Raw genomic sequence first — 124,619 nt, 5'->3', positions numbered from 1 at the left:
GATATGTGGTGTACTTAGAAAATGGTGGCTATAGATAGCATTTGCTTTGTACAAATGGGTCAAAATTTAAAATTGCCATAACTTGAACCACACTATTCCTTGTGCAATTAGTTGTGACTTTTTTTCTTTTTTTTTATATGTAGACATTAGTTGTGGCTTTGGAGTTTAAGGATGATTTTGATAGATATGTTTCTGATCTCATGGTGTTGTTGCTCAGTCGGGCTAAAATCAAAGAAGTAAGAGGTTATTGTTTCATTGTAAATGCATTTTTCTAAATATACATTTCATTTTGAACTAATATAAACTTTTTTCGTTTTCTATAGACACTTATCCTATAGCAATCCAGAATTCAATGTATGGTTCTCAAATTTTTGTGAATACTGACATGAAAGAAATTTTGGAATTCAAGGGTCAGTTGGCCACTTCATAATACTTCCATCTATGTAGTGATTTAGTTATGAATATTTTAAAATTATTTATCAGTACATATGTTTACTTATTTCATAATTGATCCGACAAAACTAATAACGGTTCTGTGTATCCAAATAGGCAGTCAAATTTTGGGATCTTCAGTGTATTCTCTTGCAGATCGCTTTCTGCATAATGCCCAAGTGAAATGCTTTGATGAACCTAACCAATTGAAAAAGGTTTGAAATAATATTTGATACATTCGTTGGGTTTAAAATATTGTAATTCATTTTTATAATGAATCATTTTTGTTGTAGGACTGTATGCGTGTCATTGTAGCTACTATAAGCAAGTTGTTGGTAGCCAATAGGTAGATTTATGATAGGTGTCCCAAATGTAACAAAAAAATTGATGGAGAGGGTTCGTCATTTGTTGGTGTTGGGTGTGGTAATAAGAGTGCAAGTATAGTTGTAAAGTAAGTAAGTTGCATGTTGTAACATGTTCAAATAACAACTTGCAGCGATAACAATTTGACCATTCTACCTTTCTCCCTTTTTCTTACAAACCCTTCCCTACTCCTCTCTCACTTTTCCCTTCCTCTTTCACAACACACCCAATCCTTATTCTCATTTCTCCACCTCTTCTCTTCTCTCTTGTCTCCCACAAACCACCCAACTTGGTACCAATTTTTTTTTACATAACAGAATCACAATTCCATTTTTTTTTAATTTTTATAGAACACAACGAAATTGTTGTAAGCCATGCATATTGTGTTGTAAGTCATTTAATGTTTTTATTTGTAATGGAAAAATATTTAGTACTATTATTTGTATTCATTTGACACTTGGTAAAACCCTGATTAATGTTTTTATTCAGTTAATGTGGAATATAAAGTTTGCTAATTGTTGTAAGCATGCATATTGTGTTGCAAGTCATTTGATGAGATCCTTAATAATTTAATTATGACCAGTACACAAAAAATAACAATGAAAACATGTTTTCATTGTTGTTTTCTTTTTCACAAAAAAATTTACAAAATAAAAACATGTTTATGTTGTGCAGGTATATAACGGAAATGCATATCCATTTTGTAAAGTGCATTAGAAAAAGTATAACAACGGAAACATGTTTTCATTGTGAAAATAAGAGTGACAAAAAAATAGAACAACAAAAATATGTTTTCATTGTGTAACCATCAATGTTCAATCAAAACGTGTTTTGGTTTTAGAAATGGGAGTGAAAAAAATTTAATAGAAGAATCGAAATTCCATTGGACACTTATATAACTGAATGATGATTCTGTTATTAATTTTTTTTCACTCCCATTTGCAAAACTTAAAGTTTATGCCAAGGGACAATTTCAAAATACCACGAAAGGGCACTAACATGTGTAGCACCAATAGCAAATTAGGTAGTGCCCATAGCAATACCCAACTTGTAAACCTATGCGAACTTAAATGATATAGGCCCATTTATAATGTGAACTCAAGCTAATTGGTTCATGATAATTACCAAATGTATCTCATTTTATTCTTTTTGCCATTTAAATATTTTCCCCTTTCCTTTTGCTTTCACTTCTTCTTTCTTTTCTTATTCTCGGTAGTACTCTTTAAGGTTGTGCATAAAGAAACTAACTAAAAAATTAGCTGAAAATTAAAAAATTAATTGATAGTTAAAAGTTAAAAACTGAAAAAATTAATTTATTAAAGTGTAAGTGTTCAGTAAATGTAGCGATTAAAGTAACTGAAAAGTATAAAATGAAAAAAATAATTAAATTATAATTTATTTAAAAAGAATAATAAGAAAATTTAGTAAATATATTAAGAATAAAAATAAAAAAATAAAAAGTTAAAAGTGAACGTTTTAAAAAATATTATAAACTATTAAAAGATTTATTTATCTAACATTCAAATAAAATTTTTAATTAATAAAAAATTAGAAATCAAGTGAAATGTCTTCTCAAACAAAACCTAAATCTCTTATTTTGCTTTTCCTTCTCCTTCTTCAGCAACTTTCGCAAAACAAAATTGCAAGTGTTTTCTCTTTATTATGTCATGGATATGTGTTTTGAACTCAAAATAATAAGGACTGTCCATCGAAATGATATTATTATTTTAAAAAATTATATCGCAAGACAAAAGGCGAGACTCGGTGATTTATTGACTATCACAAGAATTTAACCTAATAATTAAAAAATAATGTGTGAAAAGTTACATTATTAGTATTCCAAGAAGACAAATGCTTGGTACTACAAATTCGTGTAGCACAAAATCTATATATAAAAACAACCACTTTTATTTTCCGCTTGTCAAAGTCGCTATTTTTTTTTTATATTTTTAATATTATATTTTCTAATAATACACAAACATTTGGATTTCGTAATCAGGCCGTGCAAAATACTTTCCTAACATAGCATCACTTTTCCAAAAAAAATCGAGATAACAAATACCACAAAAACATCCACACTTGAATTTTGCAAATCCCAATACATTGTAGATAAAATGAAGTGTAAAAAAGATACAATACAGAATACACATCCCAAACAAGCAACAGGATAGAGGGAAAAAGGTGTAATTTCAAAATAGAACAAATGGGTGAGTTGCATAAATATGGCTATGAAGAGATGGCTGGCTCAATTTAATTTTCCTTTTTCAGAACAACCCTTTAAAAATAGAGTTTCTCTTTGGTTTATATAACTACCATCCACCACAAAGAGAGGCTCTAGGGGGGAGCAAAACCAAAAACAAGAACAAGAACAACATCAACATCAAGTTTGGTTGGTGTTGTTTCATTTTCAAATAATCTCTCTCACCATGATGAATAACATGGCCTATCCCAACAAGGCCTTCTTCCTCTTTGTCATGTTCTTTTCTGCATCTCTTCACCTTGGCATGTTTGATACTTCTCTTGATCAGCTTCTGCCTGGCCTAGGACAAGGTGCGTTTCTACAAGATGCAAAATGCATGCAAAGGCTTCTTCCATGCCAAGAATACCTGAAATCTCCAAACAACCCTTCTCCGGCTTGTTGTGAGCCATTGAAGGAGATGCAAGAAAATAACACGCAATGTCTTTGCAATTTCGTTAACAGCACTACTCTATTTCAGTCCCTTGGTGGTTCCAAGGATGAGATCTTGAAGCTCCCCCAAGCTTGTGGCATCAATTTTGACCCTTCTAAGTGCAACAACACAGGAGGAGGAGGATCCCAAGGTAATAATAATAATAATAATAATAATAATAATAATAATAATAATAATAATAATTAATGATTTCTTTATTTCTTGTGCTTTGTATATGTATACTATAATTTTCATTGGTTTTAATTCTTTTTCTTCTTGCAAAAATCTATTATATAATTTGTAATGATTTGTTTGTCTGTTATTTTTCATCATGTCATGTCATGATATTTTTCTCCCTCCTCTTCTTTTCTCCATGGAGAAGAAAAGTTGTCATTTGTTGGAGATTGGAATTGGAATTGAGTTAGGTTGTCACGTTTTTTATATTTTTTGGTGAATTCAAGTTTTTCATTATTATACTTATTGTTTCGTTTTGAAATTATTCTTCCATTTTGATATTGATAGGTGATCGCTGAGTAATCCACGTCATTTTGCATGATATCCGAATAAACTTACTTATATGTGTTGCATTTTCCACATGTATACTCCTGAACAAGACAGAAGGCATGCAAAAATCTTATTAATCAAATTGATGAATCCTCCAGGGCAATAACATAAATCTCTTCTAAGCAAATATGAAATTTGTTAATATAAGTCCCCCTCACTAATAATGCATGTATCTTGGAATGTCTATTGGATTGTCTTTGTTAATGACCTATTTTTCTATAAATAAATAATAATCATCAAATATAATAGGTTTGTTGATTTTTATATTAATTATTTTAAAAATTACAAGTGATAATTTCAAATTGATAGGAGGTGCAGAATGTGCTTAATAAATTTCAATATCTTTACCTTTCCTTAAAATTTTGCATTTGAATTGCATCAATGGTCTGGTCTAACTTTAAACTTGTTTTGTTTCTTTTCATTGTAGAACAAAGCTCAACAGCAGCATCAGAAGGTAAATCATCACCAACCCATGTGTGCTAATGTTCACATAGGAGAAAAATTTTTAATTAATAAGAACTCATAAAACATTGAAAATATATTAAGAATTTCATTCAATAAGTTAAAAACGAAATTAATTCAGAATAAATTCATCTGTTAATAATAAGCTTTGAACTATTTGTTAATCAACATGCTACTTCAACCTAGAGATCGATGCAAATGGAAAAGTTTGTTATCCTAGTTATGCTTGAAGCAATATTTTTATGAACAAGTCTGAGTAATGTGATAACTAATACTATATTTACTGCTTCTAGGTGAATATGCTGTATCTGAAGAGGAAACTTCTGAATCAACAAGTTCAACAAAAATGATTACGCCACATGGAATCATTTATTTTGGTGTACCTGGTTTTGTTGCATTGTTGACAGCTCTAGTATTTTCTTCATACTAGGCCTATGTACGAGTTTGCTTACTGTTGAAATTTATGTCTTGGTTCTGCGAATTTTCATGTGATCATTACAGAATGAGTAAAGAACATGTTCCCAGAACTCTCTATAGTGCAAAGCATTTTGAATTTTAATTTTGCAGTGGCAGATATATTTAGGGTCATCATTCACCTGATTCATCAAATTCAATTTATATTGAGTAAATTCTTTTGGAAGATTTGTTCATTCCTATGTCTGTACACATATAGTTCCTTTGTTTATTTATTTATTTTTATTTCTTTGGCTCTATATCTGAGTTGGAATGGTGATAGTATATCGCTGATAATGGCGCAGCCAGTAGTGTAAATTGCCAAAGCACATCTTTTCTCTAAAGAGGGATTTTATTTAATTTGTAGAGCACTTTTTCATAAATTTACAATTAAAAGAGATAAAAAAAAGAGAAAAAGAGTAATATAATAGAGAGAATTGAAATATGCTATAAAAAAAGAGAGAGAAATATAGGGATAAAAAAATATATAAAACAACGCCATATTAATATATTTTAGTAAATATTAATCAATATTCATTTAAATCGATGATATCTCACAAAATAATATCATTCATAACTCGTTAATTGAATAAAATGTAAATTGTTTTAGATCATATTTATTTTTCATGTATAGGATAAAAATAGTAACTAGTAAGAGAATCGAGATTCTAATCACATATATAAACATAATTATCTATTAACTATACTAAAAGTTATAATTTTTTTCTTAATCCTTCCTATTGGTATTTTAATTATAATTACTGACGACATATATAGTTTCTCACGATTTTCTTAAAACGAAAGAAAAGAGTGGAGCATGTTTTAATTTCAGATGAGAAGGTTTGGAAATCATTTAATAAAAAAGAAAAGAGAAGATGTAAAATAATATTTTTGGGTAATTTCTAATAAATTTCAGTGATGCATTTCTCTAGTAAAAAATAATTCAAAAGGAATAAATTAATTATTTTTTATTTTTATTTTCAAATAAAACGTAAAGTATGCAATGCAACTTAATGTCCAGAGCTGAAGGTCCACCGAAGCTAAAGGTGCTTCCACACGCAGCAGATTTTACCTCCATAAACCCTTCGTTCTTCTTCGTCTCCCTTTGCTTCTCTCACTTCCCATGTCTGAGTGGCTTCGACGCCTTCCCTCGCCAGAATGCTAACACATCTCCGCCGCGCGGCTGCCGCATGCGGTGGTGCTACCTCCGACCACTTCCTCGCTCTCAGGCAGTTCAGCTCCGCCGTCGTCGCCGTTTCCTCCGTGTCTGATTCCGATCCAACACTTCCCTCTTCTTCCGATTCACAGAGTAAGTGCTGATTCCTGTTCCTTCGATCGATTCTCCATCTGGGTCAATCTTGGTTTTTGCAATACTTAAGTCCCTCTTCATAAAAATTCAATCTTTTATTTTATTGTCATTTATTTTATTATTTTTATTTTTTGTATTTTGTTTTGGGTATGAAAGGAAAAGCATCTAGATGGTTGCTATTTCTACCTGGGGCAATCACATTTGGCCTTGGGACTTGGCAGATTGGTAGAAGAGAAGAAAAGGTGTGTGTCTTTTTGGCATTGAATTCATAATAATTAGGAATCTGTTTTGTTTTTCTTCACATAATAATTTGTTCTCATAATCTCACTTGTAGAATTTTGAACCGTTGATTTTGATGAAATAGGGGGAGGGAATAGGAGGGAGGAAAGGAATGATGTTGATTGATACTATGTGAATGATGGAAGAGAAGATTATGTGAAACGTGAAAGTAACATCACCCTAATAATTATACTTGTATTGCTTTTGCAACAAGGTGTTTGTAAGTGAATGGGGGGTATATAACAATGTGCTTTGTGATGAGGATCAAGAAAAAGAACTACAGTCTACAAGCTTGGTGGATTGTGGTCTTAAATGTGATCTGTGGTGCTATTGTAATTTTTTTTTTTGTATATGTTACAATTTGTGAACTTTCTCTGAACTAACATGGCTTAAAACGTGTATTATTATTTGTGACTGTCAAAATTTTGAGACTTTGAATCAATTTCTGTTGACATTAGTGATCTAGGTAACTTCAAAAAATATGATGCATCTAGGTGATATAATGTTTTCTCATTTTCCTCTTCATGTTTTGAATTTAGTAATATTTCATCTGAGAATGTCACTCATTTCTTAAGTCTTAACCATTTAGGAGATTTCTAATCGAAGGCTTATTGCTTATATTGTGGAATGGATTATTGCCTTCATTTCCATCTCTATGATACATGGATGACTTGAATACACGATGTTATAAGAATTTCATTACAATCAAACATTATTAGTTTACTAATAGATGGAGTATTTTGTTGTAAAGATTTGGAAAAAAGTTTTGGGGATTGAGTTTATTTTATCTGAACTCATGCGATTCCATGTTTGGATATTTGCTGTGCATATCAGCTAATTGAAAATTTCTTCCATCTTTCAATGTTGCAGATTAAAATGTTGGAATATCGAGAGAAGAGGTTGCAAATGGAACCATTAAAATTCAGTAGTGCTTATTCATCAGATGAGGAATTAGATTCTCTGGAATTTAGGAAGGTGGTGTGCAAAGGATATTTTGATGATAAAAAATCAGTCTATGTGGGACCACGTTCAAGAAGTATTTCAGGAGTCACTGAAAATGGCTACTATATTATAACACCTCTTATGCCAGTTCCCAATTGTCCTGACAGGTAAACATAAACGTTAATAGCTTTGTCAATGAAAGTAATAGATTAAGTCATGAGAAACTTCTAGTCTCTTGCATTACCCTTTTTGTTTATTTTTAGGGCTTAAATTTCATTAAATGTGAGTGTAAAATTCTATACAGAACAAGAAAGTAGAAGGTCAAGCATCATTAATTAGAGTTGTTAAGGCTTTCATTTCAGTTATCTTCTAGATAGGTTGTGCTGCATTGTTACTTGTACTGTAAAACTATTTACGCATTCTGGATTGAAAATTTCCCTCATAATTACCTCCTGTTTTTGACACCATTTGATAAAATGATGAGTTTTCTGTTAAACTAATGTTAGTTGATATTGAAAGTGTTGCTCATTATATTCAATATTACTATTTATCAAAAGGAATTAAATCTTCATGTACGGAATGAACTTTAAGATTTTACTTTTGGTAATGATTATTAACTTATTGTTGCCCATTATGTATGTTTCATGTCGGTGTCTTTTCTTTTCATCAATATAATTATCCATGTGCAATGTGTTTACTGTGTCTGGCTAATCTTTGTTGAGCTTTTGAGGGCTTAGAATATCTTGGATTTATTTCATCGATTCATAAGCTTTAAGTCCTAATTTTTCTAAGCTATGTTGTCTATGATATTATCAAGTCAACCGTAGTTTTTTTCTTGGTCATAAGCAATCAATTGCTAGTTTTGAATACTACCCTGCCACTGGTTTAATAGATAAGTTACATTATTTGTTCTGAGTTTCTTCAATTTTTATATTGTGTATTGTTTCTTCCAGTGTAAGCATTCCAATTTTAGTCAACAGAGGGTGGGTTCCACGTAGTTGGAAAGACAAATTTTTAGAGGCTTCACAAGATGAAGATTTGGAAGATGCTCTTCCTTCCCCTTCTCACGTTGATGGAAGTAAATCTTGGTGGAGATTTTGGTCTAAAAAGCCTGTTATTGAGGTTGCCTCTCCCCCCAATCATATCCATATCCATATCCATATCTTGTTTAATGCAGAAAAAAAATTAAATTTGAACTTCTCTCGTGTAACTTACAGGATCAGGTTGCATCTGTTACACCTATAGAAGTTGTTGGCGTAGTTCGTGGAAGTGAGAAGCCAAGCATATTTGTCCCGGCGAATGACCCTGGGTCTTCCCAGTGGTTCTATGTTGATGTTCCTGGCATAGCTCGTGCTTGTGGCCTTCCAGAAAATACCATCTATTTTGAAGATACTAACGAAAATGTGAATCCAAGTAATCCTTACCCTGTGCCCAAGGATGTGAATACCTTGATTCGAAGTTCAGTCATGCCTAGGGACCACCTAAACTATACATTGACATGGTATGCAACTTAATTTTCTCTCCTCATTGGATATTGATGCATTTTTGGGTCAAATTAAAAATTGATTTATATATATTGTTATTGTATTATTGGTGCATACCAGCTTTTCTATATTTGATTGCGATATCATGGGTTTTGCAATAATGCTTAGGTTACCACTGAATGATACCACTAATAGAGTAACAGTATATGATTGAAAATCAACTAAATATTAATCAAAGCAAACCCCATCCATCCTTTCTTGATTGTAAGTGCTATTAATTATGATATTTCAGTGCTTATCTGGTGACATAAACTATTATTCTGTCATTATTTTAGAGATTCAGATAAGTTGGCCCATTCAAACTTATTTTTCTTCTCTCCCTATCACCTGTTCTGTTCATTGTTATCTGTTAAATGTCATAGTTTTTTGTATAATTGTATTCTTCTCTTTTTTGGTAGGGCCTTTTGTCTGTGTGTCTACCCACTTATAACTAGAATTTACTTGTGGAAATTAAGATTAACATAAGAAATAAGGTTTTCAATGTGAAGGCAATGAAAATATGCAGCTTTCTATTAAATTGAGCCTCTAATGATGAGGTTGAAGAATCTTTCTTACAATTTTCCATTTGTATATTGGTCAGGTATTCTCTTTCTGCAGCAGTTACATTTATGGCTTTTAAGAGACTTAGACAGAAAAATAAGCGGAGATGGCAAAGTCGGAGATAGCAAAGTCATTTTGTTGCCTGTTATAGTTGAAATTTATGGACACATACTCCCTCATTTGGCATCTTGATACATCTATCTATCTATCTCCTTGGAGCATTGTCTTCCCAATCTTTTCTTCAAATCTCAACTTTCAAGCAATTTAGTCATTCAAGTGAAGTCCTCCTTGCAAGTTATCCTCACCTCAAAAACACTTATAAAATGAATGTGGGGTGATATTTTTTGTGCAACAAAACCATGTTTAGAATTTTGATGTCAAGGGGATGAAGATGCCATTTTTTTTTTGTCTAGAAGGTCGATTTTTTTGTTGAAAAAGCAACTAGTGTTAGTAGTTATATTTGGATTGTTTGTAAGGTTCAGAAGTTGTGACTTGTGAGTATACTACAAATCTTATTGACTCATGGTTATTGGTTCCACTAGGTCCCGTTCAGAGTGGTTGTGAGTTTCCCGTTTTCAATTGTGAAATGTAATTTTAAAAACAAAATGTGTTTGAATAAAATGGGGTTGAGTTGATTTTGTGATTATTGTTTTTAGTTTTACCCTAACTCCTCACACTTTCCCTCATGGTCATCTCTCTCTTATACGTTTGTCGGTGGAAAACCTGTGGCTGAAATCGTTTGGTGTTTCTGGTATGCTATTTTTGTTTTTTTATTTTCAGTGCTTCTCCTATTTGCATTTGGCTTCACCGTCTCTATTCTCTGTTTACCTTGTTCTCCTATTTCCTGTTTTTATTTTCATACTTTCAATTAGGGCTTTGAATCGTGGTCGTTGCTGTGATCTTAACTCCTGTAAATTTCGTGACAAATAAAACAAAACCTTTTTCAATTTTGTGATTTTGACGCTACCATGGTAATTCTCGAATGCGCCGTTCCCACGGGCCCCTTTTCCTTAATAAAATAGCACTTATATTATTATAAACTCAAATAATTAATTTTCAATTAGCCCACCGTTTTCCCTTTCTGCCAAAGGTGTGCGTAAAATTTTGAGAAAGCCAATTAGGCTAAATGGATAATGCAGGGACATTTTCAGTTTTTTCTTTTTCTCGGAATGGGGGTTGCTTTGAGGATCTGGGTATGAGCTAATGCACATGGGAATATCCTATCTATTTCATTATGTCTTTGTAGTGAGTGATTTAATGTACAGGGAAATTTGGAAGGTTCATATGCAACTTGGTGCCTATTTTCTGTGGCTTACAGAGGTTGCAAGATATGTCTTCATAGTTTATGTTGAAAGATATGTTTCTAGTGTAGAAGTGCAACATAGTTAGCATTTTTTAGTCTTTGGTACACTGACTATTTCGAGTTTGATAGAAAAGTTATGTTAAAATTCAATTTGATGTCATTTCTTGGGGTGGCATTTGTGACAATACCAAGCACTTTTTGGCTTAGAGTAGTGCCACGACAATCGAGATGGTCCGCATATGGTTTTGCTTTGTGCCCAAAAATTGCTTGAAAGTCCTTGCATATCTTGTCTTCGAGTTCAAAGTTGAATGTATGCATGTTAATGTTTGTGTAAGATGCATGATAGGAACAAATATTATGTACTACTACGTGCCCTGCATGCTATTCACGTGAATTTTTTTGCTGGTTCAGAGTCACTAAATGCAAGATAGGAACAAATAAAAAATAGTGTTTTCCTTTTGAAATCATTTGTTCTAATTCTGTCTTTTTTAAATCCTTTAACATTATTTTTTAATCCTTATGAAATCACATGTAAGCAATCTTTTTATATATTTCTTTTTATTGTATATATGTTGAAGTATCTAATAAATTTCCGATATTTCTTTCTTAAATCCTTAACATTAGTTCTACTACTTCTTACTTCTTTTTTATATTATTTTTTTATTTGTTTGTCTATTTTTTTTATATTGTACGATCTTGGAGCAAGAATATTTGACTTATTTTTATCTATTTTTAATTTTCAACAACTTTTTAAAAACTAAAAACCAAAATAAATTCAAACTGAAAACTTAACAAAAAATAATTTTGATTTTTAAAAATTTCTAGACTAAAGACGAAAAATTACTCCTAATATGACCTTAATAAAAGATAATCCGGATGGAGCTCTTGAAGAGAAACTCCACAGTAATTTGGAAGTTGTTTGGAAAGTGTTCATGTTTTTATTTTTAAAATCTATTTTATAAAAATATTTTTAAAATGAATAAACAGTCAATCTTGTATTTGAAATATTATTATTCCTTTAAAGTAGTTCTTAAAGTAAGAAAACTATTCAAATAATTTTTGGAGTACTAAATATATATCACTTTAGTCCTTAAGTTGATGTACTTGAGTAAATTTTAAGGATCAATAGTTTAAAGGATTTTTAAATATTTGGAGGATTATATATGTTTTTTGGATCAGATGCAATTGGTTGAGTTCATGGGCTATATATTGACTTTTGATCATTCCTCAAGCAGCTTAATATGGACTCTTCTATATCTATCTAATAAAAGAGAAGGCCAATGAAAAGTCAATTATGCTCATGCCTAAAATTTTGACATGTGACACATTTCCTGGTTTTTGGGGCTTTTTGCCCCTCCATTTCCCCATGTTGCTTCTCCGACGTGTCTTGCTGCCCAACGTTTTCCGATCATTGTCGTTGTGCCCGTGCACTGCGCTACGTCCCGTCTATCTTTTACTTCTTCGGTTTGGTGCTTTGTATCATGCTTTATCTCTTTCCTTTTCAGTTTGGTTCCTTCTTAAGTTCTGTTCCCTCAGTTCTTCACTTTCTCTTTGCTTCGTTCTTCACTTCAGTTACCACGAGTCAAGGTGTGAGTTTTTAAGTTTGTTATGCATATTTAGTTCTTTATTTTGTGTTTTTTGCTTCTTTGCTGACTTTCATGGTTTGTTTTTGGGTCAGTTCCCTTTGTTTTCTAGTTTGCCTTTGTTGAAGAGTTATGCATTCTTGCGTTTGGTTTCTTATTTATTGTTCACAGTTGCAACTGCATCTCTTTTTTTTGCCTGTTATGTATCTTTAGTTCTTTATTTCATGTTTTTTGCTTCTTTGCTTCATCTCTTTTTTTCGCCTGTTTAGTTCTTTATTTTGTGTTTTTTGCTTCTTTGTTGACTTTCGTGGTTTGTTTTTGGGTCAGTTCCCTTTGTTTTTCAGTTTGCCTTTGCTTTGTTGTTCACTTTGGTTACCAGGAGTCAAGGTAATACTTTTCCACTGACATTGTTGAATAGTTATGCATGCTTACGTTTGGTTTCTTACTTATTGTTCACAGTTGCAACTGCATGTCTTTTTTTCTCCTGTTATGTATCTTTGGTTCTTTATTTCATTTTTTTTCTTCTTTGCTAACTTTCCTGCTTTGTTTTTTTTTTTTCAGCTCCCTTTGTTTCCCAGTTTGCCTTTGCTTCATTGTTCACTTTGGTTACCAGGAGTCAAGGTAATACTTTTTCACTAACATTGGTGAATAGTTATGCATTCTTGCATTTGGTTTCTTACCCATTGTTCATTGTTCATACAGTTAAGGTGTTATTTTTTTCCCTGGTATACATGTGTAGTTCTTAGTTTACTTTTGCATGGACATTGGCTCATATTTATGCATGCTTGCGTTTTGTTTCTTGATCATTGTTATCACTTGCAAGTCCATGTTACACTTTTGCAGGGACATTGGCTCATATTTATGCATTTTTGCATTTTGTTACTTGCTGATTGTTAACACTTGCAACTGCATGTCTGGTTCCTAACTGATCAACTGATTTTTTGGTTTTTCGTGTTCATGCTTTCCCATTTACTAGATCATTGAGTAAGAAGCATACAATTTTATGCAGCGTTTTGTTTCTTGCTCATTGTTGTCACTTGCAAGTCCATGTTACACTTTTGCACGGACATTGGCTTATATTTATGCATGTTTGCGTTTTGTTTATTGGTCATTGTTAACACTTGCAACTGCATGTTTGGTTCCTAACTGATCAACTGACTTTTTGGTTTGTCGTGGTCATGCTTTCAAATTTACTAGATCATCGAGTAAGAAGCATATAGTTTTATGCAGAATTATGGCACGTATTCCGGATAAGATAAAGTCCATTAATGGATAAAAAAAACCCTTAAACTTGCTGTAAGGATCAATGATATTTGGTTTGTTGGGACTCCCATCAAGTCTGAACAAGCTAAAATGGTCATAATTGATTATGATGTATGGTTTTATTTTGTTTATCTGTTTGGTTATCAACCATTTAACCAATTACTTATATACTTTGGCTATTATAGGGAGATGAAATCCATGTTGTTTGTAAGCAAGATCAGCTAAAGTCTTGGAAGGCTTATTTGAAGGAAAATTGTACTTATGTCATGCATAATTTTAAAGTCGTGAAGAATGATGGTCAATTCAGAGTTTGTGACCATCAATATAAATTAGCTTTTACTAGAGTTACTGTTGTTAGGCAATTCGATTTGGATGGTCTTCCTTTTAAAAATTTCAAATTTGTTGAATTTGCCAATGTCATTGCTGGCCGCTTCCAACCTGGGCTGTTGGTTGGTAAGTTCAGCTGCAATTTGTCCAATGACTTTGTTCACAAAATTTAAGCCTTTTTAAATGACATGCCTTTATTTTCTGCTTTCTTAAGACATTATTGGCGTCGTTGATGAGGTCGTCTTTCACCAAGTGTCATAAAAAAGTACAAGGGTTGTTTTTAAACTCAAGGACTTGAGGTTATGTAGTACAATTTACCTTTTTGTTTTCTATGTATTCAATGATTATAAACTGACACTATCATCACTGTTTGTTTGCCATAGTGGCCAATTGCTATCTTGCACTCTCTGGGAAAATTATTGCTTGCAGTTCTTAGACTACTTGAATGAGGTTGAAAATGATGCCCCAATGATTGTTCTCTTGACCCACGCCAGAATTAAAGAAGGACAAGGTATAGTCTCATGTTAAATTTGTCAATTCTGGTGCTTATTAAATGGCATCTGATGTTTCTGTTTGTCACAACTACAGGATCCTATCCACCCTCAGTCAATAATTCGTTGAAGGCCTCAAAATTATTGATCAATGAATCGATGGTTGAAATTCAAGAATTCAGTTAGAGGTATTTTGGTCATGGTGCTGGTTCTGTATTTATAACCTTCCTGAATTACATATGTTGATTATTTTTTCCTACCTTTTCGTATTTATTCTATTTGTGTAGGCTTTTAGAATTAGGCATTGAAGTCTGGTCAGTTTTGACACCTCGTGGTCAAGGGAGTTCACAACTTTCAGGTTCTACTCAATTATCGTCAAAGGATGCATTTCTCTTAAAGGCTGAGGCAAAGACCATTTATAAGATTAACAACATTTCTGAGGTAATTCTGTTATTCATGTTTGCTATTTATTCAGATCAATGAAAAGTCCTGGTAACTAAAGTCTATTAACTCTAATCAAAGTCCTAGTATTTATTCCACGCCTCCACCAGTTGGTCCAAAATGTTATCACTATGTTTTTTCACCAGGAAATTGTTTGTGTTACTGTCGGCACAATTACCAGAATTGTTATGGATAATCATTCATGGTGTTATCCAGCTTGCAGTCAATGACACAAAAAAAACAGATATAGAGACAGTGCCATTCACATGTGCATGTGGCAAATATAATGATCAACCTGTGCTGAGGTAATTAGACCCCTATTCAATTAGTGTTCCCTTTATTTACCACTCTTTTTTACACTATTATATATATTGTCAGGTATAGACTTGAGGTGATGGTCAACCACAAGGAGGAAAACACAAAATTTCTGCTCTGGGACAGTGAATGTACTGAGTTGATTGAACAATCAGCTGATGAAGTCAATAGGCTGAAAATAACGGTACGTTACTGCATTATCATACAATGCTTCTTAATCTTTAAATTATCTTTTATTTGTTTGCTATCCAATATCATTACATATATTTAATTAACAAATTTATTATCTTTGCACAAGGATGGTGATGTCGATTTAAATGCTTCTCCCGAAGCAGTTGATAAGTTGTTGGGTTATGTCCTTGCATTTAAAAGGGAGTATGAATGATTACAACGACGTGTTGAGAAAGACCGTTGTAGTTATATGAAGTTACAAAGATAGGTTTATCCTTTTGACCATCTTTGAATATTCTACTTTTTAATTTCCCAAAAATATTAATATTTAATTAGCGCAGCATCCACCACATTCGCAAAAATCACACGCTCCCTTGGCCCCTCCCCTCTCTCACATCACATCCAGCGCCGCCAGCAATCCTAGGGTTCCAGTGACGATGCTCCCCTACGCTTCCATCCTGGGGGTCGCGGCGGCATTGGGCCGCAACCTCACCTTCACAGAGACCCTCTGGTTCAACTACTTCGCTGCCAAGTCCGATTACTTCCTCTAGTGCCACAAAATTCTATTCCTCTTCCTCGTCTTATCCCTCGTCCCCTTCCCCATCGTCTTCCGCGAATTCAAGCACTTCTCCAACCAAAAGTCTGCTCGTCGCTCGCCGAAAGCTTTAAGTGCTACAAAGACATCATGCGCATGTTTGTTCCCCTCATCGTCACCATCACCGCGCTCGTCGAGGGAAGAGATTTATTTATTGATTTATTAATCACTATCTTTTTTCTCGTAGAGGATTACACCAATTATTGGTTCCACATGTTTCTACACAACAATTGGGGGGACGAGAAGATTCACGGCGTCCACCACGAGTAGCATGTGCCCATTGGATTCACCACGCCCTATGCCCACTAGGTTGAGATCTTAATCCTCAGGATTCCCTCCTTTCTTGGACCTGCATGCCATGGTTCCTGGCCACATTATCACCTTCTTGCTCTAGATAGCCCTACGCCAGATTGAAGGCATTGACACGCATCCTTTTCTCACCTTTTTACTCCCTTTTTCTTTTCAAACCTTCAAAGCTTTATTCTAATTTTCTGCTAATAAAATGCTTTCCAACTGTAATAGAAATCTTTTAGCTAATGTGCTGCATTTTTTTAGGAAGAAATATGGATTCTCTGCATTCAATTATGTCCATTGCAAGGCCAAACCATTGTTCTATAGGCGACATAAAATCTTCTACAATTAGTTCAAATACATAAGAATTGAAAACATATCTAACTTGCAAGTAATTGCTAGTACTTTAAAGATAGTGAATGATCTACTCTATAATTTTTGTGCTCTTAAGTCCTGACTCCTATTATTGATAATCTCTCTTACATTAGAAGCAATTGTATCATGTTCTTGATCTGCCATTTATTGTATCTCTTTACAATCCATATTTGCAGAACTTGGTCCGTACACTCTGGATTAACTTTTACTCAGGTATGCTCAGTCCTAGTTGAGCTCTCTATGTGGGGTTTTACTTTTACTAATAAATTTCTTAATACTTTTTATGTTTCAGAACATTGTTTGATTTTTTTCTTCTCCAGGGTGATGTTCATCATGACATCTTTAAATGGTCAAGCAAGTCTGTTAGAGACATCATGTAAGTAACTTGCATTAGGAATTTTTCACATAAAGTAAATTTGTTTCCTCAACTGAAATTATTCAATTGATTAACTACAGGTATCTTTGTCCTCAAGGGGGTTGCAGAGAAATCAATGGCTATCCTAGAGATTGTTCGTAACAAAATTATTAACTCATGGTTAATGATTTGTGCCTATATATCCTTGCTTTCATCTTAGTTTTAACTGCATGTTCATTGTTCAATATGAGAAAATATTCATTCCAGGTAAAGCTGCAAGCTACATACACTCACTTGAGTTTTTTTTTTCTTGATTAATAACCAGATTTGGACAAAATAGCAGCTAGACAACGCAAAATAGTATATTTTGCTTCTTTATCGATTGTTTAGAGATGTGTGAATAGTTTTGTGACAACTGAAATATGGGCTTTTGGTCCAAAACAATTTATCTTGCTTTTGTTTTTGCTTGTCTTTTTTTAGTGCATTTTTTTGGATTGGACTCAATTGGCATGCTTTCATTTTTCTTCTTATTTTTGTTTCTTTCATGCATATGTATTTACTCATTTTAGTTACTGCATAGTATACTAATTACGCATTGGTAAAAATATTAATTGTGGGGAGCTATGCCTAACTTTCTGTGCGTATTATGACATTTAGTAGGGATGCAAGTCGAATGGCTTTGAATTGCAATGGCTTTGAATTGCTTTGGAGGTTAGAATCTTACTGTATACTACATAGTTCTCACTTACAACATATCACTTTAAGCAACACCATTATTTATGCTATTTAAATTTATTTTTATAACCATGAGATAAATTTATTTTAAGCAGTGATTAAGTTAACAAATTCTTGTGCTATTTAAATTTTTCTTTGAACCATACTCCTGTTCTTTCCCTAATTTTGCTCTCGTGGCCTTTAGGGCTGGTGGAATTCTTAGGCTTTTGTTCTATGTCTTGGCTTCCCCTATTGTTGTCCTGCTCTATTACTTCATCTTTGAGTCCGCAGACATTCAGGGACAGGTTCTCATCTTTTTCTTTTCTGTTGATGATTTTTAGATAATTTCTTTTTTCCCGTAAATACTTATTAGAGAAGAAAATTAGAAGATAAACTATATTGATTTTTTCATGATAAAATCAACTCATATAATTTTATTTTTGAAGATGCAGAAAGAATGGACAAGCCAGCATACATGACGTGCGAGCAAGGGTTCAAGCTCATGACTTACTTGTTAGTCACGTGAAGTACTCTACAGATTAATATATATATATATATATATATATATATATATATATATATATATATATATATATACATACATATTTCATATCTAGTGTTTATTTAGCTGAAATAGAAAATTTATCTTATGCTAGTTTTTAACACAAACTTTTATTAAGTGGGATATCAAAATACAATAAACATTAATTAAAAATACTTAATTACAAAATTATTTCAATGTTTTATCTAGTTTTAATTGAATTTCTCCTTTTATTATTGATCGGGATTTTTTAATTTTTGGACTTTGGATAATTTTGTTATTGTGTAGTTGGATGAGCTTAGGCAAATATACGAGGAACAACCAGAATTTTTGGAAAAGGTGACTTTTGGTGTAAATATTAATTGAGTAGAAAAATTATATATATTTTCTTCATGATACATCTTTTGCAAGTTTCATCATTGCAACTTTCTTATACATTAAGCCATGGGAGTATTATAAATACTCTGTTTTATAGAAAATTCTCCTTTTTAATTGGTATACTACCACTGGATCTTACATTTAGTTCTAATATCTCTTGCTTAGTTTGTGGAAATTTGAAATTTGCATGACATAGTTTGTTAGCTGGATAATACTTCAAGCCCTTTTCTTCACTTCACTACATGCATACCTTTTTATCTTAAATTCATATACATTGTTAATATACTAATGATTGATGAGTGTTGCTAGGTGCACCTAACATTATTGTTGGTGCACCCAGCAAAACTATTAAATGCCAAAATTGCCCCTGCTTGTTTTTCTTCTTACGGATCAAGGTGATCCGTACGTTGATCCGTAAGTGTCTTACAGATCAAGTACGGATCACCTTGATCCGTAAGAAGAAAAACAATTTATTAATTAGTTTGTTATATATAGAAATCTATTTTTTTAGTTGAGATTCTTGTAATTGAAAACGATTAGGCAATACATGAATTCAAACAGTACATTAACTTCAACATAGTTGAACGAAATTAAATTTCCATCAAATACTACAACTAACTAACTCATGCTAATTTTACGACAAGGACAACTCATCTTCCATTTGCGGTAAAGGTTTACTGAAAACAACTAAAATTTCTATTGGCCCAATCTTTTTCCAGTAGTTAGACTCAATGAGCACCTTCATCACGTCCTCGTTGGTTTTGAGTTCAATTATTTCAAATTTTATAACTTTTTCTGAATACTCATGGTGACTTGGTTTCCAAAAAAACAATCGCGTTACCATTTGTGTTTCATCAACACCATAAGGGGGAATCCCACGAGGCACAACTTGTTTGATCAAATCCTTCAGTTCATCCATGGTACATCCGGTGGGAATGTCAAAGTTTTTGGGATTTTTTCCTGTGAACGAGTAACCAACAAACTCATTTTGACATGACATGTTCCACCTCCAATTGTAATATAGTAGGGCATCATGAGTAGGGGTCATAGTAGTTTCAAGTAAGTTTAAAATACCATCTGGGGTTCTAGCAATGCTACATAATAACTCAATCGGACCAACAAACGAAAATTCATGATTACACATTAACATTGTGTTAACATCAGCATCATCTTTCAGTTGCATACATTGAAACCGAAATTGATTACCTGCATACGTTAAAGGTTGCCGGTAGTAAATTTCATCCAAAAATTGTTTGTCGGTTAGCTTAAGGGTATTGTGTATTCTGGTTTTTAACGTTTGAAAATCACACTCGTTAGGTACTCGAATGGGAATTGGAGTGGAAGCTTGGAAGGAAACACCACTGTCGTTGTAAACAATGGATCCATTTGGAAAAATAAAACCTAATGTGGAGTTCACAACTGTCTGACTGCTTATCTCTCCCAAGAATGCCATAGTTTTTTTGTAAGACTTGGGTTAATACTGAAACTTGTGCTTTCTTACAAGGTTAGGTTGTGCCATATATATAGATGAGTTTTAATATCAGTGTTGCATTTTTTAAAGATTGAAAATACGCATGCATATGCTTTTTGTATGTGTTGTCAACTACACGAATGACATGACATGCTTTAGCTTGCATCAGATCTGCATGTGTAGTCATGCTGTGCAGGGTCCTTTCACGTGCTTTATGTTAATTCAGACAACAATTTATCATACACGGTTTTCCACAATGTGTAGTCAAGTCAGACAACGATATATCATACATGCTTTTTTAGAATTAAGTAATAATTTTGTTGTGGACGTAACAAATAAATTACATATATCATCAGGCATTTATAAATTACATGTTCAATCATCATTTATGTCAACATAGTCTCTCTTGAACATCACGAAGCTCTTGTAATGCTGCATTCTGCTAATATATGGATTTGGCCATGACTTCGCCTGCGGATGACAATTGCTAGACCATAACAATGATACAGGCGGTAAGGGACAACGTTCTTTTAAATAAACCTGTTGTGTATGCGAAAAAAATGTTAACTCAATCCTACAAAACTCATTGCATAATCATAAAAAAAAAACACTTCATATCTACAATGTACCTCAACAAAATGATTGTCATACACATGACCGATACAAATTATACGATGCAATGAAGAATTTGTCAGCGATTGACTTCTAAGGGGAAAGAATGTCATGCTTTGTTGTTTAGACAAGGATACAACGGTTACGTTATACCTTGATGCAATGGCATGTCCCATGTCTGTTATATCCATCCACTTATCCGTTGTCACCTAAATAAAACAAATATACACGTCAAACTTAATTTCAAACTAAAGTCTTAAAAATTAAATCATAAATTACATACCTTGGTTAACCCATCAACAAGTAGTGACATCCTTAATTCCTCAAATCTCTCCGTGTCACCAAAGAGCTTGATATAGTCTTCTGAGAAATTGGCAAGTTCTTTAAGCAGATGGTTGGAGACCACCGACCAAGAGTCTTGACCCATACCTAATAAACCGGCAACCGACTGATATCCACAGTTACCATCACCTTTGACATCAACAATGTTATCAATGAAGTCGTGCATAAATGGCTGAAACTGGTCCAACATGGGCATCATCGTTCTTCGATTCGGTTTCTTAGAGGATGATGCAGTACGTCTCACCAAAGAATTGCTATTTTGTTGTGATTCAAAGGCATCTACATACTCTTAGTAAGATGGATCGCGCTTTGTTGACCTTGGGTTCCTACTCGTAGTTTTCTTCGGTGCCCCCTTTGTGTTAACCTTTGCTGGAGGAGGACACATCGAATTCTGATCAGGGTGTGCAATTTCCCAAAGTTTACTTCTTAGAGTAAACTTGCCATAAACATCAAGTTCTTCAAATTTTTGGTATATTATTTCCATTACATCCTTGATGCCCACCTCGGGCTCAGATAACCCTTGGTCTGAAAAACTGAGTCTCCTCCAGAACATATGAATTGAATCAAGTGGGATGAAACCACCAACATATTTGGATATCTCACAAGCACAAGGAAGACCAAGCGTGGTTCTCACCACACAACCACAACTTGAGGGATTCTTGCCAGCATAGTGAACACGCTCTAATTCAGCAGCAATCTGATTTAAAGCATACCTTGAAACCATTCCAAGTAGTCTCCTGTATAAGGTTTTTTGGAACACATGTCCAACGACATGTGTACTTGTTTCAAATGATGCTTTAATCTGTGTGTGCTGCAACGTAATCATGTTGTTCACGACATCCCACACACTGCATAAGTCTCCAATGCTATTTTGTAACAATCTTTTTAAAGACTAGTGAGCAGATTCAACCTTACATTTCAAATACACAAATAAAAATAAACATATACAATAATACAATTCCATAAATTTTTCAATGTTAATAGAAATAGTTGAAAAGTTTCATACCTATTTGTTGTTGTGTTTCCTAAGTGCATCACCTTATTAGTCCAGGCGGAAACAAATTTTTCCTTGTGTGGTATTATCCATGTTTCCTTGACATAGTCAACAAATATTGGCCAAGGTGCACAAGCTACTTCGAACTTCTTCAGGCATTCATCAAACTGCTGTTCTGAAGGACAATCAGTCAGAGATCCCCAGCAATCCATGACATAATCCCAAGCATTTTTTTGCGCAATTAGTGATTTACATTTAGCCTTTACATTCTTGTTTATGTGAAAGATGCACAACAAATTTGTGCATTCAGGGAATACATCTTTCACTGCATTCATCAATGCTTGGTCTCTATCAATGACAATAACTCCAGGGAGGGCATCACGCTTTAAAAAAAGGCCTCGGAAGCGTTGTAAAGCCCATACCAAATTATTAACGCGTTCACCCTCCACATATGCAAAACCGACAGAGAATGTCATCCCAGTCGGTGTCACCCCAACAAAATCGAGCAATGGGAGTCTATACCGGTTTGTTTTGTAGGTGATGTCTATCAAAAATACCAAATTGCTTGCGTTGACTAACTTCACTGAATCAGGGTGACACCAAAAGATATCACGAATCTCGTCTTCATCCTTTATTTTGTGTCAATAAATATATTGATCACGTTCAAGAAACTTCATCAGATGTTGCATTTCAAGATCGCTTCCTCTTATGGAAGAACGAAATGCACTTCTTGCATTGTATATCTGTTTAATAGTCGTACAGCTATTGACATTGTGTTCCTTCAGAGTTAGCAGAATGTTTCTTGGCTTCACCATGAACTTCGTCATATCAGCAATAAGTGTTTTTTCAGCTTTAGTCAATCGCCCCGCATATGGATGTCCAACTAATGACTTGGCCAATTCATGATTATGCACTCCACAAATTAAATTCACCATCCAACCTTCTCCTCCAACCACTGGCTTGCAATGAAGCTTGAAAGGACACCCACATTTCCTAGTCCCAGTGTCTCTTCTGATAAATTCTTTTTTCTCACACTTATACTCGTCACTCCTTTCATAGCCAATTAACACAAACGTACTCCTTCCTCTACTACCTGTGTTTGTGTCCGACCTTAAAATCACCGCCACAAATCCGTTTTCATGAGCCACGGATCGAGCCCACCGCAAAACATCCTCTCGACACTCAAACACCTACAAAATCCACATAATTTAAGTTTTCTACCAATATTCATTTTATTAAATATGTGACAAACATTAACATTATAACCTGAGAAGTCTTGAACGCATCCGAACAATCAACATGTGGTTCATTTGCAACACATGATTCTGCATTTTCATAATCCATATCCGCTCGTTCAGACATTATTTCATACATCCACTCATCTTCATCCATCTAACCAAATCAAACAAAAAATGACCATACTAAAAAATTAGTAATTTAAAAGAAAAAAGGAAAATAAATGGAAAAACAGATGCAAAAATGCAAAAACAGATGCAAAAACAGCAAATACCAAAAATAATACACTTACGGATCAAGTTGATCTGTAAAAAGCTTACGGATCAACTTGATCCGAAAGTCATCCGTACGTCCGCGACGAACAAACACCATCTGCGTACCTCATTTGCCGCCACCGACCACCGCAAAGCTTGACGCCAGAAACTTCACCTTCACCGCTGCGCTCAACGTTGCTACCCCCACGAACCAGAGACAATGCCGCATGAAAAAGTGAAAACGAGAAGCAAAGCTTTTTGAAAATGGAGGTAAGAAGCTTTTCCGAAAAAAAAATGACATTTTTAAGGAAGAAAGGTGATAGGGGCAATTTTGACATTTCAAAGGTTTGCTGGGTGCACCAGCAAAAATGCTGGGTGCACCTAGCAACACTCATGATTGATGACATTGTAAGCCCAAGCTAACCCTAAGTCCATAAGCCCACTTAACTTAATATTTCTAAAATAAATATCCAAGCAAGTTTTTATTTTCATTTTCCCATCTCTTTCACTGTTTTTTGTTTTCTCACCACAAACCTTTTACATTCATTCGTATATGACTAGATGCAGAATGCATATGGCATATACTCATATCACATGACTTCTCCAGTTCTCTTTTTGCCTCTGTATTATGTTTTGTTCATCTCTTTCTCTCTAATTCTTTTTTTTTCTTCTTATTTTCTATTTTAAAAATTAACATCTTTGAGTTTCTAATGTCCAGCTTCCATGAGTAAAACATATGCATGATTCTATTTGATTAAAGCTTCTTTTTTATGAATTATGACTAACAGAAACTACACAAGGCTGGAAATACCAAAGTTCTTTGTATTCTTATTGTGGTTTCACTAACAGAAACTTATTGAACCTGCAGTGCTATATTTTCCGCCAGAGTTCTTTGTATTCTTATTGTGGTTTCACATAGCGTCATTGTCTCTCCTAACTAGTGAATTACTTGATACAGGGCCTTCCAGGAGCATATACTGAGGGTGTAGTTTTGAATGCATATCCAAAATGTGAGACAGTGCCATGTGAAGACTGAGACTTCATTCAAGGTTTCATATGAAATTTGTATTCTTTTATCTTGGTTTCTTATAATAGGATATCATAATCAGTAATTATAAATACTGATTTTAATATTAGATAATAATATTTATTGATTATATATTAGCAATATTGATAATATTGTAATTATAAATACTGATTTTAATATTACATAATAATATTTATTGATTATTATCAATATTGATAATATTAAAAATATAAATTTTGATTATTAATTAACCTACATTTTAATTGCAGGTTATTTAACATTTAATATCGGTTGTGACATAAGCACGATGTTAAAACACACCCTTTTTACATCGTTTACGACTACAACTACAACACTGATGTAGAAGGTCTAATTTCTACATCGGTGGTCAGGACAGTATCGATGTAGAAGGTCTAATTTCAACAACGGTTATGACATCAACAACGATATAGAATGTCTAATTTCTACATCGATAGTCAGGACAACACCGATATAGAAAACATTGTATTTCTACAACGGTCAATTGAGGACCGATGTTAAAACTTTTAACTTTCAACGACATCATATTCAAAAACGGTTGACCACCGATGTTGAATGTCGTTTCCGACTGATGTAAAAAGTGCAATTTCTAGCATTGGTGGTTGTTTCTTTAATGGTATATTGTCCATGAGATCAAACTCTTCATTTAGAGGCACATATGGTGAAAATGGCCATTGTATCTCTTGATTTTATATTCTTATTTTTTGCTTCTATGAATGTTTTCTAGCTCTCCTTCTCTTAAATACTATTACATCAGATTATATTGCTTTGTCATGCTGTACTACATGATCATCCTAGTGAAATATCATTATCCTAAATAAAGCTCTGGTAGATCTCCAAATTATTAGTGCCACCCTTGATTTATTTGGGAAAGTTTTTCATGGAGGAAGAGATGTGCCTGTTGCTAAACATGAAGCATACCTACAACAATTTATGTTTCTTCTGTATAATTGTGTTTTAATAAGTGAAATTTTGCCCAATTGTTTTAGTGCCGGAGATATGCTGCAGACCTTATTAGGTTTTGAATTCTAAACAATTTGGATTGTTATGTATAAAATATAAACATATTGTATTGCAGTTTAAGTTTCAATGAATGTCTGGTTTGTCATTGGAGATGCCAATTGTCAGTTTATTCTTAATTTTTAATGAAATCATTAATACTGCTTTAATCTTTCTGCCAGACTCTTTTTCGCTATCTTCGAATATGCTGAATGACCAAGATCAGTTAAGGGAGTTGGGAAATGCAGCTGTCAAAGAAACTGAAGCTAAAATGAACTACAGAAAAAGGGAAGTTATTGACCTGAACCCAAAATTTGTTCTCCAATATGTTATTATTTTTGTGATCCTGTGGTGATGCTAATTCTACTTTTTTAATAACTTCGTATTCTGGTTAGCTTGTTCAAAAAATAAAGAAAATAAATTTAGATTCAACCACGAGGGTTGAAAATTTAGACACAATTTTGTGTATTGAATTGACTTTTTTTTGCTGTCAACCTGCTGGGAGATTTGTTGATTTCATTGTTCAATGTAAATGTAATGTTAGAGTACTCAACATGAACAACGATCCCTAATAATATCAATACTGGTTTAGAAGAAAAGGTGTTTTTATATATTAAAAAATTGAATAATATAATGGTTTAAGGTTTAGGATATGCATCTTTTATCAAATGGTTTTTAAATTATTTCTGCAGTTAAAGATGGATCGAAATAGAAAGATGTAATTGAAGTAGAAACATACTCATGAAGTGAGTTTTTGGACTTGACAATGATATGTTCTTAAGTAGATTTATTCAATTAAATTAAGTAATTTGTGCATGTGTATGATCTTGTATGATATATGTTCATATATTTCCACACAAAAAAATCCTGTCATAAGAAGAAAAAAAATTTCAAAACTTTTGAAGAGCTCTCAAAAGGAGTGAATCACATAAAGATTTTTTTTTTCAAACAAATGATTTAAGAAGAATAAGGTTATTAAACAAATACCTTTTTAGGGAGAAAATAATGAAAAATTACTTGTTATATTAGTACTGTTGAAGTTAGTGTCATAAATAATATTATTTTATATCATTTATTAGATTTTATATAAGTTTTTCTAATAAAGATATAATGTGATTCATTTTCTTTTAAAGATATAAAGGATATTATTATAAATAATTATAAAATTATAATTTTCATTTTTCCTTATTATCCTTCATTTACTTGTATAGACATTTTTTTTATATAAATAAAATAAAGAATTATTTTCACATTTTTCTGCTCTTTCTTTTTATTCTCTCTTTTTATTCATCTTTCAATTTTTTTTTTAATGGAATAAACCATATTGTGTGTCGTTAACACAAGCAATGAAGTAAACTTACTTGGACATTGATTTTACCAACAACCAAAATCTTTCTGAAATCCATATTCTTCTAATCATTTTTTTGCCTAAATGAAGCATATGAATATATATGATTACGACCAATCACCCCCTAATGTCTGTGTATTAATAATATGAATAATATATAATTATTACGTTTGACCACCAAAACCATAATAATTATTAAAAGAAAAACAAAAGTAGAAAAAGTGAAACGCCCAAAAAGGTAAAAGGCAAAGCTTGTGTTTTGCACGTAAGCCACAGACAAAAACATTCCTAATCTTCCAATTAGGTCACAACCAAACAATCCCCAAAAATTATTACAAAAAATCAAAATAAAGCCACAAAATTTTCCTTTCTTTAAAAAAATAAAATTAAAAAAATAAAAATTGAAAACCCTTATTATACAACACTACGCCGCGCCGCCGCTGCAAATTCCGGCAAGCGACACCGGAAACCGATTACAGAGGCTCTCCGGCGGCGGTGCTCCGTCGTCTACGTCTGCCTGCGGCGGAAGAACCCTCCCGTCGGAGAAGAGCACCCTGCTGCCGTTCCTCTGCTGGTTGCCGGCGACCATCCCCTCGAGCTCCGCCGCCGTTCCGTAGAACGCGCCGTCGCCGAACCGCCGCTCCACCTCCAGAAACTCGCCGAGAGACGCCGGCCTGGCGTCGCCGTCGCGGCAGAGCTGCCACCACCTCCGCCGTCTCTCCGCCGTCGTTGCGGCGGAATTAGCCTTTTTCTTCTTCTTGGTTGCGGCGGCAGTCCTCCTTGCTCCGCTGGCGGCCTCGGCGGCGGAATTAGGGTTCCGATGCTGCGATGGGACTCTGAATGCAATGGTGGGGAAGTTCACTCCCATTAGTGTCCCCAATGTGGTGCTTCTGTCATGGAAGAATGATCCGGTGGACTATCATTCAAAAACCCCACAAATTAAAAATTAAACTTTTGATTATTTTCTCGTGGAAAAAGGAAAATTTAGAAAAAAGAAATTCTGGGCTGTGGAAAAAATTGGAGTTTTTTTTTTTTTTGAAAATTAAAAAGGGTGAGGGGGTGTGAATGTGAATTTGATGATACCTCAGTGTCAAGATCAGAAGAGGAAATGGAAGAAATTGTGGGTGAAGATGGTGGTGGCACCAATTCAGTGGCTGGATCTAGCATTGTTGTATTGTGACTTGTGTTGTGATGAATGAGGGATTAGAGATGAAAGCAGAGGAACTCTGAGATGTTGAGGAAAAAGTAGATTGAGGCAACTAGTAATGTGTGGAGCTTTGTTGGTTTATATGCACTATGAGGAATGGATGAAAAAGCATGTTGGGGATCAAAGAAAAAGGAATGAGATGTGTTTGAAATGATTCTTGCTTTGGGTGGTTATCAGTTCATCACTATCAATGGTGGGTTAAGGTTAAATCCTTGCAAAACTTCACAGCCACAGTTTTTTTTTTTTTTTGAATTTTGACTTTTTCTTTGAAATCAACATAAAAGGATCAGGTAGTATGATTGAAATTTGGAAATTATATTGATAATGTAGGTTTTTTCTTTTAAATCTTGTGTGAACAGTGTAAATGCAGTTAATTTGACTATCCTAATTATATTTGGATAGCTGAATGTAGTTAAATGTTAACCTTTCTGCACATATTAACCATAATGAAAAAGGTAAGGAATGCCTTCTTCCTTATTTGCTTTTTTTTCGGGGGGGGACCATAGCCTTATTTGCTTTCTGTATTGAAATGCACACAATAAAAATCTTATAATTAACAAAAATACAATCTATCTGGAAACAAAAGATACAAAAGGAGTCATAGAATTTCCTAATCGATAATGGTAATGATAGATAATGGACCAAGCTAACACCTAATAGTAATACCTTTTCTGATTGCTTAATTTTCTTCTCCCTTGTCTCTCTCAACTTTCTAGATTCTTACGGGTTACATTTAATAAAAGATTGAGGGATAAGTCAAAATGCATTGGCAAGATGCCTCAATTATTGTTATTGTCTTCAGTTTTCTTCTTTTCTCTGTTCAGAACAAAATTTTCTTTGCTCCTTACTTTTTTACAGAATAGTTGAATGTAGTATATGATAGCTGTGTGAGGTACAAAGGAAAATGTTAATCATACGATTGATTTCTTTCACTTGACTCTCTAGTTTTGTTTTCTTATTTCTTAGCAGGAAGCGAGTTCCTTGATAGACTGTTTTGAGATGCTTTTTTGAGCTGAAGATGCAGACTGAAGTAGTAGTAAACTATTATTAGCTTTGTCAATAACAACGAGAAACAACACATTTTTTTTATGTGATTCCCTATAAAATAACGTTCTTCTTTTAAATAATTTAATATCCTTTAGTAATCTTAGGTGAATACAGGGGTGAAAAAACTTTAGGCATTCAACTACAGTCACATTAGTTTGAAAAGGGCTCCTACAGTTCAGCTAGAAGAATACAATCACATCATTCAAATTAAAAGGTAAAAAAAAATGAAGCATTATAATATGCTCTAGAAAATGGTTAAGGAGATTAATTTAATATTAAACTCTGAAACATTGCAACTTGTGTCCAATAAGAAATATTGATGTAATTAAAGCCTGAAAATGGGGAAGAAACAATAACTGAAAGAAAAAGATCTATTAGCATATAGTACAGTTTTCAATGGGTGCAAGGAGATAATTATTTTTGTAAGCTGTAGAAGATCAATTATAATATGGACCATTAGAACAGGCTTTAGGAAAAGGTTAAGGAGATCAATTAAATATGAAACTAAAATATTATAACTTCCGTCCACAAGAAACATTGATATAATAAAATATGTCAAGACTGATCCGGTACAATAATTAAAACATTAAGATCTATAGTTGAGTAGTGGAGAATTTGAATGGGAAAAGGTATGGTCAGATAATGACACTTGAAAGTTGTAACAAAGCTCAAGGTTATACTTGTTTAAACAGGTGGGAAATAGAAAAGTGAAAATAGAAAAAAAAATCATCTGTTGTTTGGTTGAGGAAAAAAACAACATAGTAATTAATTTTCATTTATGAAAGGAGCTAAAAATGTAAAATCTGAGTGTGCCGAACAAGCTTAGATTCATTTTCATTCGAAATTTTCTAATCATCTATTTGACATGGAATCAAACATAAAGTCTCAGTAAATTACAAGAAAATGACGCTTCAAATCTTCAATTTAAGCCAAAGCTAGCTTGAAAGGGACTATCACATGATGTAATGTCCCAACTAGTAATATAAATCTATCTATATCCCCAACTAAAAGGTGAATTAATGCTTAATGTTCTTTGCTTCTCTCACCATTATCTCAACTCCAAGCAGCGATTGGTAAGACAACCTTGGGGTTGAACTAGAATAGATTAAAAAAAAAAAAAAATCACTTGTAAAGTGGTCATAAGACATTGTGAGTTGTTTATAACTCGTTTAACATTGTGGAATTGGCAACATAGTGCATAAGAGGGTCATATGATATAGATCACAAGGGCATTGCATAAAGTGGGAAAAGGCTATGCCATCATAAATGGCGCACGAGGTTTAGCACTTCACACTCATAATTCAGACTAAACTCACGTGGAGCTTTAGTTTTCTTTAACTTTACAGTTCAATTAGGGGGTTGGGGATTCATGGGAAAAGTTTCAGGCACAAATATGGTTCATTCATTCTTGAAAGGCTTATGCCTTTTTGTAATTTGAGAACTTTTCTTCTATTTTCTATTTTTTGTTTTTATAAATAAATTTTAAAACAGAGACTTAATGTTACCTTATTTCTTACTTTTAAAAATTGTATAAGAAATAAAAATAACAAAATTTTTCACTCTTTTCCTGTTTTAATGCCACCTTAAAAAATCAAGTTAGAACTATGTTGAAATAGTATCTGTTCATGTATTCAGCTACTATCTATTCATTTATTATTTTAAAATGATTATAGACATATATCAAACTAAAAGAGATGAATAATAAAATATAGAAGTGTGGACTATGCTGTGGAGTATATTTAAGAAATTTTTTAGAGTTGTTAAATTGAAGGGGAAAAAAAACTGGATTATCTAGTGTAATAAAAATATTACTACTATGACATTAAGAAATTGAAAAATAATATAAAATAAACTTTAGCAACTCTTACGAGTTGTTGGGATGGAACGGACCTTGGCATTTTCATGTTGAAAATGTCTGAAGTACATCGCTTGCCAGAAAAATATTCACACAGAAGAAATTGAGGAATATCATAATACCTTATGGAATACTGAATCATGTGCCAAAACTCCATGACATGACAATAACATATTTAGCCTTTCAAGCTAAGTCACTTCCCTGACTATGTATGTACCTTCACTCCCAATTCCATGTCACTATGTCAGTGTATTCCTTATGGTCCCATGAACATTTGAGTATACTGTACACCAACTGTAACTATATCATTTCGGCTTCAACCATAGTATGAAATATGAATGTTGAATGTGAAGGTCTTAGCTCTCCCACACGACATCACTTGGCGACAAGAGGAAGTACAGAAAGTGAAAAACCACCTTCCAAACAATTTTATGAAATTTGGATAATAGAAGTTGGCAAATTCTAAAGATTTTCTTTAACTAAAATCTTTTTTTTTTTCTCTGAATCACTTTTGAGTTTTGTATCAACCCTTTACTGCAATAGGCAATATCCTTCTTGTATTCATCTGTAAGCAAGGATTGGAAGACTTATTGGCCACTATTGAAGCTTATAATCCATCTTATAAGAATTAAAAGCAAAAGCTTATGTGATGAGATATGATCTACATGCATACTTCTGTTTTATGAACAAAATGCCACTGTAAACTAAGGCAACATAGTCTCATATACTGTAGACCCTGAGAAAAAATCAAACCTAATCTGATCATATATATAAGCTTAACTAAAGAAATTTACATGGGGGGGAAATCATTGGATAAAATCATTCCACATTTCAGTAGCAATGGAGTCCCTTAACTGTGAAGCAAGTGCAATTTCTTCAGAATCAAAAGTATGAACTGATGGCTGTGTCTGGGTCTCAACATCCATCTTTGGTGGTACTTCCATCTCCAATGGGGGTTGTGATTCCTCCATTGGAAATGACCCTTCTTCATACATCTTGAAAAGCCAATCATCTGGCTTCTCCCTGCGAATGTAATTGTGCAATGCACATGCAGCCACCACTAACTTCACTTGTGTTTGTAATGGATAAGAAGGAGCAGACATCAATATAGGAAACCGTGCCTTTAAGATCCCAAAAGTTCGATCTATGACATGTCGTAATAATGAATGTCGTTGATTGAACAGTTCACTTGCATCTTGCGGGTGGTAATCGCTGAGAAATTCCTTGGAGTAGTAGGGAGTACTGGAATATGGAGCAACGAAACCAGGCACATTTTGGTACTTGCTGTCTACGATGTAGTATTTACCTGTATCATAAACAAGTGTTTTAATCTAATATTTGAAGCAAACGTCATGTGTATGGTAATCACAGGGAATAGTTAATCATTTGTCCCTTAAGTTTGCATCAAGTTTCATTTTTGTTGTATAAGTTTTACATGTTTCAGTTAATTCTTACATATAAAAAAGTTGGAATGTTTTCCTTTTGAGTTGCTCTATGAAAATAGGAATACATCGCCAATCACCTAAGGTGGCATTTGGCATTGTCATCTCCAAACTATCAATCTCTCACAACTACACAAAAGTCGAAATGAAAGAGAGTCCCCTTCTTTAGTTTGGTTCAAGAAAAGGGAATGAAAGAGGAGGGAAGATCCCCTTGTTTGCTTACAAGGGAGGGAAGGGAAAACAAGAATAATATATTGTAATATAATTATAAATTACTTTTCCTCTCCTCCAAATTCACCCAATTTCAGAGGGGAGACAAAAATAGAAGGGAGATTTCAGCCCTCACATTTCCGCTCCCCTCCAAATTTCTGAACCAAGAGAGGTTAAAAAAAAATCCTCCTCTCCCAGTATTTCCCCTCCAACAGAATACACCGTGCTTTTTTATTTTACAAACCAAATTAATGGAGATTTGTGGAGAGAACATAACATCCTGAAAACCCAAAAATGAGCATATGACAACTATAGGCACTGCCAATGAGTCAAAAGGATTCATTAAGCGTGTGCGAAATGGATGGAAGAAAATGAGCCAAATGGATTTGTTGAGGATGTGAACATTGGACTGAAGATGCTTCAGGGAGAAATATTTGGAATAATTGGTGAATTGAGCAGAAATATCATTAAGATTGATGACTTGACAGGATTGATGTTGTAGTATTTTCACGGTGGGGGCTTGCATCTTCATTTTTGGGGGGAGAGAGAAGAATCCAGTTCAAACAGTGCAGGAAGTTAGAGAAACAAAAAAGAGGAAAATGAATAAGTAAAGACTTTATTTTTAATTTTCTTTCAGTATGAAGTGATGAATCATACTATGCTTAATTTTATAATAATGAACCAAAAACTTTTTTCTGAGTTGGAAGTTACCTTTTCCGTATCAACAGTTAGATTCATAAGGATTGCTACATGGACAATATGCTATGAATTTTCATTAACTAGTTTTTATCCAAAAAAGAAAATTGGTAGCTAGTTGAAAGGGTCTAGAGTCTCATTTATTTTAGGACATAATTGAAGCATAACACTTTTGGTACAAGATTGAAATTTGATGTGAACTTTAGGACAAAAGGTTTAGTTCTTTCTAATCATAACTTCCTATAGCTAGAGCTTAAAAGTTGGTGCAATTCAAGATACAGAGTTCCAACAGTATTACTACCTAAATAATCATAACTTCATTTTACATATATTTACCCAAATCACAGAATATTTACCCTCGGGGACCTGCAATTTGTTCTGCCTTGTGATTGCTGAATTAAAAACTTGCAAGTCTGTAGCAGATCCTTCCCATCCAGCCAAAACATATTGAAACTTGAGGTCAAATGAGCAAGCTGCCAGAATATTCTGTGAAAGCAAACCATTCTTATTGCGGAATGGTCCTTGCTCATCTACACCTACCGTCACTGGTACATGTATACCATCAATTACTCCCACACAATCCTATGAAAGAATTTTTAAAAAGTAAGATAGAATCAATCCATACAAGATACCAATCAGAAGCTGAGCAAAAAAAAAAACTCGTTTATAGAAATCTTACTTTAAAATATGGATAGAATCTAGGATCTTCAAAGATTTCTGAAGGAACACCAGAGCCAGGAGGCTGAAAGAGATCCAGTGAAATAGACATTATAGCATTCAAAACATTGTTAAAGTGACGACTAATAGTTTCTCCAGAATAACGGAATAACTCTTGAACAGCCCTTGTCCGTAGATTATGCCCAATAATGAACATAAATATGCCCAGTTGCTCCTCAATTTTGATTCGATTTGTGTGACGCAATAAACCCTTGGCTTGCAGGATATCACATAACTTATAGAATACATGTTTATCCATGCGAAAATTCTCCAGACAGCATTCATTTTGACCATTGAGTACTTCATCTATAAATTTTGCCCCATTAGATGCTAAATGAATCAGTTCCTTAGTAGCATGATTACCAGAGACTCCATCATTTTCCTCTTCAGAACTCTCCATTAAGGAATTAGGATTGCTTCTGAGTTCTCACAGATAATGTATGTCAGTAAATAGAAATATGGAAATGAAAGTTGTACCATGAAAATGTAAATAAAATGGACAATCATTTATCCCTTTTCAACCCCTTCGTCCCTATCTCTTTTACACGTGAGACAAAAAAGATAGACAAGTAAAGTTTCACACTTTTGGCAATTAAGGCATAGTTACAAACAAAACTTAGTAGCATTTTAGTTATTCTTTAACATCAATACACACCCTCAAGAAAACCTACAATGCCACCCCCACTCCCAGCAGGTTCTGAAATAGAAGCATCATTTATTAAACCAAAAATAAAGCAGGCAAGAAACACACCGTCACAAAATGCAGAGAGAGCAAAGCAGGGAAGGCACACGAAAATGGTAATCATCTACTCAACTTCCCTCATACACCAGTTTTTGCAATTTGCATTTAGTCCCTAAGTATTCTATTGCATTTAAAGCCAGAAAATGAAACTATGAAGTTTATGCAGTTCTTCCAAAAATTTCCTTCAATAAATCTACATGGTCCAGTAATGGTCCAAGTAGATGGGAGATACTTCAGTACTGAACACACAAAGATGGGAGCGTTTATGTAAATGAACCACCTAGCATGTTTTTCCTTCTCTCATCTTCTACTCTTAATTCTCATGCTGGACTAAAATGACAGTAATTAATTACTCACATGTAGTAATCAAAACTGAAAAGAGGCTAGCAACACACTCTTTTGAATATACTCTCAACTATTGGCTGAAATTTGTCGGGACCAACCAATTTTTACAGGTCTAATTTCTAATTTAATGAACCTCACTCGTGATTCTATAATTTTAAATAAATCATAAAAAATAATAGAAAATGTATCAAAAGGAGTGTGTTGAAGGGTGTGTTACAAGCACTCCTTAGACTGAAAATTCAAGAATGCACAAACGAACCTAACCTGTTCAAATAAGATGATTTCATTTTCCCACAACCACACAGAGTCCCAGAGTAAACATCATCTATATGCACACATTACAAACAAGAATTCCTCACACTCACAGAATGTTTATAAAAGCAGTCCCCGACCGCGGTTTCGGTTTTGACCACAACATCAAGGTTTTGGGGGTGTCAGTGGCTGCATTTGTCCACAATTTCCAGCAATATCAAAAAACACAACCAAACCGCAAGCGCAATTTAAAACCTTGCTGCCCTCACACAATGGGGAAAACAACAGGTTTGTGTAATGCAGCAACTAAATGCAAAGACAGTAACATTCACATATTCTTGTTACAAACAAACAATTACCGCGAATCCACACCTTATAGAGAAATGCTTACGAAGATTGAACTCGCTCAGTTTGTACATAGGAGGAAAAAAAAAGTTAAACGAAATGGCGATTCTAAATGCAGCCACACATGAATTAGCGTCGTTTTTCGCAATCCCGGAAAGGGGAGAAAATCGAAAGGGGAAATATTTGGAAAATTTTCTCAGCAGCCAAACAGAAAAAAAAAAAAAGTTGCTTGAGAGTGGAATTGGTACCTGACCGAATAGAGAGTGAATAGTGACTACTTGACCAGAGAGACGACGTCGTCTTCGTCTTTTGGAGTCGAAGTCGAACGAATCCAAAACTTGATATACGTGCGTAACGTAACGGTGTATAAACAGACCAATAACAGAATTACACATTATATTATTTTTGTATAAATAAAAGTTGGATCAAATAGTAGTATTCTCTTCAATATATATATATATATAGAGAGAGAGAGAGAGAGAGTAGTATTCTGTAAGGAAAAAAAACTGATCTTTTCATTCCTCATTTTTTAGATACTAGTATATGATTTTTTTTCCCACAAGAAACAAATCATTTTTTATCTTTCAAATTAGGTTAAATTAATCAATTTTTATTTTACATAAATAAATATTGGGTGAATTTGTTTAAACTTAAAAAACAACTTTAAAATAAAACACTTTTGTATAAACATTTTTTAAGCATATGAATTTGTTTCTTAGAATTATTTTTTTAAGCAAAAATGGTTTTAATAAGTACTAAAAAAATATAAATTATTTATTTTATTAAAATAAGTGTTTATTTCAATAAATAAATTGACCTCAACAAAAATTAACATTACTAACGGCTAACATTTACAATGAAAAAATTAATATCAAAATCACAAAGGAAAACAAAGGAGGTTGGTCTAGTAAGTAGGGACATGATCATATTTCACAAAAAGATATAAGTTTACCCCTGTTTGTCAATAAAAAGATCTTATTATTAGATAATCTATAAATATTTCTAAACTCACCTTAACTTTTTGCTCACCAAAAAAAAAAAAGGAGAACTAAGTTTAAAATTTACAAAACTCCCGCGGTAATGTTAAACATTTTTTCTTACAAACTATTTAAAAACGTAGGACTCGTTGGAGATGGTTGTAAATTTTTTATTTTTAAATTTAAATTTTAAAACAAAATGTGTTGTTCAAAGTGGAGCCAAAATAGTATTTAATTCAATTTCAAGATATTTTTATATTCATTTTCAAAAAAAAATGAAATTTGGTTTCTACTTTTTTTTAAAAAAAATTCTTGTCATCATTAATACCACAATAACTAACATTATTACCACAATCATCATTATCAATATCATTATCACTACCATTACTATTATTATTACTACCATCATCATTGTCATTATTGTCAAACTCCTATCACCACACTACCAACATCATTAATTCCTCCACCATACATTGTCATCAATATCATTGTCGTTGTTACTACAAGCCACTATTATTGACACTCAAACTACCTGCATCAACATAAACACCACTAATAGCATTGTCCACTAATAGCATTGTCGTCACTTCTACCACTATTGTGCCTATTGCCATTATTACTAACATCGTCATTACAATTATATAATTACCATTGTCACTATTATCATCACCTCCAAAGGCATGGGGCTACATGAGCATGCCTCCTCCTAAAAGTTTTTAAACTTTCATAGTATTATGTATAAAATTATGTTATGGTCTCCTCTTTTTTTCCTCTAAATCCTCTTTAATATTTTTTTTATTAACAATGTGTCATCTAAAAGTTAAAATTCTCTTCATTTTTTACTTTCTTCTATTTGACAAATATGTTTAGTTTCTTATATACTTTTTTGGCTTCCACAAGATCACAAATTTGTTCCATTGTTGTTTTTCTTCCTACTTTGTACTATGACTTTTTTTTACTATGCTTCTAAAACAATTCATCTTGTATTTTTTTATCTTACATAAATAAAAATACAAAGAGCAATAAAATAACTATGTACCTTTTATAAAATGATTAACTTATAGAAAAACTAACTTTAAACAAATAAAAAAATTTGGTTTCTTTTATAAATTGATAAATTAAGATAATTATACATTGATAATGTAAAATAATTTTACACAATCATCATTCAATTACATGATAACTTTATTGACTTTAGAATAACCATATTAAAAGAATAGTTTCATATGGGTTTTATATTTGCAATATAAATATAGAGAGAAAAAAGGAGTATTTTAAAACTATATAAATACGGAGTACTTTAAAACTATTTTTTAAAAGGTAATATATATTTGCTCATCTTTTTTTAAAAAACACTTATTTAAAAAATACAGAGTATCTTAAAACTTTTTTTTAATATAAATATATGTTTCTAAACTATTTTATTTTATTTTTTATTTCGAAAAATTATATTTGTAAATAAATAATAGTCTCGTAAAGGACACGGTTTAAAAAAGAAAAAGAAACGTCTCATACGGATTCGGGACGACATCGAAATTATTGACTGTTAAATGACATGGAAATGACTCAGCGATAAAGACATGGCGTAGATTTGCAAGGGAGAGTTAGGGCCTTTCGTTTACATGTTAGTTGAATAGTTGCTGCCATTTTTATTTTTTATAAAAAAAATCAGCAATAGTTTTAAGATATTAAGTATAATTATTTTCTATTTAATATTTTTAATAAAGTAGTGGAATTTTTTTAGGAGTATTTATAAAATAAATATAACATAGAGCGGTGATATTTAATATTTTTGAGCATATTCCTTGGAATACTTTAGGAAATCAAAAACTAAATGTAAATAGAGAGAAAGTAAATATGTTATTTCACTGTTTTTTTTGGTTATATTTATTATTAAATATTTTATTTCCATTTTATAATAACTAAAGGAAATTTGACTCACATTTAAAAATATAATTACTAATAAAATAATGAAATATTTTAAATTTTGTGGCACATTTTAGTTCATCAATAAAGGAAATTTCTCTCTTTCTCTCTCTCTTTTTTACAAAAGAATGTCTCTCTTGATCATTTATTTTTATCTATAAAATTCAAATTGTCAACTTGCTTAATGAATCACAGTACATATTTACTTGGATCAATATATACAATGAATAATTTATAATTACTATATATATATATATAAATAAATGTTGAGGATAAAATTAAACAAGGGAAAGTAATTGACTGAATTCCAAGTATCATTATTACTCGAATAAATAACTAATTTTCCATCTGGAGCGCATTTTATATAATCCCTGGCATTACGCATTCTTCACGAGTCTCCGATTATTTGCGCATAAGAAAAAGAAGACAAGAAAACCTTATATATCAGCGAAGCGATCGGAAAAAGCGTAATTTCCTTGCTCTTTCCTTCCTTTAACTCATGCAATAATAATTTCCCCTAATTTCATCATTTCTCTTCCAATTAACTTCGATCCTCATTTTATCTCTCTATTTAATCGCAACTCTCTCTCGTAGATTTGCGCAGTGTACTGAAAATCAATCAATCGGAAGCTTCTCTGCAATGGCGTCTCGGAAAGCGATCGGTTTCGTCGGTTTGGATGAGTTGAGCTTGGAGATGGCGGCGAAGGCTATTCGCCATGGCTACGATGTGCAAGCTTTCGAGGTTCGTTTTTCTCTTCCTTTAGAAAATTCTGATTCTGATACATGCATATACGAATATACGATCTCTCTCGAATAGGAGTAATACACCACTCAGCTTCTGTTTTGCGGCTTAGATAAGGAACGTGATTGTTTGCGCGCTGTTATTTCGCATGTTCTGTGATTCGGAGAATTTTATTCGTCGGATGAAAATCCAATGGTGCAGTTTTAAATGCGTGGTTTACGAGATAAATATAATATGTCACTTTCATTTACTACATTCATGGTTCCTTTGTTTAGATGAAAAAAGAAAATTAAAATTTGAATTGATAACAAAATGAAAAAAAGATTAAAAAAATTATTTTTATTTTTAAAAGTCAATTTATTCTTTTATTTTCTTTTCAATTAAATAAAAAAAATTCATAAATCATATTTTTTTTTTTCTCTCCTATCAAAGGAATCAACGTCCTCATAAGATAAAATGCGTGGTTTACGTAGTGATCGCAGACTGCACATAATACGGATCTGATCATGTACAGTAATTACTTTTAAAAGTATCCGACCATAGAAATAGAGGAGGGAGTTTGGTGGGTATGATTTTGATAGGAAATAAGTTGGCAAATTGAGCACAGGGTCTCTCTAGAAATTTATTTTAGGGGGCTGTTTTAAAACTTTTTGTAAGGAGTCTGTTTTTTTTAAGGGAACTCGCCAATGGAATTGGTGATTTGAACACGTGACAGTATCTGGTGGACTCATTGTAAATGGCAAAATATTGTTCGTGTGACAGGTCCCGTCATCGTAACGGTGAAATGATTTTTTATGAATTTTTTTTTTAACTTCAAAGGGGTATAATTTTTCGGAATGTCCGATCCATAATATGTCAAAAATGTTCGAAATTAAATGGAGAATCCCCAGAATTTCGTGGCCCGTTTGAGGTCCATAATATGTCAAAATGCTTGAAATTGAATGAAGAATCCCCTGACAAATTCCCAAAGAGGATTTGGTCAATTCATTTTTCCAAAAAACGCCTCGCTCAAAAATAGGATTTAAGATTAAAAAAATGGGTGGTTGAATCTTAAATCCATTTTTTGGAAAAAATGAAATGACCAAATCTCAAGGGATTCTTCATTCAATTTCGAGAATTTTAACATATTATGAGCATCAAACAAACATTCCTATCAAAAGTTATACCCATTTGAAGTTAAAAAAAATTCCGCAAAAAAACATTTCGCCATTACGAATGACGGGATCCACCACGTGGACAGTGTCTCGCCATCTCCACTGGCTAGTCCAAAAAAAGTTTGGAAACAATCCCCTTTTAAGAATAAATTTATAAAAGAAGCCTGATTTGATCAATTTGTCAAATAAGTTATCAACGTGGCCTGAAACATTAAAGTTTCAATTTTATTCAAACTAAATAACTTTATATTATTCCTTCCATCATTGTTGTGTTAGAAAATGTATACCTTTATATATTATAGAATAGATTTTTTTTATAAAATTTAATTACAATATACAGATAGTGCAAAGTTTTTGCTGTGTCATGTATTATAAGATTATTTTTTATAATAATTTCTTTAAAAGTTATATTTTGAATGATTTTTAGTTAGTTAATAGTATAAAAATAAAAAAATCTATACAACGACGATATATAATTTTCATCTGAAGAAGCAAAATATACCATTAATAAAACGAAAGCCACATGGGCTGACTCTTCATAGCCAACAATATATAAAAATTAAATTCTTTTCTATAATAAATCCTTTCCAAAACTATATTTGAATTAATTTTTTTCTTTTAAAAAATATTCAAAGATAATCTTAAACTGGTATTTGAGTTTATACATTGCATACAGCAATTTTTTTATATAATTGAAATTATAATATTTTTATTTTATAAATTATATTATAATTAAATTTTATAATAAATAATTTTAGAATATATAAATTACCTTTTGAATTTATAATAAATAATTTAAATTATATTATCTTTAATTAATGATATTTTAAAAAAAATTATTGTAAATTAATTTAGAAGAAAATATAAAAATAATTTATTTTATTTATTATATTTCTTGATATCTTAAATGAATATGTTTAATTTAAATTTTAATTGGAAAAAAATAAAATACTGACAAAATCTTTTTCTAAAATTACATATTTTTAAAATATAAGAACAAAATTGCATGTTGAACAAAATAAGTACTGAAAATTGTGTTTAAGCTTTTTTTTAGTCCAACGTTAATATCCCATGGTGATACATGGCGTGGAGGCAACTATTTAAAATTTGAAGACAACTTTCTTTTGAGTAAATACTTCATAATAAATTGAAAATATAACTAATTTTTACATTTTCAATTACTAATTAGATAAGGTTTCATTACTATTTTAATTTTCTGATTTATTTTTTAGGTTGAATCTGATTTTCTTACTTAAGGTTCAATTTGGTTCTTATTTTATTTGTTAGATTCAATTTGTTCCTTTTGTTTACTTAAGGTTCAATTTGGTCCTTATTTTATTTGTTAGATTCAATTTATTCCTTTTGTTTTTAAAATTTTTAATTAAGTCTTTTATTTTTTTAAAATAGGTTTAATTTGATTCCATTTTTCTTCCATTAACTTCAAACATTTTCAAAAGATGAGTTCAAACTTAGTTTTAAACGGGAACCAAACCTGTATGCGCGCAAGGGCTATGAATGAAAGTACAATAGCATGAACCAACCTGTGGCCTTCTTTGTATACTTTACTCGATCTCGGCAGTTAATCCAACCCTCATTCTCACCAATCTAAACTTTGAGGGAAGTGATCCTTGATTTGCTTCATAAAATATTTGATGAAATGCATTTGAAAATGGAAATGTCCGTGAGAGGGAAAGAAGTGTTTGAGGTCTGTGATATTTTGAAATTTATAAAATTGAATATATAATTAAATTTTTGTTGGGTAATTAATGCTCTCACAAGTAAAACCACCACACTCACAAAATATCGTGAGAACACAATAAAAATTACGCCATAAGAAAAATAATAACAAGTACAAGAGTTTAATGTAGTTCGACACCTCTTATCTACATCCACGGAACCGTCTCAAAAAATATTTCACTATCACAAGAATGATTATAAGATTGTAATCCACTCCAAATAGTATATCACTCTACAAACCCGAATACTACACTCAATTATTACAAGCAATGATAATACTCTCACATAAAGACATTTTTTTTCCTCAACAAAATGACTTTGTTTCACAATCTCCCTTCTCACACACTTTCTCCTTATGTGTTGTTTCTCCATTAAATCTCTTCTCTATTTATAAAGAAAATTGTCACCAACTATAATAAATAAGTTCTCTTGAAAGTTGAAATAAAAATGACTTCCAATGCATTAATTCAACTAAGATTCATCTAGTAAAATGTAATCTTTCACTTTGCATTTAAGTCATATAAATCTTAGTGATAAAAATTCAATTCCCAATATGCATACATCTTAACTTTTGACTTGAAACTTTACAATTCTCCCCTTCAAGTCAAAAGAGAAATATACTTCGATCAATTTGAAAGCGAAGAAACTTCCCCTCCAACGGAAGTATCTCCCAACACTTCTACAACATTAGAAAACTTCATTTTCTTCTTCACTTTCCTATCATAGTTCCTCTTTAAGGCTTTTTCATTCAAATAGAAAAGGTTACCTTTATTTTTTTGTTCTCGCAACATAAGTGTCTCCCTTTGTACACCTTGCATTCCCTCTTTGAACCAACATATTTGTACCTTCGTGATGTCTTCTCCCCCATCTTGAACCTTTGTGTGCTCCCAGCCAGAGCTCTGATACCACTGTTGGGTAATCAACACTCTCACAACTAAAATTATCCACACTCACAAAAGATCATGAGAACACAACAAAAATTACATAGTAGGAAAAATAATAACAAATACAAGAATTTAACGTGGTTCGACACCTCTTGCCTACATCCACGGAATCGTCTCAAAAAATATTTTACTATCACAAAAATGATTACAAGATTGTAATCCACCCCAAATAGTGTATCATTCTACAAACTCAAGTACCTCACTCAGTGGTTATAAAAAATAATAACACTCTCACACAAAAATATTTTTCTCTCAACACAGTGACTTTGTTTTACAATCTTTCTTCTCACACACTCTCTCCACATTTGTTGTTTCTCCACTAAATCTCTTATTTATTTATAATGAAAATTATCAACAACTATAATAAATAAGTTCTATTAGAAGTTGAAACAAAAATAACTTCCAATGCATTTATTCAATTAAAGTTCATATAGTAAAATACAATTTTTCACTTTGCATTTGAGCTACCTAAACCTTAGTGATAAAAATTCAATTTCTAATATGCATGTATCTTATCTTTTAGCTTGAAACTCTACAATTTTGAATTGTTGTTTAAAGGATGGAAAAATTAATTTTAGGACTTTGAGTTGAACACCCAACAAGTCAACAACTAATTTGGCATAAGTGGCCAAGGTAGTAATTTAAGTTATGCTTCAATTTATGAGTCTACTTAAAATAGATCCTTGTCAACAAAAAGAAACAGTTAAATATGTTAACAGAAAAATAAGCTGCACTCACATATGTGGGATTTTCCAACAAATTATATCAACACATACGCATTTGAACGTATTATCATAAATGATAATACATTGACATTTCTTGTGCAATTTTTTTTCTTTTTGATGATTTTCTTCCCCCAGTTTTCACCAATATGCACATATCGTCTTTAAACAAACCATGATACAGAAGTATAAATTTGTCTGAATGAAAACAGATCTACAAATTAATCCCTGTTAAAAATATTCAAATACTAACTTCCATTGATTTATTGATCAGGTTAACACAAAACTTCTCTTGATTCACAGCATTAATGGGAATGCTGTCAAGAATATGTTAAAATGTGATACCACAAATGTAATTGCCATTTAGCAAAAAATGAGTTATTGTCGGGCATGAAATGTTGACATGCTAACTTGTGGCAATGAATCAGACATCCTTTATGATTATTTCCTCCCATTTGTTATTGCATCTTCTGTTATTAGGATTTTACAGCAATCTATGTTTGCTTTTAATTTGTTCAGCAACAACCAAGCCTTATGACACTAAGTGAGTTTGCTTTTAAATTGTACAATTGAAATAAATTGTTCTGTAGATAAATGATCCCGTCATTGAAGAACTCGTAAAGCTTGGAGGAGTTAAATGTCCAAGCCCTTCGGAAGCAGGGAGAGGTAAATTAATATTTCAGCTTATGGTTGACTGTTTCATAAACTATAGTTCTTTGCTCTGGTTTGTTGTAGCAACCCATAAAAATGAGTTAAAATAGATATAATATGTGATATTATTCAAAATTTAAAATTTATGTACTTTTGAAATCTTAAAATCAAACGTTGGTTGTAAGTTTTTCTTTTCTTCCCTTAACTGGAGGCATAAAGCCAAAATTACGCTAAAGGAATGCTAATAACAGAGATAACCATACATTCTTCTTCTAATATGCGCTAATACCTTATCGTGGGATACTAAAAATATTATGCACAGAACTCATACTGCTAGCTTGATGGGGAAAGCCAGTCTGCTAGCCAGTTTTCTTCATGCAGCGTATGCGTGAAGTTAAGGGTCCAAATTATATACTTTTGAAATCTTAAAATCAAACGTTGGTTATAAATTGTAGCATTAAAATTCAAAAGTATCGTTTGAGCGATTGGGCAGCACCTGTCATCAATTGCAAGCTAAAATTTTTCCACTGTAGAAAGAATATTTGATTTATGCATGGCCATAACCTACAAAAGCTGAAGCTTGTATGATGGACCAGTTGGGGAATTTCCAAGTAAACACTTGGGCAAAATGCTTAATTCCTACTTTTATAAACTTAGCAGGTATATTGAATTCAACTTGAGTATTTTGAACTTCCTTCTGATGAACATGTATCAGTAACAATCTGCTTTGCCATATTTCATGTTACTTGGAGTTCAACTTTCTTTGTTTCACATAACTTTGCAGTTAATAACAATAGGTCATATAGAGAAAGATATTTCATCAATTTATTATTAGTATTTTTAAATGTTGTTTGTCATTATTTTCTCTCAGAAAATAGGAATGGAATGATGTTGTCATTCTAACTGTTGCACCGGTGTTATCTAATACATTGACTCTACAGTTTACGTAAATTACACTGTTACATGATTTTCCTGATGCATATATTTTTCTATCTCCCTTGCAGATGTATCAGCTTTAGTTGTCCTGATATCTCACGTTGATCAAACTAATCATCTTATTTTTGGGGAGAAGGGTGCTTTGAAAGGTCTCTATGGAGCTTTTTGGCATTAAACAATATTTACTTCCAAGGATTTTGGTTCATGTAAAGAATATTCATTTTTGGGTTATGCAGATCTAAAATCAGACACAGTTCTTATTCTCCGTTCGAACATATTACCATCATTTCTCCAAAAACTGGAAAAGGATCTGGCAGGTAACAGATGCCTTGATATTTTTGGCTTTATATGATGCTTGATTCTTTGTAAAAAGGAGTTCCAAACAAATTATTTTTTATTCTCCCACTTTCAGAAGGTAGAACTAACCCCTTGATCCTAGGAGCAGTTGTAATGTAGTTGATCATTAGCGGATACGAAGCTGTCACCTTTTTCTTGTGTCATAGATGACATTATCCTAGAGAATCTTTATTATGAACAAAGTAAAATAACCTTAAAAGGTGGTCTCTGGTTTGAAATGTATGCATACAGCATGTTTACGACAGGGTAAGTACCTGTATAACAACTTCCAAATATGGTTGTTAAGCCCATGCACTGGATTATTTAATTTAAAATTTTCAGTTTGTTAAGTTATACTGAGTCCTGCGCTTGTTTTCCTCCTTTTATAATCACAGCATCCCTTAAATATGTGGTTGTGGATATCATTGGTCACTTTTAACCAAAAAAGAAAGGAAATGTCACTTTTCAGTCTAGGCAACTACTGGCATAGCAGAAAAAAAAAAGTCCCAGCAGTTTGTTGCAGGAGCACATTGCTTTAGTTGATAAATAAATCATGCAATTTTTTTATGGAAGCTCCTTATCTGTGACGGTGACTATAAGTTGACGTCGGACTCAAAAGTTATTCATACAGACTTGTAATAAGTTTCCATGTTTGTTTTTGTGGCATATTCTACCCGTCCCCTATTGCATAAGTAAGAGTGGCAACTATTATTTCATTTACTTTTGGTAATGGAGTTTTTCTTTCATCTATCAACAATATTCATTGTGTACTCGATCTACAAATATTCTAGAATGATATCTTCAAGGTTTTGTTTTGGGGGGAATTTAGTGATAGGGTTATACTGCCCAAAATTAACCATATTTGTTTATCATGTAGAAATTCACAAAATAGCTTATGTTGTTGATGCATATGTCTCTTATGGGAGATCCGATGATTTGAATGAAAAAGTCACTGTAAGTTATAGTCATCATATTATTTTATATTTATAATTTCTTGCGTAAGAAACATGTTGCATTGACTATACTTAGCTAGTATATGTTGTATTGACTATTGTTACTTAAACATTTAGATTGCATCATCAGGAAGACTAGATGCCATTGCAAGAGCACGGCCTATTCTTTCCGGTAATTATTTTAGATCTATTGAGTTACATAGTTCTTGACCATTTTTATTTAAATGTTAATTTATTGTTGCCTTTTGATGACAGCAATGTGTGAAAAGCTCTTCACTTTTGAGGGTGAAATTGGTGGTGGCAGGTTTACTCCGGTCTTGCTCTTTCGCAACCTAATTTTACCATTACATAAATTTCTTTAACTGCATCAGTTTTATTTGACCATGCCTTGCTTTTCTTTCCTTCCCACGAAATGTAAAAATACATGTTTATTAATTAAAATTATAATCGTAAGATACTTTATATTGGCCATCCCTATCAGAAGTTACAGTTTTAGGCTGCTGTGTTCTGTTGGATGTGTTAGATTTATTAAATTTATTACCCTTTTCCATTGCAGTAAGGTTAAAATGGTTACTGTGATGCTGGAAGGCATTCATTTTATTAATGCAGTGGAGGCTCTCTCTCTTGGTGCCAAAATTGGAATTCATCCATGGATAATCTATGATATAATTTCCAATGCTGCTGGAAATTCATGGTATGTGTTTAGTCAACATGAAACAGCTAAACTCTACAGTAAAAATGCCAACACATACGTACTCTTGTGGATGCTTTGGGCTACATTTATTTACTTTTTGTTTGAAAAAGAAAAATTTTACAAGGCAGGAAGGCTGCCTATAAAATATTTTCAAAATGAGGCTTACTGCTATCACAACTTTTCTTTGTTGTCTATAAACCCAAATGTTCTTTTTGTTTTGCGCTGAATTCCAACAATAAAAACGTGCTATCTACTATTCAATGTAAATATAAATGTTTTTTTATTTAAATGATGCCCCCTCCCCCTCTATAACTGGAAGGTGGAAATAATTTCATCTATTTTGTAGGGCGTTCAAGAATTATGTTCCTCTTTTGTTGAAGGGAGAAGTTAATCATCAAATTCTGAACACTTTTGTTGAGGAGTTGGTAAGATCAATAGAGATCTGAGGCAGTTATATATTTCACTGCATTTGGGCTTGTTAAATGGTTATATCAAAACAGAAGTAGTATGCCATTGTTTGATTAATTATACTTTTATTGTAGAAACCACAGTTGTGGACTTATAAAATATTTTCTTATGACCTCACAAAGAGGAAAATTTCAAATGGAAACAATCTTTTCAGATGGTTTCTTCTGGCTAAAATTGCTTTTATTTGCCTCACCAGAGGAAAATTTTCAAATGGAAACTATCCATTCAGATTTTTTCATCTGGTTAAATTCTGTTTCCTTTCAATTCAACTGATATCATGTTGATTGTAGTCTTTGCATGTTCTCATGTCAATCCTTTAAACACAATGTAGTCCTTATCAGTCGGAAGTTGTTTATTTGTTTTTTGTTGGAAAAGAGTCGATATTTATTAACATGATTCTTGTTTTCAAAATTGACATTTTTCTTGCATCATAGCAACTTTGTGCGTGTGTGCACATAAAGCACTGCTATTCTTGTTGTTTTCATTTTCGTTTATTTTATTCTTTTTCAAACACTATAATGATGATGGAATTTGCTTTGTTCAAGGAAATCATTTTGAATATGGCCAAGTCACTTACTTTTCCACTTCCAATTTTGGCTGCTACTCATCTACAACTTATTCATGGTACAGAACTTGGTAAACTATACAACACATCAAAATTCAATAAACTCATTTCAGCTTACGTAATTTAGAAAATTCTTTTTTCAGGAGTTTCACTTGTTGGTAGCGAAGATGATCTTACAGCAATAATCAAGGTTAATTGATGGACATCTGTTTGAGCAGTTTCATTCAGTAGTTGTTTTTTGTTTTAGAAGATGTAGTGTTTTTCTTTTAACACAATTTTTTCTTCATCCTTATGACAGGTTTGGGAAAAGGTTTATGGGGTTAAAATTTCAGATGCTGCAAATGCTGATGTGTATAACCCTGAGCAATTGGCATCTGAATTTACTACTGATTCCAAGAGTGGGAGAAGGGTTGGTTTTATTGGCCTTGGAGCTATGGGATTTGGCATGGCAACTCATTTACTGAGTTCAAAATTCTGCGTTGTTGGTTTTGATGTAATCTCCCCAAATCTTAAGCTATATTGCATTAAACAAATAACAAATTTGCTAGGAAATCTGATGATAGTATCTTAATAATGAGTTGGTTACATGCAGAATCGGTTGTATATCTGTGTATGGTCTAGAATGTGGATGTTAGTTTGTTCCAGCAAAGCTCAAACTATTACTTGAATATCATGGTAGGAAGTTGAAATGTATAACCATCTTTTCATTTTTTTTTTGTTTCTAGGTGTATAAACCAACTCTAACGCGATTTTCAAATGCTGGTGGCTTGATTGGAAATTCTCCAGCTGAAGTGAGTAAAGGTAAATTGATATGTACTATGTACCCATAAATATATTGATACTTACATATTGTATTCAATGCTATACAGAATATAAATGTACTCATATTTAGTCTGATTAGTCAAACAATTCCCTCAATTTCTATAATACAGTTGATATAAGCTGCCCACATTAAAAATAATGGAGAAACAGATAAGGAATATGATAAAACAAAACTTCAACAGTTTAGGTATTAGAACTAAGCAATTATGCAAGGTCTTAGAAAAATGAAGGGATTTTAATGGAGGGGATGGATTTTGATTAGATATTATGTTTGGTTGAGAGGAGGGAAGGGGAGGTGGTCATTTTCTTGTAGGGGAGTAAAAATTAGACGATGAGGGAATTTCCTCCCCTCCTAAAAATTGAACCAAACAACCAAAGTTTTAAAAAATCCCTGCCCTCCTCTCCATTTCCCTCCAACCAAACACTACGTGAATGATCCTTTCTGGTGTAATCAGTTGGGCACATGAGCAGAAGAGCAGCCCTGCCTTCTATATTGAACCCATTTACTTCATATTCTCTTTATATGCTATGTTTTTTTTTATATATATATAAGATTACTTGCTAGATTCCTACATCAAGAAATCATTCACATATTATTGCTTCCAGATGCTGATGTTCTCATAATTATGGTCACGAATGAAGCTCAAGCAGAAAGTGTGCTATATGGAGAATATGGTGCAGTTTCAGGTGTATATAATGTCTTAATTACCCATATTATAATGTGTCTTTTTAACTGTACTGATCCTTTTTTTCTGCACCATGTAGCTCTTCCACCAGGAGCAACTATTATTCTCTCTTCTACTGTTTCTCCTGCATATGTGAGTCAGCTGGAGCACAGATTGCACAGTATGTTACTCCTCCAGTGAGATGGTTATCTGATCTGTATTTAGTATCTGAATTTCTTTCTTCCTTTCCTTTTTTATGGAAGTGCAAATTGAACTTTGGGCTTGTCAATTTGCTACTTTTGTAATGTGACTTAAATTTTAACAAGTGAATTATGTGCCAAACAAATACAAGGAAAACTAGATCACAAAGATGATTAGCCTAGTTATAAATTCTACAAATAGTTAACTTAAGGCAAACTTGCATATTTTATTAATTGGGTAAAAGTTTCTGGCCAAGCAAGAGAATTACAGCATGTTATGTTTTAAAAATCTTCAAGAGATAAAAGCCATCTTCTATGTTACTGGTGTCATGCAAAATGGATAAATGCACACAATTAGATAAATATAAAGTTCATTTTGCTTCCATTTTTCTAAAATAAGAAAACAACTTTTTGTCCTGTTTGGCCTTCTAGATCTTAAGGAAATATTTTTGTGCCTGAAGAGTTTATGGATATACTTTCCTAGTTATGATCTTAATCTGAAATTTGAATACTTAACAATCAAGTTAGCTTGATGAATTTTTAGTAAATGACTAATGTCAACTCCCATAGTCCCACTTGTGCATGCCCTGATGAGCCATTCAATATAAAAATGAACAGCAATAGACTGCTTCAATCATCCCAGTATGACACACAAATTAATTTTGTTATATAAATCATAAATTAAAACTTCAGCATTGGACAATTCTCTTACCTAAAACACGATTTACTGAATTTCTGTGTTGTGTCTATATTTTTGCATGATTTTATGTACTTGACTAGGAATTTATTGCTAACTCTTAAAGCTCTTTAGGCAATTAGTTTGAGTGTCACAAATGTGGTACTTTTTCTCCCATCAGATATCTTTATTTTTAAGAGCTGGTCAGATATAATATTAGTTTAAATGTGCAAAATCCTTTTTGTTTTAGGATTATGGATGGTAAAAGGTTTCAATTCAAACATTTACATGAAATTGAATGGAAAAATTTCATAATCAAAACCATAAAATTCATTCATTCAACTCATTTAAACTATTTCATACACGAAGAATGCCTGCTTACTAATTTCAGAAAACCACCTCAGACTGATGTGAAGACCATAAATCTTGATCACATATTGTGTATTTGCCTATACCTTCACTTTGCCATCATTCAGCAGCACAGCCCAGATCACTCATAGGAACTATCATGAGAAGTGTGTTTCCTCTGTAAAAGTTTGCACATGATATAAATTTTATATTTATAGAATGACTAAGAATTCAACATGGTATAGTTGATATGTTAATGTAATACTGAACCTTGGCCATGGTTTCCATTATGATGTTTGTAATGAATATTTTTTCTTCATCTTCAATGCTTTTTGGAGTTTATTCCACAGCATGCTTTTGAAGGATGTAGTTTGTAACCATTGACATGATAATAATGCAGATGAGGGTAAGAATTTGAAGTTGGTGGATGCCCCGGTTTCTGGTGGTGTTGTGAGGGCCTCAATGGGAACGCTTACGGTGTGAAATACATCTCTGGCTTTTATTGAAACTGCTTTTTAGATTTTGTGGACTGAGACACTGATGTAATGAATAATTCTCAGATAATGGCTTCAGGAACTGATGATGCTCTTAAGAGTGCTGGTTTAGTCTTAGCAGGTAATAAGTACTTATCATAGAAGTGAAAGATGTTAATTCTAATTTGAATTTACATTAGTTTCAGAAATAACTTTCTAGTTAATTTTCTTTGTAATCAGCCTTGAGTGAGAAACTTTATATTATCAAAGGTGGTTGTGGTGCTGGAAGGTATTTATTAATTTAAATCAATCAATGTTAATTCATTTTGTTCCTTTGACCAATACTGATATTTGTTCTTTATGCATGAAACAGGTAATGCAATGCTAATTCTGATTGAAAGTGACACTGAAATTGAGTGAATGTAGTAACATCAGTTCAAAAGAATGTATAATAACATCAATTCAATATTTATGTAGTGGTGTAAAGATGATTAACCAATTGCTTGCTGGAGTTCAGATTGCCTCAGCTGCTGAGGCAATTGCATTTGCAGCACGTTTGGGTCTGAATACAAGACTGCTGTTTGATTTTATTGCAACTAGTGGGGGAACTTCCTGGTATGTCTCTTCTATGAAGTGATCACTCTGCTCTTTCCTAAATTATGAGGTCACTTTTCTTTTTGTTTAACTTTTTGATCAATTTGTGGCGTTTGTAATCCATATTTTGAGGTTATGATTCTAGTGCTGTGTTTATGGCTATTTCAAAGGAATTTCCAACACAGATTGCTGTCTTTTTTTTGGAGGATTTTTTTATCCTCCTCCAGTTGTATTTTCTCTTCTTGCCTTCTTCTTTTATAAAACACATTCATAGATTTGAATAGAAAATGTTACTGCTAACCTTAAGAGAGGTCTTATGTTTTAGGATGTTTGAAAATCGTGGCCAACACATGATAGACAATGATTACACACCTTGTTCAGCACTAGATATCTTTGTGAAGGACTTGGTAAGAAATAGTCTATTCCCAGCCCTCTTCCCCCGGCTATTCAGCTGGGACATTGGGGGACACTTTATTTAAATGACGTTATAATATTAATTGATTAATTTTATTAATATCTATTTTCATGTACAGGGAATTGTTACTCGTGAATCATCTTCGTGGAAAGTTCCACTTCAGCTATCAACTATTGCTCACCAACTATATCTGGCAGGTGCTGTATATTACTTTGAATCTTAATGACGTATACAATCTTATGTTTCTCTTCACTTCAACCAGGCCATTACTATTGCTGATTTTAATTGAAAGAAGTGAAAAAAGATATTTGAATAAAACTCATTCTACTTTGGGGAAGGAATAGGAAGCCTTATATACTAATCTTAAAGAAGAAATGAAATGGGGGGGGGGGGCTGGGGCTGGATGAACTTGTCCATTTGATGGACAAAGGATGGTGCATGTAGGATCTTTTATTCATGATCTTATTTTCGAATGACCGTCTTATTACTTAAACTGAGATCCTGGTAGCACAAATGGTTGGACAACTTGCGGAGGTCTTTCTGCATATGATCCATCTCAGTATGTCAAATGATACATCTTTTCCAACATGTAAATACTGCAATTAATTTGAGTTGTTTGTAGGATGTCTTGAGTTCAAATGATCATGTTGTTATGGTGCCACAAAATAGAAAAATTAAATAGTAGGAGTTAACTATATATATTTTTCAGCAAATGATACATAATAAAAATATGAAAAAAGGGCTTTGTTGGGATAATTGTTTGCTCAAACTTGTTGCTGTACAGGTTCTGCTGCTGGTTGGGGACGGATTGATGATGCTGGTGTGGTCAAGGTATGAACAACTAATGTCAGTTCATAGAACCTCAAGATTTTAATTTTTTTCTGATATCATGAAATCCAATTAGAATGCAATTAACACAATAAAATAACAAATTTAGGCTTTGCCATCTTAACAAGCTTCTTGAAAGTAATGCACGTCCACCTATCTGGGGCTGAAATTTAACTTATTAGAAAAATGGGAATGACAAGGATGAACTTTAGCTCAAGGGGAGAGGATTATCCAAGTTATATTGGTTATTAGGAGTATTTTGACCATACTCCTAGCTAATGGGGGACATCTTAATACTATGTTATGATCTAAACATTATTTGCTTGTGGCGCATGTTTGGTGGTTTTGAGAAAACATTTTTGGATAACATAATAGATGTTAAACATATGCTTCTGTTAGGAACCCAGAATTGAAATGATGAAGAAAAGAATTTTTTTTACTGAATAATATGAAAAGAACAGAAAATAGGAGAGAAAACTCTCCTCCAAGGGTTTTCTCTTCAAAAAGGATTTCTTCCTTCACAAAAAGCTAATGCTCAATCTACAAATGATAAGATCCCCCTCTCTCCTATCCTTCTTCCCCTATTTATATCTAATAAACCCCTTAACTAATAATCAATATCCTAACTGTAGTAATTAACTCCCCCTTCCTCATAGTCCTAACAGCTTATTTGGCAACACAGAAAACTGGACACTTCTTTGGGTTTGATCTTTACAATTTTCCGATCCAACACCTTTTCTTTCCTTTGGTCTTTTATCTTTGACCTCCTTTCTCTTTGTTATCCATTGACCCTGGAAGTTGGAGGGCAGTTCTCCCTTTACCAGCTCTCAATTTTCCATGTAGCAGCCTATATATAGGAATAGGAAGCTCTAGTTACTACTAAACATTAAACTATATAAGGTTTAAGTTTGGGTTCATGGTATTAGTAATAATATGAGTACTCTGCAGAACTTGCTGGTAGAAGGATATCATTATATTCTAATGTTGTTTGTCTATTTGGTGATACCTTATTTTCCCCCTCCTTTGCTTGTTTAACTCCCATTCACTAATCATCAGCAATGACAGTCATCAGTTATAAATGTTGGAAGTCTCACATAGCCTGCCTCAACTCTTGAGGTGCAACTTGTATATCTGTTGGACAACTTCACTAATGTCAATTGGTTTTAAGATAAAATCTAACAACTATTTTGTGTTCCTACTCTAAACATTAAAATCTGAAATTTCATAATTTAGTCAAGAAAATAAAAACATTAGAATATACTCTTCTCCTCCTTATCTCAAGATTCTAGAATCCTTATTTACATATGATCAAAATTTGTTCAATGATAAACACAATGACTGGACTGGAAATACTTAGGAGGCTGTATCAACTTTTGCACAGGTTTATGAGATGCTAACTGGCGTTAGAGTTGAGGGAAAACTCCAGGCTCAAAGGAAAGATGTCATGTTACAATCTCTTCCACCCGAGTGGCCCCAAGATCATGTTCTTGATATACAAACCCTAAAAGAAAGCAATTCAAAAATTTTAGTTGTTTTGGATGACGATCCGACAGGAACACAAACTGTTCATGATATTGAGGTATTAACAGAATGGTAAGTTTATTTCATTTTCTTTGATTATTTCTAATTTCTCGGCAGAATCAATGCAAATCATGTTTCATACAGTACTATCTCAAACCAAAGTACCAAAGCACTGGTTTTTCTTTTAATTAGTGCTATTTTTAGTCAATTTCTCATTTAATAATAATTTTTCATCATGAGATTGGAATTGAAAGCAAGATCTTCCTGAAGAAAATCTCAAGTTACATGTTTCCCTGCAGGACCATTGAGTCGCTGATTGAGCAGTTTAGAAAAAGTCCAAAATGCTTTTTCATTTTAACAAATTCCAGGTCACTGAGTTCTGGCAAGGTAAAAATCTTAACCCACATGCACCAACGAATCCAGGAATTTTTATCCAGTTAAACAGGAAAATACACTGCTATTTTGTAAGAAATCCAATTATAACCATGGATGAAATTTTGAATAACTCGATTTAAAGGTAAAGTAGGCCACAAGTGTATGAGTTACAAATAGGAGGGGGGTCAAATTTTATTTATTTTATTTGTAATATTTTTAAAGAAAAAGTTAATATCTTTTAATTAATTACTTTAATGATATTCTTTGTTTGGCCACTACAATTAAATTAAATTAATTACTTTAATGATGCTATTTGTATTTGGCCACAACAATTAAATCAACCTAGCTCCACCATTTGTCCCATTGTTGCCCTGCAAATGGAAAAGCAAGCTATTGAAGTACAAAGAAAAAGTGTCTTCATTAGTGACATGCAATATTTGAGCTGGATAAAGTTTTGAACTGTAATAGAGGCAGCACTTTAATTATAAGTACCATACCATAAATCACCTAACAAACTGGAGTTCAAGCTACTGGATATTTCATCAAATTCTATCAAGTTCATAAGTTTACGGTTGATCTTTGGCAGGCCAGTGCATTGATAAAAGAGATTTGCAGAAATCTGGACGCTGCAGCAAAATCAGTTGACAACATTGACTATACTGTAGTTTTGAGGGGAGATTCAACTTTACGTGGCCATTTTCCTGAGGCAAGGATGATGTTTTAGCACAATAAGCATATTTTGATCAACAATATTGACACTCTTCAATTTTCTAAGTGACACTAAATTTTTGTGTACAGGAAGCAGATGCTGTTGTTTCAGTATTGGGTGAAATGGATGCATGGATACTTTGTCCCTTTTTCCTTCAAGGAGGTCGTTACACTATTGAAGACATACACTATGTTGATGATTCTGATACGTATGTCTTTACACTCATGATCTAGCTATAAGGAATTATGAATGGATACAAAATTAGAGTCTTGTGTGTTTAACTTTTTGTCTGCAGGCTTGTTCCTGCAGGGGACACTGAGTTTGCCAAAGATGCTTCCTTTGGCTACAAATCTTCAAACCTGCGTGATGTAAAACTTCTAATCCCTTTATTGCCTAAATCAATGTAATTTTTTATTTTTCATAATTTGGACAAATTGTTAATTTTGAGATGCTTTTTATCCAAATATAGTGGGTAGAGGAAAAAACAGATGGCCAAATACTTGGAAGTAGTGTTGCATCTATTTCTATCCAACTTTTGAGGAAAGGTGGTCCAGATGCAGTTTGTCAGCATCTATGCAGTTTGCAGAAGGTATACAAATAAGAGATATAGTTAATGCATCTTAGTTTGTACATTTTTAAGTTCTAAGAAGAGAACATGTGGCTTTACTTTATCTAGGTAAGAAATTACAAATACGAAGGTATATTCAATCCACTCACCATGATTGTGTCTATTATATTAAGCAGGGGTCAATATGCATAGTTAATGCAGCTAGTGAAAGAGACATGACTGTATTTTCACTTGGAATGATCAAGGCAAAACTTTCTTCTCCTTCATGCTTTTTTTGTCCCTTTTTGCTTGTTTGTTACTAATGCAAATGTTCTTGGACTGTTTTGTCTTATTAACAGGCAGAATTGATGGGAAAACGTTTCTTGTGTCGCACTGCTGCTAGTTTTGTTTCTGCCCTTATGGGAATCATCTCTAAGCCTCCAATATTGCCAAATGATATTGGAATAGCTAGAGAAAGGAATGGTGGTTTGATAGTTGTGGGATCATATGTTCCAAAAACAACAAAGCAGGTGAGAAATGAAATTAAGATTGAAATCTAATCTCTCAAGCATGCCCATTTTCTCATTTAGGCTTATGCTTGTAAGTTGTAATCCACAGGTTGAAGAGCTCAAATTACAGTGTGGTCAGTTCTTAAAAAGCATTGAGGTGATCAACATTCCAAATTTCTTTACAACATTTTTCATTGTTAATTGTTAATTCTCTCATGAAAAGAATGATAAAGAAAGTTTGTTTAGCAAAGAGATTCAGTTTTTTGCCTAATACAATTTTTTTTCTTCAAATTTCATTTCATTTGCTAGTCTAATAGCGTTTTTTTTTTTTTTGGAATAGGTATCAGTTGAAAAACTTGCAATGAGTCCTATTGAGGAGATGGAGGAGGAAATCAGTAGAGCAGCTGAATTAGCAGATGTATATCTTAAAGCTCATAAAGATACTCTAATAATGACCAGCCGAAATCTCATAACTGGAAAAAGTTTGTCTTTCTCCTTTTGCTTGTTTTTCTTTTCTTTCCATCTCTTGCTAAGTTAGAGAGTAGAACTGTTTTAGCATTGAACATCAACTCATTGAAGTTCAAAGCGAAGTATATTGCATTTAAATGGGAGAAATATAATTTTATGTCCCTCAATCTAATCTTGCTATATTTATTTTCAAATGTGCAGCTGCCGCTGAGAGTTTGGACATTAACTTTAAAGTGAGCTCTGCTTTGGTGGAAATAGTGAAAAGAATAACTACAAAACCTCGCTATATAATTGCAAAGGTACTCCATGTTTAAAGGACCCAGTGAATGTGCACTTTGTTAGGATATGGGACGTGGTTATGTCTTTTTTCTATGGAAGGATATGGTAGAAATGTATGATAGAAATGATGGGAGTAGGAAGAGGATGAGTTTTCAGAAAATTGCCACCTTAACTTGAATTGTGCTTATTAGCTTCTTTTCTTACATTCCATGGCTTGCTACAACTTATGCCTTTATATAGGTTACATAGGTGATTTCTACACACTTCTATACTACTTAGTCCTAGAGTCTTCTAGACCCATCTATCATCTACCATCCATCTCTATAATGTTATAGGTGTTTTTATAAGATATTTTTCTACATCCATCACGAAGTTTCTACACACTACAACATCTCCATAGGTGTAGAACTCTCTAGATAATGGACCATCAATTATACATCTTCACTTTTCTAGATTAATCTTCAACACATTTTGATATGAAAAATGTGATATTTCCTTTGTTCTATTGTCCTTTCATTCATTTTATTTTTTTACAACTCACTACTTTATATGGGGTCAATATTGCATATATTACCATTTACCAACAAAGTCACATTGATCATAGCTTTTGGGGCTGATCATCCAGGCACTCCAGGGACACCTTTATCGACATCAATTTTTTAGCTATGTTTTATCATAATGTTGATTGACATGCGATATGTATTGTTAAGGAATAAGTTCATTAAAAAAATTTAGAGGCTGAGAAGTACAATTTGACACTTAGGTTTCAAAAACATTTTTTCTGTTTAATTTGTTACTAGAGATTTTATCGGAGGTAATATTTAAAAACTCTTTATTATGTATAAAAAAACTTCATTGCATTTTTCCTTCTCCATTTTACAAGTTAAATAAAAATAGTTTCGTGCAAATCATAGCCAAAAAACCCAGCCTCATATTCTTCCTTTTTGATTGTGTCCTGAGTTCTTAATCATACACTGAAAAATATAGTACCTTTTTTAGGGTGGTATTACGTCTTCAGATCTTGCTACAAAAGCCCTTGGTGCAAGATGTGCGAAAATAGTTGGTCAAGCACTTGCTGGTATTCCCTTGTGGCAATTAGGCCCTGAAAGTAGACACCCTGGAGTTCCTTACATTGTCTTCCCAGGTAATATTTTTGTAATTTTCAATTTTTCTTTTTCTTAATTACAGTTTCTAACCATATCTGAGTATCTGGTGCTGTAAAATCTATATCTTCCTTTATTCTTCAATATATTTCATCTTATCAAAGATATTTTGTTTCTGGTAGGTAATGTTGGTAACAGCACAGCATTGGCAGAAGTTGTAAAGTCCTGGACTAGTCCAATCAGACTTACATCAACAAAAGAAATTCTTAATGTAAGGATCATTTGGTTCATGGCTGTGCAACTGATTCTCTTTTAAATTTTAATACTGTTTTTCTTTGGCACAAAGAATGCAGAAAAGGGTGGATATGCTGTTGGAGCATTTAATGTATATAATTTGGAAGGAGTTGAGGCTGTTGTATCTGCTGCAGAGGAAGAACAAAGTCCTGCTATATTACAGGTCAGGAACAGTCAGGTCAAAATATTGATTTGTATGTATCCCTTTTCTTTATTGTGATAGCACAAAAACGAGGGGAGAAAAGTGGTTGTTGGAAAGCCGCCTTAATCGAGGACCCTCTAGCCCACCTTAATTGCAGCCTCAAGGATGGTTGTTTAGTCCAACATCGCCCAGAGATATGGCTTAAAAAGAGTTTATAAAGCTTGGGCAGTCGTCACTGTACAAGCCAGTTTTGTAGGATTGAGTTAAGTCCAAACTCACATTTTAAGAATGTCACAAAGCTCATCCTATATTGGGCTCACCTGTATGCCATGCTCCAGGCTGGAAGTCCTAAGCCTGTTGATGAGATTGGTGTAGAATCATAGTCCTAGAGTACTCCTCTAACTAGGGTCTCACATCCTCTCAAAGAAAAGGAAATTTTAATATTTTATAATTGCTCAAAAAGGTTTGAATAAGGCACCTAAAGTGTATTTATAAAAAAAGAATCTTTGATAAATCTTAAATAAATATAAAATCCTAGATAAATTCTAAATAAAGATAAAATGGTAATGCAATCAAAAATATTTTCCTAAAATATGAAATCCTAATTGTATAAAATTAAATTAGAAATCTCAAAATGATAGTATTTTTCTCTAAGAAAGTTTAACATATAAAGGCAAAATCCCTAAAAATAATGAAAGGTCTCTTTAATAAGAGGAAATGTAAATTTTCTAAAAATAGTTTAATAACCTAGTACAGTATTTCTTAAATATGCTTCTTCGTTTTGCATCAAAGAATTAAGAATCTACCAGACTGACAAACCTAGTTGCTAGAGGCTAAGATGGCCTGGCCTGGATGTCTATAACTGCAGAGTCTGAGAAAGCAATTTGATAGTGTGGCTGTTGGGATATGGGTCTAAAGGGATGGCTTCTGTTCCGTTTTCCTTACAATTTATCTGCTGCTTGCTGAGCACTAGTGACTAAAAGACTCTTCAAATCAAGATAGTCAAAGATATTTCTGTAATGCTGCTAGGCAAATCACATGATATACTGTTTAAGTTTTTTCACAATTTTCTCGAGTCTCTACTAATGCTTAGATTCTGTCCATTTTGCCTACAGATGCCTTATTGTGTTTTTTAGACTATCTTTTTCCTTTAGTTGCCTGTTTTTCTTATTTTTTGTGTGTTGTCTTCCCATCCTAGAAATTTGCATTGTAATATAAATTGAAAACAGGAATTTTAAAATTTTCGTTTGGTTCTCTAGCTGATATGTTGAAACTTGTTAAATTCATTTTCTCAGCCTTTCATTGTATAACTCCTCTAATCTCCATGATTAAACCAGTTTCAGAAAATAGTGGAAACCCGACTAATATTATTCACTATAACCAAAGTCCTTTGATTCATATTTTCTTATTTCATGAAGAGTTTTGGATTATTTGTAAAGCCATTATGCTACGTCTTGTTCTTGATTAATTGTTTCATATTACTTCCCTGTATATATGCATCATATTAAAAATGACTTTTTGAACGACTCAAAAGTCTATTATTTTGTATAAAAACTTTGCTTCCTCTAAAATTCTTATGATCTATCTTTACAATTTCAGATCCATCCAGGTGCCTTGAAGCAAGGAGGAATTCCCTTGGTTGCTTGTTGCATTTCTGCTGCAGAGCAAGCCAGTGTAAGTGGCATTATATTTTTAGAATTTAATGGAGATCTACAAAAAACAAAAATGCAAAATTCTCTGTCAATCTGGAACAAGATGTTTGATGACAATTAACAAAGTTAAGTTGTGAAATGATATAAATGATTTTTAATCTTGAAAACCTTAAAAAATTGTGACTTTGTGTTTACAATGTAACCAAAAGAAACTAGTATCGGTTAATAAAGAGGGTGTTGTATTGGAGCAATAGCTATTATCATAACATTAATAGCATGTTTTAGGTAAAAGGAAAGTTTGTTTTTTAAAGAATTGTTTTAGACTTTTAGTAACCCCCGGTGAATACTTACAATCAATACTTATGGGTGTGGAGAGCATAGAGGCCTGTATTTAGGTTTAATAACCAATTAACCACTAGTTAGAGTCTTTAGATTTCACTGCCTAAGCATTCATGTTTCATATGTGACAGGTTCCCATTACTGTTCACTTTGATCATGGAACTTCAAAGCAGGATCTTGTGGAAGCTCTTGACCTGGTAATTTGCATTTCAATCTCAAAAATGATGCAGCATCCATTTGTGGTTAGTTATTTCTCTGTTATCTCAGCTGCTATCTGAATGTAATGATTTCAGGGATTCAGTTCTGTGATGGTTGATGGCTCACATCTTTCTTTCAATGAAAATGCTGCATACACAAAATTCATAACATTACTGGCTCACCCAAAAAATATGTTGGTTGAAGCTGAGCTAGGAAGATTGTCAGGGACAGAAGATGATTTGACTGTAGAAGAATATGAAGCCAGACTAACAGATGTTACTATGGTTGCTATCTCTCCTCTGCACTACTCAAAATTTTCTTCTGTGCTTGTGCTAAATTCATTTATGCTTGTTGCATTAATTTCAGGCATCAAAATTCATTGATGAGACTGGCATAGATGCTTTGGCAGTGTGTATTGGTAACGTGCATGGAAAGTACCCTGCAAGTGGTCCAAATCTGAGATTTGATCTGCTTAAGGTGATAATACATTTCTGTTTGTATTCTTTATGCTTTTATTGGTAAATTCTTTCCCAAAAAAACAAAAATGAAAAGTCCAGACCTTAGCTGATTTTTGTGAATATAGCAAAAACCAGACTTTTAGGTTGAGTATTTCCAATTTAAGAACAACTAGTTAAAAATATTTGAAGATTGGTGTTCAGGAATATGGTGTAACCACTTATTTGTGTATATTTTCAGCATGTTTCTCACAATATTTGTGTGTGCTATTGTAAACACTTTTAAGGTTTGCATTGCGGTTGCATGTTCTAAATTTTGAGACATAAGCATTTTGAGAGTACTTATTTTGCATGGTCCTTTCAATATTCTTCAGCGGTTGCAGATAATATTTTAATTTAACCCATACTTAGGTTTTCTTTTCCATTGTGTAATTTCGACATTCTACCATGTTTAGGAGCTGCATGCTTTGAGCCTGAAGAAAGGAATTTTTCTGGTGCTTCATGGTGCATCTGGTTTGAGCAAAGAACTTGTTAAGGTACAGTTGTATAAATAATAGATTTTGGGAGTTGACTTTAAGTTTTTCTCCGTCAAAGTAACACAAACCTGTTATGAGCATTGAGCTCAAGGTACAGTTGTAATGCGTCTCAGATTTTCCAAGTTATCTTTTATATTCAACTTTTGATCCCTCAAAATAATATTTATTTGTGACCTGCAATGAATTCTTGTAGTTTTTGCACTTTATATTGCTAACCTCATAAGAGCTTCTTGATTCCTGACAGACGTGCATACATCTTGGTGTTAGAAAGTTCAATGTCAACACCGAGGTAAGAAAAGCATACATGGACTCCCTTGTTACCCCCAAGAACGATCTAGTTCATGTTATGGCCTCTGCAAAGGAAGCCATGAAAGTTGTGGTTGCAGAAAAGATGCATCTCTTTGGTTCAGCAGGAAGGGCATAATTCCTACAAATTTACTAGCTAGGATTATTGGTGACTATCAACTTCTTATTATTTTGCTATTATGTTGTCTTGTAGTAAGGAATATCACTGCCTCATGAATTCATTATTTCCTTCAGTTCAATAGATGGTTTCTGAATTTCTTATTTACTTGCCTTGTCCTTGAGGGCAAAGGTTTCCAACGGTAATTTTTATTTTGTAGAATCCCAAAATCCCCGTTACAGTTTTATGATCATTTTTTGAATAGATCCAATGAGTGTTTTTTTTAAAAAAAAAAATTTACCAAGGAGAGATGTGTGGAGATTAGAAAGATGAACTGATGAATGCAAACTGCCCCCTCCGTAATCGTCATTTCTACCAATGGTGGTTAAATCGCCATTTTTGTAAAATAATAAATCAATTTTAAGGTTTGACCTATGGTATATGAATTATAAAATAAATGCAGGAATCTCTTGACATTTTTTCATAATAAAAGTTTTGAATTAATTTTACTATAATTTTAAAGAAAATTTCAATAATGTGCCAAAACAATGTTACAACTTTACCATCTGTAACTAATTTTATGATTAAAAAAAGAAATGGTAAAATTCATTTCAACAATGTTTTTATTTGTAACAAATAAAATAATATGCGAAAACAAGTTACAACTTTACCATACGTAACAAATAAAAAAATTACTAACGTTATTTTTTATAAATTTTATCACTTGAATTTTATTGAAATGAAATTACAACATTGTGAATTGGTAAAAGGTGCAAAAAAAATTAAGAAAAACTCAGAAAAAACCTAAGTAATAAAATTCACAAAATAAAGATAGTTAAGTGATAAAATATATAATTAAGTCTATTTTTTTAAAAAATATCAATTGTATAAAAATAATTAATTATGTACAAGAATATTAATATAAATTGTATAATTAACATATACACAACCTAAAATGTTGGCTCACTTTTAAAATATCATACTTAAATAAAAGTAATTTTCTTAGCATTACAAGATTTAGAAGTGATGTCAAAAAAGAATTAGAAGTAAAACAACAACAATAATAATAATTGGTCATCTATTTGTATTTTAGGTGATTATTTATGTGTGAGAGTCATCTTATATCTAATCAAAAGAGTAATGCAATGAATAATCTAAGATGAGAATATTTCATGGTAATTATTTTATACGATGAAAAGAGGGTTGGATTTGATAAGTGCGGGTGGAGGAACTATAATTGGAGGAGGGAATTGTAGATTAGATGGAGCCAAAATGCATATGGAGAAGTAAAGAGTGAGTGGAGTTGGTGAGACTTTGGAGATAATGGGAAGAAGTAGGAAACTTATTTGAATAGGTTCTCAATTATTATAAGCAATAAAATTGATCTCTAATCTAAGCAATGATATATGTACTTTTGAGATAAAAGTATTTTAAATAATTATTTAATTATAAATTATTATATCATATATAATATTTGTTGATTTTTATATCTATCACAATTTTTTATTATTTCATTTGTTGGACTGTCTTGTCACCATCCCGCAAAAAGTGAATTAATCTGTTTCGCTCCGCATTTTAGTATGGGTTAAAATTGACAATCCATTTCATTTTTTTATCAGGTTGTGAAGTTGGCCCGCCAAAATCAAAATATGAAGAAAAAATAAATAATAAATATATTTTAATTAATTTTATCTTTTTATTAATATTAAATAATAAATGCTTACTAAAACATTGAATGCATTATCTTAAATTTTGAATAATAATTTATTTAGTCAAAAAATAAATTAAGGTGACGATTTATTTGAATGTTTTCTGTTTTTATTTTCAAAGAAAAAAATAAGAGTGAAAATATGTTTGTTTAATATTTAGAAAATATTTTCTCTAAAAATATTTTCAAAAACAAACCAAAACTGAAAATAACAAATAAATGTTTTCAGCCTTTTATGAAGAAATGAAAACATGGTGACACCTTAAAGTACTTTTTTCTCCATACATCTTTTTTAAATCTTGGAAATTTGAATGTGAAAATAGAAAATAAATACTCAGACTAAGCGTCTCCTAATTAAAAATAAAAAATATATGTATAGAATATGAAAATAAATATTCTTTTTTAATAAAAGGATAGGTTGACGGGTTGGGTGTTCCACTTTTCTCTCAATCCATATTTTGGATGGGATAATCGGAATGGGTTGAAGTTGATTGGTGGTTTGAAACTCCCAACCTAGCCCGCCAAAATGAGTTGGCCCAATGGGTCCAAGCCGTTTTGTCCCAGCTTTGAGTGAGACTATTTTGTACTAATATCATGGTTTAAAAAAATTAAATTTTTTTAAAGGATCATAATTTTTTATTGAGTAACAATTTTCAAACTTATACTTACAAATTAAACTCAATAGTAGCATGGAGTATAATTTCATTAATTTGTTCTTATATTACATTGATCTCTCTCAATTTCCATATTAATAAAATAGATTGAAGAGGTGCGTTCATAGAAAGATTTAACAATATTAAGGGTAAATAGTCATTTTAATATATAATTTGTTGACAAATACGTCCTTCAAAGATGAAAATACAAAATTTAGTCTTAGAAGTGTAAAAAGTAAAATAAATATATCCATCTGTTAACTTTCGTCTGTTACCGTTAATAAGATAGTCTACGTGACACGGAAAAACAAATTTGTCAGTGAAATGATTAACAACATGGTCATCTATAATTGTCAACATTTGTCATATAATATTTTCTTGACTTTTCGTTTTTTCACTAGGAATATGAACGGGTAAATAGGTTATCTTTGTCTTTGAATGTGTAATTCGCTGACAAATGCGACCCTAAAAGATGAAAATATAAAATTTAGTCCTTGAAGACAAATATGTTCGGTCGTTAACTTTCGTCCGCCACGATTAATAATAAAATAATTAAGAATTGAAGAAATGAAATATGAGATATATTTATCTTTTATTTATAATAAATTGTGACTAATTATTATAATTTGAAAAAATTTGTAATGATTGATACACTATTACAATATTTATTTTGGTAAACCAATATTAACATTTTCATTCAACAAAAAAATGACTGATTTGCATCTAATCTCACTAGTATCGTCACGTTGACAATCATTTTAATGATAAATTTATCACTATATGTCACATGAACTATCTTTATTAATGATAGTTAACCATCGAATATATTTTTCATACTTTTTATAATTTTAAAGGTTAAATTTTATATTTTCATTTTACATATTTACGAATTACGATAAATAAAAAATTGACTATTTAGTGATATTAAGATCAGATAGCAATAATCTAGTTAGAGTGAGTCACAGCTGGGTGAAGACGTGGATATAATAACCTTAGTATCACTCTCTATCCACACAGGAGGGAGGTGAGGGACTGATGACTGAGATAGCGGTGATTCAATTGCATCATCACAATCACAACATTGCTTATTGACATTCATATCCTCTCATTCTCTCTCTTTTTCTTTCTCTTCAATTCCAAACCTATGGCGGATCAGAGCCCCAAACCAGAGACCTTCGAACTCAACAATGGCAGCATGCAAGTCCTCCTCAGCAATCTCGGCTGCACCATCATCTCCTTATCCGTACCCGGAAAAGATGGTCCTTTTCCGTTTCATTTTCATTTCCATTCAGTGCTATTTGCTGATTTATGACATGCTCTCCCTGTTTTTTCAAGGATTGTTATCCGACATCGTTCTTGGCCTAGAATCTGTTGAATCCTATCAGGTCCCATTCTTGCAATTCTTTTTGTAAAATTCGGGCGTTAATCGTAACGGGTAGTTTTGTTATTGCTTGGATAGGCTTAATTGGTTGATGGGCATCAAATTTCACTTTTCAACATTCTACCTTTCATGTTGAAAAAATGGAATGATGGATGGCCTCTGAGAAACTATGGAAGTGATCTGTTGTGACTCCAATGTGTCTATTGTTATTCTTATTTTGTCAAATTTTATCATTTTTTATAATATTAGTTTGGTCAATGAAGAAGATTTTGCATTAAATTATTCAAATGAGAGTGACAATATACATTACCGATCTCAAACATGTAAAAAAGTTGGAGTTTAATTTCCATACACTTTCATTAAAGTAAATTTTTTTACATTCATTGTCAACCAATAAAAAATCTTCTTGTTGGAGATGTTTGGGCCAAAATAGTGCATGTAAGTAGGGGCAACCCTCACTTCATAGCCTATCCTAGTGGCTGTTTGGGCCTATTGAGTCCCCGTTATCGAATTATCCGCAGATGTTTAGTCTTGTAAATTTCACACTTGAGATGTCCAGAGTGAGGATGTGTGCTCGAAATCCCACATTTCAGGTTGACATCTCAGATATGACTATTAAAGTAGTAGTTCTTATAAAAAAATCTTTATGCGGTCAGTGTACTCCAATCTAATTCAAAAAAAATCATCAGGATTATGTAATCTTAACTGTCCATGAATGGTTGGATGATCAAGATTAGCTTTCCTTGCTTCGTGTATTATGTTTATACTTTTCAGTTTTCTTCTGATGGTTGATTTACTGAATTTTTGTTGCTTGCAAGCAGAAAGGTCTCGCTCCTTATTTTGGTTGCATTGTGGGCAGGGTTGCAAACCGAATTAAGGATGGCAAGTTTACACTTGACGGGATTCAATACTCTTTGCCAATCAACAAACCCCCAAACAGTCTCCATGGTATCAATTCTATGTTTGCTTAGTCTTCATTGTGTTGTATGTTGGCCAGGAGGTTAAATTGGTCAATTGTGGATTGTGTAGTTAAACTAATCCTTTCAGCTTTCCCAGTCCATCTATGATGATATAAATCTAAAAAAAAAAAGTTTTTTTGCCATCTGAAGTACTTGATCATGAAATTGAAATGCTTGTATTGAAATATATGTATTCGATCAGGGGGTCTGACTATAATGATTATGAAAATATAAGCTATTATTTGAACATGTCTATCTGACCATTTCTTCCATTCTGTTGAAAATTAACTTCGAAAATAAAGGCAATGCACGAATGGATTTGTCATGGACTTGACCAATACAACATTATCTGTTATTCTCAATAATTGTGGACTACCAAATGATAATGGATAGATGTTATTGTGTGCTGTTTTTGCTAATAATATGATTCTGAAATGGAGTTTGAAATAACATCTCAAATGTTTTCTAAAGAAAGCAAGCAAATCACACTCTTACAGTAATCTATGAATTTTGTTTGCTGTTTTCCTGATCTCCTATCCCCTGTCCAAATTTCAGGTGGAAATGTTGGGTTTGATAAGAAGGTATGGGAGGTAGTTGAATATAAAAAAGGAAATACCCCCTCAATCACTTTTAGGTGCCACAGTCATGATGGAGAGGAAGGTAGTGTCTATTCTTTATTTCTCCCTCACTTTTAAGTATCATCATGTTCTTCCTTTAACATTCCTGAAACTTTGGTTTTAACCGTGTCAAGTGGTGACGTATGCATGTAGCCGACCTCACCTAATAAGATAAGACTTTGTTGTTGTTGTTGTATGCTCTTCCTTTCCCTTTATTTGGACTTTTGTTTTCTGTTATATAAGGTTATCCTGGGGATGTCACCGTTACTGCAACTTACACGCTCACCTCAAGCACAACTCTGAGGCTTGACATGGAAGGTGTGCCGAAGGACAAGCCCACCATAGTTAACTTAGCTCAGCATACCTACTGGAACTTAGCTGGTCACAACTCAGGGAATATACTTGACCATTCAATTCAGCTATGGGCTAATCATATCACTCCTGTCGACGAGAATACAGTGCCAACCGGTAAAATCATGCCAGTGAAGGGTACCCCTTTTGATTTTACGTCTGAGAATAGAATAGGCAACACCATTAGTCAGGTTGGACTGGGATATGACCACAATTATGTGCTTGATTGTGGGGAAGAGAAAGAGGGTTTGAGACACGCTGCAAAAGTGAGGGATCCATCAAGTTCAAGAGTACTTAACTTGTGGACAAATGCTCCTGGTGTCCAATTTTACACTGCAAACTATGTTAATGGTGTTCAAGGAAAAGGAGGTGCTATATATGGAAAGCATGCCGGGTTATGTCTGGAGACACAAGGATTCCCTAATGCCATAAACCAGCCAAATTTTCCATCTGTTGTGGTTCGTCCGGGTGAGAAGTATCAACATACCATGTTGTTTGAGTTTTCCCTTGAGTGATGTTTGTTGGAGTGGCATAACAATGGGGTAGACATCTTGTTGTGCATATTATGTTTGCGTTCAAATAATTGAATGACCATTTCATTGTCCAAGTCGTGTTGTTTTATCACTCCTGAATGTTGACATTATATTGCAAAATGAATCCATCTTTCTAAGAATCAGCAACATCCATCTCTTTAACTATAGATTTGAGTCTTGTTAAACGGAAAATTTGTGTTTCTTACAATTCAATGTATACCACATGAACTATTAGCCAGTTTGAGTTAGATTATTACTTCCACCACAACCGCATCTGCTATAAGGGGCTAAGGACTTCTTTTAATTGGAGGTTGAAAACGTGTACAAGAGTACAGAGCATTCTTACTAGACCCCATAACATTCCATCAACGTTGCTGGATTGTAAGATAAGTACAAGCATAATATTTTAACAAATTATAATTTCAATTTTCTTAAAATATAAAATGTTTTACTTGAGTTCAATGTTTTTCTCCATTACCTTTTTTTGTTTTCATTTATTCTTATCGATGATATATATAACATGAGAATAATTTTAAATCCTCCAATAACAACTTAATTTTTTTTTTATTAACTGAAGAAATTATTGAATACTTAAGACTCGTTCGTTGATAAGTCTTAATAAATATTGGAAACACCAAACAAGTTACAATGTTTTCAAAGTTTTTTATGTTTCTAAAATATTAAATACTTACTTTTTCATTTAATTTTTACTTAGGAGGTTATATGTACTTTTTTTACGGTAAGGAAGTTACATGTTTATTATTTTATGTTTTTAAATTTGAGAGACTTGTTTGGCAAAATTCATCTTTGATCCCTTGAGTTTAGAATTGAATTTTTTTTATCTTAATTTTTCGATTCATCCGAAAAAAAGAATTATGACCAATCCAGAATTTGATGGGAAGTTAAATAAAGTCGGAAAAAAAATTATTTTTACAAAAAATTAATAGAATTGAACTTGTCATCCATATTACTTGACCCATTTTCATTTTAAGTTAGGCTAACTCCTAACATAGTTAACAAATTGAGATATTATCATTCATTACTTGATGTTTTTGTTCCATGTAGCCTAATGGTAAAACATTATAAAGACTAAAATTAAATTTTTACATCCATTCTGTAAAAGAAAGAAAAAACCCTAAACCTTTCCATATTTAGAGGGATAAAGATCAAGACTTTTACATGTTTTGAAGGACAGAAAATACTTTATCAATATGTAAAAATAAATACTTTTTATATATCTGAGTCTTCATCTTTCATTTTGTGAGAATGGATTCTCTCAATATATTCTCAATTTCAATGCATTATGTCTATGTGACTTTCCCTAAACAAGGTATTTTATATTCTCTCATTTTTTTATAAAAAGAATTGCCAAAATTTAGTCAATTCTGATTTATCTAGTTATCGATAATTAAAACTTTCCACATCTAAAACTTTAGATTTCAATTGTATGAGTGTGTTCTAAAAAATATTTTACCTAATTTCTAATCTTTTTTTATTGGTTAAAAAACTTGTTTGATTGTTTCATAAATGAACTTTTTTTAATAACTTCTAGTATTTTGTTGGACACTACCTGAAATAACATTTTTTAAAATGCTAACTTCTAACTTTTTATATTTATTCTTTTCTGTTCCTGAATATTTATTAAATTTTCTTTTTAATCTTTTCTATTTAAAATAAACTTTTATTATTTTTATTATTTATATAATTTTATATTTTTCAACATATAATTCTATCAAACACTTTTGATTAAATAAAATAATTTTTTAATTTTCAGTTAACTTTTCAATTTCTAACTAGTTTTTCAGTTAGTTTTCCAACACAGCCATATATCTAACTAACAAGTTTTTTATGCATTGTACAATTATTTTTAATTTTAAATAAAAATAATTTAAAGAGAATAATAAACATTTCCGTTATTAATAATAAATATTCTATTGTATTAAATAGAAACAAATCAAAGAGATAAGATTTTTAAAACAACAAAAAGTTACTACATAAAGTTTTAAAATCAAGAATTATCTTTATTAATATAGTACATTGAAATTTAAAAACTGAATTGAAATCATAATTAATTAAGATAACAATAATCTTAAATTTTAGTAGTATAAAAAGAAAGATATCTTCAATTTAATATATAATAATGTATTAAAGTTTAAAATTTAAATTAAAATAAAAAATAGTACTTGCCACCTCTCTCACTAGTGTTCTAGATCCACCCGTGATAATTTTTAAAATAACTACCATTTTCTATCAGAGTGAATCGCTTAGTTTGGATCCAGAGATTAAGAAATGTTTCTCAATGCAATGCTGCAGTAAAAGATTGAGCTACATTACATGAAACTTGAGAAGTCAAATACCCAATTTACTCAAACCTATCTAAAATGTTGCATGAGTAAAGCCATGTTCCATATTTATCCACATATTCATATTTTGATAAACCACACAATTAAATCATCTTACTTTGTCCGAACCAACTCAAGCAGTAATGTTTCCATTGCCAGCTGAAAGTTCACATAAAGAAAACTGCTAGTCAGAAACACGTCTTTGCCAGCTTAAAACAAAACGATACTTCAAAGTGAAGATTAATAAATGATCACAAATCTAACAATGGACCTGAACCTACCCATAGTCTCGGAGTTTTGGCGTCAGATTTTTTGTGCAGTTTACTTAGCTCTGACTGAAAGCTTATAACGATGGCAACTTTGAACTCAACTGAGAAGGGACTGCATGAAAAAAATAGCATTAACATCAAACTTAGTCGATTCAGTATGCAATAAGTTTTACATGCACAAAGTAATTCATGAAAAGATATTGATGAAATTATAAGTGCTAAACTCAAAAAAGTTTTAGTGGTGTGGTTCTCCCAAGGTTCTTTAATATAGAATCAACATGTACAATAAGTCTGTGTGTGTGTATGTTCAGTTTTGGATGTACCACAACTCTTAGGAAAATTGAAATACATTGGAGGAGAATTCATCGTGGAAAGGACATACCCAGCTAAGGTTGTTGGACAGGTCAAAAGGCGTGGTAGTATTACATAAATAGGCAGCGTCAAATTACGGCACACATCTCCATCTGCTATCTGCTAAATAAAAAGAGAATTAACAGCTTATTTTGAATTGACATGTATGATTTAATACAAATACACCATCACTTGCCTGTGTTGTTTGGACCAGAGAGGTTTCGGTCACAATTTTCTCCCCAAGAAGAACGGACTCAACTCGAAACAACTGAATGTCAATAGAATGAATTGGAACTGCAGATGTTTCTACAGTTAACTCACCACTAATAGGACCAGACAAAGAACATTGAGTAGAGATTTTTCCTGTCACCCGAAATCCACCTATTCAAGAATATCTTTGTTGCATGAGCCACATGACCTTTTCTCATTGATGGGTTTAGTGTTTACATAACACAATTCAACTTTTCAAGTGCACAACTAATGCATTTTTCCTATGATGTAACCACAGCAAGTTTAATACAACCACAGCGAACATGTTTACCTATTGAACTATTGAAGGTAAATCAAAGTACCAGATTTTAATTCAGGAAGTAGAGGATGCCTTTGAGTGTCTTGGGTAATGTAAAAGATTGCCATCTCTGGAGAAAGTGGTTGTTGTTGAAGATCAGCTGAATTTTCTACAAAAAAAAAGACTAGTAGTTTAGTACTTCATTGATTCACATATAAAAATAAAGAATAAAGATTTGGACCTAACACAATCATACCTTTATCACTTTCAACAATGAACTCCATTGTTGCTGATAATGATTTATGCAAGTATCCACGAGATATATCTACAGTTGCCAAATACTATAGAGGCTATCAATCACCAACCTTCTAAATTATGGAAAAATTAAAAAAAAAAATGAAGAGAAATAAGCTTGCAAAAATATTTAATTGTGATACTTTGGCAATGTAACTATGGCCTCACCAAACCTTGTTACCAAAATATTGTGGCAATTTCATGTTCAGTGTGTAAAAATAATTTATATTGGCAGCAGATCAATTTTAAACTCTTCAGTAAAAGAAGAGACGAAGAACAATACTAGGACTGTAGAACAATTATAACTCCATCATAAAGATCAGTTGCCCAACAAAGCACTTTCTAAGAAGATTTTACCTGGATACTAATATTTGCACCATGGAAAGTCTCATAAAATCTTTCTAAATTTTCATCCCGCTGTCTAAGATTCACTGAGAATGGTATCTGCCACAATGATTGCAAAACTTACAATGAATATTAACAAAGAAAAGAACTCAGACATAGCTTACATAAACAAATTTTGATGTGCTATTTCAAACTGTGAGACAGAGATTCCAATTAGATTAGCAAAACTCTGAAATCATATCAAAAGTATTCTAAACCACTTAATAGCATATGCACACATATAAATGAGAACAGACAGAAAATGTAAAGAATGACGCAGCCAGTTTCTAAATAATGAAATAATCGAAAAGGTATGATACTTTAGTGCTTAAACCCTCTTCAACTTTAAATTTCATTGCTTTTACCTAAATGAATTTAGATGAGAAAAGACACATTTGATGGGTAAATTCACATACCAGAAAGAGCTACCAAATATAATGTATTAAACAAATATTAAAGCATCAATTGAAATCTTATGGCTTACAGTTGGATGCCTGTCCAGAAATCAGATAATGATATTGAAGAGAATTTCACCATAATTATGTGATCCTCTATGAGAATCACATGCCAGTTAAGCCTATTTGTTTTTAAACTTGTTTTCTTATTTAGATGCTTTAATGACATAAAGTTAACAAAACACCAAAAATAAAAATTTAATAAAATAAAACTCTCATCTGAGTAGCTCAATCTTTTTTTCAGGAGACTGCAGATAATAGAATATTTTGTAAGCGTGTAAGATTTATCTCGACAAACACCAGAAAAGAATTCTACTCAAGTAACTACACAAAATAAAACTGCTTTAAATAGACAATATTTGGTTCATTTGCTATTGATACACTACCTCCGATGTACCCGAACCAATCTTTCCAGAAGATTTAACCTCAATGGTCCTATTCCTGTTACAAGCCAATCACAAGAATCATGTATACTTGTCCTAATGTGAGCCAAAGAATTTACAAATATCATGAAGCAATAATTTCAGATTTTTTTCTCTAACACCAGTAATTTCCTTACAAGCTAAAGTTAGCTATAGAGCATCCAGAATGAAAGTGATGGATAAAAGGTACAATTAAAACTTCCACCATGAAAAGAAAATGATATAGAGCATACATTCATGAAGGTTTACCCACTTCAGATAAAATGACATGTACTATAAGTGGATTATAGCCAGGGTAGGAAGAGCAGATGAAATCCCATTACAAAATTCAGATTGATCTGACAAAAATGCAGATTGATCTGAAAAAAATGCAGAGTTATCTACAAAATATGTAGTTATAACTTATAAGGATAACTGCCATGGTTTACTTATCCAAAGAGACCATATGTTTGGTCAATTGAATACGGTAGAAAACATTGTCAATCATTTAGATATGCCTCTAGGCCAAATTTTTAAAATAAAAGAAAACAATAACAGTGAACAGTTACAGTATACCACTAAATAGGATCTCCAACATCACAATACTGAATTAATAATATGGTCTTTTTGAGGCAACATTGCATTATCTTTGTATAACTAAAACATATCCTACTCTGCTCGTCACTTACACACAAAAGTTTATATAAAAAAAAAACGCACAATTAGTAATTTCCCCATGTATACACATCAGTTATTTTGAAAAGTTATTTGTTCATCGATTCCAAGTAAACTTACACAATTGGGATGGGCTTAATAACACCATAGAATGACTCAACAACCCCAGCTGATCCTCCACGAACCTTCAACATGGCATCAAAACAAGTTTCAAAATAAAAACTCAAAACAACTGACATGATTAAAACTAAAAACCCAATAAGATTTCCCATTTAGCTTTAAAAAAAAAAAGGGAGTGATTTCGAGCACAAAATTTGCATCTTTCCATCATTTTCTGAACAATGAAACAAGAGGGTACCTGCAAGTTAACGGATCCTTTGACAGTAAGGCGAATTCCATAGTGGGAAATTGAAGACTGAGTTTTGACAATGATTTTGCCTTCCAGAGCTTCCTGGAAATTCAAATCATCAACAATGTTTACAGAGAGAGAGATGTGGGTAAGGCAAGGTAAGGTTTTACCGAAGGGCGATAGATACGATTGGAACGAGAGAGCTTGAGTTCAACGGACATGGCTGGCAACTCCCTACTCAGTACTCACTAAGTTTAACAGTTTTTGTCAGGAGAATCATTTCATTCTCATTAACATATTTTGCTTTCTCTTCTTCTCTCAGATTTATTCTGAGATGTATTTGGAGATTAGGTTAAAATTTATTTTACTTCCTATATTTTAAAAAGGTTTACAATTAGTAGACTTTTTTTATTTTTTATTGTTTTGAGAATTTTTAATTAATTTTTTAAACTATTAAAATTTGTAGTTGAATCATTTTTCATATAAAAAAGATTGTAATTGGATATTAATATTTACAATTAGTTTATGAAGGTTTGAAACTTGTGGAAAAATAACAATCAGTTTTACAAACTCTAAGGATTGAATGCAAAAAAATATAAAAGAAAAAAAAACTCAATTATAACTTTTTAGTTTAAGAAACTAATTAAAAATTCTCAAAAACTCCATCGACATAATAATTTAATAATCCTTTAAAAACAATGGCTGAAATATAGTAAACATTTTAATCACTCATTTAGTATTCATAGTTAGACAAACTTTATTATTTAGTCTTTGCATTTGAAAACTTTTTTTTCAGACTTACACTTGAGAACTTGTTGCATCGTTTCGCTTTGATATTCATGCCATGTAATTTCATTAACTATAGGTTCTCTTACATTACCACAAAATAGAGATTGACAATCTAAAACTGCCAAAAAATTTCTAATGATCGTTAAGCTACTAGAAATTTGAAAAAGAAAATGTTTACATGACACATTGCCTTCAGAGGTAATTTTTGAAGGTGGTGTTGGTGGAAGCATTACTTGATCTAGAAAATGAAGTAAAGGGACAACTTTTATGTTTCTAAACATGTTACACAACAAGATTAAAACATGATATAAGTTTATGCTAATACAAGAATTGTTAACACAAATCGCTACTCGTAAGCTACCTCATATTGTCTATGATGCATGTTTAAACCTTGAGATTCTCCATTTTGAGTCAATGATAATTAGTTTAAGAGAATTTAAAATAAACGGAACCACCAAATAAAAGGAAAGAGGAAAAATAAAAGAAGAAAACAGTCGAGGAAAGGAGAAGAACGAGGAGTAAGAAACGAGAAAGGTGTTGATAGGGATTAAAACAAAACAAAAATATTGTATGGGAACAGAAATCATTACTTTTATGTTAGAACGCACGTCAAAGTCACTTCATCCACTATCAACAACATTAAGTTTTTTGTCATTGCATGGACCAAAATAGAATTTAAAGTGTTTGTATAAGGTTTAAAATAAATTATTTTTAAGTGTAAGGACTAAAAGATAAAATTTGTGCAATTATATAAAAACTAAACGCTAAGATAGTACAAGTATAAAGACTTAAACGTTAAGTGCAATACACGTTAATGCCACATCATAGTTTGTTAACAACAATGTCTAGCTATTTTTAACGACATAGACCAAAACAGTACTAAAAAGTGCTTGTATAAATACTAAAATGAATAGTTTTCAAGTATAAAAAAAGTAAATTTATGTAATTATAGAAAATAAATGAGTAATTAAATATGTAAAAAAATTTATTTTTGATATTATACTTTATTATGATTTGACCTTAGAACAAAACTTGTTACATTTAAAAGTTCAAGGATAAGTTATTTTGACTAAATCTTGAGGAACTTAAAATACATTTTACCATTTATTTCTTTTATCTTGTTGGCGATTTTTTTTATTTTTTTATATTTTAATTTGATCTTTTATCTTTATTTTTGTATCAAAATAATTTATTATATTTATAAATATTTTTAATTTAAAATATACTTATGTTTATTTTGATCCTTAATAAACTATTGTTTGTGGTTAATGAGAGAAATAGGAACAGAGAGACAAAATGAGATGAGATAAATAATGTGATAAAGAGAGATAAAAAAAATTAAAAAAAATGAATAATATTACTCAGAAGATTTTGATAAGACATATAAATAATGTGTTACAGCCTTAAAAGAAGGAGTACCATGTTGATGGTTAAATTTTTCAGATAGTGAAATGCACTTGTTACTTCAATTGTTTCAGAGCTAAAACCAAGCTGGTGTAAGTGTTTAACCTTTCAGTTTCTACTTTTCAAACGTCACTAGATCGTTATATACACAAAACGTCACTAGGGTGGCCTAATTGTCTGGGCAACCAAATCTATTTTGAGCATGGAAGCCATAATTAGTAAACATCACATTCAAATAGAAGAGAACGGATAGAAGTTTTGATTATCTTTTGCTAGAACGCAGAAACATTTTGCTCAGAAGATATAAATAACAACAAAATAGTTATCCAAACTATCATTTGGAAAACTGTTCACACTGAACTAAATATAGGCAAAGTAAGACATATCATGAGAAGAAGAATTATTATTTCTTGGCAATGAACAAGCTCCATATTTGTTCACCATCTGCCCCCCGCATCTGCTTGGCCTTCCATCTTTCAGTAATTTCATTGTAGTCTTCCTGAAAGCAATGATTCCACCAGTGAATGCTTTGAAATTAAAACTGACAAGTGACTAAAAGATTTCTACTAACAATAGACTCTCTAATGTTCTCTTTTCAACACTATTTTTTATTGATTAAAATTTCTCTTATTAATTAAAATTTATGAGAATCTCACTAATTTGAGAACTGGACCCCTCATATGGGAGCAACATGATTTCCACCAAATAAGGGTACGTCTGTAAGAAACTAAGTGTGTTGCTAACATTCTTCTGATTTTGTAATATTCAATAAATTTTAACCAATAATAAAGTATGTGTTGGAGAATGTTACTAACATTGATCTAGTTAACAAAGTTAATGTCCCTAACTAAATTAATCAGCTTTCTTAATGAGTTTGAATTAGTTAAAATAGAGCCTTATGTATAAGGCGTTGTTGTTGTTGTTGTAGAGCCTTATGTATAGAAATGGGATAATAACATAGTATGTTAAAAAGATACAAAATGTTCCACCTCCGAGAAGTCATCAATGAAATCATCCTTCTTGCTGTGAAGGGCATTTAACTCCTGTTGTAGTGTTTTCATGAACTGGGACACACAAGTAGTCACGTAATAATTTTGTTAGTACTCCATAAGGACAGTAAAATATAATTTGTCAAAAAAGCAATCTAAAAGCATTATCATGGGTTCTAACATACCAAATTAGTTCGATCCTCGGCAACAACATCATCAAATCCAGCATTCTCGAGCATCTGTGCATGATTTAGAATACAAGAAGCATGTCATGTAAAAGAGTTGTAACAGGAAATAATTTCAAGTGTGATAGAGAAGCCAAAAATGATGACACTAATAATATTTGCTACCATACCCGACAATATGTTTTCATGTCATGAATATAATATCCCCCTTTCTTTATATACTCAGCATATCCTAATGATAGACTTCCTTCACTTTTGCAGTAATCAGTAATCAGAAGTGTACCTCCACGCTTCAACCATTTGTAAAATGATCTGAATAGTGATGGCTTATCCTGTATAAATCCACAAAAAAATTGCAGAAAACAGAAGTTAGAAATATGAAATGAATTGAAAAGCGTGTAACAATGTGTGGCATTAACCAACCAAAAATTAAGACAGATGGTTCCTTACTTTGATGTGTAACAATGTGTCACGGGAATAGATTACATCAAATGTATTCACAGGAAATGTTTTTTTAGTGCAATCGGCACACTCAAATTCTACACAGCATTTGAGTCCAATAGCACGTTCAATGGCAAGAGAAATTATGTTTATGGAGAGGTCAATGCCAACAACCTCAACATCAAAATTTTCTGCCATGTAAATGTCACCTCCCCCAGTACCACAACCAACATCCAGTACTTTCTGGCCAGGTTTTAGTCCCAACTTTGCCACGAATTCCTTGGTTGTTTCTGTACAAGGAATGAGCACTTGCACTTTAGAAACACATGAAATCTACTATGACTGATTCCAAAAATAAACAAATGGCACCTTCTAGATTTTAATTAGCACCATACACATGGAACTTTTCAGAAAAAAAGAATATTACAAAATATGATATAGTATATCAAATCATCCATCAGTCTAAGAATGAGAGATATAATCAAAATGAGAACAATATAAATAAAAAAAAAATCAGAATAAAAGGCTGGAAATACAGGATTTCTTATTTCTTTATTTCAAATCTGTTTATTGCACAGACAACCTTTATTCTTTTATGAATCCAAAACATGATGTTCCTAAAGGCAAAGGAAGTGTCATAAAACCTTGTACCAAGGCATTATTAATATTTGACTGCACCTAATCTTTATAATGATTTGGTGTTACTTTTAGAAAGCACTTATCAAACCTTTCATCCATCCCATGGCTCAGGTAAGATTATAAGAGGGCATCATTGAGAAAGATCATTCTTCCATACATCCCTACCTTAATGAAAGGAAAATTCTCCATCACATAACAAAGCATAAGAGAGAAAGGAAAATGACAACATACCAAGTCCTCCTGTGCTCACAAAACCTTGACCAAAAACACTCTCATAAAGTAAAATATCCTTATGATTATACTCAACACTATCTAAGAACCTCTGGAACCCCCTATCATCCTGTGATCTAACTTTTTTCCATATCCAGCAAATCTGCATGACAGGGTTACTATTTTAATCATATATTGTCAATCAATTGAATAAACTAAAATAAGATATAATAATTAAAAGAAATAGAAACCATGTTTTGTTACCTGATTTTGATTCTTCTTATTTCGGACATAAGCTCCAATACATTTACATCCAACAAGGGAAAGTTCAAAGGAATTCCGGGTATCATCACTCGTATGGCACTCTTTAAATACCTACTTAACATGAGAAAGATAATCAAAACCAAGCATGTTTAGAAATTAGAATGATAGTAGAATATGAGTATAGAAAATTAGGTGTATCAATAATAACATTAGCTTACAAGCCTAAATGTATTTTTTTTTTACCGATAAAAAAACATTTAGGCTTGAAGTGTTAATGTGTTTTTACATATCAAAAATCATGTTTAATATGACTTTTAAGATAATTATTATAAAAATTGATAAATTTATTATATATAATAATTTATGATTCAATGACATGGTAAAAAAATCTTTACAATGTCACTGCATATATTGTTTATTGTTTGTAAAATTAATGAACATAGGCACATCTTTGGTCTTTATCATCACAAACTCAACCATTTTCTGTTGAATAACTCCGACTAATTGTTGTACTTTAATATGATCTTAAAAGTTTTATCTCCATAAAGTGTAAGTAAAGAGCATTCCATATAAAGTTGCTGTCAACCTCATTTTATTCATGCAATTGTTTGAAAGGGACAAAGAGGGAATAGTAATTACACTCGAAACAAACCTTAGTGTAAAATCTAGGCTCCCTATAGTGAGTCGGGTTGTATTTTCTCTTGGAATCTCCAGATTGGTGGAAACATGATTCTCTGAAGAATACATATCCACCAACTTTTAACCATTTGATCATCCTTGCAGCTAAATTCTCAACCTGAAACGAATCAAGGGAAATAATAAAAGCCTTAACTATAAGGAGGAAGAGGGAAAGAAAAAAAAAAAGTAGTGACAAGGAAGCAATGTCACTATTTCTCACAGTGATGAAAAACCTCAAGGGGGCAAAAATGGAAAAAATTCATCTTCTTTTATTTATTTCCAATACTTTGACATGAGCATCAACTACTTTCAAATTCACCAATAGACGATAGCTAGAAACATCAATACATCATTGTCATTGATTGCAAAAGGAAAAGGACAGAACCAACAAAGACCAAAAGAAGCCTTTAAACACAATGTAAATTTAAAACGAACGCTATTTCACATCACCAAATTTAATATCAAAATTATACAACCTGGTCATTATCACTTGGAAGTTAATTGGGACCATAACGGATTATGTCATACATCATGTTATCTTCAGATTGTCTAAACTGATAACAAAACCAAGAAATTTTCTATGCTTCAATTTTTCTACAAAACAAAAAAAGAAAAAAAACTCACCTCTTTATCTGAAAGATACATGAGTAACCAATTGGAGAACATCAGATCAACTGATCCTTCAGAAATATGCAAGTTTGGAGAAGTGACATCAGCACACATGAACTTGACATTCTTGTGGTGTCCATTAATGCTTTCATTCTGCAGAAAGATTATGTGAGATGAGAAACCAATTAAGGTCATTATATTAGTCATTACATTATATCACAATATGGGTGGGACCAATTTTTTTATAAAAAAAATAGACAAACATAATTATTAATTAGTGTTCAAAGTGTGGTAAGAAATTGGTATTACCTTCTTTATAGCACTCTCAATGAAATCCACAGCAAGCAACTGGCCAGCTTTCTTGGCCAATTCACCTGTGAATCTTCCAATACCTGCTCCAAGTTCTACAACTGATTTTCCTTCATATGCTGGTAGTAGGGACAAAACCTATGTGACAAAAAAATAGATGAATCACAAAATCACTTGCTCGGAAAAGAAAAGAAAAACAAAGGGATACTGATAAAAAGGTACAAGAAGAAATTTTCTAGCCTCTCATCTTGCTTCTTATATTAGAAAGGGAAGTTGGCCAATAATTTAGTACTTCAAACTAACAATCATAAGGGAAAGTATACATTCACGTATAAAGTATATACAGAATCTCATGTATCACTTTTCTGAACTTTTCACTTCAACCAAAAAGACACTGAAAAGATAAACAATCTTACTGTAATTATTTTTTTAATATCTATATGTTATTATTTAAGAATTTAATAATATAATAACCTATTCAAATTATGTCCCTATCAGAATTAAGGGTCACCGTCCTCTAACTAACGTCCAAATTACTATCATGCGCATAATAACAGAAAAGGCGATGACCCCTAAAACAAAGAATCCAAACGAGATAGAATGAAAACATTTCTCTTTTAGAGAAAGCAATTTATTTGGAGTCTTATAATCATTCATTGCATGTCATAACAATGTCAGCATAAACTATGAATAAAATACGGATAATTTTAATTGTTACATGATAAAAAATTTAGAAATAAAATATTTATTATATTAAAATATAAATAATTTAAAACATTTAACGTGATATATTTAATTTTGAGTTTAATTTAATATACTGTTAATTTATTTAGACATTTTCACCATCAATTTGTTATAAATCATTCTAAAAATTACATTTAGAGTATTTTTTATTTTACAAAAGTTAACAATTTTACTCTACATGATAATTTATATTTTAATGATTCAGTGAACTATATTTTAATTAATTTCTTTAATTCTATCAATATTCTTAAAAGTTAACACTTAATAACAAAGAACATATTAGAAAATACCATTCCTCGCATAATAGAGAGCATATAAAAAAATAATATTAAAATTCTATAAAAATAAAAAATATATATATACTAGCATTAATATTATGTGATGCAAGAAAGTATATTAGAATTGAGTTCTTGACTCTCTTTTTGTGTGTTCTTTTGTCGTATAAAATATTTTGTTGATTAGAATTTAAATTCTGAACTATTTGATTAAGGAGCATAAATCGTATCAATTGTTGTTGGTGGTCAAGAATATTCATTAATTTTTACTCTTGTTAGAATTCAAGCACTATAACTGAATTTTAGTGAGTCTAAAATAATATTTACAGAAAAAAAATATGATAAATGAGTACAGTAATAGAAATGCTAATAATAGATGAAGGTTATTAACTTATTATAAGCATGAATGAAGTATGGAGAGGAAAAGGATCGGAAAGGCACGCACTTCGGGTCTTTCTTCCTTGTCGAGATCAGAGGCGTTGGAATCGAGCATCATTGACTCTACGGACAAATCTGTGGTATGTTCAATCCAGTAGCTTCTCTGAACGCAACGTTCATCTACAACATCAACATTAATAAATTAATTTCCTCACGAACATATATTCTTAGTATCGATCTCATTCACGTAATTATATAATTAATTCATATAGAAAAGAATAAGCAACAATTATCATAGCCAGTATAAGTGTACATAGAAAATTAACTAATAAAGGATGAGGAACGTATATGAATAATATGATTATGAAGTAATGATGATCACCTTGCACCGTCGCCAAGGAAGCCATATATGGCTGACAGAATGAAGAAAACAGAAACAAATTAAGACCAAATGGATTGTTATGAGCTCTATACCCTTCGTCTTCTATTCTTTGCTTTGCAACTTCGTTCGTTCTTACCTCCATTTATAGCTTTCCCGTCATTTTTTTCTTTGACGGGATGAGCCTTGGCCCCTCTTTTTTTACTATGTAAGCGCACTTCCTTACATATATAATACACACCCACCTTCACATGTTACTACGTATTGTTTTTTACGCTATTCATTCATTCAATCATTTTTTTTGTTAGTAAAGAGGAGAGAAATAATATAGAAGAGAAATTTTATATTTATTTTATCTATATCTTTTATATTCTACTTTAATTCAGTTTTTTTATTATTTTCATCCTTTAAACCAAAGACATTGTCTTGCCCATTAATAAGCACACCATGTTTTTTTTCATATTTCCCAATTTTTAAAAATAATATATATATATATATATATATATATATATATATAATATTATACATAATATTCTAATTATAGGAATATTTTTTATTTAAGTAAAAACTATAGTTAAGTAGATTGAATTGAGAGAGAAAGAAAAACCAAAGAGAATTAATTTATTAATATAGATAACTGTGATTTGAGACAAAAATAATAATATAATTTTTTTTAAAAAAATTAAGATTAAAATGTGAAATTTTTAAGTAATTTTTTTAAAATAAATAAATATCAAAATGAAAATAAATTTAAAAAACCACTAATTTATTTTTTAAAAAAGAATAAAAATAAATCTTAGAGAAATATAAAATTAGTTTTACAATAAAAAGAATATAACAAAAGAAGTCCTTACTATGTGACATACTTATAGTTTCTTACCCCCAAAACTAATTTATCTTATATAATCATCGCTGCAAAATATTGCAGTCAATATAACACTATAGTCCTCACTAACAACGAAAGTTTACTATAAAAAAAGAAAAAAAGATAACCCCCAAGTAGATCGATCAGCTAAACTGTAAAATCTTGCTACTTTGCAACCTGCAAATCTAAAGGAATTGAGAATTATATATAGGGCAAGTAATATCAATAAAGGCGAAATAAACAAAGTGAAAGGGGAAAAATGTAACTTACATGACTTTTTTCAGAAAGTAGCATGACTTGCACATAAGATATAACTGGAGAAATTAAACTTATAGCAAATCAAATCACAAATAAAAAGTTTTTTTCCCGAAGAGACTTGCTTATAATTGTGAAAATAGTATAAATTAAGATTTATTTACAATAACCAAAAGTGATCTATATGGGAAGCTAGGGAGTAATATCAACCTCTTCAAGTCAAGAACCTAGCTATCCTACCCAACATCAACTCATGGTTAAGGAGTGCCCATCCTATACAACCATGTAATTAAAAGCATTTAAAACTAAGGGCCATGTCTCATTAGTAGCAATTAGCAAATCGTGGATAAGATTTGTTCTCCCTACAACCACATAAAATTTATCCCAAATCAGCTGTTGATTAAGCCATGGTTAGTGACCTTCACCTTGTAATCTCAAAAAGATGGTACATGTGAGAATTTCTAAGGTGTCCCAATAATTTTAGGAATTTTGATATTGATAGTTTCTTAATCAATTAAATTATATGTCATTTTTTATTAATTATTTTTTGTTTTTTAAAATTAGTCCTTCATTATTATTTTTTAAAATTGTAACTTTTTTAAATTAGAAAATATGATTAAAGATAATTTTAGACATCTGAACCTAAAATTTTTAGTTACTTTCAACACCTTTTATATAAAAATATTTTGGGATTTAGGGATTAAAAATTTCTTATTATTGTTTCCTAAGCATAGATTTTATAAAAAGTGTTGAAAGTAACTAAAAAGATTTTAGGGATCAGAAATTATAAAGTTATCTTCAATCATATTTTCTAATTTAAAAAATTTACAATTTTAAAATTTTAAAAAAACTATTAAGGACTAATTTGAAGAAAAAAATAATTAATGAGAAGATAACATATAATTTGATTAGTTAAAAAATTACCAGTATGAAAATTTCTAAATTATTGGGGTCAACATAAAAACTGTGTTGTATAAGTTCATTCACCCAATAGCAAAAATGAATGAAGTTGTTCAAAACCTCCAATGTGTTTTGCTGTGTAAAATGTCTTCTTTAAACCCTCTCCAATCTATTTTTATAAACTGGCGTACTTGGATTATGCTATTATGTACTGTTGTGCATACTATACTAGGGAGCACAACATGGATGTTTAAATCTAGCTTGCTTTTACTCGAGAAGTTTCAATTGTACACTTTTTTTATAGGTGGTGCTGTTCAAAATAGCCGCGCCAATCTTCTAAATAGTCATACATATACTGTCTTCTACATTCAATTTGTGTTCTTCTTGCTACAATTTTAAATATAAACAAAAAAAAAAACAAAAGTGACTCCTTTTTAATAAATGTTGACAACACATGAACTCATCAGATATACAATAATTAAAGAAAATTAGAAAAAAAAATCATTTAAAGCTTAAATATGTAATATAAAATAAATCGATCTGTTTCCCTAGGTAAACAGACAAAATGTCAATTTATCATTGAAATTATTTTAGACTCATATCTCCATCACATTTCAGTTCCATTAGAATTAATTCTAACAAAATTTAAAATAAATAGAAATTGAGAAATCAATGATGATGTATTTTTACAATTTTCAAGTCACAAAATTCTCACTAACGTGCTTTTTTTCTTTCATGTAGTGTCTTGTCCTTTTCTCCTTTCTTTATTTCCAAATTAAAAATAAACACCAAGAAAAAAGTAGATCAATGAGAATAATAGACTTTTTAGAAAATAAAATAATATTTGATATTGGCAATCATCAATATTAAAATATACCGTCCATTTAAATTTTACAAATAAAAATGAAGATTTATTAAGTATATATTGATGGAAATGCTTATCTATATATAAGTAAAATTAATTGAACAATAGCATTAAATAAAATGCATAGTCAACTTAAAAATTCCATTAAATGCTATATTTTTTTAAATACAATAAATTTTATGTTTATTAAATATATATTGCAAAATTTATTAAAATGTTACTATACAGAAAATTAGTTATCATAAAATTTAGCACCCACAAAAAAGACACAATATTTTTTATGATTTTTCATTATTTTCTAGAAAAATAAATTATTTTATAAAATATATTTAAAATAAAAAATTTCAAATAATTAAATATGAATTGATATATATATATATATATATATATATATATATATATATATATATTCATTTTTCTCTTGATTTTCATGTTTAATCATTATTTTAAAGTAACAATATTTAAATGAATATTAAGATCCTGATTCATCTAAAATTTTATTTTATGTTAACACTTTAATTTAAACATTCTTTACTGTTCATACTCATTGATAAGTGCACCAATTTATTCAAGTAGTAATTAAAACGATAAGACCGAGTATCATATCCACGGGAAATTTATTATACTTTAATGACGCATATTTAATTTGTAAACAATTTTTAAATACAGTAAAGCATAATGAAATAGTTCATTCATGTCATCAAGTAAATTGTAACAATTTTTCACAACTTAAAAGCAAATGCTAGAAATAAATGATGAGTTGTAAGATGAAACAAATACCAAGGTGAATATGTCGGGAAGTAATCTACTGAACTTTCTCTTGACGTGATTAAAGAAGTTTTTCTCTATTTAACATTATCCTAATGTTTTTTGCACCGCCAAATTACTCTAACTGTAATACCTCACATGAAAGAGTCTAACCCTCTTAGTTTCATTCTTGATTCATCAACAAATTCAATCTAAGTGAGCCGCATTACGAATTAGATGTTAAGTAGATTACTTCACACTATTTCTAGAAATGAAGGTCTCTAGCTGCTCCACCAAGTTCTAAGGACTAAAAGTATTTTCCAATACTTAAATCCTAATAAAACATATCAATGGATGATCAAGCCACAAATATGGAAAATAAACACAGATAGAAGCAGAGAACACTAGCCAATAATCTTAAATAGATAGTTAGAGTTTTTACATCAAGAGTGTTCAGTGGAAAAACTCCCCAACAATGAAGTGTTTAGCCTTCCATTAACATGGAGAGCTCATTACAAAGCTAAAAACAAGATAGAAATGGAGTGGTGAAGTAAAGGTATGAAGAAAGCAGCCTCCTTTTCTTCCCTCAGCCTTGATGCTCTATTTTTTTCTTACCCACACTGCATGTGTCATTTGGATTCCCTTTCTCTTCTAGCTTTAAAGACTTTTGGACTTCTCAGATTACGAATGCGCGCTCAGCGAGCATGTCTCGCTGAGCGAGAGTTAGTGACTGGACACTTAACGAATGTGGACGTGCTAAGCACAAGAAGCGACAAAGGTTTTGTTGGGCGGGTTGGCTACGCGGTTAGCGCGCTGCTCTCTGACTTTACATTCTCTAGGGTTCTTCTCTCGTTGGGCGAGCTAGCTTTCTCGCTAAGCGAATTAGCCTCACTTAGCTAGTCGAGCTCGCTGAACGAGCTCTTCAGCAACAATTCCAAAACTTCTTTTCTTAAACCTGAAAATCCAAATAATAACAATATCAATCATCAAAATGAAGCCTCCACTATGTAAAACTCAAACAAAATCAATTATTTACAAATCTCACAAAAGAAACTATAAAATTAGAGGCACATTGCTACTTTTTATCTACTTTTTAATGCATTTTGTACTCTTGAATAGAAATTATCATTTACACATTCCAATTTTATTTTATAAATTTAATTATAATAAATTAATATTTAATTATTTATTACAAATAATTAAATTAAAATTAAAATCATAAATATTATATGATAAAAGGTCCTAGTCTCAGAAGAGATGCGGCATTAAGAGCTATTCATAGAAGTGTATTATTAAATTTTATATGAGATGTAATTCCTATGCCACATAATGGATATAGGTCTTCTAAAAAATAAACATTTGTAAAACTAAAAAGAAACATTGAAAAGATTTCAAGAGAAATAAACAAGTCAAGGGTTTGATCAAAATAATATATTACTAGGGTTCGAGAAAAAAAGTAAGAGTATCTACTCAGACACTACAATAAAAGTGTGTTGAATCAAGAATATATTTATCAAATTTTTACTATTGTTTTCCTTTGCTTCTTGAAAGAAATACTTAAACCTAATTCATAAGTTATAGAGAAATCAAAGATAGATTGTCCTTTTTCATTTAGACATTCTCAAAATTCAAAACAAACTATAGATTTTTCAAATGGCTCGCCATACTACCACCAACAAGCCTACTAAGATCCCCAGGGGAAAAAAACAATATTTTCCTTTTAAGGAACACCTTGAACCAATCCATCCAAAAGTTTTCTTTCACAATTTTCTTTTATCCTACTTGCACTGATAATATTGATGATCTAAAGTGTAGAGTTTTCAAATAAGTTGGTGTGGCCTAGCCTGACAAGCCAAATGATAAAAATGAGTTGGCTCAGCTTGACCTAAATCTTTCATAGGTCATGTTTTTCTTGTTAGGTCAAGCTAAATTGGTCAACTTATTTATTTTTGCTGAAATTTATATTAACTTTGCAAGAAAAAATAAATTAAAAATATCATTCTGCTAAATAACCTTGATAGTGTTCAAGCCAAGAATTTATAGGCTTGGTCTAGCCCACCTAGCCCAATAGGTTCAACCAATTTAGCTCCATTTCTTTTAGGCCACTTTTTTTACAACTCAACCAGACCAGCCCACCCATTAGTCATGGACTCTTGGTCAATTTTGACAACTCTACTCATGAGTAACCATTAATTTTAAGGCTCAAAATTTATCTCCAATTCTTTTTATATCATGATGTGAATCATTTTGTCAATTAGATATATTTTGGGGCCCATTTTAACTTTAAGTGTCAAATATTGGGGACCATTTGACTATTACTTGCAAAAGTTAATTTTTTTCCAATCAGTTTCATTTGAGTTTGCTCTTCAATACCACCTCTTTTAACAAAAATAGAAGAACAAGAAGGATGAAGGAGAATTAAATCGGAAGAAAAAGGATGAAGGATGGTCAAATAACAACCTTGCTAAAGTAACTGAAGAAGTTTTTTCAAATTTTCTACTCAAATAGCCATTACCTATGTAAACTTAAAAAATAACAATAAAAATTATTTTTCATTGATAATTCAGTCCAAAATATTGTATCCTGACATGGAACATCCCTACACACAAATATGTCGTGTCACATGTCATGTATACAATCAACGTTATCTAAAATGATACATACTTAAAGGTTGAAGTAATTTGTTGTAATATTTATATATTTGTGGACTAAATTAGTAATTTAAAAATATAGGAATTAAATCAATAACAAATACATCTTTTAGGAATTAAATAGGTTATTTGCCCTTATGTTTCATTGAGAAATTTTTTTAGTGTTAGCTTAAGAGTGTTCGCGGCTCGGTTTTTGGTTCGGTTTTTCATTGAAAAGTCACCCGAATCAAACTTAAAAAACATATACAGTTTTGTTTGGTTCATTTTTCATCTAAAATAAAATCTGAATCAAAGCAATATTTTGCAGTTTGGTTCGATTCGATTTTTGTGATTTTTACTAAAATATTATTTCATTAAAACTTATATACTTTATTTTCATATTTTAAATAAAACTACATTAAAAATTAATTGTTGATAACAATATAGGAAACTTATTAATATGTTGAACCTTCTACAATAAAAATTTGTAAAATTTCATTTATTTTAAACCAAACATATCTTAAAAAAGTCATTTGAAAAAGAAAATAATATGCATTTTATAAGTTTTGTATACATAACATTACAAAATATTGTGGAACTCAAGTGACACACACATAAAATGCATAACACTATAGTAATATAAGTGTTAATACAACTATTGTGTTTTGATTCGGTTTCAAAAACCCAAACCGCAAATCGAACCGAATCAATTAGTTTGAGAAAAAAAATTATCCAAAAAGAGTTGGTTTGATTCGATTTTTGGATTATTTGAACGATTTTTTATTTTTATTTTAGATTGGTTTGAATTTGAATAGTATTTCTAGTTAGTAAGAAAGGGATGTGCACCACAGGAAAGAAACACTACCGTAGAACAGTAACCTTTTTAAAAAGGAAATATTTATTAAATATTAAAAAAATATAAAATAGAATCTGAGGGAAATTAAAGGTTTAAAAAAAAAAATGATTCGTAATAACTAATAAATACTATTTGTCATATTTCTTTTTAAAAAAATAGATTGTGAGATAATACTATTTAAACTATATTAAGAAGGCAGAAAGTGATTCTAAGTCTAGATCCGAAAAAATTTGTTTTTATTAATTATAAAAGATTCCCTACAATAAAGAAAGAAAAATGAAATATATCAGAATCCAAAGGAACCTCAAGATTGTGGTTGAGATTGAGAAAGACACTAAATAATTGAGAGCATTATAAGTGTTCCAGTCTCCTAAATGGAAAAGAAAGAATTGATGATTGGACTTTGTCCGTTTAAATGAGTCGATTTAATTAACTCATTAATCGCGATATAATACATAACTCTATGATATCGAGAGTTTCGAGAGGGGATAGGAAAATCAACCTCACATGGAACCAACAATAATGGAATGTAGGGTACAAATAATTGAGAGGTGACACTAAACAATGAATACATGCTAGGAGAAAAAAGAAAGGGACATCATGCAAGAAAGAACAAATCAACTGTAAAAGGGTCTTTGTCTTTTGTCTTATGGTATCATTGTTGTATTTCAACTAGAACCAATCTTCACTTCATAGCCAAGCAAGATTGATTTGGTTGATAAGGATCATTAAGTTTCATATCTTATAAATATGTGAGTTTAAATTTCTGTTATCAATATGAAAAATTTATTGGTAGATAAATTATAAGTGTTTTTGCAATTGTTTTTTTTTTAAAAATTGTAAGGTTTATTTTGATTCTAATAAACTTTCAAGACTCAATTCGATTAAACTTTTTATTTTTTAAAAAAATCACTTCACAAAGTTATCATACATCTGGCCAATTGCCTTGACCTATACTAGCACCTAGAGATAGTGGCACCCTCTAAGGTGGCATGTAAGAGATTTGAATCCTCCATATATCCCTTTATTTCTACTGAGATTCTACTACACATTATCATCACAAAAATATGCAGAAAATTAAACACATCGATGTAGGAGAAATTGCATGCAAGCAACACATAATCGATGCGAAGAGGTTTCATTTGGAATAAATAATTCTCTTTAATACCAACCTATCTGAATGTATTTAAACTGTATAACAGTGTATGTTCAATAAGATAACTTTTTGTTTTATTCATCTTATTTGTAAGTTATGTGATTTGGAAGTAGTGCTCTTGTCGTTGAAAGAATTGACCAAAAATAAGATAGGTAGAAAGAAACACACAGTGCAATGACCCTATGTGTGGGGGACAATGGTTCCTTGGGCTCCACCAATGACAATGGAGTCCGTGAGTTACGTTTTTTTTTTTTCAAACCATTTGATTATCTGTTGGTTTTTAGAGAAACTTTAATGCAGTTGTTTAAACCATTTTTTGAATTAAGAATTCATTGCATAAATAGTTGCAGCATTAGAGAGTAAGAAAGTTAGTAGATAATTCGTGAGTATATTTCGTAAACATTTTTAAGTCTTGAGGCTTATTTTGACTTTTTGAGGAATTCAAAATCCTACTTATCAATGTTGTTAACAAAAAAAAACACAGAAAATTAGTGTTACGGATAACAAATTGTCTTTTATAGAAGTTACAGTTGGTTATACGGGACCTGATTTTTCACATAAAATATCAAATTATACAACTAGCTCGAGTTTCACCGTTAGTCCGTTATGGATGCTCCATCGTGCACTTTTCACATAAATAGAATAATATTTTACACTTATTACTCCTTAATATATATATATATATTTTTGGAATGGAAGGAGTACCATGACCGTCTGTTAAAAGGATTTTTAAGCATAGAGTTTGAGTCTTAACTAATTATGTAGATAAAAAATGTTTTATTGGAAAAAAAAAGGATATAATGATCTTAGAAGAATTTTCTTTGGCTAAAAGATATCTTTAGTGTAAATGCTTTGATGTGTGTACAAGTTTTTTTTTTGCTCGGCAAAGATAAATATATATAAATAATAAAGTATCAAAGGTACACTGAATGCATGAAAATAAGCTTCCAGGCAGATGGTTCCAAAATCAGACTATAAACAAACTCGACAGGAGCCAAAGCTGGAAAAATACAATGTTAAAACTCTACTTGATCCTGTGCTTTCTACCCCCACCTAATACACAAAAGCCAATGACATGTTAAACGACCAATGACAGTAGGGAATATCAAAGTCCTTCTCAAAACCCTTCAACCATGTCCATAAAGTAAAAATAGTATCCTCCATCACCTTGTTGCCGTCAAAAGTTCCATTTGAAAAAATTATGTTGTTCCTCTACTACCACACTGCCTATGTAAGGGCCAGCCACCAACACCTCCACCTTGTATCCCTAATGCCCTTGGCCAAACAGTTCATATGTTGCGAATTATGGATGGCCAATTTTAGATCTCTCCACCATAACGAGATATTACTATCACTTGATGCTTCATCAAGACCCCTCCACTTGCCACACTTTGATTCCAAAATCCTTGCCCATAGCTCTCCACCAGGATTGAATAGGTTCCACTTCCATTTGGTAAGTAATGCAAGATTGAATTTGTTGATGTCCTTAATTCCCAAACCTCCTTTGTCTTTAGGGAGGCATACTGTCCCCCACTTAACCCATGCAATCTTGTGTTGATCAATTCCACCACCCCAAAGAAACCTTCTTTGAATGCATACCAACTTGTCCACCACCCTTTTAGAAACCCTGAAAAATGATAAAAATAAATAAATAAATTGGAATAGAAGTTAGGATTGACTGGATAAGAATGACTCTCCCCCAAAAAGATATATGTCTTTGTTTCCACTTTGGTAGTTTCCTCTCACACTTTTGGATGACTGGATCCCACAACCGGCACCTCCTTGGGTTTGCCCCAATGGTTATCCCCAAGTAGACAAAAGGAATGGCCAACAAACTACAATTCAAATAATTTGCTACGTTTTGCTTCCACGACTCCGGCATACCTGAATTGCACCAAAGCTGCTTTTTGCAAAGTTGATTTTAAGGCCTGACACCATTTCAAATGTCCTTAAAATAACTTTGATTGCTTTGGTATTATCCATTGAGGCCTCCCCAAAAAATATGGTATCGTCCGCATACTGTAGGATGGAAACATCCACTTTGTCCCTCCCAACTACAAAGCCAATTTACATTTTCTTGTCAATAGCTTCCCTCAGCAATCCACTTAGACCCTCAGCTACGATATTGAAAAGAAAAGACTCCAATGGATCTCCTTGCCTTAAACCTCTTTGGGGTATAAACTCTGCCGATGGACTCCCCGTTTACCAAAATCGAAACAGACGCGGATGATAACAACCCTCGATCCATTTGATCCATCTAGGACAAAAACTCATCCTTCTCATCATATAGAACAAAAAATTCCATGAGACTGAGTCGTATGCCTTCTCATAGTCTACTTTAAACACAAGGCATGGCTTTTGCTTTCTCTTAGCATCTTCCACCACCTCATTTGCAACTAGCACTCCATGTATAGTAAGTGTCTACCTTTTATGAACGCTGATTGTCTTCCATCTATAATGGTCAGCATCACCTTCTTTAATCTTTTGGCCAGAAGCTTGTTGACGATCTTATATATACATCCAATCAGTGAAATAGGTTTGTAATCCAAGACTCCTTGCGGATCAGAAACCTTAGGGATTAAGGCTATGAACGACGCATTGCAACCCTTCAGGAAGATCCCATTCACGTAGAATTCATTTAGGAAACGAAGGATGTCAGGCTTGAGGGTTTGCCAGAACTTCTTAATGAACTTGAAATTAAGGCCATCTGGACCCGGGCTTTTCTCACTTCCACACTCCCAAACCGCCTTTTTTATCTCCTCCTCCAAAAATCTTGCTATCAGTGAAACATTCTGATGCTGGTTGAGTACCTGGAACCGTATTCAATCAAGTTTTGGTCTGAGAGGCTCTGGCTCTTTAAATCTTTGTAGAAAAAACTTTCTAACTGCCTCTTTCACCTTATGAGGTTCATCAACCCAGGATCCCTCAATCATGATCCCCTTCAATAAGTTGCTTCTACAAGACGAGTTGATCATGAGGTGAAAGTACCTTGAGTTGCAATCTCTCTCTTTGATCCATCTTGTTCTTGCTTTTTGTCTCAGTAAGGACTCATGTGAGTGGGCAGGCAGCCACCCACAGTTTTTCCTGTAGCTGTTTTTTGAAGATTGCCTCCTGAGGTGATAATTGCCTATCCATTGTCATCTCTTCAAGGTTGCTTAGCTCATCCTGGATCTGCTTTACCTTCTTGTATGTGTCCCCATATTGCTCCTTATTCCATATCTTCAATCTATTTTTGAGTCGTTTTATCTTTTCTTTGAGTACGTAGCTCCCCCACCCACTATGTTGGGTAGATGACCAACAATCCTGCACAACTCTGACAAAGGATCTGTCTAGAAGCCAAGAATCCAGAACCCTAAAAGGTTTAGGTCCCCAATCAATAGATTTCGACCTGAGGATAATCGGACAATGATCTGAGAAATTTATGACCAAAGTTCATTGCGTGGTTGCAGGCCATTTGGTAATCCAATCAGGTGATACCAGAAATCTATCAAACTTGCTTTTGGCTGTTCCATTCGGTCTATACCAGGTGAACTTTCTTCCCATCCATGGTGCATCCTCTACCTCCAAATCCTCAATCCACTCATTAAACTCCCTTATACTATTGTTCCCCTCTCCTATGTGACAACTGCCTAGCCTTTCTGAATTGTTTCTAACATTATTGAAATCCCCCAGAATGCACCACAGTCCTCCAATATATGCACTTTTCAGCTGCTTTATTGTCTCCCAAAGATTTCTCTTGCTCTGAACATCACATGGTGAATATATGTTTAAAATATGGACTTGTTGAGCCTTTTTAAGCCATTGGCCTACCAACAAGATGAAGCCACTACCAATGACTTTGTTTTGTAACTTGAAAACTTCTTCACTCCATCTACACAATAACCCGCCTGCTGCACTTGTTGCTGGCTGCCATTCCCACCCTACCTCCTTATCCCCCCACAAAGCTTGGCACAAGCTCACATCAATGTTTTCTTTCTTAGTCTCTTGAATACACAACATGTCAATTTTCTCTTTACGAACCATTCTCTTGATTGTGGCCCATGTTACCCCCCTCTCTAAGCCTCTTACATTGTAGGAAATAATATTCATGGGTTTTTTGTTCTTGCACCCAATCTCTCTGCCTCCTTCAAATCTCTTTCCTCCATTTCCTCAATTTTGTTAATCAGCCTATCTTGGCCTGTTTCACCTGTCATCCCCAACACCTTAGCCACTTTCAAAATATCTTCTACCTCCACTGGCTGAGAAGTGAAATTACTATTTGCAAGTTGTATATCTTTCGTAACTGGTGTGGCTTCTTTCTGTCCCAAGTGCCCACTATTGGGAGAAGCACCTTTGTCATTCTCTGCCATTTGCTGCTGATGTGTGTTCACTAGCAAATTTTGTTCCTTCAGATAGCCCACTGTTTTTTGCCTTTGATTCCTCCTTGTTCGAGAATAACGTTTGAAGTTGCAGCTGAGGGCGGAAAATAATGTTTGTGGGTTATTTTCGCGCTTGGTCTTGTTAACAATGAGGGTGTGGGTAGAAAAGCCCAACCCATTGCCCCCAACTTCTTTTTCCAACTGGCACTCACATGCTACTTCTCCCACATAAGTAAGCTTCCCTTCCACGACACCATCACTTACAGTTTCTAGCTTTCCTTTTTTGTGCTCCTTTTCTGCCCCCTCGGGTTTCTCGACTACCCCCACCTGCTTCCCTTCCCTCTTCTGATTTCGTTCAAATCGCAAGTCCAATAATCCTTCCGTCAGTTCATGTTGTGCCACGTGGCAGGCAATGGCAACATCACCGGTGTCCGTTACACTAGGTGTCGGACTGTGCGGCTTTATCCGCTGGACAGAGTGATCGTCCATCGATTCAACGTCAGCGGGTTAACTACTAGTTAAAACACCACCGTGAATCTTTGTCGCCAACGGTGTCGATACTTCGACACTCTGTGCCTTGTCAACGCTTGGTGTAGCCGGCGGTTTCTGTGCTTTCATACCATTCATCTCTGTCGCCGCTGGATGCTCCCGTGGTATCCTTTGTCGGCGAGCCCAAGCAACTATCTTCAGAGTCGATTTCCTTCGACGATCGCGTCTCCCTCCGTCGCCGGCAATTACATGTGTCCAGGCCTCAACTAAGTTCCTCCACCACATGCACCTGGTACACTCCCCCCCCCCCAATGTCGACATTTACGATGTGATGGATGGCAGGGCTCCACGGCATACAGATGAGCACCCTAGCGCGATCCGCCCTTCGAGCCTCCTCTGTTTCGTTGTCAACATCCACCAGTTCCCCTATTGCAGCCACAATCTACTGAATATACTTCCTATCCCAAGCTACGAGTGGAATGCCCCAGCAGTGAACCCAAGCTACTCTTTGTCTCATTCTTAGGCTCGGGTGCCATTTCTCCAGCGAGTAAAACATGGAATGTTCTTCCTCCATTGCCTCCTTCGCCATGCGTTCAGCTGAAGCGTCCGTTAGCCCGAGTAAAAGCACCATGTCATCCCCCATGTACTTCAGGGTTGTTTGTGCTTCAAAGTCCCATAATAGGTCTTCTTCAAGTCTTTCATACCACCTCAGGTCTTTCAAACGCCTAACTCATGCTTGTCTGAACCACTAGTTGTCATTCATTGGGATGTCCAGGTGTAGCGATGATCGAGACTCAGCTCGCTTGGTAGCTTCCTTGTATGATCCCTTTGGCTGGCCATCTTTGTAGCTGCCTCTGGCCACTACCTCCGTGTATGAGGTCGAAAACCTTGTTGCTTGATGCTGACCTTGATGTGGTCCTTCTTTTTGTTGCTTCCCCTCATGCCTGTTTGGTACTGGTAGTGTTGCTGCCTTCATTGCCTTGTCCCTCCCATATTTAGGTATGTTAACGTATAACTTCAAGCCTCCGATGACAATCTGGTCCAGTTGCCTAGCTAACTCATGTGCATCCTTCACTCCCTTAAATCTAGAGAAATCATATCTCCTGCCAATGCCATTCCTGTTTTTTTGCTTTGAGATGAAAATCTCCCTCAAATCACCCCACTTCCTGAAGCAATACCACAAGTCCTCTTCTGTGATGTCGTCTAAAAATCTTGTGAAGTAGAAGGTCAAAACATCCTGCTTATCCCTCCAGTTTTCTAGTTATTACTTTATTATTGTAATTCTCTATTTTGCTTTATTATGGAATTGAAATATTGAATTATTATCATGTTAAGACTATTATGTATGTATATAATCAAATAACGTAATGGTTTTCCGAAACTCGTTAGACAAAATTTGTATGCTAAAAATGAAAAAGCAGTCGGCAGAAAGCTAGAGACATGTGAAGCAAAGCAACTGACAGAAGTTCATAGCAGAAAAAATAAACTAGACATTATCCAAAATAGTATCATGACAAATCCGATTTCACCAGTTAAAATAGCACTCCGTAGTTTACTCAGCATCTTTATTTTTTTATTTCTTTTTCTTCTTCTTAGTCTCAATAGCAGCCTCTAGTACTTCTCCATTATCACCCCTTTTATCCTTTTTCTTTTTCTTTTTAACTGCTCCATCTTGTTCGCTTTCAACCCCATTAGCACCACCATCCATGGCTTGATCGTTAAGTTCCACCTCCAAGTCCAATTTCCTCTTTTCCTTCTTTTTCTTCTTCTTTTCTGACTTATGATCCTCCAATGCATCACCATTTGTAGTCTCTGTGATCTTATCTACAGCCATATTATCACCATCATCTGTAACGGAAGCTTTATGCTTCTTCTTCTTGGCTTTCTTGCCTGAAACTTCAACTGGTGCTTCTGTTTCCATCGCTGTATCTACAACAATTTATCATAAATCAGCAGAATCCCACTATTACACATGTAAATAGCATATATATACTACTAAAGTTAAAATAAGTTAAGCTGTCCACCATATAGATTCAGCAAAAAAAGAAAAACATGGCAATGAAATCTGAGATATAGTCACAACCAAATGCATATTACTCAAGGGATTAAGGGAACGATCAAGGATGTTGGGAGGGAACTAGGGGGTAGATCCCCCCATTCTTACATTCGGTTTCAACACTTTCAATAGCAGACTTCATGACATCTATGTTCTTACGAGGGGCAACTCCCTTGTCATAAAAATCAAGTCGCTCCTCAACTTGCTCACGGAGTTTCTCCCCAAAAGTAGTAGTACCCCTTTCTGCATCACAGTACAACAAAATCATCCTAACAAGCAATGAGGTACTAAGTAAGGCATAAGATTGCTAAAATTTAAATGTAAGAAACAAACCAGAAAAGCAGTCAATCCGTGAAGCAATTGAACATTTGTTAGCAAGATAGCGAGCTATTCGGCCCTTATTTTTGGCAGATGCTCGACCGATAAAAGAAGAGTGGAATATCAGACCATATTTAGGAGTGTTTCCTCTTGTTTTTAATGCCCTGAATAGAACAGTCAAAAACATTATAAATTAGAAGTCAAGTAACAGCACACAAAGAATTGTGGCGTCAACATTGCATACCAAAATTATCTGCTTTCTTGACAAAACACACAGAAACATGATAGGAAAATTTGGCAGCAAGTGATGGGGGATTTGCATGATGGACAACCATTGCCTCATATGAGTGAAGCAGGAACAATAGTCATAAACCATCACTTATGTTAGAACATCCTCATTTGTGTGGTTGGAGGAAGGAACTTGATAACTATTAAATATGAGCTATTTTTTATAATAAAAATATATTGAAAATATCTCTAAAGATATTTATTTAGTAGTTATTTTTTACTTAAATGATATGAATTGATATTTTTTTTTTTATGACTTAAAGATTTGAAAAGAAAAGATTAAAATAAAAAAAAAGATCCAAAAGATATCAAAAAGATAAATAAGAAAGATTTTTCTTCATTCTCCCCCCTGTTTTGGCTTGTTACTTGTCATCTATCACTCCCTTAGCCTTTGAATTGGAAGTGGTAATGTCTAAAAGAACTAGGAAAGAACATCTCAATATTACATTGCTAGGGATAACGTGATTTTGTTGTGCTTCTACATAGCATCTTTTTACTGAATGTTGTTTATTATTTTGTCTTTGCAAAGTGATTTGGGAGAGAGAATATATAGATTAAACTCTTCAGCGTGAGGGATCCGGGTTGAGCATATTAGCATATGTGAGGTGGAAATTGGGAAAGCATTCAATAGAAAACATCATTAAAATTACATCAAGGATAGTTAGGCATGCTAGGTTCCAACATTATTTTATTCTAAACAAACCCTTAACACAAAAGCCATTGTTTAGTTTTCTTATTATTTTCCCTTTTACCTTCTCTACTTCAAATTTCATCTTATCTTATCTTTGATTCATCTTATCTTATCTTTGATTCATCTTATCTTATCGTTTATTTTTATTATCTTATCTTTCTTTCTCTTTTATCTTCTTTTATCTCTATCATCTTTTAATTCAAATATTTTTTATCTGCTATTTTTATCGTTAAATATTTATCTTTTCTAATCTTTATCTTATATTATTTCCTTATCTTGCTTTTAAATTGGGTTTGCATCAATCTAAATGCAAACAAAGTCTCTGTGGATTCGACACTCGGACTTCCGAGTACTTCACTACTTATCACAAATTGGTACACTTTTGCCAATCGGTTAACAGAACTACATAGATAATTTGTAGCATGTAGTTGAAGAGGTTGAATGATTTATTGTTTTTATGTTATTATTCAAGAAAAAATGCCCTAATAGAATTGTACCAGGAGAAGGTGAAGTTAAGAACCTGAACAGAGCCTTCTCTGCACCAAGAATTTGAAGAGTTGAAGAAGGGCATTTAGCTAAATTTGTGAGGCTACCTGCATGGGAAATTAATCGTGCACCAACAACTTCACCAATTAAAGAGGCCAAATTTGGCGCAATGTCATTCATTTTAGCAACCAGGTAATCATACAACTTCCGCCTGTACTCAGAAAGGTCCATCACCCTTTGCGCAAATTGTTGGACATTAACCAAGTCCACTGGGGACAAATCTTGTCCTGAAGAAAGGTAAGAGAAAGCAGATTAAAATAGAGAATGAGACAAAAGTCAAAAGCAACACAAATACAAGAAATCAAGAATTCTACCCATGGAAGCCTTGGCAGCTTCCACAATCTCCTTTGCTTTATCTTCATCGCCAACTATGTCAGTTAAGGATGAAATCTTGTCTTCGGACAGCTTTGATTTATCCTCAATAAATTTAGCAACTTTGGCATACAGATAATTATCATTTATAATCTTCACCAGTTCTGGAAAATGCCAAGAATACCATTCTCTGCATACAATTGATGAATAGCAGAGAATTGAACTCTTTCGAGTTTAATAATTTCCTTAAAGGAAGAAAACTATTTAGAGTATGAAAATTATAGACTTATTAGAGTATTCACTGTTGAACACAAACTACCTGACTCTCATGGAGAATGAATTAATATCCTTATCAAGTGTATCAAGAAGGAAAATTGCTTGAATGACCATGTTGTCAACACGGTTAACATTGAATTTCACCTTTGCTCTGCTGTAACTATGCCCCAGACCAAGTTGTGCCTTTTCCAAATCCCCGGACTACAGAATTCAATCAAGGAAAAAAAATAATTTAAATAAAATAACTTGCGAAATATATTCCTATACAACACGGTGATTCTGCTTCTGCAAAAACACACGAGGCAGGAGTAAATGCTAACCTTGAGATCACTGACAAACCTATCAAAATGGAGGCGCACACCGCGAAGCAGCTCGGCGACAAACTCATTACTTTGGCAAGGAATTTTAGTAAGTTCAGATATCTGGGAACCAATCTTTGGATCCGATACACCTAAACTGAACTTGGACTTCTTACCTTCCTTAACTTTAGGTAAGTTAGTCTCCAAAACCGTTCTCAGCTCATCAGTCAACAGCCCTGATTGAACACCAAATATAATCAATACCAAATCATCATCATCATTATCATTCGGGACACTTTACGGCATTCTCTTTTGTGAAAAAAAAAAAAAAAAAAAAAACAAGTTTATCATCCCATACATGATCAGTTCATCACCCATGGTCTTTCAACTTAGGAATAAACCATTAATTTCATCCTTAAAGTATTATTGTCTCTCCTAAAGTACATACATTATATAAGTAATCCCCCAAGTATTAGAAATCATGCTTCGTAGTCCTCCAAGTATTGAAACAATAATAAAATATATATAAACTTAGAGACTAAATTGATGAATATTCAATACTATAGAGACTACTTATATAACCGGGGATTTCCTATTATTTACAAATTGGGCTTCCACAATTCGACTAATAAGCAATAACAAGCGAAGGGGAGAGAGAGTGTAACTATTTCACCTTCGGAAACGGCGTTGCACTGTTTGAGAGCGTCGAGGGCGGAGGTGAAGGGGTTGAAGGAGCGAAGCTTGACGACCTTGCCGAACCTGTTGAGGTCGGAAACGGAGTTCCGAACGGCCTCCGTAGTGTGCCCGATTTCGTCGAGGCCGTGCGCCTCCAAGAGCGCGTAACCCGACGCCGACTCGTAGAGGAGGAACAGCGCCATTGCAACCCTAAAACGGAGCAGTGGCACAGTGTGAAGCTGCAAGAAACTAAGGAAAGTGAATTGATGAAATGAATGGAGTCACAGAAGAAGAGGAAGAAGAAGATAAGAGCCCTAAACCCCTTTTTTGCTGGGTATTGGGATTTATTATTTTTAAAAAAATTATATATATTAAATAAAAACAGTTTAAATAAATACATCAAAAATCATGAAACTGTTTATTTCATTTAAAAAATACTTATTTTAAAAAATAAGCTCAAATAAACTACCCATAATTAAGAGAGAATAATTAGGTTTTGGGGGCCTAACCTAAGAGAAGTACTTTCTATTTCAATGTTATATCTGTGTAATTCCATGGATGATTATAAATAAGCCTCTACAAATTTAATTTTTAGATCATTTATAAAAAAAAAATGAGATTATCTATCTAAAAAAAGTGTGTTTAATGAATTTTGAGATTGTTTTTAATTTTAAAATTTAATTTTAAATAGTTTGAGCTTTGTACACTGTGAACCATGTAGTTTTAAGGTGACTACTATATAGGGAGTAAATTTATTGTACATAACGATTTTGATAAGATAATATTGTAAAAACTCTTAATATTTTCAGTGTATACACAATTTTATTCAAATATGAGAATGTCATACATTGCCCAAGACATTGCCATTATGCAGCTCATAAATCTAGAACGTTATAGAGTTACTTTATTCTCCAAGCGTCACACATCTTCCATTGATTCTTGATGTTGGATTCACCATTTCATTCAATGGAGGTCCCATTATAAAAATATGACTAGTTTGGTGAAAGATTTACATTCCATATTGGCTTCTATTTTTAAAATCATTACAGACTACGTTTTCTTCTCACAAGGTAATTCAAGACAAGTTGGCTTTGGATGGTTGTTGCATGGTTTTGCTATACTCAATTTTCTAGCTTATATATTGTTTATTTAAATTTATTTGCTGAAAAAATGTTTTTATTTTAATAAAACAATTAATTTTTTTTATTTTTTAATATATTTGTTTAAATTGTTTCTGGTTAAAAAATTATTTTTTTACTTTAAAAAATAAATCCTATCTACTCCATAGAAAATATGCTTACATAAAAAAATGTTTAAGTTCAAACAAACTCATTCATACAAAAGTGTCTTGTAATAGTAGCATCCTCCTTGTCATATATTTATATGACATGTCAGTTCTTGAAATGAAACTTATAAGAAAATTCGATGTTTATCATATTATATGGAGGTTGTGGACCTTCTAACGACTATAATTAATATCATTTTTCTGTAATTACAGCCCCATTATTTGAAACACTCTAGTTGGTTTCAAGGAATTAGAGTGCTTCTTTCCCACATACCTTGCATGAAGGAAGACTTTGTTGCAATTTTCTTAGTTAAGTTGGGGGTTGATCGATGTATAGGTTCGAGCTTATTTGATTCTTTGATCTGATAATTAATTGGTGGCTACTTGTTGATGTCATGGGAGTAGCTCATTTGAGATTCCAGCTGTTTCTTACTTTCTTCATTTCTTTATTTTCCATGACTTTGTATAATGTATATTATGCAAGTATTACAAGCTACCAAAATTATAATAAATAAGTCAATTAAATAAACTGTTTAAAAGGTTCTTGTCAGATTATTTACTAAAATAGGATCTTGAAAAATTACTCTTAACCCACTCTTTGTTATTGTGTTAAATCTATATAAGTCTTATTAAATGATATAGATCCAATTTTATATTTAGTGGGTTTAACAATTTAATAATTCTTAACATAAACTCATTTAATAATAATTGTTAAAATTTAATATATCAAAGAGTGTTTTTTGCTAACTGAACTCATTGCTTTAAACCTCATTACTATGACTATTTTAACCAAAGGAAGTAGCACACACAAAAAAGAAGAGATTATGTTATTAGTCAAAGACAATGTCATATATTTGGTATCGAACCAAAGATAATAATTACTTGTTTCATGCTTCGCCCAGATAAGTTAAGCCCAACAACTGAACCCTCCGGCTCAGTCCACATTTTGCAACTAGAGACGTTTTATATTTGGGCTTTGCTATTTCTGCTTCAATTTCGCTAAGTTCACTCTCTTACCACTTTTATAATTTCTTTTGACAAAAATATCCTTGATGGAAACCCATTTTTGTTATTGGAAAAATGTTTCCATTGTCTTAAGTTTTTACGAAAAACTAAGATGTGTTTGTGCTGTATCTTGTGACACAAGTCACAACAAAAATGTATTTCTATTGGCTATTGCAAAATACACCCTTATAATAGAATGAAAACACGTTTTTGACCAGAGTAATTTTATCTAAAAAAATATTTTTTAAAAAATATATTGATGAACTTAAAAAATTGGAGGACGTAATAGCAAAGTACTTTATCTTTTATTAAGGTGCAAACTAGTTTGAGTTTTTCAATGCATTCTAGTGATTCCACTATGGACCAAAGGGAGGAGCCGAAATGTTTGAAAACCCAAATCAATTCAAAGGTCGGAATAGCGATGCATTTCCCTCTAATAAAAAAGTTTACTATTTCAAGCTAAAACTTGTATTTAAGTATATTTTTTTAAACAGTTTCTTAAAATTTAATTTTTAAAAAGGAGTGAATGAAGAAAATAAGATAACCTAATAAAGAGCATGGGCAACAGAAAAAATTAAAAGTAAAAAGTTAAACAACTTCATATAATCATCAAATGTTTTTTGAGGTAAGTGATTTGACACTCTCATCTTTTAATTTTATCAAGTAGATCGATCCGTCTTTTAAGTACAAATTACATGCAATGCAATACATAGAAGTACTTTACCCCTTAGTTAAATAAACACTGAATTGTGAAGAAGGATATTGCTCAATATCAATTGGTTAAAAAAAAATCAAAACAACTTAAAAGTTAAAGGTGATAAGGGGAAAACAAAAGTTTGAATCCAATTTTCGATTAAAAAAAAGGCTCTTTTTCAAGATTTTTCTAACTTTTTATAGACTAAGCTCTAAACCTGTCATAATCAAATTAGACTAAAGTCTGCATTTAATTTTGATTTAAAATTAAAATTAAACTTTTTAGTCCTACTTCATCTAACGAATTCAAGTCGGCCCAACCTAGTTTGATACTTTAATTAATAATGTTTAGTTTTTTATTTTAGAATTTGGAAAACAGATGATGATAAAAAAAAAATTCAAATACTACTGTTTTTAATTGATTTTTGTTTTTTGTTTTATTACTCTTAAAAATATAGATGTTTTTCTCGTGTAGTACTCCTTCAATTTTTGTCACTTCAATTGTGATCATAGGATTTTGCACATTATTATATTCTAACAAGCTTTTCGTATATCATACAAATATTTTTAAAATTTAAGTGAAATTTATACATCAAAGTAAATTAAAGAGATATTAGACATTTTTATAATAAATAATAAATATTTTATTTTATTAAATAGAAATAATGTAAAGGGGTGAAATTTTTAAAATTGAAAAAGAGCGATACCATAAAAATAACTTACTTTCAATTAAGATGCACCGTATTTTTTTCTTGGGTCTTTGACCCTCCTTGGTATAAAAAAAATAATATGATGTATTAAAATTTAAATTGAAGAATTATATTTAAATTTGAATTAATTAAAAATTTATTAATTTTCAATTTTAATTTATCTAAAAAAGAGGCTTCTAAAAATACGTCAATATTCAAAATTTATAATTAAATCCAATTTAAATTTAAGTAATAGTGTTTAAAAAATATAAGTTATAAAAAATAGATACAAAATCCAAGAAATGTGACACCTTCTACCCCATATATATATGTACTAATAAAAAAAATCATAATTAATTAAAAGTTTTTAAAACACATTTAAATAAAAAAAATTCAATAGAATAAAAGGTTCACATTCACTTTCTTTTATATCATATTCAAACTTGTCCAAATAAATAATAAAATCATCTCGGCTCAAATAAGATTGTCTAAGACTTCATACAATTAATATAAAAACATATACTTCAATGTCACATCCTATTAGAACATTGTGTCTCGACGTCCTTCAACACAGGGTTCCTTAAACACAAACTTCAAAATCATCACAGGATCCAAATACAAACAACACATAGGGAGTGAGTTATCACATTCCTAACCAATAGAGAGAAACAAGATAACATGTAGGTATAAATATCATATAAACAAAACAAAACTTACTTAAATATAGTTCACGTCATTTCACCATTTTGTCGTCCAACATCACATCACAACACAACACATCTCATTCATTTTCACAATATTCACATACTCAAGGGTCAAAACATAATATTACCAAGTCAATCAATATCGATCAATACACAAGTGTTATGCAACATCTAAACTAAGACTCAATCTTATATGCAATATGGTATCATGTCAGTGAAAGACCTCGTTGGACACCTAGGACTACATGACAAGACAAACCACACACTAACAAGTTAGGTCACTCTCACTACATAAAATCATAGGGCGACTAGTCAGGGTCACGCTGTTTTGCGCGAATACTCCAACCATATGAGATTAACATAGGTTTAAAGAAGCACTCAAATCGGGTGTATTTACCCTAAGGCCTACACTCCGAAGAGTTCGTCATAGTCTCTCCCTCCTGATTCAGGTCCAACCCAGAAAACATTTTTTGCACATAGACTTTATCTATGAACTGTACAAAACACATGACTCCTCAATTATTTTCAAAATAGTTTTAACTCGTCACCCTTTAAGGGTCTTAGCATTAACTCGTCGACCTTAAAAGGTCTTAGCATTAACTCGTCGCCTTTAAAAAGTCTTAGCATTAACTTGTCGCCCTTAAAGGGTCTTAACATTAACTCGTCACCCTTAAAGAGTCTTAGTATTAACTCGTCCCCCTTAAAAGGGTCTTATAGTCGTGTGATTGTACAATTTATAGTTCACAACTTAATGCACATATATATCTCAATCACATACATACTCAATTTATCACATACACTCGATCTCAATCACAATGGTATAATCTCAATTTAACGCGTTGTCACACCTCCTGAATCATATACATTTTACCTATGAACTATGTAATACACACAACTACTCAATTGTTTTCACAATCATTTTAATTCGTCGGGTTCCCACAGTGGATCTCATCACAATACTCGTCGCCCTTAAAGAGTCTTACAATTGTGTGATTGCACAGTTCATAACTCACAACTCAATACACGCATCTCAATACACATTTATTTTACCATTCATCACAGGTTAAATTTATTACATACTCACAATTTGAATCACCGTTTCACAATCTCAATATAACAATTTGTACAAAAGGTTTATCACAACTTGGGGAGTATAACCCCTCAAATAATTTCATACAATTATATCAAAATCAATTAATCCAAAGTATAGGTATAAAAAAGTGAAAAGACCAATAACACTCAATTTTATCAATCAATTCGCATTAGAACATCAATATTGTATTTATAATCATAAAGGAAAAAATTATAATTCAATAAACATCCCAAAATAAATCCCAATTTAATCCTCTAAGGATCCCTACACATGTTTTCATTGGGACATCAACCGGTTCATCAAACATATATAATTCACATTTATAATTATAAGGATAAAATAAAAAATTACGGAAACACCCACAAAACTCATTTCAATTGATCCTCTAAAGATCCCTATACATGTTCATTCTAACTCCAATTGCGATAAACTCATCTCTTACCTCTAAGTGGGTTCACGTGTGCATTGTGACAACAATAACGACATTTCTAATGATTTCCCGAGATTCCTCAAGTTTTTCCTTTTATTGCTCTGATAGGGTTCCCAAACATCAAAGAGAAGAAGGGATTGAGGCCTCCATTTTGTATTACTTCGTGCGATTAAATTTTCTCTCTCCTTGAACATTATATCACAAATCCCAACGTTGAAGATGTACGGAATTGAATCTTTAACCACATATCAAAATTTCACGACAATCCAACGGTTAACGAGTCTGGGATCGTAATTTTACTAAGACAGTTTTGGGTTTCTTCGGGAAAAGAAAAAGTTGCAATAAAAAGGGTTTTTCTCTCAACTCCAATATATTTTCAAAATTCTCAATGATGATAATGTTCAGAATTGAGTGGCAAATCTGGTGCTCAAATTTCACGATGATCCAACAGTGAATGAGTTTGAGATCGTCGTTTTTCTGAAATGGTGGTATGTGAGAAAATGAGAGGATTTTGAGAGGAGCAGAAGGGAAAATGAAAGTGGGAGGGAGAGGAGGCATAGATGCCCCTATTTATATCTAGGGTTTTCATAACCTATTATTTACTTTATTTATTTAAATAAAATATTTTTTCCTCTCAAACCATTATTTTAATTAATAAAATTATTTCTCGTTATTTATTTAATTACAAAAGTCTCATCAATTGTTATAAAAACTTTATTTATTTTAAATGAAAAACCTTTTTAATTTAATTCACGAAAAATGAGATGTTACAAGAAAAGTCAAAGATATCATGAAAAAGATTTTTTTGAAACAATTATCTATTTTTAACATTTATATTATGTTATTATAAATATATTTAAATATAGATTATATTTTATATTTATAATTTTTAATTTAAATTAATGGTGATATTAACCATAGACAACTATTTTAGAAAATCTATTAACATTCAACTTAGTGATAGATGTAAAGAAAGGTAGATTGTTTGAAATGTGATATAGGATTATTTTAAAGTATTGAAAATTTATTTTAAAAAATTAAATTGAAAATAAGAAATATTATTGAAAGAAATAAAAAATAACAATTTTTAATATATAGGATAGGATGAGACATGCGTTTCAATGAAAGTAAAAATAACTGTTGAAAATATTTTCATTAAAGAATAACTTTTAAAAATACCTTCATTCGAGGACGAAGATTTATAATATAAAAGTTAATTAGTAGATAAGGTGGAAGAATGGATTAGTGGCTAGTGCTCTTTTAGAGATTTTTGCTTAAATAGAAAGAATTAATGAAATCACTTATTCCTTCAACATGTTGCTTTTCTTGTTTTTTAAATTACCGAATAATATTTTCAAAAAATAAAATTTAATGTTTTAGTTAGGTGTCAAATTTTAAATCCGTGAGGGAGAAAGAGAGAGGAAAAGGTGATTGAATCGTGAATGAAACTGATTTAGACAGTGTTAGGTTTTGAATATTTCCAATAAGTAGTGATCATAAGATTCAAGAGGAGTATTATTGAATTGGAAACAAGATTCTATTTTACAGCTCAACAGTCAACATACTCTTAATGGATTCACCAACCAAAAAATATTTGTATACAACCTAACATATGTATCCGCATTCCATTTTATTGTAAAAGATATGTTTCATAAAAACAAAAGCAAAACAATTAAAATAGAAAAGATGTAAGAAAAATGTTAACATGATACAAAATGATATTAGTTTATTACACTTTTTTAGGGATACTTGATTACACAAATTTAAAAATAAATTATAACGGTAGAATTTTTTATTTTTAATTAAGAGTCCTCTATGTATATTATATATGAAAAACAATCATACACAAATAAAAAATAGTTATTAGGCTTGCCTTTATAGTAAAATAGTTTTTGTTAAAAAAATTATTAATATAGACATTATGTGCCTATGTTAATTAATTAACCATATGATATTAATTATATTAAAGGATAATTTTTTTGGTATTGATAAATTTATATATACCACTATTATAGTATAATATCATATTGGTAGTGTAAACTCGCAGTATCTATTAAATTTATGTTAGTTAAAGATTATATCAATGACAATAAAACTTAACAATACTAACAGTTTTTTTTTGTAAGTATATGGCATTGTTTTATTGTCATATCAATCATGGTTTTTTTAATTGAATAATAGTTATGAACATTTCTAAAAGATAAATAAAAAGGACAAAAAAAGAAGAAAGAATATTTTTGAATTCAATAATGCTAATGTTAGTTACATTAACCCAATGCAAATGTTCCAAGGCATGCGAGCTGTATACTGTGCAACATCACATAAAGAAAAGTCTTACCTTATTGCTAAGATTTGTGGTGGCCAAGTTGCTTCCCACGCACTTGTCAACATGCTTGTTTGATTCCTTTCATCTTCACCTTCTTGTTTGTCTCTTGAAAAAAGAATTAACTAACGCATGCTTTATAATTAGGGTCAAAGAAGAAATAAGGAAGTTAAGCATGGCTTGTCCATAATAGCCTCTTAAAACGACTTTTGAAACGCGTTATGATTGTACTTATAAAAATAATGTTACTAACTTGGGTCATAATCGTGATTATTTGGTCTGTTGATGAATGTTTTGGGTGAGCAAGTTGATCAATTGTCCCCTTGATAGATGCGACACTTACTACAATGTTTGGCAAATAATGAAATTTCCAAGGAGATAAGGGTATGGTTATTCGGTGAACCTCTGAAATACTAACAAATTTTCCTTTAAATCTTTCAAAATTCCAATCACCAAAATCCAAGAATGTGCCCTAATTATAGTAAGATCTTGTATTGAGGTTCTTGTCGTTGATGCATGTTTTGGAGTATCACGTAGATATGGGTACCAGTGCGTGCGTGACAGCAATGCCTTCTCACCAATCCAGTTGGGAGAAACAGCAAAATAGATGTATATTAAAGTTAATTTGGATAAGATATGTTTTTTATAAATAAAATACGTTTAAATTTAAATATTTTAATATATTTTTAGTTTTTATATTTATTACAAGGGGCTTAGTTTTACTCCTCCGCTAAAGACTAAAAAGTAAAAACACATTTTTGGTAAGCTTGAGTTTGACATAATTCATAAATACAAATTTGAATCTAGTTTTAAATGTTTAACAAGTTTAAAAGTTTGTTGATTTGAAGGCTCAATAACAATGACACAAAAAAAATTTGTTTCTCTAAATATTTACTATAGTGATGTTACATTTAATCTACCATCGATTATGACTATCACTTAAAAAATTATAATAGTCAAGATCATAATATCCTTCATCAAATCATGTTTGACTTAAATAAGTATGGCTTATTTAAAAATTTAACATCAAATACTATTTTATAATTGTCATAGACTACATTTTAGGTTTGACTTGATCATTCTTAAAGCCTAGCTTAGTATACAAAATGACTTGCTAGGAGTTGGACTTTTAAATAGGATAAGTCACATAAGTAAATTTTTACTTTCACTTGCTAGGAATCATATGGACCTTATATTTTTTATTGTTGTCATTGGCACCATTATCACTAACATTATAACTACTCAACATTAATGATGTCACTGCTAATATTACTATCATAATTATTGTTGACATTATCATCATTATTGTTATTGTTGAAAATACTATTTATGTCATCATTATTGTTGTTGCATCACAATCAATATTATCATCATTAAAATTATCATTGTTGTTATCATTGTTATCATCATCATTGTCACAACAAACAAACAAACCCTTAAACTAATTTTAGCATGATAGAAACTTTAAAATGAGCTTATTTTGAACTTAAAAATTAGAGGAAAAAATGAGAAAAATGTTTGAAATGCATTCTTTTGAACACATTCTCTTTTGGTTTAAAATTTTTTTTGGAAATGACAAAATTTTGTAGATTCAAATCATATTTAATGAATATTTCTCTTAATTTTATAATTTAAAATAAATTTCAACCAATAAAAACTGTGTACTAAAAAGATTATGACAAAAAAATATGTTACTAACACTATTCACAAACCTAAACTAATTTTAAAAAAGCTAAAATAATTGTAACTTTTTTGTAACTTACAACTACCCCCCTCCCCAAAACAACACATATTAAGTTTAGTTAATGTGAATTATAAATGTACAAATACACCAAACATTACACTCTCCTCTCCTTTCTCATTCTCTCTCTCATAATTTCTTACTGGTATTATATTTTCTCCATTTCAAAATAAGTTTAATATGATGAACTAACAATATAAAATACTCATAATTCATGATTAATATAATCTTTAAACTGACTATCATAAAAATTAATAAATTTATTATATATAATGAGTTGTGAGTGAATAATAAGATAAATTTTTTTACCTTTTCAGTGTATAACTTTTTTTCTGATCAAAATTTTGGTTGTTTTATTTTTATTTTCTTCAAAACTTTGATTGTTTTACAATTTTAATATATGTTTCAATGTTTGAGCAATTTTTTTCCAATTACACTTATATTATCAAGTAGTAAACTAAAATACCGAAGTCAGGATTTATGATCGTAAAATTGATTGACATGTTTAATGAAAAGTGTACTAATAGTACTATACATCATGATGTGGCCACTTTACAGCCAAACAAACAAACAAGTATGGAGACATAGCAGTGTAGAGGCCAATACAAACGTGGAAAACCCACAAACCATTGTTTAGGTAATGGCCGACCAAGCACAAGTTAGTGGGAGACAATCAAAACGTTACCTAATTCTCTTTCCCTCTCTCACACACTCACCCTTCCTTGCCTTTCTTTTGCAAGATGTAGTTTACCTTTGTCTTCGCATATATAAATACTAAAAGACGTTTTTATAAAAGTGTAGTATTTTATTTTAATTTAGTTTCAAATAGTAGTATATCGTAATTTTAATAAATTTAAATTTAAATATATATTCTTATTTGTTCATTTTATATAATACATATTAGCCTGGAGTTTATTAACTTAGTAGTAGTAATATTCCATTGTATTGAATCAAAAGTTTAAAATGTATCACAATATTAGTAATATCTTATTTTTATATGTGTAATTTGGCAATTACCTGCACCTTAATTAACTAATTCATAAAGCTACTTGCTTCTCACTCCTATCCTTTCATTTATAATTCATGTACTACGTACCTTTTTATTTTTAGTTTACAGCATATATATCCTATACAGAGATGGGTACACAGTTTATACTTTATATATACTCCCAGGCGCATATTTTTTTTTCTTTTTTGTTTGTTATACTTTTGTAACTTTAATGTTATATATACTTTTCTACATACACTTTTTATTATTATTATTGATTCAAACAAAAGTTCAGAAGAATTCGTCAAATTTTGGATATGGATTCTCTCTATAATTGAAAAGCAAAAAAGGAAGAATAAGTGAATATATAGTACTTTCTGAAAAAAGTGAGTTAAATTGTTCTCTTCTTTTCTCTACCGTTGGTTAGAAACTAAAATTAATGAGACTTAACTGCAACTGTACCAAAAAAGAGACTTAATTACAAAATTTAAAAATTAGAAGAACCTCATTTTTTTCCGGATAATTTAACTTTTTTCAAAATCAATTTTTTTTTTAGCTTTGATAAAATAAAATTAAGCATTAGAAAAAAGCAAGATTAGTACACACTCTTTTTAAGCGAGTTATGGTAGTTAAATAATGTGAGGCGACCGAGTGTAGTGCTTCAAAACAATGATAACAATTTTAATTATGATAACTAATATTAAAAATATGTGGGGCATACGATATTAATGACATTCATAATGACGTAATTAAATTTGTTTCGTAGTGCCTATTGACAAAAGCTTAAGCATTTTAACTTGTTCCTTGAAAGTGAGAGATTTGGATAAACAGGAATAATAAAATATATAATTAGTAACCAAGTAAAATGAGAAACATATCTGAAAGAAGTCAGGTTACACGTATGTGTTATTCTTCTGCATGGATAGATCACTAGCTAGCTTCAAAACCTTTGTCGTTTTCTCATCAAGCCATTATATATTTGGTCACGATATACAAATGCTAATGAAAATGAAAAGTTATCTACCATTCTGGCTTTATGTACACATTTTCTTTTAGTTTTTGTCGTCCTTCACATCTAGTGCGTATAGTTAGTTCCCTTTAATTTCCCAAGTTTTAAGGTTTCTAATTAATTAGTTCTGTTACATGTGAAATAATGGAAAGAAATTTTTTAATCATTTATGGGACACAGATTTTGAGTTCATTGCAAAATTAATAAACAAATATGTAGCTAGCCAAGGTTGGTAGGTTTAGTTTAGCTAGAGAGAAGATATGAAAGTGTTATCCAATATCTATTATGCTATATTATGTATTTGGCTGTAGCCCGCAATATCTCTGTTTGAAGGCATATAAATAATATGATGATTCCTAAATAATGAAAGTCTCAATAAATTAGAGAAAATGCCTTTTTGATCATACCAAACCATTAATTAGGAGTACCCACTAAATATCAGGTGGACCACTACTCATCACTTTACTAATGACATCCTCACTATACGATGATATGACATGATTCACTGCCAAAGAAAAAAATATATTTATGCATAAAAGAAAAGATTTATGGAAGTGTGTATTTTTGTTTTTTTTTCCTTTTTGAAATGAACATGAGTAACTATAATTTAAAAAATAGTAATATAATATAATTTTTAAGAATTTTTATAAGCTTATAATTTATCACTTTATAAAATAAAATTATTTTTTAAATATTCAATATATATATATATATATATATATATATATATATATATAAAAGTTTCTCAGACATATTTCTAAAAACTAACCATCAATTAATTCAAGTGGTATATCTTTAGTTTTTTTAAAATAAGCCATTCTCATTAATATTTTTTTTTAAAAAGAGTCTCATGTAATTTAAAAAACAATATCTGAAGAATAAAATTTCTAATGTAATTTTTTAAAAAAATTTCCTGAATTCACATATTATATGGATTTGTCGTGTATTACGATAAGCTGTATACAGTGTATCTCATTGATAAATGATTACTTCGAGAAAGCTGTTTTGGTGTGGAAACATCACATTCACATATACTTCTTTTGTGCGCATGATTTGCAAAACCCAAATAAAACAAAATTCGTAAATATTTTTGTTCACGTACAATACTGACACTGTGATCACAATAAGGTGTAACGAGTGTCGTTGCTTAAAATTAGTAAATATTTTGTATATTACATGAAAAGAAATAGTTATGTACACAGGTGTTCCACTCCAGTTTAATTTAATTTTTAGGTAAAAAATCATCTGACATAAAATAAATATATCATTCGATTTTGATATAATATCAAAATCAAATCAATCTTTTATAATTTGTTTTAATTTGATTTATTAATTTTTTTTAAAATATATTATCATAATTAAAATATATAAACTGATCTTACATATTTATTATACTATATTATTTTAAAAATAAATTTATATTTTTATTATTTTTTTAATATATTTCAATTAAAAATTATTATTTTCACTTAATATTAATATAAAATAATATTATCAATTTTTTTATTATAATAATAATTTGTGTATCATTTGATTTTTAATATTATTTTTTAACACTAGTAGTATATCATTTTTAAAATAATTTAATACAAAAGAAAATATGTATTTTGATTATAAAACAAAAAAATTATTTAATATTTATTATTAATTACCATAATAAAAAATAATATAATTAGAATATGAGGTTTATTTAATTTTTTATAGCAAGATTTAAAAATTGAATTAAACTCTAAAGTATATTATTTTTAAAAAAAAAAATTTAATGATTTTTTATTTTATTAGATCAATTTAATGATTTACAAGTTGGATTTTCAACATCCCCTAATTATATAGACACTATCTAACACAACACTTTTTAGACACATTTAATTAACATTATCAAAAAAGAAAGAAAGACATTCAATTAAAATAAAAAATAAATTAAAACTGATTTTTTTTCTCTCCCTTTGAACTCTTCTTTTTGCTAGTTATCTCTTCCACCCTCTTCTCTTGCTCCTCCTACCATGGAAACTGAACAAACCACAACACCACTGCACAAGTCACCAATGTCCGTCCACCATGACAATATCCGTCATGCACCGGGGGCTGCCTCCCTCCGGCCGCCGCTATTCCTATAATTAAGGTTCCTCGCTGTGGTAAATCCCTATGCCACTATTCCGATGAGGTCACTTGCTGCGGCACCATTAAAATTTAAATTAAATAAGATTGAATAAAATTATACTAATCTTAAATTTTAATTTATCTGAAAAGAAAGAGATATTTCGTTCAGTATAATGTGTTAAGATTCTAAATTTGAATTTAAATTATTATATTTAAGCAACAATGTTTGAGAGAATAAAAAATATATAAATAAAAAACAAAATATTTAATAAGGAAATTTCGTGTACTTTAATATGATAAAAATAACTTCTAAAAACACACTTCTATCCAAGAGTGAGAACCAGATTAAAGAGGTGGGTGTGCTTACCAAATATTCTAATGTGAAACCAATTATTCAAAATCCTGCAGAATTTCCTATTCAAACATATATGGTTTTAATTATGAAAAATCATCAGAATAATATAAAGTAAGTTTTATAATCTTCAAATGTAAAATTGGTGTTCCAGATGTTATTGGTTTCATTGTGAAAATAAGATCAACAAACAATATGAAAAAAATTCACTTGTAGCTAACCTAAATTAAAACTTTTAACCAAGTTGCACTAAAACATGATAGTGTTTTGTCTACAGTGTGCACAGTATTCTTCTTACCTTTCATTCAGTGCAGGTGAATGACGGGAGCAACGTATTATTTGGAATAGTTGATGGTTTAGACTTTGGATAATTTCTTTGAAATAATAATTATTATCTACTATGTAGATTCTATAAACCTAACCATGGAATCAAAATTTTCATGCATGTGTTTGTTATTTTCCATCCCGACACGTTGTGTCACTATATATATCCAATACCTGGAGCAGACAGATGTGTATCCATTGGAAGGCTCCATTGATAAATTTTCTATCTTAAACTTGATTCTTATTTTGTTTTCTTACAAATTCGTCAAAGGAATTATTAATAGTGCGCACTGCATGCTTTTACATGTTTGCATGCCTGTGAAAATGTAGACTACTCATAAAGTGACTGAATCTCTTGGGGCTATATGTCCAACTCAAGAAAAGCAAATTGCTTGTCTATGTATTTATGTATATGTGCTGCTCCATATTTACTGGTACTCATTTGATGGAAGATTTTAAACATTAATTGATGTGATTTTTATTTTGATTAGAAAGAAAATATCTACCATATTATATCTTATATGGATTATATGAAATTTTATGTGCATCATCCTTAATTATGATTCGGAAAATTAATTCCGGGCTTTTTAATTTCTCTTTCCAAATAGTGTTTAATTTCTTATTAAATAAAATCTCATCATACTTAGATTAACCAATTTACAATAGAGAATTTCATTTACTATATGTAAAATTTGTTTATATTAATTGATCCTCACCTTTTTTTATATAAGAAAAAATTGATCCTCACATATGTACAGTTATTTTAGCAAGAGTACTTTATTAATGTTAGAAACAAAAATAATGAATATTCATCATTTGACCTGATGTGATAATTAAGATTAAAATGTAAATCTACATAATTTTTTAAATGATCATACTAATTAATTAACTATGTATGTTATAATATTATTTAATTATGATTTTTTTTCAAGATCACAAAATACTCTCCATTTTTTAAGAAAAAAAAAGACTGGGACAACATCAAAATAAATAAAAAGATTCAAACAAGGTTGACACTCTCTCCTCTATAATTAATCCTGTAATCTCCCATGCCTGAATTTATAAGATGAACACAAAACATCATGGCCGAGGGACTAGGTCGTCAAAACCCATGCCAATAAGAGGTAAATCTATGCTCAGGTAAAACATAAAAGATTACATCGGGAATGATTTGAGAAAAAGAAGCAACAAGGTCCCACCAAAAAGATTGTCTGTTATGCACATCAAAGTTAATAAAGATATCTGCACAAATAGTGGATCACTGTAAAAAAAAAAAAAAAACAAACAAACATATTCAAGTTAAATAAAATTAGTATAAACAATTTTTAGTTAATGCAAATACATATGTAAATTTAAATTCAATACATTATACTAAAAATTTTCTAAACAATATTTGTATAGCACAGTAGTTAATAAAAACTATTGTTATTGTTTTGAAAATCTTTAACAAATATCTTGTGAATAATTAGTTGATTAAGATTTAGGTAATTGAATTGAAAGTATGGAATGGCAATGGAGAGGGGTATTGACTTGATAGAATGGGAATATATTTGAGGGGATATGGTTGGGGACTAGGGAGGTGAAGCAAAGGGACAAAAACAAATAATGCACTGACAAATGCACAATGGAGGGGTGACAAGGTTATGGTGTTCCACTGCACTCTTTGCCTAAAACCCATGCTATTGGCAGAAGAGTCATCACCCCCATGAAAGAAGCTTCCATGTCTCTCCCAGTGGGGACTATATTCGCCATTCAATTCAACATGTCATCAGCCTCAGCCATGCACCACCTAACATAGCATAACATAACAGCCACCAACTCAGCAACACCATCCATCTCTCTCTGACATTAACTTCGATAAGACAGGTTTAAATCCCATATATTTGGCCATCATCCTGGTCAAAAAAGAGAGAATAAATGACCCATTAATGTATCATTGCCATTTATTAATCTACTTTAATTATATACTGTATTCCTATATTCTCTTAACTTGATAGATAGAGACAGGCATTCGTTATCATGTTATTAAGATATTAGTTAAGAAATTTTAAAAAAAATATTTAGTATAAAAATTATAAAAAAAATATAAGAAAAATTATCAATAACACAAATTTATATATTTTTATAAAAAAAAGTCTTAATTAATATCTTTACTACATTGTTTAGTATTTGTCATTTAAAAATTATAACAACATCACTGATAAATCATTTCCTTTATTAATTTTTTTTTTTGGGTGGGTAGGTATTTCTGGTGGAAAGTTAGAGATTAATTCTTAAAATTGCCGAAATTCTTTAATGAATTGACTTTTTAAATTTTGTACCATATATTTAAGAGATATAATAATATGTCAATTATATTACACAATATAAATATTTTTTCCTTTACCAAGTTTGCAAATTGCAATAAGCTAATTTCAGCGAGGTTTTAAAGATTAGACCCCTAAATGAAAGTGCGTAGTGTGTGTACTGTAATCTATATATTTAAGTGTTTCACACCAGGAGAGTATTTTTATGCCAGCACTACCATTTATTTTTAAAATAAAATAACAATTGTTATGTCCACACTTTTTTTTCAGTTCTTGAAGATAGGTATACTTATAATACTATACTCTTTTTTTTTTTTAACTTGTGCATGAATGAGCACGTGATAAGAAATAAAATGTAAAAGAAAAATATTGAAAAAACAAGTCTTTTTTATTATATAAAAAAATAAAGGTCGTTTAAAACATGTTTTCTTAAATAATTTAAAACATTTAACGAGGTAATTTAATACTAGTTTCATATCATGTGTTCATAAGCACATGAAAGAATTGTTCTTTATATGATAATTATGGTAGACAATGACTCACTTTTGCTTTGACGATAAAAAAAAATAGAAGTGAATAAAGTTGATTTTCTTTTTAATTTCATTAATTTTAGAAATTAAGGTGACATCGAGTTAGAATTTCAAAGATTAAAATAATATATTGTCATAATTTTGAAGACTAAAATAATATTTTATAAATTATAATTTTTGGAATTCATATAAGAATAGAAACTTCATCCATATGACATATGTCATATAAATGTGTAACATGTCATGTAGACACTTTTAATAAAAAAAAATGAATCTTATTTAGATTTGATGATTAACATGAGTGATGAATTATAGTTTTAATGATTTTTTTGTTCTTAATTTTGTTAATTTTTAAGAAATTGGTCTAAAAAGTTTAATTTTCTATGTGGCATGTCATTAGCTGTATAACTGATTTGAAAAAATATAATTGTTAACTGATCTAAAAAAATCTTTTATGTAACAGTAAATGTGTAATAATTTTAGGAATTAAATTAATATGATCAGTGATGTGATGTATACAAAGAGAAAGAAGATGAACAAAAATATACCGGTGATGTGATCTATTTCATCTTCTTATTTTATTAATTTCGCTTAACTAAAATATTAAAAGATAAAAAAAAATGATCAATGTCATATTGATTTTCTAATTGTAACAAAATAAATGATTTTCTAAACAATTACTAATGGGTATCTTTAAGTCACTTATTAAAATTGTAAAATAAAATTAAAAGTAATTTTTAAGTTCTTAATACTGAATATTGTAATTTTATTAAATTAAATATATTTTATTTTTTAATTCTTTGATAGTGCCTTTAGATATATTTATTAGTAAGATTTATATTTCATTGAGAAAACTAATTTAAAATGAAATAAACTTTTAAATTGACAACTATTTTAACAGTGAGGGAGTATTTATTGATATTACGTAGACTTTAAATTTGTTGTATTTTTAATACACAACATCGTGATGAATGTTATCAATAATAATATTAACATACTCTTTTAGTAATTCAAAATAAATAAAAACTTTTAAATTGATAATTACTTTAACAGTAAGGGGGTACTTATAGATAATAATTAAGTAGAGTATAAATTCGCTGAACTTTTAATTTACAGTTTTTTTGCCTTATGATGAATATTATCAATAATATTAACATACTTTTTTTTTATCGTTTTCCATCACACTATTCATTATTAGAAATGTCATGCATTTGTTCAATGATTAATTTTTTATTTTTTTTTGAGAAACTTTGAAATGCGACTTTTTTTATATGCTTGAGATGCGACTCAATGCGTCGAAAACATTATTAAAGAACTATATTATTAATGCCTCGCTTTACACTATCATTTAAAAGAGTGGTGGTGATGCTGGTTTTTTGGAGGATGGTGGTGATACATTATTAAAAATAAAAGAAAGTAAACTTACTAAAGTAGCTATAAAGTAAAACTTTTTCAATGATTAAACCATACAATATGATTATGTAAAAAAAAAAAAAAAACTTTATACTTATAAAATGTATAAAAATTAAATCTAAAAATCAAGATTTGAAAAATGGCATTACTTACTTAATTAGCAAACCAAGCTTTGTACTCTATTGGTTAGACTCTTTTTTTATCATTACTTTATTGGTTAGATTAGAATCCTCGTTTAATTAAATCCCATATTTACACTCACACGTAATACTTTAATTTTTTTTTACCACACAATTTGAATTGCCTTTATATTATTTTTTTTTTCCTGTATTCTTGCTTTACTTTCCTTTTATATCTCATTTTACAACTGTCCTAGGTCCTAGCAAAACCCATGTGATAAAGTAATAACAACTCTTTTCAATTCCCATTTTAAAGGATAACTCACCCTCTTGACATTACCTTGTACAAGTATTATACTAACTAGAATTGGTAGAAATTGGTTGAAATATATTAACTGAATTATGGGGGGCAGGTTGCTTGGGAATACCCCCTCCTAGGCTTCCATTCTAATTCACAGGGCTAAAAAAGATGTCATGCAAAGGCAGCAAACACAAAGGATCAGTGAAAAGGAAAGGGGTGACAAAAAGGCAATGTGTGTAGAGCTAAAAGAATTTAGATGAAGAAAAGAGCAAGAAGAGAGTGAGAGAAAAGAGCAAGAAACTTTGGATTATGAACCTTGTCCCCCAATATTCCAAAGCTGTCCATGTCACATCAAACCCCTATCTTTTTAACCAGGGGTCCCTTCTTGCACTACATCAATGTTTTTATAAAAAGCACAATATATCTTAAGTTTCATTCTCATTGTGTTAATTTCAGATTTATTTATAACGGATTTACTATAGTAAACTCTCAATTTGGTCTTGAAATTTTTTATTTGATCTAATTTAGTCTTTACAGAAAAAAGTTATACCAAATAATTCTTTTCTATTTTAATATATAATTAGTTTCTTAAAAAGTAAATGTGTATCAATTTAGTCCCAAAAATTGATGATCTAAAAACATTATTTAAAATAAATGAAATATGTAATAATTTTTCTTTTATAAAATAAATAGCTCAAGTAAATTTTTTCACAAATAGAATGAAATATTTATTCCTAACTAATTAAATTTGTTAATTATTTGATATCAAGTGTACATTCTGAAATCATTTGAAGATTAGAAGTTAGATTCCATTAAGAAAAATTCAAGAAACATTAAAGCTTCCTAGAGTCTTTCTGTTTAGATGCGGGTAGTTTGCATTTTCCTGTCTATTTCATCAAATCTTTATTTGAGATTGTGTCCAGATCATCTTTAGGGTGGGTCAAAATTTATACAATAAAAGATTTTTTTGATTTTGTTACATTAAGATCATTATAGTTTTGACCACCGTTTATTGGGATTTTGATGATTGATTCTCAGTCATCAAGTCATGGTAGATGATCTTACAACTTTAAGGAAACTTGTTTTTTTTTTGTGAACAATCACCCGAGCCAACAGAAAAAAAGGGGAAGAATTTTAAGAACACCATTTTAAGAACTCAAATTTAGCGAAAAACATCATTCACTGACTTGAATCAACTTCGTCATTGGGATCACCCTCTATTATTTAATTAGCAATATATTATAATTTTTTCTATTAATTCTTCTAATAGTTGTATTATACTATCAACAAGATTAGCTTTTGTGGTTTGTTTTTAGTTTTATAAATTGATATTTTTAAATTTTAAGGTTTGGAGTTTAGCAAAACGTTTTTCCTTTCCACCGTAACTTTGATGTTAATTGGTAAATAGGGAAAGATAAAAGCAATAGGAAGGTTATATTATATTGGGGAAAATGATCATACCGCTACCATTTTCATCAACAAAGTTTCCCATGCTTTCTTATCCTTCAATTGATGAGTGACATGGAATCCGAGGACATTATAATATAAAAATTTAACGAGATAATCATTTTGTAAATTAGCTACATCATGATTTTACACTAATTTTCACTAACAAAGGGCAATTCATTCAAAAAAGAAAAAGAAAACAAATAAATAAATTTTTTTTAAAAAAACTGATCCTGGGGTTCTTCCTATCCAAATTCTCGTGATGCTTCTTTTCTATTGTTGCTTTATGACCCCCTTTTTTTTGTCTGATGCTCAACAAGCCTCAACCGAGCTTTGCATGGATGCCACACGTGAATCTTCTGTATCATCCATCATTTCTTTCATTCACAACCCCAACAAGATGTAGTACACTAGAGTTATGGGCAAAGCAATCAACATCCCAAAAATAACACTGCATTGGGTTAAAGAAGGTCCATTGGTTAGGATTAAAAGAGAAAGTAATTGAATGAAAATGAAAAAGGAATGGTGGGGAGAGAAAGTCCTAATTGAGCCATATAAAGATTAGATTTGAATACTCACGCTGTGCTGAGAATATCAGGATGTACATTATATTCCTTGGCAAAGACAAATGGGACAATTCCTTGGGGAAGAGCTGCCTATATTTTTTTGACATTCAGATGCCAAACAGGACAAAGCAAACAAAACATGTCAACTGCAGTTTCAAATCTTTGTTGTACAATCACAAATGATCATATGAATCCTCACTATTAGTACTAAGATCTTCAGTTTTCATATTATTCTTTTCAAACAGGACTTGTAGTGAGTTTGTTAATTCTTACTATCATTTTTTTGGGGTTTTATCTTTCAGTGTCCATAACCAATTAATGTTACTTTTTCCACTCTAGTATAAAACAACTTTTCTATGTAACATTTTTATGTTATGGTTGTACTAGAGTAAACTTAAATTCAACCAATTAGAATTTAGTTAGATCAATTATTTATCATCAGATACCGTCGTTAACAATGATGATTTATAATTGGATGACATGAATACAAAAGACTATCTTGGGCCCTAGACACAGGTGGGTGTAAATGGTGTTGCAAATTTAAAATAAAGTAGTTTTAGGAGCTTATGCAATGAATGTTGTATTGTACTATTGGCTTTGTGAGGAGGGAGCAGAAGAGAGAGAGAGAGAGAGAGAGATACCTGAACAATGGCAACATGTAGGAGAACACCTTTGAGTCCAACAGCAACGGAAGCAGCTGCCATGACAGCTGGACCTGTAAGGAATCTCACAGCCATGGCAAAAGCTGCGGTGGAATTTCCACATGCTATGACCCTCGGTTGCAAAGCCATGAAGAGACCTGTCACACATTCATATAAAAAAAAAGAAAAAAGCAAAGCATGTCCATCAGTATCAACACCA

General features: G+C 31.6%; 11 protein-coding genes and 1 pseudogene across 17 annotated transcripts in view; 5 read left to right on the top strand and 7 right to left on the bottom strand.

Moving 5' to 3' along the window:
• Window positions 1-3,121: 3,121 nt before the first annotated feature.
• Window positions 3,122-5,140, top strand: LOC114417715 (lipid transfer-like protein VAS). The gene is made up of 3 exons (XM_028382799.1): window positions 3,122-3,615; window positions 4,456-4,482; window positions 4,784-5,140. Exons 1-3 carry the CDS (start codon window positions 3,222-3,224, stop codon window positions 4,918-4,920), a joined length of 558 nt encoding a protein of 185 aa, XP_028238600.1. The 5' UTR covers window positions 3,122-3,221; the 3' UTR covers window positions 4,921-5,140.
• Window positions 5,141-5,964: 824 nt separating this feature from the next.
• Window positions 5,965-10,203, top strand: LOC114418688 (surfeit locus protein 1-like). Its single transcript, XM_028384160.1, has 6 exons — window positions 5,965-6,252; window positions 6,409-6,494; window positions 7,402-7,640; window positions 8,427-8,595; window positions 8,691-8,974; window positions 9,598-10,203. Exons 1-6 carry the CDS (start codon window positions 6,102-6,104, stop codon window positions 9,680-9,682), a joined length of 1,014 nt encoding a protein of 337 aa, XP_028239961.1. The 5' UTR covers window positions 5,965-6,101; the 3' UTR covers window positions 9,683-10,203.
• Window positions 10,204-15,888: 5,685 nt separating this feature from the next.
• LOC114420333 lies at window positions 15,889-18,688 on the top strand (annotated as a pseudogene).
• A 1,851-nt stretch (window positions 18,689-20,539) lies between these two features.
• On the bottom strand, window positions 20,540-23,530 carry LOC114419253. The gene is made up of 6 exons (XM_028384886.1): window positions 23,386-23,530; window positions 23,281-23,309; window positions 22,781-23,229; window positions 21,067-21,200; window positions 20,801-20,992; window positions 20,540-20,711 (listed from the first exon to the last, which is right to left on the bottom strand). Exons 1-6 carry the CDS (start codon window positions 23,509-23,511, stop codon window positions 20,547-20,549), a joined length of 1,095 nt encoding a protein of 364 aa, XP_028240687.1. The 5' UTR covers window positions 23,512-23,530; the 3' UTR covers window positions 20,540-20,546.
• Window positions 23,531-27,244: 3,714 nt separating this feature from the next.
• Window positions 27,245-28,489, bottom strand: LOC114418822 (uncharacterized protein At3g17950-like). The gene is made up of 2 exons (XM_028384343.1): window positions 28,106-28,489; window positions 27,245-27,938 (listed from the first exon to the last, which is right to left on the bottom strand). Exons 1-2 carry the CDS (start codon window positions 28,187-28,189, stop codon window positions 27,447-27,449), a joined length of 576 nt encoding a protein of 191 aa, XP_028240144.1. The 5' UTR covers window positions 28,190-28,489; the 3' UTR covers window positions 27,245-27,446.
• A 3,240-nt stretch (window positions 28,490-31,729) lies between these two features.
• On the bottom strand, window positions 31,730-36,263 carry LOC114418686 (putative nuclease HARBI1). Of its 3 annotated transcripts, none has more exons than XM_028384158.1 (4): window positions 36,129-36,263; window positions 34,159-34,622; window positions 33,836-34,061; window positions 31,730-32,437 (listed from the first exon to the last, which is right to left on the bottom strand). In XM_028384158.1, exons 2-4 carry the CDS (start codon window positions 34,594-34,596, stop codon window positions 31,938-31,940), a joined length of 1,164 nt encoding a protein of 387 aa, XP_028239959.1. In that variant the 5' UTR covers window positions 34,597-34,622; window positions 36,129-36,263; the 3' UTR covers window positions 31,730-31,937. The 3 variants fall into 3 exon arrangements, with proteins under 3 accessions (XP_028239959.1, XP_028239958.1, XP_028239957.1); XM_028384157.1 differs by having other exon boundaries at window positions 34,159-34,615; window positions 36,129-36,248; XM_028384156.1 differs by lacking the exon at window positions 36,129-36,263 and adding an exon at window positions 35,908-36,107 and having other exon boundaries at window positions 34,159-34,615.
• Window positions 36,264-39,109: 2,846 nt separating this feature from the next.
• LOC114418684 lies at window positions 39,110-63,500 on the top strand. 3 transcript variants are annotated; one of them, XM_028384154.1, is made up of 43 exons: window positions 39,110-39,250; window positions 39,388-39,525; window positions 44,673-44,748; window positions 45,738-45,818; window positions 45,906-45,986; window positions 46,883-46,959; window positions 47,076-47,130; window positions 47,214-47,262; window positions 47,515-47,652; window positions 47,999-48,077; window positions 48,666-48,744; window positions 48,829-48,875; window positions 48,984-49,178; window positions 49,411-49,486; window positions 50,114-50,194; window positions 50,273-50,353; window positions 51,797-51,873; window positions 51,957-52,011; window positions 52,110-52,158; window positions 52,347-52,484; window positions 52,789-52,870; window positions 52,997-53,075; window positions 53,663-53,709; window positions 55,088-55,299; window positions 55,527-55,614; window positions 56,189-56,308; window positions 56,401-56,519; window positions 56,607-56,679; window positions 56,781-56,900; window positions 57,056-57,124; window positions 57,218-57,388; window positions 57,477-57,524; window positions 57,708-57,849; window positions 58,037-58,134; window positions 59,114-59,258; window positions 59,400-59,488; window positions 59,564-59,674; window positions 61,253-61,327; window positions 61,776-61,841; window positions 61,938-62,126; window positions 62,209-62,319; window positions 62,753-62,833; window positions 63,078-63,500. In XM_028384154.1, the coding sequence occupies exons 2-43, from the start codon at window positions 39,424-39,426 to the stop codon at window positions 63,255-63,257; spliced, it is 4,131 nt and encodes a 1,376-aa protein (XP_028239955.1). In that variant the 5' UTR covers window positions 39,110-39,250; window positions 39,388-39,423; the 3' UTR covers window positions 63,258-63,500. The 3 variants fall into 3 exon arrangements, with proteins under 3 accessions (XP_028239955.1, XP_028239954.1, XP_028239956.1); XM_028384153.1 differs by having other exon boundaries at window positions 39,126-39,250; window positions 39,378-39,525; XM_028384155.1 differs by lacking the exons at window positions 39,110-39,250; window positions 39,388-39,525; window positions 44,673-44,748; window positions 45,738-45,818 and having other exon boundaries at window positions 45,921-45,986; window positions 47,214-47,272.
• A 3,067-nt stretch (window positions 63,501-66,567) lies between these two features.
• Window positions 66,568-69,603, top strand: LOC114418683 (aldose 1-epimerase). Of its 2 annotated transcripts, XM_028384152.1 has the most exons (5): window positions 66,570-66,856; window positions 66,933-66,982; window positions 67,800-67,926; window positions 68,493-68,597; window positions 68,798-69,603. In XM_028384152.1, exons 1-5 carry the CDS (start codon window positions 66,742-66,744, stop codon window positions 69,418-69,420), a joined length of 1,020 nt encoding a protein of 339 aa, XP_028239953.1. In that variant the 5' UTR covers window positions 66,570-66,741; the 3' UTR covers window positions 69,421-69,603. The 2 variants fall into 2 exon arrangements, with proteins under 2 accessions (XP_028239951.1, XP_028239953.1); XM_028384150.1 differs by having other exon boundaries at window positions 66,568-66,982.
• Window positions 69,604-71,706: 2,103 nt separating this feature from the next.
• Window positions 71,707-75,804, bottom strand: LOC114418682 (Down syndrome critical region protein 3 homolog). 2 transcript variants are annotated; one of them, XM_028384149.1, is made up of 11 exons: window positions 75,637-75,804; window positions 75,476-75,568; window positions 75,238-75,302; window positions 74,428-74,482; window positions 73,560-73,646; window positions 73,165-73,233; window positions 73,002-73,077; window positions 72,597-72,781; window positions 72,432-72,520; window positions 72,062-72,161; window positions 71,707-71,939 (listed from the first exon to the last, which is right to left on the bottom strand). In XM_028384149.1, the coding sequence occupies exons 1-11, from the start codon at window positions 75,685-75,687 to the stop codon at window positions 71,895-71,897; spliced, it is 915 nt and encodes a 304-aa protein (XP_028239950.1). In that variant the 5' UTR covers window positions 75,688-75,804; the 3' UTR covers window positions 71,707-71,894. The 2 variants fall into 2 exon arrangements, with proteins under 2 accessions (XP_028239950.1, XP_028239949.1); XM_028384148.1 differs by having other exon boundaries at window positions 72,973-73,077; window positions 73,165-73,249; window positions 75,637-75,801.
• A 2,062-nt stretch (window positions 75,805-77,866) lies between these two features.
• Window positions 77,867-83,962, bottom strand: LOC114418788 (phosphoethanolamine N-methyltransferase-like). Its single transcript, XM_028384295.1, has 12 exons — window positions 83,763-83,962; window positions 83,448-83,560; window positions 81,984-82,121; window positions 81,690-81,827; window positions 81,040-81,183; window positions 80,388-80,498; window positions 80,145-80,286; window positions 79,284-79,564; window positions 79,004-79,165; window positions 78,834-78,887; window positions 78,649-78,723; window positions 77,867-78,158 (listed from the first exon to the last, which is right to left on the bottom strand). The coding sequence occupies exons 1-12, from the start codon at window positions 83,902-83,904 to the stop codon at window positions 78,063-78,065; spliced, it is 1,596 nt and encodes a 531-aa protein (XP_028240096.1). The 5' UTR covers window positions 83,905-83,962; the 3' UTR covers window positions 77,867-78,062.
• A 14,289-nt stretch (window positions 83,963-98,251) lies between these two features.
• On the bottom strand, window positions 98,252-102,688 carry LOC114418679 (nucleolar protein 56-like). Its single transcript, XM_028384147.1, has 8 exons — window positions 102,340-102,688; window positions 101,688-101,902; window positions 101,411-101,568; window positions 101,094-101,281; window positions 100,754-101,006; window positions 99,270-99,418; window positions 99,045-99,179; window positions 98,252-98,809 (listed from the first exon to the last, which is right to left on the bottom strand). Exons 1-8 carry the CDS (start codon window positions 102,542-102,544, stop codon window positions 98,454-98,456), a joined length of 1,659 nt encoding a protein of 552 aa, XP_028239948.1. The 5' UTR covers window positions 102,545-102,688; the 3' UTR covers window positions 98,252-98,453.
• Window positions 102,689-123,215: 20,527 nt separating this feature from the next.
• The window catches only part of LOC114418677 (auxin efflux carrier component 1-like), a 3,925-nt gene continuing 2,521 nt past the window's right edge, over window positions 123,216-124,619 (bottom strand). The window contains exons 4-6 of the mRNA XM_028384145.1: window positions 124,400-124,557; window positions 123,772-123,848; window positions 123,216-123,643 (exon numbers count right to left, since the gene is read on the bottom strand). Coding sequence (XP_028239946.1) covers window positions 123,577-123,643; window positions 123,772-123,848; window positions 124,400-124,557 — 302 coding nt within the window. The 3' untranslated portion in view covers window positions 123,216-123,576. The remainder of the gene's footprint in view (window positions 123,644-123,771; window positions 123,849-124,399; window positions 124,558-124,619) is intronic.

Source organism: Glycine soja, chromosome 7 (genome assembly GCF_004193775.1).
Source record: "Glycine soja cultivar W05 chromosome 7, ASM419377v2, whole genome shotgun sequence".
Classification (NCBI taxonomy): Eukaryota; Viridiplantae; Streptophyta; class Magnoliopsida; order Fabales; family Fabaceae; genus Glycine; species Glycine soja.
The sequence above is the reverse complement of the archived record's forward strand: the minus strand, read 5'-3'. Positions and strand labels throughout refer to the sequence as shown.

What these genes read in the sequence shown, in the direction of transcription:
- LOC114418688 (XM_028384160.1), top strand. Translation starts at nt 6,102, where the DNA reads ATGCTAACACATCTCCGCCGCGCGGCTGCCGCATGCGGTGGTGCTACC. An exon ending in CTCTTCTTCCGATTCACAGA is followed by an intron (nt 6,253 to 6,408) that starts GTAAGTGCTGAT and finishes TGGGTATGAAAG; the next exon opens with GAAAAGCATCTAGATGGTTG. An exon ending in TTGGTAGAAGAGAAGAAAAG is followed by an intron (nt 6,495 to 7,401) that starts GTGTGTGTCTTT and finishes TCAATGTTGCAG; the next exon opens with ATTAAAATGTTGGAATATCG.
- LOC114418683 (XM_028384150.1), top strand. Translation starts at nt 66,785, where the DNA reads ATGGCAGCATGCAAGTCCTCCTCAGCAATCTCGGCTGCACCATCATCT. An exon ending in ACCCCCAAACAGTCTCCATG is followed by an intron (nt 67,927 to 68,492) that starts GTATCAATTCTA and finishes TCCAAATTTCAG; the next exon opens with GTGGAAATGTTGGGTTTGAT. An exon ending in CAGTCATGATGGAGAGGAAG is followed by an intron (nt 68,598 to 68,797) that starts GTAGTGTCTATT and finishes CTGTTATATAAG; the next exon opens with GTTATCCTGGGGATGTCACC.
- LOC114418822 (XM_028384343.1), bottom strand. Translation starts at nt 28,189, where the DNA reads ATGCTAGATCCAGCCACTGAATTGGTGCCACCACCATCTTCACCCACA. An exon ending in CTTCTGATCTTGACACTGAG is followed by an intron (nt 27,939 to 28,105) that starts GTATCATCAAAT and finishes TTTGAATGATAG; the next exon opens with TCCACCGGATCATTCTTCCA.
- LOC114418788 (XM_028384295.1), bottom strand. Translation starts at nt 83,904, where the DNA reads ATGGAGGTAAGAACGAACGAAGTTGCAAAGCAAAGAATAGAAGACGAA. An exon ending in ACAAGGAAGAAAGACCCGAA is followed by an intron (nt 82,122 to 83,447) that starts GTGCGTGCCTTT and finishes TTTGTCACATAG; the next exon opens with GTTTTGTCCCTACTACCAGC. An exon ending in ACATGAAAACATATTGTCGG is followed by an intron (nt 78,888 to 79,003) that starts GTATGGTAGCAA and finishes AATCATGCACAG; the next exon opens with ATGCTCGAGAATGCTGGATT.
- LOC114418684 (XM_028384154.1), top strand. Translation starts at nt 39,424, where the DNA reads ATGGCGTCTCGGAAAGCGATCGGTTTCGTCGGTTTGGATGAGTTGAGC. An exon ending in AGAATATGGTGCAGTTTCAG is followed by an intron (nt 50,195 to 50,272) that starts GTGTATATAATG and finishes TGCACCATGTAG; the next exon opens with CTCTTCCACCAGGAGCAACT. An exon ending in TTGTGGAAGCTCTTGACCTG is followed by an intron (nt 61,842 to 61,937) that starts GTAATTTGCATT and finishes TAATGATTTCAG; the next exon opens with GGATTCAGTTCTGTGATGGT.
- LOC114418679 (XM_028384147.1), bottom strand. Translation starts at nt 102,544, where the DNA reads ATGGCGCTGTTCCTCCTCTACGAGTCGGCGTCGGGTTACGCGCTCTTG. An exon ending in GTGCAACGCCGTTTCCGAAG is followed by an intron (nt 101,903 to 102,339) that starts GTGAAATAGTTA and finishes GTGTTCAATCAG; the next exon opens with GGCTGTTGACTGATGAGCTG. An exon ending in AGCTGCCAAGGCTTCCATGG is followed by an intron (nt 101,007 to 101,093) that starts GTAGAATTCTTG and finishes ACCTTTCTTCAG; the next exon opens with GACAAGATTTGTCCCCAGTG.
- LOC114419253 (XM_028384886.1), bottom strand. Translation starts at nt 23,511, where the DNA reads ATGGATGAAGATGAGTGGATGTATGAAATAATGTCTGAACGAGCGGAT. An exon ending in ATGCGTTCAAGACTTCTCAG is followed by an intron (nt 23,310 to 23,385) that starts GTTATAATGTTA and finishes TGGATTTTGTAG; the next exon opens with GTGTTTGAGTGTCGAGAGGA. An exon ending in TCTGATGAAGTTTCTTGAAC is followed by an intron (nt 21,201 to 22,780) that starts GTGATCAATATA and finishes GTATGGGTCAAG; the next exon opens with ACTCTTGGTCGGTGGTCTCC.
- LOC114418682 (XM_028384148.1), bottom strand. Translation starts at nt 75,687, where the DNA reads ATGTCCGTTGAACTCAAGCTCTCTCGTTCCAATCGTATCTATCGCCCT. An exon ending in ATTAAGCCCATCCCAATTGT is followed by an intron (nt 74,483 to 75,237) that starts GTAAGTTTACTT and finishes GGCTTGTAACAG; the next exon opens with GAATAGGACCATTGAGGTTA. An exon ending in CTCTGGTCCAAACAACACAG is followed by an intron (nt 72,521 to 72,596) that starts GCAAGTGATGGT and finishes TTTATTTAGCAG; the next exon opens with ATAGCAGATGGAGATGTGTG.
- LOC114418686 (XM_028384156.1), bottom strand. Translation starts at nt 35,954, where the DNA reads ATGTACAAACTGAGCGAGTTCAATCTTCGTAAGCATTTCTCTATAAG. An exon ending in GATTCTATCCATATTTTAAA is followed by an intron (nt 34,062 to 34,158) that starts GTAAGATTTCTA and finishes ATTCTTTCATAG; the next exon opens with GATTGTGTGGGAGTAATTGA. An exon ending in CAAATTGCAGGTCCCCGAGG is followed by an intron (nt 32,438 to 33,835) that starts GTAAATATTCTG and finishes TTTATGATACAG; the next exon opens with GTAAATACTACATCGTAGAC.
- LOC114417715 (XM_028382799.1), top strand. Translation starts at nt 3,222, where the DNA reads ATGATGAATAACATGGCCTATCCCAACAAGGCCTTCTTCCTCTTTGTC. An exon ending in AGGAGGAGGAGGATCCCAAG is followed by an intron (nt 3,616 to 4,455) that starts GTAATAATAATA and finishes TTTTCATTGTAG; the next exon opens with AACAAAGCTCAACAGCAGCA. An exon ending in CTCAACAGCAGCATCAGAAG is followed by an intron (nt 4,483 to 4,783) that starts GTAAATCATCAC and finishes TACTGCTTCTAG; the next exon opens with GTGAATATGCTGTATCTGAA.